We start from the raw sequence: 142,751 nt of genomic DNA, 5'->3' as shown, positions 1-142,751 counted from the left end.
TTGAAATAATCTGATTTATCCACCAGTTATGAAAGTACTGCATGGCTATCTGCAACAGTGAAATCTGTAATCTCACACTTGCAGACAATCAGTGTTAATATGCTAGCATTTTTTTAATTGAAAAAATGTGTCATACTCACAAAGGAGTGAGTATACAATATGATATGTAAGAAACAGTGAGCACAGCTTAAGAAAGAGGTGTCTTTACAGCCTTTTTCTTTGCAAATTCTGTATGTTGTGATCATGTCTATTTTGTGCCTTTTTTTCCCCTTTTACTTAACTGTTTTCCCCAAATATCACAAGCCCCTTGTAAGCATCATTTCAAAGGCTGCATAAAAATTCACTGAGTGGACATATTCATTCATTCAACATATAATATACCTAAGTGGCCAGCCCCTATGTTTAAACTTTGGGTTGCTTTCTTTTTCTTTTCTTTTCCTTTTTTTCTATCAACAGGGGAAGATGAGTATTTAAAACAAACAAAAATAACCTCAGTGGATTTCATATAGCAGGGGAGGGGCAAAATTCACATCAGAGATTTGCCTTTTTGATTTTGGAACACACTTTGCTGCCTCACACCCACCCCACAAGGTCTGAAAGGAGAAGGTGAAACAGAAGGAGGAAGGGTGGAGAAAGGGTGATGAGGAAGGGGCTTCTGAGACAGGGTCCTTCAGCTGAAAAGTCAGCCCACGGAAGTCAGAATACAGCCCAGCTGCTAAACTGAGGCTTAGGGTGAGAAAGTGGTGAATGGCCACTGGGCTTGTGGACAGAGGCAGCAAATATTCAACTTGAAGGTGCTGCCTTTGCTGCGTGCCCTGTAATTCTCCTCCACCACCCCAGACCCTCAGTCAAAATCTGCAGTTCACAGAAGTCTCAGGCAGCGCTCTTTGCAGGAGTGAAGATGGGTTCCCTGAGAAGAGATGGAGGTTTCAGAAGCAAGAAATGCGGGCAAGGGTGGTGGTCTGGGGGACTGTGAGCTCCCCCAGCAAGAGGTGCCTGTGGTGGGGGCTGGGTACTTTGTATTTGAGAATGTAAAAAAAGGGTGTTGCTACATAATTCAAGGAGTTGGGGCACCAGGGAGGCACACACTGGGTCACACATCATTGTGAATAACAACAAAAGGAACATCTTCAGGCAAAAAGTGTTTCCTTATATAAAGTAGATGAACAACAAGGACCTATGGTCTAGCACAGGGAACTATATTCAACATCTTGTAATAACCTATAATGGAAAAGAACCTGAGAAAGAATATATATGTATATACGTATAACTGAATCACTTTGCTGTATACCTGAAACTAACACAACATTGTACATCAACTATACTTCAGTAAAAGAAAGTTTATTGAAAAAGTGTTTCCTGGGCTTCCCTGGTGGTGCAGTGGTTGAGAGTCCGCCTGCCGATGCAGGGGACACAGGTTCGTGCCCCGGTCCAGGAGGATCCCACGTGCCGCGGGGCGGCTGGGCCTGTGAGCCGTGGCTGCTGAGCCTGCGCGTCCGGAGCCTGTGCTCTGCAACGGGAGAGGCCACAACAGTGAGAGGCCCGCGTACCACAAAAAAAAAAAAAAAAAAAGTGTTTCCTGCATTTTTGACTATGGGTTTCCGTAGAAACCCGAGAGCAGAATTACTGCGTCAAAGCATAAACATATTTTTAAGGCCTCTACAGTCTTTTGCCTAATTATAAGTAAAAGTAAGTTATTGCTTTTTAAAACTTTGATTATTTCCCACATTTTGTATAGTAAATATGCCTTTTATTATTGAAGCAGAGGGAGGGGGTTTGTTTTCGTTTGTTTGAGTGACAGCCTGGGGGAAGGACCACCTCGGGGTCCTGTGAGCGAAGGCAGCAAGGGGTCCGGGACCCGCCCCCTCAGGAAAGGAGAAAGGATTCTCTCATCACAGGAAGAGGCCTGTGATGCTGCACCCAGGGTAGGGAGGAGCCTTCTCACAGGTCACTTGGCAGCCCTAACCCCCAGTACATCAGTATGTGATTTTGCCCTGAGCATTTGGCTGGGCAGCTGGCTGTAGGTATGTGTAAGTGTGTGCATGTGCTGTGTGTGCATGTGTGTGTGCCTGTGCTGTGTGCACCTGTGCTGTGTGTGCCTGTGTTGTGTGTGCATGTGTTGTGTGTGCCTGTGCTGTGTACGCATGTGTTGTGTGTGCATGTGTTGTGCAGTGATGCAGTGGGGTGGTGGAGGAGGCGATGAGGAATGCAGGAGAAGCTTGGTGGTGTGTTGAAGGGGGAGGAAGAGCTCTCCTCCCTCCCTCCTCTCGCGGGAGCTCAGCCTCAGCCTCTGGGAGAAGGGGAAGTAGAATTGGCTGAAAAGGCTGATATGTGCCCCTGTGGAGTATGGGGTGAAGTTCAAGGTAGCCTTATGCAATAGGGAAGAAGGAACCTAACTCTACATTGGTTCTGTTTCTTTTACTTGAACCTTTGTATTATATTGCTTTTGCTACAAGTTAAGAATGTTGCCTATAGCCTGAAATACACAGGATAGCCCATTCTGAGGGCGCTGACCTTTAAAGGGCTAACGCTTTTCCATGCATATATAGAGAAAAAGTTGCAGAACAGAGAATAACATTTGTCTTGTTGGAGGGTTCCAGAACATCGTGACCTGACCTACCTGGACAGCTGCAAGAACAAAGGATTCTGACACCTCGAAGTCTACAACAACCAAACACCCACCCCCACTGCTTTAGAACAAAAGAAGCCTGAATTCTGTGTTGGGTAAGATGGTTCTTTGGGACACTAGTCCACCATCTTCTCGGTCAGCTGGGTTTCCGAATAAAGTCACTATTCCTCGCCCCAACAACTTGCCTCTTGATTTATTGGCCTGTTGTGCAGTGAGCAGTACAAGCTTGGACTCAGTAGCACTTAGGGAATGTTCTAGGCAGAATTGTGTCCCCCCCAGAATTCATATGTTGAAGCCCTAACCTCGACATATGAATGTGACTGTGTTTGGAGATGAAGTTAACACGAGGCCCTTAGGGTGGCCCTAATCCAATGTGACTGGTGTCCTTCTAGGAGGAGAGATACAGAGAGCCGCGGGGCACATGCCCAGAGGAAGGGTCATCTGCGAGCCATGGAGAGAGGCCTCAGAAGAAACCAGCCATGCTGACTGTTGCACCTCCAGCCTTCAGAACTGGGAGAATGAATGTGTGTTGCCACCCGGTCTGTGGCACTTGGTCCTGGCATCCCTAGCAAACTAACATGGGGTCCCCGACTCCAAAACCTGGAGGGACCCTGAGAGATCAGACTTATCCAACTCTGCCTTCCTCTCCTCTTCTCCCTTTCTCATTTTTATTTATTTATTTATTTTTTTTTTATTGCGGTACGCAGGCCTCTCACTTGTTGTGGCCTCTCCCTTGTTGTGGCCTCTCCCATTGCGGAGCACAGGCTCCAGACGCGTAGGCTCAGCGGCCATGGCCCACGGGCCCAGCCGCTCCGCAGCATGTGGGATCTTCCCGGACCGGGGCTTGAACCCGTGTCCCCTGCATCGGCAGGCGGATTCTCAACCACTGCACCACTAGGGAAGCCCCTTCTCCCTTTTTATTGTGAAAGCATTTCAGACCTTCCAAAAAGCTGAATGGAACAGCATGGTGAGCGCCAGCACACCCGTCCCTGAGGTCACACACTGTTGACACTTTGCTGCTTTTGTTTCTCTCCCTCCTTTTCTCTTTTATAGGCAGACCTTGGAGATATTTGCAGGTTCAGATCCAGATCACCGCCATAAAACCAAGATTGCAATAAAGAGAGTCATACAAATTTTTTGATTTTCCCAGTGGATATCAAAGTTGTACTATACTGTAACCTAAGTGTGCAATAGCATTATGTCTTAAAAAAATGTGTATACCTTAATTTAAAAATACTTTTCTTATCATACTAAGTGAAGTAAGTCAGAGAGAGAAAGACAAATACCATATGATATCACTTATATGTGGAATCTAAAATATGACACAAATGAACTTATCTGTGAAACAGAAACAGACTCACAGATCTAGAGAACAGACAGGTGGTTGCCAAGGGGGAGGGGGTTAGAGGAGGAATGGAGTGGGAAGTTGGGGTTAGCAGATGTCAGCTTTTAGATAGAGGATGGATAAACAAAGTCCTACTGTATTCAATGTCCTATGACAAACCATAATGGAAAAGAGTATTTAAAAAAAGAATATATATCTATATATCTATATGAATCCCTTTGCTGTAAGCAGAAATTAACACAACATTGTAAATTAACTATACTTCAATTTAAAAAGTTAAAAAATTAAAAAAAAAAGATTTTCTTGCTACAAAATGCTATCATCTGACAACACAGGGTTGCCACAAACCTTCAATTTGTTAAAAAAATGCAGTATCTGCAATCACAGTAAAAAGAGGTATGCCTGCATTCTTTTTTTTCAGCACTGTTTGAAAGTACATTGCAGACATCATAACCCTTCACCTGTGAGAGAAAGGGCTCCTGCTATCATCATCACACTAAAAAGGTGACCGCTGACTCCATGATGTCTTTCACCATCTGTCCACATTCCATTTCCCCAGGGATCCCCAAAACAGCTCTTTAAAAGACACCTTCCTCCCCCATAACCCAGTCAAGTTTCACACCTTCCTTTTGCTTTTCATGTCTTTTTAGTATCTTTTAACAGTATCTTTTGACATTAACTTGTGAAGAGTTGTTTTGAAACGTTAGGTTACCTTGAAAATGTCCAATGTTCGGGACTTCTCTCCTGGTCCAGTGGCTAAGACTCCATGCTCCCATTGCAGGGGGCCCAGGTTCGAACCCTGCTCAGGGAACTAGATCCCACAGGCTGCAACGAAGATCCTGTGAGCCACAACTAAGACCTGGCATAGCCAAATAAATAAATAAATATTAAAAAAGGAAAACAATACTCCCATTTACCATTGCAACAGAAAGAATAAAATACCTAGGGATAAACCTGCCTAAGGAGGTGAAAGACTTGTACTCAGAAAACTTTAAAACACTGATGAAAGAAATCAAAGATGACATAAACAGATGGAGAAATATACCATGTTCTTGGATTGGAAGAATCAATATTGTGAAAATGACTATACTACCAAAAGCAAGCTACATTCAATGCAATTCCTATCAAACTACCAATGGCATTCTTCACAGAATTAGAACAAAGAGTCTTACAATTCGTACGGAAACACAAAAGACCCCGAATAGCCGAAGCATCTTGAGAAAGAAAAACTTGAGAAAGAAAAACGGAGTTGGAGGAATCAGGCTCCCTGACTTCAAACGAGACCACAAAACTACACTAACCAAGACAGTATGGTACTGGCACAAAAACAGAAATATAGATCAATGGTACAGGATAGAATGCCCAGAGATAAACCCATGCACATATGGGTACCTAATTTACAACAAAGGAGGCAAGAACATACAATGGAGAAAAGACAGCCTCTTCAATAAGTGGTGCTGGGAAAACTGGACAGCAACATGTAAAAGAATGAAATTAGAGGACTACCTAACACCATACACAAAAATAAACTCCAAATGAATTAAAGACTTAAATGTAAGACCAGACACTATAAAACTTTTAGAGGAAAACATAGGAAAAACACTCGACGTAAACCACAGAAAGATCTTTTTTGACCCACCTCCTAGGGTAACAGAAATAAAAACAAAAATAAACAAATAGGACTTAACTAAACTTAAAAGCTTTTGCACAGCAAAGGAAACCATAGACAAGATGAAAAGACAGCCCTCAGAATGGGAGAAAATATTTGCAAATGAAGCAACTGACAAAGGATTAACCTCCAAAATATACAAGCAGCTCATGCAGCTCAATATCAAAAAAACAAACAACCCAATCCCAAAATGGGCAGAAGACCTAAATAGACATTTCTCCAAAGAAGATATACAGATTGCCACCAAACACATGAAAAGATGCTCAACATCACTAATCACTAGAGAAATGCAAATCAAAACTACAATGAGGTATCACCTCACACCAGTCAGAATGGCCATCATCAAAAAAATCTACAAACAATAAATGCTGGAGAGTGTGTGGAGAAAAGGGAACCCTCTTGCACTGCTGGTGGGAATGTAAATTGATATAGCCACTATGGAGAACAGTATGGAGGTTCCTTAAAAAACTAAAAATAGAACTACCATATGACCCAGCAATCCCACTACTGGGCATATACCCCTGAGAAAACCATAATTCAAAAAGAGCCATGTACCACAGTGTTCACTGCAGCACTATTTACAATAGCCAGGACATGGAAGCAACCTAAGTGTCCATCAACAGATGAATGGATAAAGAAGATGTGGCCCGTATATACAATGGAATATTACTCAGCCATAAAAAGAAACGAAATTGAGTTATTTGTAGTGAGGTGGATGGACCTAGAGTCTGTCATACAGAGTGAAGTAAGTCAGAAGGAGAAAAACAAATACCGTATGCTAACACATATATATGGAATCTAAAAAAAAAAAAAAAAAAAGGTACTGATGAACCTAGTTGCAGGGCAGGAATAAAGAGGTACACATAGAGAATGGACTTGAAGACATGGGGTGGGGGTGTGAAGCTGGGGCGAGGTGAGAGTAGCATCGACATATATCCACTACCAAATGTAAAATAGTTGGCTGGTGGGAAGCAGCAGCATGGCACAGGGAGATCGGCTCGGTGCTTTGTGACCACCTAGGGGGTGGGACAGGGAGGATGGGAGGGAGGCTCAAGAGGGAGGGGATATGGGGACATGTGTATGCATATGGCTGATTTGCTTTGTTGTGCAGTAGAAATTAATGCAGTACTGTGAAGCAATTATACTCCAATAAAGATCTATTTTTTAAAAAAAAGAAAAGAAAAAAAAAAGGAAAAAACGAAAATGTTCCATGTTCTATATTTGTCTTTTTTCTCCTGATTAGATTCTGGGGCTTCCCTGGTGGCGCAGTGGTTGAGAGTCCGCCTGCCAATGCAGGGGACACGGGTTTGTGCCCCGGTCTGGGAGGATCCCACATGCCGCGGAGCGGCTGGGCCCGTGAGCCATGGCCGCTGAGCCTGCGCGTCTGGAGCCTGTGCTCCGCAACGGGAGAGGCCACAGCAGTGAGAGGCCCGCGTACCGCAGAAAAAAAAAAAAAAAAAAAAAAAAAAAAAAGCTGACTTTTCTGATTAGATTCTGGAGAAACATTTTTGGCAAGAATACTATGTGGTTGTGTTAAACCTCCTCGTAAGGTAAATAAGGAAAATGAGACCCAGTCAGCTGGTGGCAGAGTTTAGATGCATTTTATTACCAGATTTTTAATTTGCCTTTATTAGGCCTATGACTGATTATGTAGGACTGTTAGGAAAAGTGCCTTTGTGTCAAGTGGGAGACGCTCACTAAAGAAAGGGAAACAGACTTATTAATATAAACGATGCTATTCCTTCTTTATAAAGCCTGGTGGTTAAACACATCTACACCTGGCTTTGAATTCCATTAGTAATAAGACATGTGACCTGGCTAAGTCTTTTACTGTCACTGTGCCTGGGTTTTCTTATCTGTAAAATGGGGATAATTATAGTATCTACCTCCTAGCGTGTGTGAAATGAAATTATCCATGTCAAATATTTAGCATTGTGCCTGGCTTGTTATAACCGTGCAATAAAAAGTAATTATTTCCGTGGATATGTTTTTTAAAAATTTGTAACTGATATTTTCTTTTTAAGAAAAAGTGACCTATAAAAAAGAGAGTTTTTAAAGGAAGCTTTTCCACGTGATTTGTCAACTATATTTTTTCTCAATCACTTCATTCCTCTAAGCTATTCTTCTTTTTTGTTTTAATATTTAAAAAAATGAAGTGCAGTTGATTTACGATGTGTTAATTTCTGCTGTACAGTGAAGTGATTCAGTTATAATCCATATATACATTCTTTTTTTAAATATTCGTTTCCATTAAGGTTTATTATATGATTTTAAAAAAATATTATTTATTTATTTTTGGCTGTGTCAGGTCTTAGTTGTGGCATGCGGGCTCTTTGTCGCATTGTGCGGGCTTCTCTCTAGTTGTGGCTCATGGGCTCCAGAGCACGTGGGCTCTGTAGTTGTGGTGTGTGGGCTCAGCAGGTGCAGCACACAGACTCATTTGCCCTGTGGCATGTGGGATCTTAGTTCCTCGACGAGAGATTGAACCCATGTCCCCCACATTGGAAAGCAGATTCTTAACCACTGGACCACCAGGGAAGTCCCTCTCATAGGATGTTGAATGTAGGACCTTGTTGTGTATCCATCCTGTATCTAAAAGCTGACATCTGCTACCCCCAACCTCCCACTCCAGCCCTCCCCCAACCCCCTCCCCTTTGGCAACCACCAGTCTGTTCTCTATGTTACTGATTCTGTTTCTGTTTCATAGGTAGGTTCATTTGTGTCATATTTTAGATTCCACATATAAGTGGTATCATATGGTATTTGTCTTTCTCCTTCTGACTTACTTCGCTTAGTATGACAATCTCTAGTTGCGTGTGGATATGTTTTTATAATTATGATGATTGAGAAATAAGAGTGCCCTGGTCCTGCCCCCTGCCGCCTTCTCCTCTCCCTGAAGTGAGTGAGCAGGGGAGAGGTAGAGCTGGGGGAGAGCTGGAACTTGAGCGAGCCCCGCACAGGAGGAAAGGCATGGCCTAAATCTGGAATGTCACAGGATTCTCTGCAGGGCACAGGACTCGGGACTTGGGGACACTGGGGTGCAGTCCATGCTGTGGACCATGAGAAAGACATCTGAGGAGGTTGCTGTTCTATGCCAGGAGCGATGATCTTCCCCCAGAGCCCCCCGGGGGGCGGGTATTCATTGTACACCTGAAACTAATACAAACTTCTATGTCAATTATATCTCAATAAAATTGGGGAAAAAATGAGTAAAAGAGTGGAGTGGCTGAGAGAAGGGATTATTTCTTACCTCAGCATCACCGGGTGCATCCTGACTGGCACCCCGGTAACTATCGTTGCTCTTTCCCAGGTCCCTCTCCTCGTGGCGGCTGCCTCGTCTCTCCTTCCTCTCTGTCCTCGTCAGCCCACTTCCTTCCCACGCTCCTCCTCAAGTGCCTTTCAACTTGCACACCTGCTGTTTCCTACACACGCGGGGGAGGGGACCTCAATTCTGCCTGCCGCGATGAGGACCCCCACTTTACAGATGAAGAACCGGGGCTCCCAGAGCTGGTGAGGAGACAGGGAGCCAAGGTTAGCCCAGGGGAGAGAGGAATTGTGGCGAGGAGTGCGGACCGCACCTCATTTGTCTGTGTCCCCTTGGAGTGGGGCACGTCTGCAGCTGGACGGGGTGCCTGACTGGCCTTCTCCTCAGGTCTCCCAATGAACCCCCTGCTCGCCTCACCACACAGGCAAGTCCACTTTGCTGCCCATCAGCAGAGCCACCCCGGAGGCTCCTTGGAGGATTGCGGTGGACGCTGGGTGGGCCCCCTGAGATTCTAGATCTTTCTGGCCCCAGATGAGTTACTTACTGGGAAAGTCACTCCCCCTCTGGGCTCCATCAGACTCCTCTGTGACATAGAGATGTTGGATTAGATCAGAAATCCTGACCTCAGGGGCCTCCAGGGGGCCCGGCAAGCAATGTGAGTAAGGGAAGTTAAGGGGTAGGGACTCTTGGGGCCCATGGGTCCCATCCAAAGTGAGCAGTTGGAACTCAGCTCCAGCCAGCTCTTGCCATGAAAGACACCCTCTTTTATTTATTTATTTTCAACAGAGAAATGAGAAATTTCACGGGTTTTGTTTTGGACATTGACAGTAAGCTCAATCGAAAAAAAAAAAAAAATCCCCTTACAAGACTTGACATGGCCTGCGAGCTGCCAGTGTGAGTCCTCTGGGTTATCTGGGTCTTCCACCCCCTCCTGTTCTCCATCCGGTTCTCTGATTGTCTGGTGGGTCTGTGATTCCTGGACGGGGTGGGGGGTGTCGGGTGGGGTTGATCTGGGATGAGATTTCAGAGATGGCAGTTCCTGCCTCCTGTCCCAGGAGGTCACACATTGCACCAAACAAACATTCCATGTGCTGAGTGCTCAGGGACCAGTGTCACCCTGTGTCACTGTCATCATGCTACCCAGGTGAGGTCTTCAAGGATGAATCATTGGGGGCCAGCCCTGCAGGTTTCACGGAGACTGGAGCCCTGTAGGTTTTTACTAACAAAAGGAAAAGAAAATTCTGATTGTTCCCTGCGTGTCTGGGAGGACAAGGGCTCTGCCTTATTCCTTGATGCAGCCTCCGAGCCTCAGAGCCTAGTACATAGTGGGCTCATAGCAGGGGAGGGTCACGGTGACTATAATTCCTGCGGGGCCAGAGGCAGGACTTGAAGGTGCAAATACTGAGCCCAGGTTTCTGAGGCCTGAATGAAAGCAAATCACTATCAAACAGCATGGGGTGCACTAAGAGTTTGCCTTAACTAGTTTTTTGTTTGTTTTTTTAAAAAAATATTTATTTATTTATTTGGCTGCATTGGGTCTTAGTCGCTGCACGTGGGCTTAATTGACCCGCGGCATGTGGGATTGTAGTTCCCTGACCAGGGATCGAACCTGAGTCCCCTGTGCTGGAAGGTGGATTCTTAACCACTGGACCACCAGGGAAGTCCCTTAACTCTTAATTAGATTTTTTTAAGAGTAACCTTTAAATGGTTACTTTTAAAGTACTCAAAAAATGGTATAGATGAGCTTATTTGCAAAGCAGAAATAGAGACACAGATGTAGAGAACAAACGTATGGACACCAAGGGGTGGGTGGGTGGGATGAATTGGGAGATTGGGACATCTCTACACTATCGATACTAAGTATAAAACATGTAACTAGGGCTTCCCTGGTGGCGCAGTGGTTGAGAGTCCGCCTGCCGATGCGGGGGACGCGGGTTCGTGCCGCGGTCCGGGAGGATCCCACATACCGTGAAGCGGCTGGGCCCGTGAGCCATGGCGGCTGAGCCTGCGCATCCGGAGCCTGTGCTCCGCAACGGGAGAGGCCACAACAGTGAGAGGCCTGCGTACTGCAAAAAAAAAAAAACCCCAAACCAAAAAACAAACAAATAACTAATGAGAATCTACTGTTTAGCACACGGAACTTTACTCAGTGCTCTGTGGTGACCTAAATGGGAAGGAAATCCCAAAAAGAGGGGATATATGTATACGTATAGCTGATTCACCTTGCTGTACAGTAGAAACTAACACAACATTGTAAAGCACTTATACTCCAATAAAATTAATTTAAAAAAATAAAAAATAAATAAAAGTACTCAAAGCCACACAAGCTTGTAAGTTTTGAAGCCCAGAGCACTTTAAAAAAAAAAAAATTATGGTAAAAACACATAACATAAAATTTACCATTTTAACCATTTTTTTTCAAGAGGGTATTAAATTGTTTATTTATTACACATGATAATGGATGATACACAAGCTTCATTCCCATCTATATCTGGTACCATAATCCAATTTAGATATATTGCATAGGATGCGCCAATTATTAATAATCATATTAATAATCAGAAGACTCCATGACTTTGCTTGGTCACGTGACCCTTTCCACGGTGAACTCCAGGTCACAACCCAGTAACTGTCAGTTCAACTACACCAAGGTTTCGGAAGACAACAGCTTCTCCACCAGAGCAGGTTGTAAATAAATTTTAAATGGAAAGTGGCATCACCCTGAAGGAATACTAACTTCGCACTGTTGGGATAGTTTACCAAAATGGCTTCAGAGTAGACTAAACTTACACAGCACATTAAAAAAGAAAAGACACATTTATTCAGCGTCATGATCAGACTATTACATTTAGCAATCAACAGCATGGGTGCAAAAAAAAAAATCTACATTAAAACCGTTTGTTGGAAAGCTTTACACTTTCCACAGAACAGAAACTAAAATAACCTGTTATACAATTCGTCACAAATACAGTCGAGTTTTTTTTTGCCCATACACATGACTATTGTCTGAAACATGTCTTCTTTGTAGCAGCTAGGCCCTGCCACCAGTGTGCGTGGCTGAGTTCACAAATCTGTTGTAGCCTGGAGCTTCCCTGTCCCTTCTCTGGCTCTCCTCTCCTGCTAAGCTTTGTTTCCTGGCAGTAATCAAAATCTTCTGCCACCGCCATAGCTACTGCTGCTTCTGGAACTACCATAGCCGCCTTGGTTTCGGGGGTTGGCAAAGTATTGGCCTCCACCACCATAGGGGCCAGCACTTCTGCCTCCAAAGTTTCCTCCTTTCATGGGTCCAAAATTTGAAGATTGATTGTTGCAACTGCCAAAATCACCGTAGCTTCCACCACCACCAAAATGGCTTCCAACGTTACCAAACCCACTATAGCCATTTCCACTGCCGCCATATCCCCCGCCACCACGGCTGCCACCCAAGGCACCTCGACCACTGAAGTCTCCTCCACGACCACCACCAAAGTTTCCAGAACTACTTCGACCTCTTTGGCTGGATGAGGCACTAGTCATCTCTTGCTGAGATCGGGCTTTCCTTACTTTACAGTTGTGGCCATTCACAGTCTGGTATTTCTGAATGACAGTCTTGTCTACAGAGTCATGGTCATCGAAGGTTACGAAAGCAAAGCCTCTCTTTTTGCCACTGCCTCCATCAGTCATGATTTCAATCACTTCAATCTTCCCATGCTGTTCAAAATCATCTCTTAGATGATGTTCTTCAGTGTGTTCTTTAATGCCACCAACAAAAATCTTCTTTCACAATGAAGTGGGCACCAGGTCTTTGAGAATCTTCTCTTGCGGCGGCGCTCTTTGGTTCCACAGCTCTTCCATCCACCTCGTGTGGCCTTGCCTTCATGGCCGCACCCACCTGCTCCACGGTGGCATACGCGACAAACCCGAAGCCTCTGGAGCGCCTGGTGTTTGGATCCCTTATTTCCACACAGTCTGTGAGCGTCCCCCACTGCTCAGAATGGCTCCTCAGACTCTCATCGGTTGTTTCAAAGCTCAAACCTCCGATGAAGAGCTTCCGCAGCGGTTCGGGCTCTTTGGGTGACTCTGACTTAGACAAGACGGCCGTGGAGGTGGTGGTGGGGGGAGACGTCGGTGACGCTTACTCGGTGGCGTCCACGGGCAGAAAGGCTATTTTAACCATTTTTAAGTGTACCTTTCAGTGGCACTAAGTGCATTCACATTCTTGGGCAACTGTCACCACCATCCATCTCTAGAACTTTTTCATCCTCCCAAACTGAAACTCTGTTCCCATTAAACAATATGCCAGTTAGATTGTATGGCTTAATGATGGGTCGGTGGTGGGGGTCTGGTCAGGTGAAATGGGCTCCTATGGGAGTTGGTGGGAATCCCATCGCTGGAGGTGAGCAAGCAAAGACGGGTGTCAGATACAGGGATTAGCTGAATGGCACTAGTCTATGACTCTGTACTGGTCTTTACCAGGATTCTGTCGGAGGATGAGACAAAAAGCCTCACTTGTTGCTGAGGCGGGAGGTTTTGCTGTGTGGGTTTTTTGTGTGTCCCAGGGGACGTGATTTGACCTGCAGTTTACCTGTATTAAAAAAAAAAAAGCTGTCCAAGAATGAGGCTCTATCATACCTCACACAGCCCACAATCTCATCAGGCCAGGCTGAGTCCAGACCTGAGACCTGGCGAGTTCATTCATGCTTCCGCCCATTCCATCACCTTCCAGAATACATGATAGCCCCCCTCCACCCCTGCAAGAGGGTACAGACACTGTTGGTTGTCTACTTAACAGCCATCCCCCCGCCCCCTCGATGACAGACCTTCACTTTGTTCGGGATTCAGATGTACTCAGGGAAGGCGTGCCCAGTGCCAGGGCACCAATCGTGATTGTTCTAAGGTGCGGACTCTGAGCCATGTTGTGGTTACCCCATCCCTCTTTGCCACTGTAATCGTGGCGGTAAATTCCAAGATGGATGGATGACTTGCTCAGGAGCTCAGGAGTGGCTTGTCTGAGCTGAGCCCTGAAGGGTGAGTGTGTTAACTGGGGGTTGGGGTTGGGGCGGGGCCGTTCTAGAGAGAACAGCATGTACAAAGGCCCTGTGGTCGGTAGGGTATGAAACTTCTGAGGTGAGAAAGCCAGCCTGTATGTCTAGAGTGCAGAGAATCTGGAGAGCGTGGCAGGGCCCAGACCCCAGAGGCCTTGCGGGCCGGGCCAGGAAGTGGGCCTTTAACTCAAGAACAAGTGAAGGGTTTTAGGGGTGTGTGTTGGGGCTTGGGGGTGCAGGTGTTATAAAACACGGTCATATTTGTCTTTTGAAATTTATTCTGGTTTTGTGTGAGGAAATCACTGGGGGGAAGGCAGAGTTGATGCTTTAATCTTCTAACTTTATGTCCAGTAAAAGTCCAAAATCCTCCACAGTTTCAGAGATCCCCGGATACTTATGTTTTCACCACTTCCCCTGCCATTCTCGCTTCTTCCTGAGTGATTTCTGCTCGGTGCTGTGCTGACTCAGACGTGAAACTTCACCCCTTCTCTATTTCCATAAAACCCTCCTCTTGACAAATACTTGTGAGTGGAACATAGATCTTGGGGTCATAGAGAGGGGTCATATCAGGTCCCACACAGAGGACACTTTACAGGGCATCTTAGATAAGTCTATTCTTCCAGACCTTTTGGGGATACTCTGTTCCCTCCCCTCCCCCAGTCCAGTAGTTCATCTCCAGATCTTCCCCCAACCCTTTGCCTGGTCACCCTGGCTCGTCTCTCCTCCTCCCCTTCATCTCTCCTCCTCCCCTTCGCTTGTCTCTGGGCTCCCCTCCCCTCTCCCAAGGGGCATTGGAACTGTAGGATTCATCTCCCGCTGACACACAGAGCAATTCCGCTCTCCCCAGCTCCTTCTCCAAGCTTGCAGATCCCAAGTCACAGTTCACAAACCTGACCATGACTTCTGTTCATTTTCTCCTATGCCTGCCTTTGATGGAGCCCAGCCTCCCATTTGCAGCCTTTTTGCAGCCTTTTTGACACCTCCTGCGGTTTTGTTAACTTTCTTGTTACTTTCAAGCATGAGAAAGTCCAAAGTTAAATCTCACATCTGATAGAACACCCACCTCCTCAGCTCCCAGGGCTTTACTGGAGGGACTTGTAGGGGGTGGGGTGGCCTGCTCCTTCACCCCCTTCCCCCTGTCCTTTGGGTCCCTTTCTTCTCTGGTGGGCTATGGTGGGGACAAGAAACACAGAAAGGGCCTCATCTCTTATCAGGTGGTGCTGCTGTGGTCCTTTCTGTGTGATGTCCCTGCTTCTGTGGCCCTCACTGGTGGCTCTTGATGTCCCCTGTGCGGCAGGTGTCTATGCAGTCTGGATAGACGGGTGATGGAAGGTAGGAGGCTGTACTGGCATTTGTGTTGGATGAATGAATGGCGGGATGGTGGATGGATCGGTGGTGCACAGATAGAGGGAAAGGGACACTGAGAGATGGAGGAGGGAATGGAAGGCAGTGGGCGTTCTCACCTGGAGGTTTCTGACTGCCCCTGTCTGGTCCTCAAGCTCCATGGCAACATCTGAGAAGGCTCGGCAGTATCTGCTCTTGATCCTCAGTGGGTGGGCAATGGGTAGAGAATGTGCTGGGAGAGTAACTGGGGAGGGGTGAGGGAGACAGGGGATGGGTCTTCTCACCACAAGTTGGGGTCTAAAAGCTAAGATTCCAAGTGCCAGGGAGGGTGGGGCAAATGGGACTCAAACAATTTGAGAGTCTGGGTTTGCAGGTGTCAGAGGGAAGAACAAATCTGACTCCATATTGGATCTGTTTCCTTTCACCTGTGTATTCTATTGCTTTTGCTACAAGTTAATCACTAAAAGATTGTTGACTATAACCTGAAATATACAGATAACCTATTCTCAAGGCTCTGACCTTTACAGGTGTAACACTTTTCCATTTATATAGAGATACAAAGCTGCAGAACAGAGAATAACATTTGTCTTGTTGGAGGTTTATAGGAACATGGACCAGATCTACAAGCTGCAAGAATAAAGGATTCCGGCACCAAGAAGTTTACAACAACCAGCCACGCCCCCTCCCCTTTTAGTATAAAAGCAGCCTGAATTCGAACCCTGGTAAGATGGTTCTTTGGGACTCTAGTCAGCATCTTCTCGGTCTGCTGGCTTTCAGAATAAAGTCACTATTCTTTGCCCCAACAACTCATCTCTCGATTTACTAGCCTATTGTGTGGTAAGCAGTAAGAGCTTGGACTCAATAACACAGAGTTGAGGTGGGAAGTGGGGAGCAGACTGTGTCCACAAGGGAGAGACCAGTGCAGAAGCCAGAGGTCAAGAATGGCCACGTGTGCAGTGGTTGAGAATCCGCCTGCCAATGCAGGGGACACGGGTTCGAGCCCTGGTCCAGGAAGATCCCACATGCCGCGGAACAACTAAGCCCGTGCGCCACAACTACTGAGCCTGCGCTCTAGAGCCGGCAAGCCACAACTACTGAGCCCACGTGCCACAACTACTGAAGCCCGCGTGCCTAGAGCCCGTGCTCCACAACAAGAGAAGTCACTGCAAGGAGAAGCCCACGCACTGCAACAGCCACAGCTAGAGAAAGCCCACACGCGGCAACGAAGACCCAACCCAGGCAAAAATAAATAAATAAGTTAAAAAACAAAAAAACTCCCCCAAAACGAATGGCCATGTGTGGTGAAGGTGAAGGCCGAGGCCTGTGGGAGCCTGGCGGGTGCCCTGGCCGATGGTGAGCTCAGCTGTCCTCATCCCCTGCCACTTTGGGTGGTGGGACTGCCCCAAACAGTGGGCAGGCCCAGTGGGGCTGGATAAACAGGCTGTACAGTTAATTACCAAGAACAAGCTGCTGGGGCGTGTCTGGCTGGAATGCGAAACTGCCTCGGTAGGTGATGCAGTCTGATTATGATGCACAAAGGGTAAAGTATTAACTCCTCATTGCATTGCAAAGTGTTCTGTAGACAAAAAACCAAGACCAACCAAAAACGTGCAAATTCAGGTCCTAAGGAAACCATGATAAAGGAGGTTCTTGGTGAGAGAAGGTTTATAACCTGCAGACCAGTTGGGGAGCATTAACATTCTGGGGGAGCCAGGGGTGCATACAGGGGGCCAGGAAGTGTTTCCACAGAGGGACTCTCAGCTACCGTCCTTTCCCCCCTCCCTGCTGGGCAGGTTCCATGGGGGACCTGGATTCTAGTCCTGATTCTGCAACAGATTTGCTGTGTGGCTTTGACCAAGTCTCTGCATCACTCTAGGCCTGAGAAGGGACCCTGCCCTGCTTCACCCTGGCAGCCCCCGTCTTGCAGGTGACCGGAAGCTCCTGCAGACGAAAGGGCACACCCAGCCCACCAGGCTTAGGGCCACACACACATCTAGCTGTGCAGACGTGCACACGCAACGCACAGACACGCACACACGGTGGATTTTCCAGCCCCAAGCAGCCCTGGGCACTGCCCCAGTATCAGAATAAAATGCACCTCATCTGACCCCCACTAGGACTCTTTATTCCCAGAAAAAGAGGACTCCTGGGAGGCCGGGCCACTTCCCAGCTGTGTGACCTTGGATTGAGCAGCTGACCTTTCTAAGCCTCACTTCCCTCCTCCATAAAATGGAGATTCCGGGTTGCCACCCCAGTACAGCCCAAGGGCAGGAACACAGGCATCCCCCTTGCCCTCCTCCTGGACCATCTGCTTCTCCTCCCAGGGCTGGGCTGGAGGGGGGGCGCGGGGAGAGCAAGGACGTTCCCAGCTTGGGTTTCACTTCCTTTCTCCCTTGAGGTTGCCCGCTCCCCAGGGGGCAACCCGTGTGCGAGCAAGGAGGTGGCCCAGGGCCTTGCAGGTCTGCTGACCTGGCCAGCAGGCATTTTCCCACTCCTGTGGCTCCTGCAGTGGGAGGAGAACCTGGGACGCCACGTTGCCACTTCTGTCACTAGGATTTGTAGCCTCACATTTTTTTTTTTTCCCAGAGGGAGGACTGTGGAATTTGGGGGTTGAGGGGGCAGGAGAGCGGGGGGGGGGGGGAGGAAGCCTCAGGGCCACTTAACCAATCTCCTTGGTTAATAGCTGGGGAAACTGAGGCCCAGGCAGGAAAGGGCTTGTCTCAAGTCAAACTGTAAATCAGTGGTGGTGTGGGCCAGAAGCTGTGTCTGCTGACTCCCCGCCGGGGCTTGGGGCCACACAGCCTCTGCCGGACAAGTAAGGCCTCCGCCCTGGCCTCGCTGAGCTCTCAGGGTGGGCTGAGGGCTGCCTCTTCCTGGGCAGGGAGGCCCCTCGCCTCTCTGGGCCACTGTTTCCCTGTCTGTGATACCACAGTGGCCCAGCCTGGACTGTGGGGCGAAGAGGGGTGCAGGCTGCCCTAGGGCAGGGCCAGGGAGAGGCCACAAGAGTCCTGAGCCAGAGGCAAAGGGAGAAGATGGGGCCATGAGAGGCTGCTCCCCTAGCCCGGCCCTGCTGCCCAGGGCGGGCACAAGAGAAGCCTGCCAGCTCGCTCGCTGCCTTGGACCTGCTCTAAAACATAGTAGGTGGCGGTGGGGACCAGGACAGCCCCTAGCCCAGGCTCTGGGTGCCTGTGGCCTCCTCGCCTCCACCTCCTTCCTGCTCTGCTCTGCTCCTGGCCCCAGTGGCTGGCCCTTCCTGGGCTCCCAAGGCCAGGTTGGCCCAAGGATGGATCAAGCCCCCCCCAAATCCCTAACAGGGGTGTGGAGGTGGGTGTTCCATGTGGCCACTGCTCTGCAGAGCCAGTGTAGGTCAGAGGTGATGCTGTTCTAGGATGGGGTCCAGAGCAGAGTGGTCGTGCCCTGGGAGGATGGCCAGAGGGGCCAGAGCTTTGTATCTCTGACCAACTGTGGACTGAACTGTGTCTCCCTCAACTTCAGCTGTTGAAGTCCTAACCCCTGAGACCTCAGCATGTGACTGTAGTTGGAGATAGGCTCTTTAAAGAGGTAATTAAGGTAAAGTGAGGTCACTAGGATGGGGCCTAATCCAGTATGACTGTGTAAGAAGAGGAGATTAGGACACAGATACACACAGAGGGAAGGCCACGTGAAGACACAGGGAGAAGACGGCCATCTGCAAACCAAGGAGAGAGGCCTCAGGACAAGCAGCCTGCTGGCACCATGACCTCCATGCCCCAGAATTACGAGATAACACACCGCTGTCGTTTCAGCCCTCAGTCTGTGGAACTCTGCTATGGCAGCCCTAGCACGCTAATACACTGGCCAAGGACTTTTTGTGGTGTTTTCTGATGCAAGAGGTAGGCAGGGATAGTTTGGAGGTGTCAATACTAGGTTTGCACAAACATCTGGACGGTTTGAGGAGACAGCGGGACTCAGACATCACTTGGGAGTCTGATCGTTCTTCTCAAAGTGAAATCTCCTCTTCCTCTTCCACTCCTGTCCTGAATAATTGGTTTAAAGCCATTAGATGGGAGCAGGCAAGGCGGGCAGCTGCCTTGAGGCGGGGCTGGGCTGCAGTGGCCCGGAGTCAGGTGTTGGAGCCTGCAGTGGGTGAGGAAAAGCCTGAGCAGGGGCTCTGGTGGTCCATCCAGGGATGCCGGGACCCCAACACGGTGAGGACACCTACAGGGCCGGGGCAGCGGGGCAGGGGGGATTGGCTACTGATGGGACTCAGCAAGTAAGTCTGTACACAGAGGGCAGCAGGAACCGGGCTTCTCACTGTTATCGAAGGGGGTCACAGGGAACGGGGAAAACTAGAAGGAATCTGTGATTTGGGGTTGTGATTGGAGTTGTTGGTGTAAACTTGTGCTTTTCTGCCTATACAGGTAGAACTCGACATACACAGGGGTCTGAACTCGGCGTCCGCTGAGCAGGCCCACAGGAACGAGGGCACCCCGGGCTTGCCAGGAGGCACTCAGAGCTCCCTTTTGCCGGCCCTCCCGGCTTGTCAACTCGGTGGTGCTGGCTCCGCTGGCCCTGCTACATGCGGCGCTGCTGCCATCTCGTGGTCGCTCTGGGACACTGTCCTGAGCCAGGATCACCCCTGGAGAAAGCGTTGCGGGGCTTCCCAAAGCTCCCCGCTGTGCATCAGCAGAGCCCGATCCAGGACCAGCGGGCAGATCCCGCCTCTCTCTCATTGCCGGGATCAAGACACAACGGCCCCACGCAGGGGCAGCAGCTCAGACCCAAGAGAGGGGCCCAAGGGCCCTGTTGTTGGAACTGCTGTCGGGGAGGCAGCGAGCACCCTTGAGAGCTGGGAGAGCAATACCGGAGGCTGAGCTGGGGCCTCTGAAATTACCCAGGAGTTGGCGGGGCAGTGCCCCTGGCTGGGTGTCAGATACAGAGGCCGTTCTGGATGGAGGGAGTACCATCCATGACAACATGTTTGGAACATTTCCTTGACAGATGTTGCGGTACTGGTCCTCTCAGTTAACCCTCATAACAACCTTATGAAGGAGCAACTGCTATTAGCTTATTTACAAGTGGAAAAGTTGAGGCACAGAGAGGTTAAGTAATTTGCCTAAGGTCACACAGCTCAGAAGGGTAGCATGGCTGGATGTTGACACTGGGATTGGGGGGTGGGGTCAGCATCCAGGCCCAGGGTTGGGTCTGGGGGTGGGTCAGGGAAGCCGGGAGGGTGCAAAGGGGGTGGAGGCCCTGCTAAGGGACTGCTAGGCAGCTCTGGTCACAGCTTCCTCCAGGCTCCAGGGACTGCCTCCCAGGTGGCCCCTCCCTACCCACCTGCCTGCCTCCACTCAACCTCCCTACACCCCTGGCCAGGTGCCATTTCCAGGGCACAGGGCCCTACGGGAGCCACTGGAGCCTGGTTAATCCTGACGCGGGGGCCGCAGCCCAAGGCTCCCGCCTGCAGCTGGTCCTCTTTTACGTGGGGCCGCATGACTTCCCGCTGCTGTGATTGGCCCAGGACCTGTGGCCTCAGACACTGCCTGGTGCCAGGAAACCCAGCCTGGGCAGCACCGGTGGCTCCTGCAGGGGATCCCTCGCCCAGCCCAGCCCAGCCCAGCCCCAGACGCCTTCTCTCTGGACGGGCCCTCAAGGTGGGGCCGCCCAGAGCCGCGCCCTCCGGCGAAGCCTGGACACCTTCACTCACGGCAGGGCTCTTTGGGCAGGCCTCACCTCACTAGCCTTGGGTCCTGGTCAGAGGCCCTCCCTGGCCTCCTAGCCCCTGTCACCAGGCATTAGCCTCCCTTTCCTTCATTTCAGAGCAGGTGGCACGTTTGCAACTTACACCTGTCTATGCTGCCCCCTTCCTCCACGTGACCCATTCACCGGGTCCATTCACCTCTGTATTCTCAGCACCTAGGGCCATGCCTGGTGTGCAGCCAGCGCTCCTACCCACACGCAGCAAAGAACAGGTCACTTGGCAACTTTAGCCATTCACAGGCCACGAGCCCCTGGAGCCACCCACTGAGGGTTCCCTGGCTCACCGTCGCTCACCTGGAGGAGGGGCAGGCAGAGGGGAGGGGCAACGGTGCCGAGGAACAGGTCCCGCTCTTCCCTTACCTAGTGTGTGACTGGTCGTGGCACCCCCTGGCCTCAGTTCCCCACTTGTAAGCAGTGGTCAAAACCATCAACCCCGCAGGACCGTGTGAGGCGTGGAAAGGCCCAGGCCAGGTGGGGCCACACACAGCAGGCACGTGGTGGGGATGGAGGGGAGGACCTGGGAGAGCTGGGGGGCTGCAGGGAGAGGAGAGAGGCCCCCAGTCTCCTCGGGGTTCAGCTCAGGTCCCAGGGCAGGTGGCTGGGATGGCCGTGCGAGCAGGTGGGCCACCCGTCTGAGCTCAGCGGCACAGCGCGCCCCACCGCGCGCGTAAGCACGAGTGGCAGCCGTCCAGCCTAGCCGGCAGCGGCGGTGGGTAACCCACCGAGTATCCCCACGGCCCTCTCGTCTGGCCGCCAGGTGCTGCCAGCCTCACGATACAGGTGCACATGGCGAAAAAGATGGTCACCAAACCCAGGTGCTTTAGGGACCTTTACAGGCTATGTGGAGTCGGGCACAGACTTCGGCTTCCGGCTCCAGACACTGGTGGTCTGGGGTGTGGTGGCTGGCCGTCGGCCAGAAGCGGCCAGAAGCGGTTGGGGAAGGGGCCTCTGGAAGCGACCTGCTGTCACGAGCGCTGACGGGAGGAGGCAGCCGGGCCAGCAAGATAAAGCAGTCTGGGGAGTCGGGCCGCGGCCCCCAGCAGCCGGCCACCTCTGCGTGACCTGAAGCGGAAGACGGCGGGGGTGCTGGGGGCCGCGCGAGAGCACGGTACACCAAGTTGGGCTCCTTCCCGATTTTGAGTCCCAGCAGCCTGGGCAGGGCTGGCAAGGCTCCACCACCTCGGCACAGGCATCACTGCTGAGTAACTAGGCAAAGCTGGACCATGTCCAGGAGATGCTTAATACCTCGTTAAAACCACAGCCTTCCTGTTACCTGGGCGAACACAGCTAATTGACGCAGGACGTAGGCGGTAACCTTGAGTCTGGACCAGCTGAGCTTGGTATGACTGACGGGTGAGGGCCCAGGGCGCCTCCATCTCCTGAAAAGCCGTCCGACCAGGCCGATGGCTGGCTACGCAGGGGACAGTGATGTGGCAGCTCCCCTCGGGCAGAGGTGGCGGGGAGAGGAAAAAAAAGGTGGTTTAGGTTGGGGAAATGGGTCAGATGTCACGTTCAGCCGCCTTTCCTCCAGGCTGGCTCCTCTGCAAAGCTCTGAATCTCGGCCTAGACGATAAGGCCCCTCCTCCCTGCTCAGGGGATGGACAAGCCTGCCGTCCCGGTCCCTGTCCCGTTGTACCTGCCTCCCAGCTGCTTCCCTTGCCCCAGCTCCACCTGGAGGGCTGGCTGAGCCTGGTCTCCTGGTGCCCGGCTCCAGGCCACGCCTCAGAACGCACATACAGCCCGCCCGCTGCTGATGGGAGCTGGGGGCTGCTCAGAGACCCGGGTGAGCCCCACTCCAGCTGCCCAGGCCCCCTGGACCCGGGCATTCAGACTTCTGCTGTCCTTCGTGGGCTGACCTTTCAGGCAGATCAACTGTTCCAGCCCCCTTCCCTCCCACCACCGAGTGCTGGGCCAGGGGGCACCAATGCGCCTCAAGCAGTGTCTCCCGGGGAGCCTGGTGTGAGGATCCCAGACCAGAAAAGGTGGTACCCTGAGACCTGGGGTGGCTGATCTGCCACGGAGATAAGAACTGACACCCGCGCCTGAGCTGTGTGCCCAGGCAGCCACACTGAGCCTCAGTGTTGTCATCTGAAAAATGGGTACGACGTACTGATGCGTGAGGAAGTGCCCAGCACCTGATAAACAGCTGCACCTGGGGCGGCTCACATGACCCACTGAATCACGGACTCAGTCTCTGTAAAACAAGATTCAACTCTGCTCCGCCCAGGGCTGTCCAGACGATCCCAGGAGCCCATGTATAGCCTGGTACAGCGCCTGGCACGTAGGCCTCAGATGGGATGGCCGTATCCTCCCTGCAGGCTCACTGCCCCACCGTGCCCAAACCTGCTCCGTCTCTGTGATCACAGTGCTACCGCTGCTGGGCAGGGGCCGGCCTGAGCGGGGACGGCAGTGTGAGGTGCTGAGGATGCAGACACGTCACTCGAGGAGAGCAATGGGGTCGCTTGGCAGGCAACTCGTGGCTGGAGCCTGTGCTGCTGTGAGCTGCGGCTGGGTGCCCAGCCCTGCTGCTGCACCTGCCTCACCTGCAGACGCCCACCTCGTGGGCGGCCCCAGCCCAGCCCAGCCCAAAGAAGTCCCTGCCTCTGGTAAGGCCAAGAAGTCCCCTCCTCCTGGAGACTGAACACCGCTATCAGGATGCTCTTCTACCTTTAATTGGGGTACAAAAGGCACCTCTCCCAGTACACGAGGATCAACCAACAGGTGTGGGGGCCCAGTGCCCGGTGGAGCCCTGCGTGGGAGGAACAGAGGAAGGACGGAGGGCAAGGAAGTGGAGGTCGTGGGGGCCACAGGTGCCCCTGGCATCCCTGGACGCCTTCCCTGGTGGCCTGGGCCTGGTGAGGTCTCCCCCAGCAATGTGCAGCTTCATATCTGGACAGTGTGCGCTCAGCAGAGGGCCACACGCCCTGCCCTCAACAGCTGGCCAAAGCCTTCGGGCTCCAAGGCAGGGCCTGGGGAATGGATCTGGGGCTGCGACAGAAACTTCTGCTGTCCCCAGCCCACGGCCAGGCCTCGACTGTCCGTGTGGGCTCGGAAGAGGGCTCCTCTGGCCGTGGGTCCAGGGAGGACAAGGGGGCCCACGCTGGGGCAACCGAGCAGCCGGCCTTGTCCGTTCCGCGGCCTCCGGGTTCTCAGCAAAGTGGCAGTGGTCAGTTGGGGTGGGAGGGGAGGCAGGGGTGTCCAGGGTTCCGAAGTGCAACTGACCTGTTCCCCCAATTCCTCTGGCTGCCCCCCACACCCTCAGGCAGTACGGCCCCAACCTCAAGGGGGAGAGAAGGGCATAGGTAACAAGCCACCCCCAAAGCAGCCGTAACACTGAAGGAGAGACAGGTCCCCGCCGCGGGGTGTGGAAGCAGCGGGGGCTCGGGCTGCAGGGTGCCAGACCCCACACTCATAAGGTAAACAGCATGTCGTCATCTTTCTCCTGGGTCTTCTTTTGAGGGGCACTGCCAGGTGGGGGACCCGGGGGCCCCTCGGCTGAGGGGCTGGAGAGGTTGGGCAAACGGTCGGCCACTTTGGCTCGTTCTTCCAGGAACTTGTCAAATTCTGGAGGAACGAGAGGGAGGCTGCGGGTGGGCTCGGAGGCTGGAGCCGGGGAGGGGTGGGCAGGGCCAAGGTCTACTACCTTCACTGGTGACGCCCTTGGGCTCCTCCGCATTGTTCCCCTGAGAAAGCAGAAGGTGAGGTTAGCTGCTGGCACTGCGGAGCCGGCTGGGGCTCAGGCTGCTGACGCCGAGGGGTTCAGACCTCGGCTCCACCCCTTCCTGAGCCACAGGCCTTGGCCCGAGCCACTGCACTTCTCTGAGCCTCGGTTTTCTGCTTGGTGACACTCGCAGGGTTGTGAGTGCAGGACGCTATAACAGAGGGCTACTCGCAGAGGGCCAGGCGCAGGGCAGGGTGCCCGGCGGGCCCCTGACAATCGCCAGTCCCTTCCTCCCGGTGTCTAGAGGGATGCGCAGACTCGCGCGTGGTGGAAAGGCTGACAGCCAAGCCTGAGGCCACGCGTGCTCATGCTGGGGGCTGGGGGGCCGATAAGCCTTCACCCACCAGATGAAACGGATGGACCTCCTCCTGACCTTGGGCAGGAACATGGTCTTGGCCACTTGCAGAAGGCGGCCTCCGGGCCTGGAAGTGCCCAGGCACTTGGTCCTTGGCGCCAAGAATGGGGGGATGGGGTGGCAGATGCCGGGGAAGGGGCCCGGACGGGGGGCAGGGCTGACTGCCCCTGCCGCCCACAGCGGGCAGCGGGGCTCTGCAGGCTGCCGCCCCCCACCACGGCGTGGCACCCCTCGCAGCTGTCTACCAGCCTCCCGACCCGCACGAGGGCGCTGCTGAGCTCAGGGCTCCCACGGTCCCGGCTGCCCTCGGCCCACCCCTGTCCTGCCCACAGCGGGGCCTCGGTCGGCAGCGGGCTCGGGGAAGGGAAGGCCCCAGAGGCTGCAGGGGTGCGGGGCGGGGCCCTCCTCTAAAGGGAAGACCCGGGGGGAGTGGCGGGCGAGGGGACACCAACCCCGCTAACGCCGTCTCCTCACCAGCTGCTCATCCTGACCCCACCCCCGGCACCTCCTCACGAGACAACGGGAGCCCCGGGTGAGGTGGGCGAGGAGGGGGCCGGACTTACCACGTCCGTGGACAGCCACTGCTCGATGTCCTCCATGAGGCAGGCCTGGGTGACGGGGATCTGGAGGGAAGGGCAGGGGGTGAGGCAGGAGGGCAGCGCGCCTCGCCGGTCTGGGGCCCACCGGCCGTGGCCTGGGGCGGTTGCCCACCCGAGACTCGTCCCTCATGCGACGGGGCCGGTCGGAGCTGCCCTGCACCCCCGTCCCCGGCTGTCCCTCCAGGATGCGTCCTGCCCAGCTGCCTGGGACCGCGAGTTCTGCCCGCTGTGCCAGGCCGTAGGCAAGGGGGAGGTGGCACCAGCAGGCTGAGCAGGGGATGGGGAAGGGCTCCTGACAGCTGGAGCAGGGCCACCAGGAGAGATGGGACCCCCGGCTCCGACAGGCCAAGGGTGCGGGCTTGGTGCGCAGGCCCAGGGCCGGGACCAAGCACAGACGCTCAGGGGCACCTGACACAAGAATATTCACAGCCCAGGGAGCGGCCAGCCAGCAGGGCTGGGGCACGGGGCACAACTGCAGACTGTCCTCCTACACCTCCGCAGACTCGGCGTTCGTGGCGGAAGGGGGCAGAGGTGGGCCGGGACAGAGGGAGGGGCCGAGGCCACCAGATGAGGCCAGGCCGCTGGATCCCGAGGGTCTGCGCCTATGCACGGGGGACATGGCACTGTGGCTCCACCACACAGGCTCCTGCACAGGGGCGGGGGGCTGAGGGCTGGACTGGGGCAGGGCTGGGGCCTGGGGGCTTCCCACGCGAAATGCGTCTACAGCGGGAGAATCCAGCTGGAGGTTAGGGGCACAGACCCTGGGATCAGAGAGACCAGAGGCTGGCTGGACCCCTGCGACTCGGCGCAGGTTACTCAGCTCCTCTGACCCTCACTTCGCTCATCGTTAGAGAGGATGACAGTACCTACCGTCCGGGTCCAGATCCGCTGTGAGAATTAAACGAGATGAGGGAGCTAAAGAGCTTAGCACAGCGCCCGGCACAGTGTAGGTGCTCGGGAAATGCGCTTACCACTTAGCTACTTTGGGAAGCAGAGGGAGAGCGAGTCTTTCTCCAAGCAAAGCCAGGTCCCCAAGCCCCGTCCCCAGCACCGAGGGCCCCAGGGCACAGCAGGAGCACCCAGAGAAGAGGCCGGAGCTGACTTCCCAGCAGCAGCAGTGACTTCTGCGGGCTGCCCACCTCAGCTCCCTCAGGCGCAGGCACAGGCGCTCGGCCCAAGCCCAGGGGGGCCCCGGCCGCCTCCCGGCTGCCACAGGGGCTGCCTGGGCTGCGCTCCCAGGGCAGCACCGAGGGGCCGTGGAAGCACGAGCAGAAGGAGAGGGAACGTGCTGGGCGGGCCCCGGCAGACCCCCGGTTGCCCACCCTGCTCTCCTCTGGTTCTGACGGACAGTACCGCCTGGGAGAGCCCCTGCGAGTGTGCCCGGCCCCTCCTCTCCGTGCCTGCTCTCCCCATCCAGCCACTGAGGCTCTTCTCGCCACTGCCTCCCATCTGGCTGAGAGAGGGTCACACTGAGGGTGGCGGGAAGGCCAGGCCAGGGCCCCGGGTGCGCCGGGGGCCTCCTCCAGCGGGGGCCTGCTGCCGCCTCAGGGGCCTCTGCGCGCGCGAGTGTGTGCGTGCGCGCGCGCCCGTGCTTGTGCTGGGCTGGTGGGCGGTAAGAGGGGACAGGAAGCAGCAGAGGGCGTCTCCCTGTGGGGACTCTGGAGTCCCGGACGGGCAGGGCAAAGCCTCTCTCCCTTACTTTTCACGCCAAGGGTCCCTGGGGCAGGGGAGCGGAGCAATCCTGGGGTGGTGGAGTAGGCAGCCATTAGCCCCCAACTGGTTCTCAGGGGATTCTGACGGGCACCCAGGATTAGGGGCATGGCTCTACCCGGTCCCTTCATGTTTACTGGCGGGCAAAGAGGAGATCCCTAGGGCCCCAGAGCAGACCGAAGGTGGAGGAAGCCTCGGGTCCTGGCTCCCAGCCCATCACCCTGGCACTGCCTTCCCCCCTGGACAGAGCCAGCCCGGGGCCCGTCACATGCCGTCCAGCATCCCCACCTCCCAGGACTCATTAACCCCGAGGGGCAGCCACCGGCTGCCCACAGAGTCGGCACTTGATTCCATTCTGTACATTGCTGCCTGGGATCACGTTCTGACAACCGACAGGGAGAAAACCTTACCCCCCAGCCAGACGTAAGCACCTCGAAGCAGATGTTTATGACCCGGTTTTAAGGAAGTCATACCCTGATTTGGTGGAAGTCACTTAAATCTCTCAAGTCGTCAGAGATGAACGAGCAGAACTTAACCAGAGCCTGCTTCTCGGCAGGCAGTGGTGTGTGTGGGTTTCTGCCCCGTGGCCACCTGCCGGGCGGGGCAGCCGCCAGGAGACCTGCATCTAGTACTCCTCGGGCCCTTGAGTTGCTGTGTGCCCCTGGGCAAGTCACACCCGCCCTGGGCTGCACGGTCAGCCTCCGCCCATGGGAGGTCAGGCGGCGTGGGAGGGAAGGGCTTCCCGAGGGTCCTGCTTCACATGGAGCCCTGGAGCCAGAATGACGGCCGGGGAGAGGCAGGCTGAGCAGCGAGGGGAGCCCCTCTGCTCTTCAGAGCCCTGCAGGCCGGCTGGGGTTCTCGTCACCAGCACTGGCTTCCAGGCTGGACAGACCAGCAGCTGGGAGATCATGGGCAAACGACGTCACTTCTAAGTCGTGGTGTTCTCCTCTGTGAGCGGGAAAAACCACTCCGCAGTGATGTAAAGGTTAAAAGCTTCACTGCGTGCCAGGCACTGTGCTAAGGATGTGGCATCTGTGGTCTGACTTAACCCCCCTCTGTAATTAACCCCTCATCTGTAAACGGGGATACCTTAAGGGTTTGTGTGAGGACTCCCTCAGTAAGCTGGGGACGCAGAGTGCTTAGCACAGGGCACGGGCCCGACGAATGACTGCTTACAAAGCAAAATGGTGGGAGGCTCTGAGACCGGGGCGTGAACGCGCCCTGCGTGGCAGCAGGTCCACAACGCACACAGGAGGCATCTGAGTCCCCGCTGGTCCCACCTCCACAGCGTTCCAGGTCTTGCCCTGTCTGACTTGGGAATGGCTCCTGGGATGCTGGGGACGCCTCTGGGGAGTCGCTGGGGAATCCCTCCTGCACCCCCTGCCCCCGCACTCCGCTCCAGAAGACTGGGCAGCTTCCACGGCCTCCTGACCGCTCTCCCAGCTTCCAGGCTGGGTCCTTCTAAAACGGAAGCCAGATAAACGTTCCCTTCTGCTCAAGACTGCTCAGGGCTCCCGCCTCACGTGACACACACCCAGTCCCCTCCCAGTTGCCCCTCGGGCTCCGAGCACCCAGCCCCACCTCGGCCTCTGAAGCCCTGCGCTGTCACCAACCCTCGGCCACGCTGCTCACTGCCCCTGCATCTCCAGCTCCCAGGTCCTGCACTTTCTAACCACCTCCCAGGGAGCTACTCGGCCCACTTCCCGGGACAGAAATTCTCTCTTCCCTAAAGGCATCCAGAAACAAATGCGAAGGTGCGAGAACTGTACTTGGAGCTCTTGCCAGGGGAGGGTCGCCCACAGAGCCTGCTCAGTGTGGGCGTGTGGCTGTCACTCCACACAGGCCAGAAGTTAAATGGAACAAAAATGGCACCCCTGGATGCCTCCCTGTGGCCTTAGGGTCTGTTCTCCCGTCCACCTCTGCCCACACTCCTGCAGGTAACAGGTCTCTGTTACTGACTCAGCACCCATCTGCCCTCTCACGCTGCCCATTATAAACCAGCATGGGCACCGCTGGGCAAGCAGCCCCGGCCCTCCTCTGGACAGGCCCCAGGGCGGCGGTAGGGCCGCTCCGCTTACCGCTCCGGTGCTCTGCTGCCGGGCATCCAGGGCTCCAGCCAGGCCATCGGTTGCTTGAGGGGCTTCGTATTTGACCCTGAAACACAGAGGCCATCGTGGCCCTTACGTGCCGCCCTTGCCTTACCAGGCACGCCAGCTGACGTGAGGACAGAGGCGGCTGAGTGGGGGTGAGCCGGACGCGCCTGGGCGGGGGCGGCGCAGACCCCAGGCAGGGCGCCACCCCCGCAGGCCTGCCTGAGGACGGTCGGAAGGGTCTCATTTCCTGCCTCTGGGAACGGGATCGGACGTGTGACCCGCACGACAGGCAGAGCAAGGCTGGGGAGGGGAGGGGAGGTGCTGGGGGCCAAAGACCAAGACCACCGCCCTCCTGTGACCAGATGTGGCCAAACTCCAGGGAAGAGAAATAGCCTCACTGACCCCACAGCCATAGGGAATTTGTACCTAGACCCCTTTCCCAGTTGCTCCCATTCCATAATTTCAGAAATCATCGTTCTGTCCAAGGCTGCATTTGAACGGGGGAATCCCATTCTGCAGCCGAAAACAAACGTGCAGACTGCGGGTGAGGAGGATGCTGAATGTCCTCTGGGGGGGGCCGGCCGGCGGGTACTGGGAGGAAATCAGAGCTGACACCACAGCTTCCGGGCAGAGGAGGATGGGGAAGGGGGTGTCTGCGGTGTCTGAGGTGAGGTTCCAGGGGGAGCGAGAGAATAAACCACGAGTGGGAGGAAAAGCTGTGCTAACGAGGGGGCTGGGTGTCTCTCTGACTGCCACGGAGGGGACGTCCAGGGGAGGCTTTGCGGACTCAGCCCTGGCACTGGGAAAGAGCAGGTATCCTCGCCCTGAGCTGCTGGCGGAGAGGAGGTGAGACTGGGTCAGTCACTGAGGCACAGACGAGGGCACGGAATTCCAGCCTCAACGGGAAAGCCGCTACGGATAGAGATGAGGGCTCTTCTTCCAGGTGGGGCGGGTTGCGGAGCATCTCACCCTCTGCTGGAGCCAGGGCTGGTCCAGCTCGAGGCTTCAGGAGCCGAGACCATAGCACATGTGACTCTCGTAACGCCAACCTGCCCTCCTGGGGACTGGGTAGACTGACACTTAAACAGGCCTCTTGAGTAAAAGCCCCAAATTCTCAGGCAACCTCTCTGAAGGGCGGCCGTCCGCTCCTCCCACAGGAGCTGGAGGCAGCCAGGAGAGTGCGCTCATCAGCGAGCTCACCGCCCCCCACGGCTGGCGCCCATGCGAGCGGGCTGCGGCCAAGCCGCAGGCTGGGCGGCGGGCGGGGAGCCCAGCCCTTCCGGAGGGCAGTTTAGCACCCCTGGCTAATCGGGGCAACAAGAGCTGGCGAGGAGGAGGAGATGCCAAAGCCTGAGCAGCGCATCCTGACCTGGGGAGGCCCGCTGACTCTGGGGTGGAAGTGGCCGTGCACCTATGATGCAGTGGGTGCGCTGTGGGGAAAGGCAGGGATGAGGCATGTCCAGCCCCAGAAACGTACAGAAAACGACGATGCCCTTCATTCAGAAGAACCATGTGTTCCTTCCCAATTACTCCCCACCACCTCGGCTTTTCCGTCTCTCTCCTGCTCTCATACAGCCCCCAAGGCCAAAGCCTGGCCATCCCTGGGGGCCGTGCCTGCAGCGGTGGGGCCCACACGATGCACACGGGACTGCCGGCCCTGTGCCCGGTGCAGGAGGGAGGAGGGCCATCCCTCAGGTGGTCTCGGTGAGGCTGGGGGGCAGGGGCTGGACCCGGGGCCACTTGGGGTGACACTTGTCAGTGCCTGAAGAAGACACAGAGGCACTGGGGAGCAAGTGAGCGTGGAAGATGTTGAGGAAGAGAGCACCCTCGGGCTTGCCTGGTGGCGCAGCGGTTAAGAATCTGCCTGCCAATACAGGGGACACGGGTTCGAGCCCTGGTCCGGGAAGATCCCACATGCCACGGAGAGACTAAGCCCACGAGCCACAACTACTGAGCCTGAGTGCTACAACTACTGAAGCCCGTGCGCCTAGAGCACGTGCTCCGCAACAAGAGAAGCCACCCAACGAGAAGCCTGGGCACTGCAACGAAGAGTAGCCCTCGCTCGCCACTTAGCCTGCACGCAGCAACAAAGACCCAATGCAGCCAAAAATAAAAATAAATAAATTTATTTTAAAAAAAAGAGAGCACCCTTGCTTCCGGCCAAACCTGGCTAAGGCGACCCTAACTCTGCTCACCCAGATGTCCCCATGGCTCTACTTGGCATCCTGAGCGGAAGAGCCTGGTCAGCTGGCGAGGCCGTGATTGGGCCAGCTGTGGTCGGCACAGGCCAGAGGGAGGCATGGGCCAGACACTCGGTGGGCAGAAGAGGTCTTGGCGGGTTCAAGAGCCCCAGGGTACAGGGCAAGGTGGGGAGTCCAAAGGCCAGCCAGGTGACCAGGGCTAGAGCACCCAGCTGATGCATCAGAGAGGGACAGCCAGGCAGGCTGGCAAAGCAAAGAGGAGGCTCGGGCACACTCCCATCCCGCAGGGCGCTTTCTGCTGGGGTGGAAACCCCTCCCCAGGGAGGGCCTGCAGGAGGCCCTCCTGAGTCTCACCCATGACCTGAGACGGTACGTGCTGCCCTTGCAGTAAGTCTTCCCTGGCCCTGGCATCTCATGTTCTCCCCTGTCTCTGACCCTCTGCACGTACTGTTCCATGGCCTGAAGTGGCTGCCTTGACCTCCCCACTGCGTGGTCCAGTCCTGAGCGCCCTCTGCAGAGCTGCACGCACCTCCTCCGCGTCCACAGTGCTGGGTACACCCCTCCAGGACGGTGCCTGGCACTGCACAGCAGTGGTCCGCATGCATGTCACTCCCCCCCCCCGTGAGACTGCGGGCCCCAGAGGGCAAGCTCGGGGTGCGCTTTTCTCTGTTCTTCAGGACCCTGCTCCCCAGAGGAGTGACGGTGCAGCAGCAAACCTCAGCCAGGTTGGGGCTCTCAGGTAGGCTGCCCTCCAGGCTGCAAGTCCCACCAGACTCATTAGCCTGCAGCAACACAGCATCCTCAGTGTGCCCCCAACTCCCAGGTGACCGTGAGCCACTGGTCCTGGAGCACCTGGGCTTGGGAGTATAGGCTCTGCCCCAGACTGGAGGTGCGGCTCACAGCGCAGGGCTGGTTAGGCTAGTGGGCAGGGCTGCGAGCAGCCTGTCAGGTTCCACCTGGATTGGCCACGGTGGAGAGGGGATCCCTGGGCCCTCTGGAGGCCCATCAACAGTTCCGCAAGACACCAGAATGACCACTAGGGGGCCGGGGAGTCCGCTGGGAAGGTCCCTTAATCCAGAGCTTTCCTTGGCCGTACATCCTGGTTGCCCTGGGGTTATAAGCAAAGGGTTGACAACAACCTCAAGCAAACTACTTCCAGCCTGTATGGAGCCGGTCCTGGGAAGCTGGCCCTGGTGGACACTCGGCCGCGTGCCTTGGCTGCTGAAAGCATCTCCCTGATGGAGATGGCCAGTCCCAGGGAAGGACAGAAGCCCAGCTCCAGTGCAGAGCAGGCAGACTTGCGTGGGGTAGCAGGACTTCTCTGGCTGGTTACGGAACAGCAGAAATGACTGGACCAGCCCCCGAGGGCTTGGTACCCAGCCTACAGTGCAGTGGAGAGCTGGGTTGGGCTGAAAGCGCTGTGTTTTGGAAACAGACGGCCCTGGGTTCCCAAACCTAGTGCCTCCAAACGTTAGCTGCCTGACCTGGGGCAAATGACCCAGCCCCTCAGTGTCTCGGTTTCCTCATCTGAGCGGATCATGTAAGATCCTGGCACCTAGCTGGTCATCAACCCACGGGCATCCCTCCCCCCATCCATCCCTGCCTGTAGGGCACAGGGTTCCCCGGGCCTCGCAGGATTGGCTCGGGGGAAAGAACTCTGCTATCCGGAGGGGGTGCAGGCAGGGGCTGGTGTGCCCACCAACAAACTGGGCTCAGGGACCTGGCGAGAGGCCCTCCCCTGATAGGGGGCGACCCAAACTGCAGGGGCCCAGGGTGGGGCCCGGCCACTCACTCTTTGCGTTGGTCAGCCAGCGAGCTGCCCCGTGTCAGCGCAAACATGTCAAACTCATCTTCCAGGTGGCCAGAGGCCTCCAGAGACTGCAGGCCAGCCCTCACGCTGCTGGAGCCCAGGTCTGTGGGGACAGAAAGGCCACGTGAAGGGTCTGCCTGGCTGCCCTTGGACACTGAGCCGTGGCTGAGCTGCTCCCTGCCAGGCCCAGGTCAGTTCTGGAGAAGCAGCGTGGCCTGGAGTGGTGGTGGGGTCGGGGGGCGTATGGACGGGGCAGGCCACCTGCTGGCTGAGGGACCAGGGGCAAGTCACTTCCTCTCTCTCAATTACCTCCAAGGGCTTGGCATGAAGCAGGCAGCCAATAATGCTAATCATCGTGACGACGGTGGCGACGGCTAACGCTTACCAGGAGTGCACTCTGGGCCTGGCCCTGGTCTAAGCCCGCTCTGTGCAGAAGCTTATCCAGGCCTCACGATGACCTGTGAGCAGGGCCCATTCCTGCCCCTGTTACAGAGGAGGAAAGGGGCCCAGGATGTCCAAGTGACGTGCCCAGGTTCACCAGATGATTCAGGCCAGGGAGAATTCACGGTGCTGATGGGAAGTCACACAATAGTGGGATTTCTGAGATCTGAGGGGGCTCAGGAGCTGTGGGACTGCAAGGGAGGGTTCCCTGTGTTTTGTCCCGGCCCCTCAGCCTTGCAGGAAGATTCAGCACTGGACCCTGGCGAGGAGGGGTCTGGGCCAAGATCCTGCTGTTGGCACTCTAGCTGCAACTGTGTAACGGGACGGCACCCCCAGAGCTGCAAGGGTGCCCGCAGTATGTAAGGTACCCTCAGCCCAGAACCCCGCACGCTGCACTTACTCATTCCCGCCAGCTGGGACGAGAGGCTGCTGGTGGCTGCAGGGTCAGGGCCCATGTCGATCAGGTCAGCGGACTCCTCAGCCTCGCTTGGGGCCTGGGGGCAGGGGAGAGGCCACCGTCATCCTCCCAACCTGACCTGCAGCCTCATTCCCTTCTGTCTTGAAGCACTGGCGCCTTCATTCTTTGCCTGAGGATCTGTCACCAGCAATACCCGCCCCGCCCCACACCCCGTCCCTGCAGCAGTGATTGGGAGTCAGGGAGTCTTTCTTCCTCCCCTTGGCCTATCTAGCTCAGCTGGAGGCCTGGGAGGTTCAGAAGACCCCGGGCCATCAGCTGGTGGCAGAACGTTATTTACCCTAATGGCACAATGACATAAAAACTTAGACGGGGCCCTCTTGGAGATTCTGGCTAAGAAGGCACATCCCAACCAGGATACCTGGGAGGGAAGTGAGCCCAACCCTCCTTCCCAATAACACGGAGAAGCAGCCTATTACCTTGGCGGTCTGGCCCGTTCGGAAGCGTTCAAACCTATGAGACAGAAAAGACCTGAGTCAAGGAGAAGGACTGGGTGGCCCCTTAGCACAGCCAGGCCAGAGCTTTTCCCACTGCAGGTCTCAAAACCAACAGAGTGGGTCACAAACAGGGTGATGACATGGCCTGGTTTATCCCGGATGGATCCAGTTTATGCCTGCTGCTCCAGGGAAGTATTAGCAGGGCCCCTTTTTCACTTGCAAGTGTCCCAATTAGATGATCAATTATCTGGTCACCTTAGTCACCATTAGCATTAAATAAACAACAGGCATAGACTAAAGCAGAAAAGGAAACGGGGGTGCGTGCATACAGCAAAGGTAAGTACTGTTTTTTAGAACTTGCTCGGTAACATACATTTGTGTGCTGCTTTATGGAGCCACTTAGACAGGTCAACGTGTGTGTGTGTGTGTGTGTGTGTGTGTGTGTGTCTAAAGCAGGTCAACATTTGTGTGTGTGTGTGTGTGTCTAAAGCCGTGTAAGGAAGACACACCTCTCACACTGCTTTATGGAGCCACTTAGACAGGTCAAGGGGGGCTGGTGGGTAGACTGAGGACTTCGGTCTGAGATCTGCTGACCTTGGGTAAATCACCTCACTCCTGAACTTCAGTCTCCTGCCTATTAATAAGCGGGTGACAATGGAACCTGCCTCCCAGGTGAGAATCAAGTGAACCACCAAACAAACGTGAGGTCTGGTGAACAGGTGTCAGAGGGGTCCCAGTCACCCCTAGATCGGGCCCTTGGGCCACCTCACGGCCCACACAGCAAATGGCAGGGGCTCTTAGTCCCACCAGGTCAGCGAGCAGGAGAGGCCGGGCAGCCGGGGCCTGCCACGGCCCCGCCCCCTCACCTGATTCAGAATCACTCAGCAAGTGTTTGCTGATGGATAAAAACACGAAATGAACCGGGGGCTGGAGGCGGCTGGCGTGACTGGTACCCTGTGCCAGACAGCCCGACCACCGAGTGCTTTATAGGCATAACCGCGCGGGCCCTCAGTTATCTACAAGGAATCATGAGCTCCGGTTTACAGATTCAGAGGAAGCGTGGGGGACATCATCTCTGCAGGCCCAGCACCTCTCCCGCCTTTGTAACAGCGCCTAGGTGCTCCTCTGGGGAGCTGCTCCCCCCCTGTCCTGTGATCCCGGTGGGACTGTGGTCAAGGGGGCCTGTCCCCTCCCACACCTGCGTCCCACAAGGACGCTGAGCCAATCAGAGTTTCTCTTGGGGAGCTGACTCTTGGACAGAACGGTACAAGGTGGGCAAGCGCTTGGAGCCCACGTATTCATGATGACACCCTGGGGTCAGGGTTCAGGAGTTTCTGCCCTGGAGGCCCCTGAACTGCCCTGGCACCTGTCCTTCCTGCCCCACTGGGAGGCCTGACTTTGATTCTTCTTTGGATTCTGAAAGCTATCCGTTCAATAAAGGCTGTTCTCCTAACGACTTCTTTTTCTGCTTAAGTTAGAAAGCTTAAGCTGTGATCCTGGATGCGGGGACACAGGCGGCAGGAAAGGAGGTGTGGGGTGGAGGGCGGGCGCTCCAGCCTACGCTGGATGAAGGCGGCTGAGGGCACGTGTGCTGGGCGGCTGACCTGGTGTTTGAGAGGGCGATGGGCAGTCAGAGGGTGTGGAGAGGGGAGAAGGGAAGGGAGAAGGTGGGGCGGCCGGCCCGCGGCGGGGCAGACAGTGGGGCTACCGTTCGTGGCGCAGGAAGACGTTGTTGAGGTTGTCGTTGACGATGAGCAGCTCCTCGGTCAGCTGCTCATTGGCGACGCGGGGGATGAGCTCCAGGACCCGCTGCTGCATGGCCCGGCATGTCCGGTTGAGCTCCTGCCGGGGGAGGAAGTGAGACAACCACGGCTGCTGGACCCGGAGCGAGGCCGTCTCCACCGGACGCCCGGTCCTGGGAGCACCTTGGAGGTGGAGAGGTTTCCAGACTGGACTTCAGGTTGCACGGAACAGCTTCTGGGGTGCTACGGACGAGCACTGGCGTCTCATTTCTAAGCGTTTAGCACACAGGAGACGACCAACATGGGAGCCGTGCCGTGGGTTGAACCTGGCTGTGTGGACCTCAGGATGAAGCTCCTGCCCTCACCTCCGCTTCGAGGAAAAATCAAGACTGTGAGGCGGCTGGTGGAACACCTGCCACTTCTCTGGGCGCACGGAGGTTTTGTGTGACCAAAGCATAAAAAATAAACTGGATGATCCAACTACTATCCCGACTCTGAATGTCTGCCTCATTACTCTAATTTCTTTTAAAATTCTTTTTATTTTGGAATAATTTTAAATTTGCAGAAAAGTTGCCAAGATAAGACAGCACAGGGGTTCTTGTAAACTCTTTACCCAGCCTCTCCGTAGTTTGGCATTTGTCAAAACTATGACATTAATGTGGGTACAATGCTGTTAACTAACTACAGACTTTATTCAGGTTTTACCAGTTTTTCCACTAACGTCCTTTTATTCTCTGTTTCCACATTGCATTTAGTCACCACGTGGCCAACTGACTTTTAATCGGTTAGCGTTATGTATTTAAACTTGTTTGGGAAAAAGAAAAAAAATTAGAAGCCGAAGCATTTACAGGCTTTCAATTTGTAGGACTGAATGCTTCCATCCTCAGGTGCCTGCCATCAGGTGGACAGGGGCCTGGGTCACGGTCCTGAGGTCCCAACAGAAACAGATGGTCGGGCACTGCTGACTGTGGCCACGTGCTAGCACTTTTCTGCTGGCATCAGGAAGACCACTGATTTTGGTTTTTTTCAGACCCTGCTGCCCCCGCCTCCCCCCAGGTCAGACCCTCTCCCAGGATTTCCTCTCTTGCCTGAGCGTGGGGCAGGGCAGGCCCAGGGGACTTCCGACATCCTGCGGGCCTCCCCCCCACCCCCATGACCAAGCACACCGCAGCTTCGTCCCTACTTCCTTTCCTGCCCCTCTCAAGAGCAGAAGAGCAGCTGGTGGAGCCAGGGTCCTGGGTTCACACCCCAGCTCTGCTGCTGACCAGCCCGGTGACCCTGGGGGCATCCCGTGACCTCTCTTTGCCTCAGCTTGCGGACCTGGGATGTGAGGCTAACAAGAGTGCCTACCTCATGGCGGGGAGGGTGAGCATTTAGTGAGTGAACGTATATCACATGTCCACATCAGAGCCTGGCGCACAGGACACGCTCAGTGTGCATCGGCTGTCCCTGTGTCGCCCCTGCCTGCCAGCCGGCCTTCTGATTCTCCCAAACCGCTCATTCCCGCAAGGCCTTGGCTCGGGACACCCCAAATTAACTGCGCTACAGCAATCCGGCCGCTTCCCAACTCACTCAAGCTTCTGTCATTCTTTCTTTAAAAAAAAAAAAATATATATATTTTTTGAATTTATTTTTGGCTGTGTTGGGTCTTCGTCGCTGCATGAGGGCTTTCTCTAGTTGCGGCGAGCGGGGCCTTCTCTTGTTGCGGAGCGCGGGCTCTATGCACGTTGGCTTCAGTAGTTGTGGCACTTGGGCCCTAGAGCACAGGCTCAGTAGTTTTGGCGCACGGGCCTAGCTACTCCGCGGCATGTGGGATCTTCCCGGACCAGGGCTCGAACCCGTGTCCGCTTCATTGGCAGGCGGACTCCTATCCACTGCGCCACCAGGGAAGCCCTGTCATTTATTCTTTATATGCGTGTGTTCACTCAACTGTGAGACTCCGACTTCCCTCCCCTCCACCCTGCCCCCTGCCCCCACCATAAGGTAAGGACCCCGTAGCAAGAACGCTATGTCAGCTTGGTCGGGCCCAGGAACAGAGAGATGAGCACAAGCCAGCCTCACCCTCCAGGAATGAGAGGCCCAGCAGGAATGACACAAAATGAGACGATCATACCAAGCTCTCTGTCCTCTGACAGGTTCAGGTGACTCCTGGGCCTCGGGGGTCGCTAGCTTTCTTGGCATGTCTAGGACTGACCTCTCTGGGGAGGGTGGCTTTCCCCACACACAACCCCTCACTCGAGTGGGGCCCCAGCTGGGGGTGGCACCCTGGGGATATCACGTGACATACGGGAGGCCCCAGCCTGCAGATTCCAGCTCAGCCCTGCCTGCTAAGTTTCATATTCTGAAAGGTGGACACCTTACCTTCCAGCTTTTCCTCAAGACCACCGATGGGGAGCTATTTGGAACCAGGCACAGGGAGGGCGTTTTATGTGCAAAGCCTTATTTAATACTCATGTCAAACTTGTACCACAAAAGCAAACTTACCGACGAGGAAACTGAGACGAGGGGCTATTTTGTTCAAACCACCAAGAGGTAGAGCCCCGAGTTCCAATCTGATGGAGCCCGAAGTCCCTGGCTTTATCATCTCCCATTGTGCCCAAGGGGTCAGAGTCCTCCATGGAAACCACCGTGGCGGTGGCGGGGCAGGGCGGCTGAACCGGGGCGGCTGCTGCTCACCTGTAGCAGCTCCAGGTCTGCCGGCTCCGCCTGGGTGGGCACGAGCTCCGTCAGCATCTCCGACATCACCCTCACGTTCCCACTCACCATCTCCAGCTCACTGCGCAGCTTCCCGATCTGGAACACACGGTCGGGCCCGCTGAGAGAGGCCGGGCTCTGGAGCCTCTGCCCCTCCTGGGACGCAGCCTGGCACTACCAGCCCGACCTGCCGGCACCCCCTCTAGGCTCCTGGGCCACAGCCCTGCCCCAAGGGGCCCATGGTAGGCTTGCCCTCACCCCCGCTGACCCCCTTACAGAGATGTTAGCAGCTGTTACTGGGCGCCCAGTGCAGGGAGAGGCCGGGAGGAAAGAAGCTGAGGGCGGAGGCGGCCCTGAGTGTGGCTGGAGGGCTCCGGCATCTCCTGGGTGCTTGGCATTTAACAAGTCCCTGGAGGGGAGTTCCCCTGAGGGGAGAGGAGGGAGGCCTCCCTCCTAGGAGGACCCGGTTCTGTCTTGCTCCTGGTCCGCTCTGGTGCCCCAGACTCTTCCAAGGATGAGACCCAGGTCCGCCCCCCACCCTGAGTATGAAGCTCAGACTGAGCGCTCGTGAAAGGGACGTGAGCAGGTTTTCAACGATCAGAGGGGGTCCCAGTCTTGGCTTGGGGAATAGCTGTAAATCGAGTCGCACAGTCTCTGCACTCAGGGGAGGCGGTGAAAGGCCCCTGCTGCGGCATCTCATGCGGCGGGCTCCGCGGGGCGTTTCCTGTCCTCACGGACAACGTGGACACTGTGAATGTCCAGGAAGGGACCAGTGTGGACGTTCCCAAACGTGATCTGGTTGATGAACCCTTTGGTCCTGGGCTACCTCACGGGTCTCGGATTTAGCAGCCTACATTTTGGGAAATGCTGGTGCATTCCCCGTTGGCTGGACCAGCTGATTTCAGAATCAGTGTCACCATATAAATTCACGGCGCCTGCCTGTGAGGGCAGCTACCATTTTGATCACCTCTAAGGCCCAAGCACTTAATGTATGTTGCTACTTAACCTTGACCACAGTCTCATGAGGAAGGTATCACTGCCCAACCCTTACAGATGAAGAAGTGGGAGTGCAGACACAGGCCCACTACGGTTTGCCAGCAGCTTCCAGACCCGTAAAACGTTTGGTACATTCGGCCTGTTTAACAAACGCTCCTGCCAGGAGCAAGGGAAAAACAACTGATCACAAACCCAGCGTGTCCAGGTCAGATGGGACCTAATTACAAGGAGTCTGGGAGTTACATCAGTGCTGCCTGAAAGCCTTAACGTGTCCCAGGAGACAGAAGGGGACTCTGAAATTAAACAGACTACTCGGTCTTGTTTAGCAAGAACCTTCTTCCATTGGACATAATCAGAGTCTTAATCCACACAGGTGCCAGACTTCAGGCAAATTGGTTAAAATTATAACCAGGTTAGATCAGTTTTGGATCACAGGGTGATTTTACCACTTTTATGCACTTTCAATTATTGGGCCTGTTAGGAAAACTTTTCCAGTAATGTTATTTGTAACTCTGGGGGTTGATTTCATAACTTGCTATAAGTACAGAGGTTTCTCTTTAAATAGGTTTGGGTATGGAAGGCTGTTGGTAAGTTTATTTGTTTGTTGAGACCAAACGATACCGTAGAAGTTTGTAAAACACCTCAAAAGTGGGCACCCCCAGCGTGCAGGCCTAGAGCAACTCCGCCATCCACAACTAAAATGACCGCGCACCCAGGAATGCCGGTCATGGCTGTGGATGTCCCTCGTAGGGCAGCAGCTAAGGCCGCCACAAACTGCTCGAGGCCAATGCGCAGGGCGCTGGCCTCACTGGCAGGAGGGAGGGGCTGAGGGATAGGCGGCCTGGTCTGAGGAAGGCAGTCCTGCAAAGATACTCACGGGGCCCCAGAAAACGAGGCCCAGGCCCGGCCTCCAGGATCTTACACTATGCCTCAAACCTGCTTCTTGGGGCTTGATGGGAAGCCTCATGGTGCAAGGGAAGGGTTTAAATCTTTTTCGATACGGATGCTTTAGAACCGTTTTTAGCAAGAACCTCTGTCCAAATGAAATCTTACGTGAGACCCTGAGCAAACCCCAGCAAGGAAGTGGAGCTGCTGCGGCCAAAGGGCTGCTTGCTGGGTGCTTCCTCTCCCTGGAGCTACCCGCAGGGCTCCACGGAGGGCAGAGTTTGGAGAAGGGCCCAGGTGCAGGACAGAGCCTGCCTGGAGTCAGACTTGCACTTGAATCCCAGCTCTGTCTCTGCTGAACTGTGTGGCTCTGGGCAAGTGAACTGATCTCTCTGAGCCTCACCTCCCAACAGGAAGGATGACACATGCCCTGTGTGGCTGCCCTGAGGACTGGGCAGAGTAATTTCCACACTGACAGGGGCCCGCCCTGACTGTGGCGAGGGGGAAGCCCACGTCCTGACCTGTGTGGCTACGGGCCAGGCTTGTGTACCTGCTCAGCGGTTGGCGCTATGGGTGTGTCGCTGGGGAGCAGGGCCAGGGTGGGCAGCGGGGCGGTGTGCTGGCCGGAGTCCCCTTGCTGACTGGCATCAGTGCCCACAGAAGAATTCTGTCCCGACGGTGTCTCTGAGCTGAACACGGTCTAGAAGGCAACCAGCTGAACGAGTGAGGCTGGCAGGTCAGGGGCCACCAGGAAGCAGCGCCCCCTCTGGGGGTGACCCCCGCCGCCCCTCCCCACCGCTCCTCACCCTCTGGGGCGTGTGGATGGGGGACAGCATGTCCAGGTCGGTCATGGGAAACTCCAGGCCCTTCCTCCGCAGGTCCTCGTAGACAGCGACCACCCCTGTCAAGTCGGGCGAGCTGCGGAACGCGTCGGCCCAGGACTGAGAGGGGACAAGGGGACACGGCCGGTCACCACCGCTCACCGGCTCCCCTGCCTGCCGGCCCCCAGGGAGCGGACATCCCCTCCTGGACTCGCTGGTCCTTTGGCGGCATCACCTGGACAGCCCACTCCACAGCAAGGCCCTCAGCCAACAAGGCTCCCCCCAACCCCCCGGCTCAGAGGCCCCGTCAGCAGAGGGGCGAGACGGACCCAAGAGAACAGACGAGGGAGTGTCACTGGCGGGGGCCCTTCCTCCCGCCGCCCCCGGTCGCCCGCGCTCACCTGGATGAGGGTGAGCACCTTGTCGTGCACGGCGGTGGGCGGGTTGTTCTTGGGCAGGATGGTCCTCACCAGCACACCCTCCACGAAGTCCTGGCTGGCCACCAGCACGTGGAAGCGGTGCCCGCAGTTCTTGACGCAGGTTTCCAAGACCTGGAGGCCGTGCGGTGCCCGTGAGCAGCCGGCAGAGGAGCGGGAGCACCCGGGGCCCCACCCCCACACCCCACCCATGTCCCAGTGGGGAGGCCTCGCAGAGGATGCAGCTTCCTGAAGTGAGGCCCAGAACACGGAGGGGTGGGGATGACACCAGATCTGGCAGCCGGTCGGCCGGGGTGGGGAGCGGGCCTTGGGCGGGCAGAGGGCCGAGCGCTGGCTGGAGGCCCCTGGCTGAGTGGCTCTGTTGCCCACAGAACCCTGTCCCGAGGCCGCCTCTGAGCTGAACGCGCTCTAGCAGGGAGGGGGCTCTCCAGGTGTAAACCAGAGAACTTTCGATTGAATGGTGACTTAGTGGCCCGGGACAAAGGCGCCCAACTTCCCTCCCCACTGCTGTCCCCGCCGCTGTCTCTCTGCTCCCGGGCAGGAGCTGCCTCTGAGCTTCAGCTGAGCGTGCGGATCCAGATGTGAGTGCTGCCACGGGGGACGTGGAGGCACAGCACTCCTGTCCCCACTCCCCAGCCAAGCCCACGCTGCCTGCCGGGCTGCCCGCTCCTGCCTGGCCCTCCCTGCTGTGAGCAAGGACTGTCCTCGGCCTCTGGCATTTGCTTTATGTTCATTTTTCAGGGCCAGTAAGGCCAGGTGCCAACTGGAACCCAACTTGGGTGCCGCCCCACAGAGGCCTGGGTGCACTGAGCTTCTGCGTCACCGGCAGGTCCCCTGCCCACGCGTCCCATGACGGGCCCTTGAGGGATGTGGGCCTCAGTGTGTCTGCTCCCTGCACCGGTAGGTTAGAGAGAACTTTTCCAAATAGCCTCTCTTGCCACTCCTGGTCGGCCAGCCGTGCGCACGGGACAGCGCTTTGCCCACAGCCCTTGAAAGAGGAGCCCCAGGGGACTGTGGTCCCGCCGTGCACGGAGGGACGCGGCACTCACCGTGAGAGCCAACATCACCTCGTGGAAGTTCTTGTTCCCCACGATTCTCTTCTTCACGGCTCGGAAGGCGTCTTTGGGACTGGGCAGAAAGACACGAGGAAGGACAGGCTGAGGCACGGAACCTCCTCATCCAACAGAGGAGGCTGCGCGCCTGAGATCAGGAGGCGCTGGAAGACGGCACGGCTCTTATTTACTCGGCCCCCTTGGTCCCGCCCTGTTGTGTGTGCCCAGGTCCTAAGCACATCAGAGTCATCCTGTCCCACCAAAATCCTCAGCAGATGACGGCTGCCTGGCAGGGATTCTCAGTGTGCAGTCTCTGGACACCTGCACTAGAATCCCTTAGTGGGGAGGTGTGAGTGCTTGTTAAGCGTGCGGAGTCCCAGACCCGACCCTAGACCCCTGAAGCAAGCTCTCAGGGGATCTGCATGCCCACTGTGCCCCTGGGGCTTCAGATGCATTAGTGAAGTTTAAGCACCAGGAAGCTGCAGGCACAGAGTTCTTGTGCCCCATCCTGGCCAGCTCCTCTACTCACCCCTGTTTCCACCCAGGCCTTATCAGGCACGTGCCCACACCAGGCTGGGTGCTGGGACGCACTGGTGAATAAGACCCCTCGGCCCTGCTTCAAGGATCACATGTTCCAAGGAGACCCACCCAAGGGAGGGAAGCAAGCAGGCCCCGAGGTAAGAGCGAGTGTGAGTGTGTGCGTGCGGGCTGGTGGGTGGGTGCCGGAGGTCAGGGAAGTCTTCTCCCAGGAGGTGGCGCCACAGCTAGGCGTGAAGGATGGGATGCAGCCAGCGGCGGGGAGCAGGGGACACGGTTCGGGGGAGGCAGGAGCCTGGACCAGGGCCCGGGACTTGTCTCCACTCCTTACAGAGTGACCCAGAAGTTCTGGCCTGTGTGCTACTGTGGGCCTACCATGTGTCTAGTACTCTGCTAGGAGCACAGCACAAAGTGGGTGGCACGGAGGCCACACACAACCCAAGGTAGGAGTGGACAAGAGACTAAAGCTTAGATGACAAGCTCCGTGAGGTCAAGGGTCACATCTGCCTTGCTCACTGCTGGGTCCCCTGGGCCTCGTGCAGAGCCTGGAACCCAGGAGGTGCTCAAAGCAATAGCACCTGAAGAAGTCTGACCCCAGTTCTGCCGATGTTTACAAAGGAGATGGGGACTTGCTTCTCCAAGGACACAGCAGTGACTTTCAGCCCCAACATTCAAGAAGAGGCTCCGTGGGCTTCCCTGGTGGTGCAGTGGTTGGGAGTCCGCCTTCCGATGCAGGGGGCGCGGGTTCGTGCCCCGGTCCGGGAGGATCCCACATGCCGCGGAGCGGCTGGGCCCGTGAGCCATGGTCGCTGGGCCTGCGCGTCCGGAGCCTGCGCTCCGCAAGGGGAGAGGCCACAACAGTGAGAGGCCCGCGTACCACAAAAAAAAAAAAAAAAAAAAAAAAAAGCAAAGAAGAGGCTCCGTGAGGTCTCCTGCCTCAGTCTTCTCTCTTGGTGGCCCTGCTGCCTGCCCACCACTCTCACCCCCGACACTTATGAGTCCAGATGCAGGAGGGTGTGTCCCCTCCCAGCGCCTCGGCAAGCCCACGGCACACGGCTGGGGAGCTGGAAGGTTCTGGCAGCCCCCGTGCAGTCCTAATTGGCCTTGACCATGTGCTGCAGACTCCCACAGCCTCCTCAGGCTCTGAGCTGGGTGCTGCCTGTCTGCTCCCTCCACACACAAAGCACCACGTGGTGAGAGGAACCCTCGTAGGGCAAATGGACCATCCCAGTGAAAAACGGGGAGAGAACTGAGATCCTGCTCCAACTGCTGAGCCAGTTTTTCTGGAACAGAGGCCTCATCTGGCGCTTCCTGCTGGCTGTGGTCATCACACCCCTCCCAACCCTTCCCTGGTTTCTCCTGAGAAGGACAGCGACCCTGCATCCATCCCCTCTCTGCTCCCCTCTGGGCCTTGGGCAGATTGCTGGAAGGATCGAAGAGCTCTGTCTCTGAGACAAAGACCCAGAGAGGTAAAGTGATTTGCCCAAGGTCACACCGCTGGCCAGAGATGCCGGTCAGAGCCCAGGAGCCAGGACCACGGTGCTTGCCCCACACCACGTCTCTGGCGGGGCTGCCTGACCCCAAGCAGGATGCTGGGACCCGAGCACCAGAAATGCTCGGCCAAGGCTAACTTTGACCAGCCTCTCGGTTCCACTGCACGTTTACTCCCCTCCCTGGGACCACAACCTTCCCTGCTGGTCTCAGATCTTAAGGAAACGAGAGTGTGTTCTTGCTCACTGGAAAAGCTAGGAGTTGCTGCTGCACAGTCTAGCCCACGGCATGCAGATGGGGCTTGCGGCTTCCTTCTAATTCTAAGAGCTGCCAGCTGGCCCTGTCCTAGGAAGATGCCGTCCAGGTGACGACCTAGGAAGGGCCAGTCGACTGCACTGCTGCTGCTGCTAGGTGGGCCGCACACCCGATATCTCTGGGCTTCTCATCCATTTGATGAGACAGTCAGACTAGACAGTGGTTCCGAACCGATTTCGATGCGCTGCTGTGGCCGCCCCGCCGGCGTCCTGACTCGCCCCGGGGGTCCTCACCCTTCCTCGGTCTCATTGATGATGTCGCAGATCTCCATGTTGAGTGCCCAGTTCTCGCTCTGCAGGGAGCCATCTGTAGCTTTCTCTGAGGACAAGAAACCACAGGTCACACAGGTGTGTGGGGTTGCCAGACGGACAAACTCAGAGGGAGTGGGGAGGACAATGGATGCTTTCTGGGCACCCGAGATGGGCCAGGCACCATATAAACGGTGTCACCTTCATTGCCCCATTTCGACACTTAATTCTTACAGTAGCCATGCGAGGCTGGGGAGGAAGCCATGACTGAGTCTACCAGATGGCTGAGCGGGACACGGATTCAGGGGGCCTGGCCTCAGAGTGCTTGTTTTTGACATGACAATATAGAGACAGGGTTTTGTTTTAGATTTGTAAATAAATGTTCCCTCTTGACCCTTTTATTATCTTTTGACTTGGAAACCATTCACACGGTTCAAAATGTAAAAAGTTCCAAAGAGGCATCTAGTGGAGAGGAAATCTACTGGCCCCCCCTGCCCCCAGCTTCCTCTTCCTGGAGCCCCCAGTTTCCTCTCAAATCTCCCAGAGATATTCTTTACCTCCAAAGGCAAGGACACAGGGTTTTAAATCCCGACTCTGTTACCAACAGGAGGCCTGGCCGTGGTCTTCCTCTACAAGCTAGCTTGTCTATAGATGGGTAGAAGCGCCCCGGGGTGTCTGACGATGCAAACCAGGCATATGCATGGTACTTGGTGCAAAACAGGTACTCAGTGGGTGGTGGGTCTTTTTTTTTTTTTTTCCAATTGAGGTGAAAGTCACACAACATAAAATTAACCATTTTAAAGTGAACAGTTCAGTGGCATTTAGTACATTCACAATGCTGTGCAACCGTCCTGTCTATCTGGTTCTTGGGGTGAGGTCTCCAGGCCAGGAGTCACTACGAGATTCTCCAGGCCTGTCGAGGCCACAGTCAGTGGCCCTTTGCTGTAAGATCTCCTCAGTGCTGGGACCCGGCCGCCTTTCGTGTGCTCTAGTGTGAGAGGAGGTGGGTGAACGGTGAACACGGGAAAAGAACATACTATAGGACATTCAAAAAAGTTCTTTAAAATCGAAGTGCTGGGGCTTCCCTGGTGGCGCAGTGGTTGAGAATCTGCCTGCCGATGCAGGGGACATGGGTTTGAGCCCTGGTCTGGGAAGATCCCACATGCCACGGAGCAACTGGGCCCGTGAGCCACAATTACTGAGCCTGCGCGTCTGGAGCCTGTGCTCCACAACAAGAGAGGCCGCGATACTGAGAGATCCGCGCACCGCAATGAAGAGTGGCCCCCGCTTGCCACAACTAGAGAAAGCCCTCACACAGAAACGACCCAACACAGCCATAAATAAATAAAATAAATTAAAAAAAAAATCTAAGTACTGGGACTTCCCTGGTGGCGCAGTGATTAAGAATCCATCTGCTAATGCAGGGGACATGGGTTCAAGCCCTGGTCTGGGAAGATCCCACATGCTGCGGAGCAACTAAGCCTGTGCACCACAACTATTGAGCCTGTGCTCCACAGCCCGCAAGCCACAACTCCTGAAGCCCGGGCTCCTTGTTGCTCTGCAACAAGAGAAACCACCACAGTGAGAAGCCCATGCACTGCAATGAAGAGTAGCCCCCGCTCACCGCAACTAGAGAAAGCCCACGCACAGCAACAAAGACCTGACGCAGCCAAAAAAAAAAAAAAAAACAAAAAACAAAAACCGAAGTGCTGTCCTTGCGTTCACATCACCCACTTTCCCTGCCCTCTCCATCTTCTAGATTCCATCCTCATGCAGACTTGACTTTAAAACGAATTCCAATTGGACACAAGATGGCATACAAGGAGGATGTAGAATCCGTGTCTCCTTACAACTAGGGCACTTACCAGGCACTGGTGGGGGAACCACAGACACCTAAGGGGATGGGAGAAACCTCCAGTGACCGGCTTGCGGGATCTTGGTTCCCAGGCTGGAGGTTGGGCCCAAGCTTCTATGATGGGAGCTCCTAGTCCAAACCACTGGACTAACAGAGAACCTCAGACCCCAGGGAATATCAATCGGAGTGAGAGCCTCCCAGAGGTCCTCATCTCAGCACTAAGACCCGGCTCTATCTAACTGCCAGCAAACTCCAGTGCTGGAGGTCTCAGGCCAAACAACCAGGAAGACAGGAATACAGCACCACCCATCAAAAACAAAAAAAAATGAAACGACAAAAACATTTTTACAGATGAAGAAGCATGGTAAAAACCTACAAGACCAAATAAATGAAGATGAAATATGCAACCTACCTAAGAAAGAATTCACAATAATGATAGTAATAAGATGATCCAAAATCTCTGAAACAGAACGCAGAAGATACAAGAAATGTTTAACAAGGATCTAGAACTAAAGAGCACACAAACCGTGATGAACAACACAATTACTGAAATTAAAAATATTCTAGAAGGAATCAATAACAAAATAACTGAGACAGAAGAACGGATAAGTGAGCTGGAAGGTAAAATGGTGGAAATAACTGCCAGGGAGCAGAATAAAGAAAAAAGAATGAAAAGAAATGAGGACAGTCTCAGAGACCTCTGGGACAAACATTAAATGCACCAACATTCGAATTATAGGGGTCTCAGAAGAAGAAGAGAAAAAGAAAGGGCCTGAGAAAATATTTGAAGAGATTATAGTCGAAAACTTCCCTAACATGGGAAAGGAAATGGTCAATCAAGTCCAGGAAGCACAGAGAGTACCACACAGGATAAACCCACAGAGAAACATGCTGAGACACATCAAACTATCAAAAATTAAATACAAAGAAAAAATATTAAAAGCAGCAAGGGAAAAACAACAAATAACATACAAGGGAATCCCCATAAGGTTAACAGCTGATCTTTCAGCAGAAACTCTGCAAGCCAGAAGGGAGTGGCAGGACATACTTAAAGTGATGAAAGGGAAAAAACCTACAACCAAGATTACTCTACCCAGCAAGGATCTCATTCAGATTCGATGGAGAAATTAAAACCTTTACAGACAAGCAAAAGCTAAGAGAATTCAGCACCACCAAACCAGCTCTACAACAAATGCCAAAGGAACTTCTCTAGGCAGGAAACACAAGAGAAGGAAAAGACCTACAAAAACAAACCCAAAACAATTAAGAAAATGGTAATAGGAACATACATATAGATAATTACCTTAAATGTAAATGGATTAAATCCTCCAACCAAAACACACAGACTGGCTGAATGGATACAAAAACAAGACCCGTACATATGCTGTCTACAAGAGACCCACTTCAGACCTAGGGACACATACAGACTGAAAGTGAGGGGATGGAAAAAGATATTCCATGCAAATGTAAATCAAAAGAAAGCTGGAGTAGCAATTCTCATATCAGACAAAATAGACTTTAAAATAAAGGCTATTATAAGAGACAAAGAAGGACACTACATAATGATCAAGGGATCAATCCAAGAAGAAGATACAACAATTGTAAATATTTATGCACCCAACATAGGAGCACCTCAATACATAAGGAAAATGCTAACAGCCATAAAAGGGGAAACTGACAGTAACACAATCATAGTAGGGGACTTTAACACACCACTTTCACCAATGGACAGATCATCCAAAATGAAAATAAATAATGAAACACAAGCTTTAAATGATACATTAAACAAGACGGACTTAACTGATATTTATAGGACTTTCCATGCAAAAACAACAGAACACACTTTCTTCTCAAGTGCTCATGGAACATTCTCCAGGATAGATCATATCTTGGGTCACATATCAAGCCTTGGTAAGTTTAAAAAATTGAAATCGTATCAAGTACCCTTTCTGATCACAACGCTATGAGACTAGATATCAATTACAGGAAAAAAAACTGTAAAAAATACAAACACATGGAGGCTAAACAATATGCTACTAAATAACCAATAGATCGCTGAAGAAATCAAAGAGGAAATCAAAAAATACCTAGAAACAAATGGCAATGAAAACATGACAACCCAAAGCCTACGGGATGCAGCAAAATCAGTTCTAAGAGGGACATTTACAGCACTACAATTCTACCTCAAGAAACAAGAAACAACTCAAATAAACAACCTAACTGTACACCTAAAGCAATTAGAGAAAGAAGAACAAAAAACCCCCAAAGTTAGCAGAAGGAAAGAAATCATAAAGATCAGATCAGAAATAAATGAAAAAGAAATGAAGGAAACAATAGCAAAGATCAATAAAACTAAAAGCCGGTTCTTTGAGAAGATAAACAAAATTGATAAACCATTGGCCATACTCATCAAGAAAAAAAGGGAGAAGACTCACATCAACAGAATTAGAAATGAAAAAGGAGAAGTAACAACTGACATTGCAGAAATACAAAGGATCATGAGAGATTACTACAAGCAACTATATGCCAATAAAATGGACAACCTGGAAGAAACGGACAAATTCTTAGAAAAGTACAACCTTCCAAGACCAAACCAGGAAGACATAGAAAATATAAAGAGACCAATCACAAGCACTGAAATTGAAACTGTGATTAAAAATCTTCCAACAAACAAAAGCCTAGCACCAGATGGCGTCACAGGAGAATTCTATCAAACACTTACAGAAGAGCTAACATTTGAGAAGAGTTTCCTTCACAAACTCTTCCAAAATATAGCAGAGAAGGAACACTCCCAAACTCATTCTATGAGGACACCATCACCCTGATACCAAAACCAGACAAAGATGTCACAAAAAAAGAAACCTACAGGCCAATATCTCTGATGAACACAGATGCAAAAATCCTCAACAAAATACTAGCAAACAGAACCCAACAGCACATTAAAAGGATCCTACACCATGATCAAGTGGGGTTTACCGCAGGAATGCAAGGATTCTTTAATATATGCAATTAAATAAATGTGATACACCATATTAACAAATTGAAGCATAAAAACCATATGATCATCTCAACAGATGCAGAAAAAGCTTCTGACAAAATTCAACACCCATTTATGATAAAAATTCTGCAGAATGTAGGCATAGAGGGAACTTATCTCAACATAATAAAGGCCATATATGACAAACCCACAGTCAATATTGTTCTCAATGGTGAAAAACTGAAACTATTTCCTCTAAGATCAGGAACAAGACAAGGTTGCCCACTCTCACCACTATTATTCAACATAGTTTTGGAAGTTTTAGTCACAGCAGTCAGAGAAGAAAAAGAAATAAAAGGTATCCAAATCGGAAAAGAAGAAGTATAACTGTTACTGTTTGCAGGTGACATGATACTATACATAGAGAATCCTAAAGATGCTACCAGAAAACTACTAGAGCTAATCAATGAATTTGGTAAAGTAGCAGGATACAAAATTAATGCACAGAAATTTCTTGCTTTCTTATACACTAATGATGAAAAATCTGAAAGAGAAATTAAGGAAACACTTCCATTTACCACTGCAACAAAAAGAATAAAATACCTAGCAATAAACCTACCTAAGGAGACAAAGGACCTGTATGCAGAAAACTATAAGACACTGGTGAAAGAAACTTAAGATGATACAAACAGATGGAGAGATATACTATGTTCTTGGATTGGAAGAATCAACATTGTGAAAATGACTATACTACCCAAAGCAATCTACAGATTCAATGCAATCCCTATCAAACTACCAATGGCATTTTTCACAGAACTAGAACAAAAAATCGCACAATTTGTATGGAAACACAAGAGACCCCCGAATAGCCAAAACAATCTTGAGAAAGAAAAATGGAGCTGGAGGGCTTCCCTGGTGGCGCAGTGGTTGAGGGTCCGCCTGCCAATGCAGGGGACACGGGTTTGTGCCCCAGTTCGGGAGGATCCCACATGCCGCGGAGTGGCTAGGCCCATGAGCCATGGCCGCTAAGCCTGCACATCCAGAGCCTGTGCTCTGCAACGGGAGAGGCCACAACAGTGAGAGGCCCACTGCAAAAAACAAAAAAAGGAGCTGGAGGAAACAGGCTCCCGGACTTCAGACTATACTACAAAGCTACAGTAATCAGTAATCAAGAAAGTATGGTACTGGCACAAAACCAGAAATATAGATCAATGGAACAGGATAGAAAGCCCAGAGATAAACCCATGCACATATGGTCACCTTATCTTTGATAAAGGAGGCAAGAATATACAATGGAGAAGTGTCAGCCTCTTCAACAAGCGGTGCTGGGAAAACTGGACAGCTACATGTAAAAGAATGAAATTAGAACACTTCCTAACATCATACACAAAAATAAACTCAAAATGGATTAAAGACCTAAATGGAAGGCCAGACACTATAAAACTCTTAGAGGAAAACATAGGCAGAACACTCTATAACATAAATCACAGTAAGGTCCTTTTGACCCACCTCCTAGGGAAATGGAAATAAAAACAAAAATAAATAAATGGGATCTAATGAAACTTAAAAGCTTTTGCACAGCAAAGGAAACCATAGACAAGATGAAAAGACAGCCCTGAGAATGGGAGAAAATATTTGCAAATGAAGCAACTGACAAAGGATTAACCTCCAAAATATACAAGCAGCTCATGCAGCTCAATATCAAAAAAACAAACAACCCAATCCCAAAATGGGCAGAAGACCTAAATAGACATTTCTCCAAAGAAGATATACAGATGGCCACCAAACACATGAAAAGATGCTCAACATCACTAATCGCTAGAGAAATGCAAATCAAAACTACAATGAGGTATCACCTCACACCAGTCAGAATGGCCATCATCAAAAAATCTACAAACAATAAATGCTGGAGAGGGTGTTGAGAAAAGGGAACCCTCTTGCACTGCTGGTGGGAATGTAAATTGATATAGCCACTATGGAGAACAGTATGGAGGTTCCTTAAAAAACTAAAAATAGAACTACCATATGACCCAGCAATCCCACTACTGGGCATATACCCCTGAGAAAACCATAATTCAAAAAGAGCCATGTACCACAGTGTTCACTGCAGCACTATTTACAACAGCCAGGACATGCAAGCAACCTAAGTGTCCATCGACAGATGAATGGATAAAGAAGATGTGGCACATATATACAAGGGAATGTTACTCAGCCATAAAAAGAAAGGTAATAGAATTACTTGTAGTGAGGTGGATGGACCTAGAGTCTGTCATACAGAGTAAAGTAAGTCAGAAAGAGAAAAACAAATACCATATGCTAACACATATATATGGAATCTAAAAAAAAAAATTGGTTCTGATGAACCTAGGGGCAGGACAGGAATAAAGAGACAGACGTAGAGAACGGACCTGAGGACACGGGGAGGGGGAAGGGTAAGCTGGGATGAAGTGAGAGAGTGGAATGGACATATATCCACTACCAAATGTAAAATAAATGGCTAGTGGGAAGCAGCCCCATAGCACAGGGAGATCAGCTGGGTGCTTTGTGACCACCTGGAGGGGTGGGATAGGGAGGGCGGGAGGGAGACGCAAGAGGGAGGGGATATGGGGATATACGTATGTATATAGCTGATTCACTTTGTTATACAGCAGTAACTAACACAACACTGTAAAGCAAGTATACTCCAATAAAGATGTTAACGAAAAAAAAAAAAAAAAAAAGTAAAAGACCAAGTTCCAGCAGAGCGTGCAGAGAAAACTCCGTACTCTGCTTGTCTCAGGCAAGATTCTGCCCCGCACGTTACTCCTGCAGGTCTGTCAGGCCCACGCACAAGTTTTTAACCATCGCTTGGATCAGCGTTTAGGGCAGTAGCCAAGTTCCCCCATCACGGCTGTGTCTTTGGCTTCAGAGCCTGGCTCCAGGCTCAGAGCCTTCACACCCGCGGCCTCAGTGCACCCGTGGGCATAGCTCTGTGGGCTGTCTCCCAGGAGCCCCGATGGACTGGGCACACGGCGCTCTTATTCCACGCGATGGTGCAAGGGAGTCTCGCTCACCTCCCTGCTCTCGGGTGAGACCCCTCACGCATCGCGCAGCTGCTGACGTGGCAAGCCTGCTCTGGGCACTGGGGATGCAGTGTGGACAGATGGACACGGTCCCTGCCCTGAGGTGCCCAGAGAAGCCGCACTCCGAGCCAGGCCTGTCAGGATAGACGGGGCAGACTCCGTGTGACTGGGCAGGCAGCCGCATCCTGTGGGCAGAGCCTGGGCTGGGCTGGCACAGTCAGCTCCCTAGAACGGTGGCTTCCATGATCTTGGTTTTGAAATTGGCCTGACTTCAGCTCCAACCTGGGTCCCCCTTGGGTCCTGCGGGCTGGATGGATGCCAGGGTGGCCCAAGACACATGCCAGGCAGCTGAGGCATCCAGGTATGGACCCAGAAGCAGGGTGGGTTGCTTTGCTCCTGGGTTAGGGCTGCGAGAGGGGATGAGAAAGGGTGCCCTTTAAATGGGTGAAAGATGGACTCGCTCATCCCACAACTATGTCCTGGGTGTGGCTTCTTTGGGCCACACTCCCACCCCTGGGACTCACCACATACTGAACCACGTAAGAAGAACCAAAGAGAGCTGGACAAGTGCCTCCTGAGCGGGGGGCTGGGCCCTACTTTGGAGGGTCTGGGGGATGGTGGCTGATCAACCACGCAGAACTGCTCCTCCTTCGGAAGCCACGTCTCAGTGACCACCTGGCCCGTGGGATTCGCCAACCTGACTCTCGACTGCCTCTAACGGGCCCCTGAGTCCTGCCAGTTCCAGCCCCTGAGGCTCTCTCCATCCCGCCTTCCCTTCCCGCCCTGCCCTCAGCCACTGGCCCAGCTGGGCCACCTCCCCGCCCTCGTCAGCCAGCCTTGGCTCCTCCGCCTGCCTCCCTGCCCCCATGCGTTCTCCATGCTGACCCAGAGTGAACCTTCTGGAGCTTGAAAGTGACCGTGTCCCTCCCTTGCCCCCGGCTGGGCCCTTCCACAACGGGAATATTTTAACTTCCCAAGTTAGATGCTAGGTTAACACCAAGCACTGTTAGCTGTTTATGTAAAGCAGGTGATTCAACCCTCACACCTGTAAGGTGTACACTATTGCCCTTGTGTAACTAATGAGCAACCTGAGGCCTGGAGAGGTCACACACGGTGGAAAGGGAGGACGGCCGTTGATGCCACTGCCCCCGCCTCCCATCAAGAGTCAGGGAGCTCTGCTTTTCCAGAAGGCTCCGCCTGGACCACTCAGGCCGTCGGTCCCCTCCTCCACTAGCAGCCCTCTCAGTGGTTCCTCCGTTGGATCCCCTATGACCTCTCCCAGTGACCGCTGAGAACGATGGGCACCTCCCTTCTGCGGGAGAGAAGGGCAAGGTTTCAGAAGGGATTATGGTCATTTTGGAACGGCACGCGGGCTGCCAATGGGGCAGCTGGGACATTTACGAGTAAGAGGCAAGCCAGCCCAAGGAACCAAGGTGGACGCATCAGGACCCCTGGAGCGCGAGTCTGATGCTAACCTGAGCACAGGTGCCAAGTTCTTTAGTCCTGAGTGCCAGTCGTGGGCAGAGCCATTAAGAGGATGGAGTTTTTTGGAGGGAGTTGGGGGAAAGGGGGAGCTTCAGTCAGTCTAAATTGGTGGGGGGGGTGGAGAGGAAGAGGAGGAAGAGGCAGAAGAGAGACAGGAGCCATCTGAGCAATTCCAAAAGAGAGGTGTACCCAGACCCCTCCCCTCAGATCTGGGGAGAGGTCTAAGACTTCCTTAATAAACATGTCCAAGGGGCAGGCATGCTCCGTTAAGGGCAGAAAGTTAAACCCACAGGAATCTGGGGATATGTGTTTTATTTTTGGTTTTAACCGCAAAAGTAACTCAGCTGGCTATTTTAAGAAGGGGGGATAAAAACACTGACAATGGTTACCAGTTCTAAAAGACAGCCCGCTGACTTGCCCAGCTCTGGGCTGTCGGCAGTAACCTTCGGAGGCCCTGCCCTTGTCCCCAGCTCCTGAGGAAGCCGGGCCCTGCAAACCACCTGCTGTTGTCGGGGGCTGGCGGGCGGTGGATGGCGTCCGCTGGGCGTCTTTCTGTCTGCTCTGTCCTCTCCACGTGGGGCTGGTGCCCGCACAGCCGGGTGGGGCGGTGGCACAGCTTTGGAGTGGGATGAGCCCGGCCCCACCTCTGAACTCGGAGACCACGGGCAAGGATCCGAGCCTCGGAGTCTCGGTTTCCTCATCTGTGAAACCGGGAGAAGACTGACTGCCTCCCTCACAGGTGTTGGGACTCTTCAGCCAGACAATGTACGTATGGTGTCAGCTAAAGGGCTGTGACTTGGACCGAGAGCAGCAAAGAGTGGCCACCAGACACTCTCCAGCTCCGGGGCCCTGGTGTCGGCCTGCGCGTCCTCGGGGGCACCCTGGGTATCTGGCGGGCCTGCCCTCTCGGCCATGGGGGAAGCCCTGCTTTGCAGGAAGCCATTTCTGTGGCGATCAGGGGACCCGTGGTCAGCACTGTGGATGCGAGTCACACTGACCACCTCCTGCCAGGTCAGCCCGAGGGCAACAGCCTAGAGCCTTCTCCCCACCACCCTGCATGGTCACTCACCGGGGTTCCAGCTGCTCAACGCCTCCATCATCACAGCCACGGCCCTGGCTCAGGCACTGTCTCCCACCCAGACCTGGACCGTCACCTCCACACTCTCCTCTTCCAACTTAAATCCAACCAGTGGCTTTTCTCTGTCTAAATGTCATCCACGACCCCCGGCTGCCTGAGGGTCAAAAGCCAGACCTTTTCAGGGACTGCGAGGGACAGCTGGGGCTGAGCTCAGCCCCGACCCTCTGTGTTACTCTCCCTCCCTTTGAGGGCCTTGTTCTTTCAGGCGTTGGGGCTTCTGCCTGGGCTGCCTGGCTCCCCTTCAGGCCGGCACTGGTTCACAGGTGATGACGAGACCACCCCCCACCGGCCCACCACACTGACTCGCTGGGCCGTCACCACACACCAAACACGGGGCTCTGCACTTCACAGCAGCTCCGCCAGCCCTCACCACAGCCCCTAAGGCAGAGGATGGGTGCGCCGAGGGGCACAGAGAGGCCAGTGGCTTGCCCATGGTCACAGAGCTTGTACGTTGCAGAGCAGAGGCTTGAACCCGAAGAGGACTGGTTCCCAAATCTGTACCCTTAACCACTAGGTTATGTGCCTCTCGGACATACTCAGCATGTGTCACGCAGGCCCCGGGAGACATCGGAGAGCAAAACCAACCAGGTTCTGCCCTTGGGAAGTCGACAGTCTGGTGGGCCGCCACAAGTGACATTACAGACGGCAAAAATGCCCTGACGGAAAAGAGCAGGCGCTGAGACAGTGGAGGGGCTGAGATTCAGATGTGCCGACGGGGACGGCTTTTAAGGCCTTACCCCAGTGTCGGCCCCACAGTGTCGCCTACAACTGGGCAAGCCGTGCCAGGCCTCGTCCCGCACTGTGGCAGTAACACTGTGGACAACAGCGACCAAATGACCGGCCTTCGCTGCATGTCAGCCTGTGCAGGACGTGGCGCGGACCTCTTGTCACTGCCCTACAGCCCCCACCACGGGTGGGCACAGCTGATGCCCACACCTGGCAGTGGAGGACGGGGATGCAGAGCCGGGCCCGGGGGCCTCTGGACCCGTGTGCTCTCCCTCTGCTCTGCCCCCGCCTGCCTCGGCTGGACCCTGAGCTCCGGGGACATCTCTGTCTCACCGGGGCCTACCCTCTGGTGGGAAGGAGGGTAGAGGTTCGGCCAACGTCTGCGGAAGGAGCGGCCGAGCCTCCAGACCCCCTCGCCGCCCTAGTTCAGTGCTGAGTACCCGTCCCCACCCCTTCCCGGGGAACATTCCCCATGTTGCACTGACCCTAAGCTCTCTTGTCCACTCTTCTTTTTTTTTTTGGCCACGCCACACGGCTTGCATGATCTTAGTTCCCTGACCAGGGATCAAACCCGGGCCCCGGCAGTGAAAGTGCGGAGTCCTAACCACTGGACCGCCAGGGAATTCCCCCCTCGTCCACTCTTGAGCCCCTCTGATATTGAGATGTTTCTTACAAACGATGACCTGTCAGAGCTCAGTTGGTAGATTTTTCTTTCTAGATTCAATGAAATATGGTTTGTAAATAGTAAGGAACTGTCTTAAAGGCCAAGGCCGATAGCAGCCCATGTCCCACCTTGACTATGCCCAGGTCTAGGGCAGGGCTCACCCACCCGGGGGATAGGGATAGAATGGGAGTTAGCTGGCGGTGATCAAGCAGGCAGTGACACGGTGCGTCAGCTCTACCCAGAGCTCCCCTGGGGGCCCTCTTTCAAGATCCTTCCCCCATGACTGGCACCCCTGCAAAGGTGCCCACAGCCCTTTTGTTTTCAGTCCACATTCATGGAATGTCATCTTTCCAGTGTAATGGCCACTAACTAACGTCACTCAAAGGAACCATGGTGAACCTCTGAGGAGATTTCCTTCTGGTCTTTACTGTTTTCAGGCTTTGAAAAACACATCTGCATAATTTTTTTTAAAGTGTGTAATGGTATTGTGATTATGGCTTGTTTGTTGGTTTCTAAACGGGAATCCTATTCCATACCCTTAAGAGACACGCTGAAATATTTATGAACGAAATGATATGCTGTTTGGAATCTGCTGTAAGTAGTACCCGCCCCTTTGTTCGCCTCCACTCCCCCCAACCCACCAGCTGCCTCCATCCCTTGCCAGTGCCCCTTTATCCCATCTGCCCCCCAGCTGCCTTCTAGATGCCCTCTTCCCGCCCTTCTATTCTCCGTCCTACGACACGCTCTGAGCAGCCACTGTTTGTCCAGCCCTGTGCCAGGTGCTAGAGAGGCAAAGAGGGAGAAGAGAATCCCTGCCCTTAGGGAGGCCCTACAGCGGTCAGTGAGAACAGCTGGACAGGCGTGTTCAGTGCAAAATGACAGGTGATGTGACCGAGGTCAGTCTGGGGCGCTGGGGGAGTCTGGAGCAGGGGGTCAGAACCTCAGGGGAACCGGGAGGCTCCAGTGAGGAGGTGCCGACTGAGCTGAGCACAGAGCACAAGCTGCCAGGCTGGGGAAGGTGAGGAGGGACGTTCCTGGTAGAGGAAGAGCACGTGCTGAATGAAGGAATCTGTGATGAAACCTCAGGGATGACGGGAAGAAGAGCAGAGACGAGGGGCTTGAGGGTCAGTCTGAAGGACCTGAGGGAGGGAGAAAAGGTCGTGCCGAGACTGGGAAAGATCCAGGAGCCCAACGGAGGCTGAGGGTCCAGGAGGGAGCAAGGCAGCCGGAGGAGAAAGGCAATGATGCCAATGGCTTGGCAGACCAGTCCTCAAAGCCGGACAGAGGGAATCAGGCACAGACACCCCCTAGCCTGGCCCCCAGCCGTTCCTTCCTCTTCGCCGCCCAAAGCAGCAACCCCTCTCCCCTTTGCCAGAGCCCGGCTCAGGAGTGGGTGAGCCACCCAGTCCCGAACCCTGGGGAGTACAGGGTGTCGGCGGCGCCTCGTCGGGGAGGGGAGAGCCTTGTCCACCACCGCCCCCGCCCCCGCCCCCCTTCTGTCCTCTCTTCTGGGAGCCAGCATGGGAGCACGGCGCCTGGAGCTTGGGCCGAGGAGGTGACACGCTCAGGACACAAAGCCAACGACGTATTCAGGACAGAGAAAGAAAGAGCCTGGGTGTTGCAATACATCGCAGGTCTGTCAGACCAATCATGGAACCGCCGACCTTCCGACTTCCTGCCAGGTAAGCCCAGTGCGTGGGGCCAGCTCGGCTGTGTCTCTCTGTCACTTGCAGCCAAGGTACCCCGAAGCCTGGTGGCAGGCTGCGGCGTGCAGACCGGCCTTCTCCCCGCTTCCTCCTCCCGTGGCCTGGGCCTTCTGCCCGAGCCTGCTCCCTGCGGGGCCTGCCCTGACCCCCAGAGGGCCTTCCCCTCCAGGCTGGGCCAGCGGCATTCTGCGTACACCACAACTACAAACTCTGCTTAGTGTTACAATAACCCTATAGCATTCACTTCTGTGTTTCTACGTCTCTCATTAGGCTGTGAGCTCAAGGGTGGAGGTTACAGCTTGTGAGTCATTGAATTCTCTACACCACACAGGATGACGGGGCCTGTGAAAAACCTGCAGGATGTGTTTGATGAATGACTGAATGAAGGATGAGGCCATATTCACCACGACCATAAGCCCTTAGAGCACTTTAATTCACATGAAGTACTCACACCCTTTGGCCCTCATTGATCCCTTAGTAGCGGTTGTGCAGAAATCCTAATCTTTCTTCAGCTCAGCAGTCCTGTGAATATTTTTAAAAAGCACCATGTCCTTCCTTCATCTGACCTCCACGTTACCACCTTCAGTTCCTGTGACCGCTCCATTCTGGAAGTGACTTCTAGACGCTTCACCATTCCCACTGATCTCCCTGGGACACAGCCCAGCTGTGCTGTCCTCCTGGAAACAGTGTGGGAACCCACTCACCTGCCCACATGGGATATGGTATTTGTGTTAATTCACGCTGTGATTACATTGGATGTTTATCAGCTCTACTGCATGGAACTGACTCCTGCAGAGCTTGTTGCTGTGAAAGACACTCTCCACTGGCCCACATTCTTTAGCTTTTCTAGTCTCCCTTGCAGCCAGAAGAGGCCCTGTGTTCTGGCCACTGAGATGTAAGTGGGATTTTCTTCCCAGTGGCTCCTGGGGAAGGTTTTCCTCTCCTGATAACAGAGGCAGCACCAGGGGGTGCCTTCACCTGTGCTCTCTGTTACGTGGGGACCAGCAGGAGGAGGAAACCAGTGTGCTAAAGGTTGGGGTGCTGGATGGAGAAATACAGAAAGAACCATTAGGAACAAACTCATGCTAGATGGACCCTGAACCCAGACATTTTCACTCTAAAGGAAACCCACCAGGTCCCTTTCAATTCTAAGGGGAAGCAATGAGGTGGGAAAGTTAGGAGAGTGGGATCTGGACACAGACAAATCCCAGTGCAAGTCCTGACTGGAGCACTCACTAGTTGTGTGTCCCTGAGTGAATTCCTTAACCTCTCTGTGCCCTCATTCCTCCCCTGCAAAATAGGGATAACTAAAGCACTCACCCCTTCCAGGGTTATGTGAGGAGGAAATGAGAGAATGCACTTCATGTGCTTTGCATCCCACCTAGCACAACAGCCAACACCAAAACAAACGTTACCAACTACAAAAATATCAACCTAAAAATCATTGTTTGAAAATTTTAAGCATTCCCATAAAATAGATTTTTAAATCACATACATGCAGAAGCCATTCATTTTTCCCCAGCCAGCAAACTGTCCTGAAGCCTATTTTCCAAACGAATAGCTCTTTCCAGACCTAGCATGGAAAGTTCCATCAGTGTCCTAAGTTGCTGAGCCATCCTTCCTCAAAGCCCTGGCTGCCTCTCCCCTGCCATTTTGTAACCACAGCCACAAGAGGAACTCGAAAATACTTTACAAAGGCATAACTTTGGCAACCCACAAGTTTAAAGTTGATATAACTAACTATAGTACCTAAGTGAAGAAAATTTCAGTTAGATGAAGGACGGCTTTTAAAAAACTATCTAGCTAAGAAGGAGCAAGGCCATGAAAGTAGAGAGGCTTGAAGTGGCTGGCCAAGGTGTATATGACATTCTTTTTTTGTTCCCCCAACTAACGAATGTAAAAGATGTTACTGACAAATGTATGTATGTAGGTATGTATGTACCTATCAAGAGATTTAAGGAATTGCTCGTGCTATTGTGGAGGCTTGGCAAGTTCAAAATCTGCCGGGTAGACCAGCGGGCTGAAGACCCAGAGGACAGATGCAGCTTAAGTCCAAAGGTCGTCTGGTGGCAGAATTCCCTCTACTTGGGAAGCCAGTCTTTCTTCTATACAACGGATTGGATGATGCACACACACACTACGGAGAGTAATCTGCTTTTCTCAAAGTCTGACTTAAATGTTAATTTCATCTAAAAAATACCTTCATATAAACATCTAGATTAACGTTTGGCTAAATATCTGGGTACCATGGCCTGGCCAAGTTGATACATGAAGTTAACCAGCCCAAGGGTTTATCCTGCATCAATACAAACAAGTTCCACTGGAACAGGGGACACCTCTGTCTGTCCTTCAATTCTCCTGGTCTCAGCCTATGTGGCCTCACTGGCTCCTCCCTCTCCTCCTCCCCGGCTCCCTCCTTCCTTTCTCTACCTCCCCTGCAGGAGCAAAGCCCAGTTCCTCCCCTTGGGTCTTGCACAGCTGCTTGGCTCTCTGTGGCACTTTTTGGTGCTTTTTAAAAAAACATGTTTATTTTTATTTATTTATTTATTGACTTATTTATTTATGGCTGTGTTGGGTCTTCGTTTCTGTGCGACGGCTTTCTCTAGTTGTAGCAAGCGGGGGCCACTCTTCATTGCAGTGCGCGGGCCTCTCACTGTCGCGGCCTCTCTTGTTGCGGAGCACAGGCTCCAGACGCGCAGGCTCAGTAGTTGTGGCTCACGGGCCCAGCTGCTCCGCGGCACGTGGGATCTTCCCAGACCAGGGCTCGAACCTGTGTCCCCTGCATTGGCAGGCAGATTCTCAACCACTGCGCCACCAGGGAAGCCCCTTTTTGGGGCTTTATCAATTGTCAAGTTTCCCACCTCCGTGGGGGAACAAGCCCCTCGGCGGTTTTGTCACTTGCCTGCGGGATATGGCTGGGAAGGGGAGGAGCTGGCACTTGAACCCAGACCTTCTGATGCAGGGTCTAAGCTCTGACCTTATTCAGACTGCTTACATCCGAGTGGTCAAAACATGCCACCTGGGAACATGCTAGGTGGGCTCCTGGGCAAACGTAAAGACATTTTTAGAGTTATGTATTTACTTTAATGTCGAGTAGAAGGGAAAAAACACAAACTAGCTTATCAAAGTCATGATTTCAGGATATAATTACACAGGATAAGGTCCAATTTTAAAAGGTGAGTGAACAAAAGGAAAACACTCTGAAAATAAAACTAAGGTGGTACATGAAGGGCAGACACATACCGTAAAGGTGGTACACGAAGGGCAGAAGTCTGGAGCGTGCTAGCCTAGACCGAGGCCTTCTTGGTAAGAGGTAAAGAGTTAACCTGTCCTGAATCCTCCTGCTTCTCATGGAGTGATGGTCCCAAGCTAATTAGAAGCCACTGAGGTTTTTTTGTTTTTTTCTAAAACCAGAAGGATGGAACTCCAGGACTTTACTCTTATTTCTTTGAGCTCAGGGAGGGAACAAAACCTATTCACCAGTTCCAACTGTAGGGTCAGGCAAAGGCTTTAATTCCCAAGTGAGAACCGGCTCCACCCCACAGCCTGAAACCTGACCTGTCTGTGGCTGTGGCTGCCACCCAGCCTGCGACTCATTCCCAGTGACACCAAGACCAGACAGAGGCTGTGGTGCAGCCAGGGCCCTGGGTGGGCAGCTGGGCTCTGCCTCGAACTTAGACTACATCCCAGCAATGATGATAATACTGGTTAAAAAATCACAACAGCTAACAATTATGGACAATTACTGTCTGGCGGGCACCAGGCCAAATGCTTCACAACGTGACAATACTACAATCTCCCAACACAGCAATGCAGCAATCCCAACTGATACGTGCTATTATTATCCTTACTTTTTAGACAGGAAATTGGAGAACAGAGAGGTTAGGTAACTTGCTCCAGGTAACAAAGCAGGTGAAGGATAAACCAGGACTCAGGCCACCTGGCCTGACTCAGAAGCACATCCTGGATACCTTACTATGTACCATGAGGCTAGCTGACACAAAGCCCTTTCTAGACATTAGTCCCTGTTATCCTTAAGACAGAAATTTTGGGTTCTAACCTGGCGCCAGCACTTATGAATCAAGGAGTTTGAGCTTCAAGATGCAAGGGCTCCCCACGGCACAGAGTGGGAAGCGGTAGCGATTCTGACTCAGGGGGTCCAGGGCTGGAGCATCCTCAAACATCTCTGACCGGGGTGCTCTGGGACCCCAGTCTGAAGAACAAAGAACTTAACCATTCTGCCTCTGGCTAAGAGGTCAGCAAACTATAAACCCACGTGCCAAATGCAGTCTGCTTTTGCATGGCCTACAAGTTATGGATGGTCTTTACATTTTTAAATGGTTGAAAAAAATCCAAAGAAGAATAAAATTTCATGACACATGAAACTCACATTTCAGTGTCCATAAATAAAGTTTGATTGGAACACAGTCATGCCCTTTCATTGACTTATTGTCTGTCTGCTGTCGTGCTCTGACGGCAGAGTTGAGCAGTGTGCAGCGGAGGCCATATGGACCATAAAATCCAAAATATTTACTATCTGGCCCTTTACTGAAAAAGTCTGCAAATCCTGGTCTAGTTTACCCTGCCAGCCATGCAGCATCCTCCTTACAGCCTCCCTCCCCTCCAACCTCTGCCTTCATACCTCCAGGGTTGGGGAGCTCACTACCAAACAAGGCAGCCAGGCCCACTGTGAAAGGTGCTGGCACTGAGCTCCTCTGGTAACCGGACACTCTGCCCTCTAAGCCTGTGCAGTCGGTTCTATCGCCCGTTCTGCAATGGCCATCCATGTGCTTCTTTCCTCTGGCATCAATCCTTCTCTGTCCTCATCGTCCCCTCAGTTGTTCAGTCCTCTGGGAAACAGAGGGAGAGTGGTGGCACCTCTGTGTTACAGTTAAGGGGAGGTGGTGGAGAAGGAGTGTGACACAGTCAGCAGTGGAAATGCAGCTGGACCCAGGTCTCCTGCTGCCCAGCCTGGTGTCCCCTTCACAACCTTGCTTGAGTGTCCAGTTTGGTTTCCACTCATCACTCCCAAGATGGCAGCCCCGAGGGCTCGAGGTGTTCTCTTCCTGCCAATGCCTATGGTCTCTTACCTATGATGCCTTCTGGTGCCCCCCCTGGCTTGGCCTTTGTGGAACTAAGGGTGGCTCTCCCTGACCTTTCACCTCTCCCATCTACCCCAGGACTCAGTCTTAGGCTCTGGGCTCTCCGCCTGGTCCATTTTGCTCTCCCCACCCGCTACCAGGGGCTGGTCCCCAGGCACTGCCCATGTTTATAGTCTCGGCTGTTTGCAGCTTGCTCTCCTGAGTCACCTGCATCTCTAGTTCAAAGTGCCAGGGGTGAGCTGACAGGCTGAAGTGGAATACGGGGTTCTTGGGTTGCCTTCTGACGTCTCTCTATAAGACACAGCCAGAGAGGGCTGTCCTCAGAGAATACCTGGGAAGGGTTTTTAAATCCTTGGAAGAAGAGGGCTGTGTCAACACCAGCTAGTACTCAGTTATCTGGGATCCTTTCATCCCTAGGCTGCTGCCCATGGGAAACGGGAATCTCTCCCGATAGATAAGGGTGTGTGGACAAAAAAATATCACCCACCACTTCAGTAAACAAAGGCAGCTGTGGCCATCAAGCCGCTGGCCACTGTAGCACCCTCCCCTCACCAAACGTGCACCTGAGTGGAATTCAGGATGGAGAAAAACAGGATATTGGCACTAGATACTGAAGATGCATGTCAAAGGACTGATTTCAATAAGCCCAGACTCTTGCATCTTCCCACAGAGAGGAAAGCCCTAAAATCATTTTTGTGATTAGCAGTAATCTTTTGATGTTTGACTACTTTTTTTTTTTTTTTTCCCAGCAAAAACTCCTGTATATCCTGGCTCCTCCCTCACCTCTTTGGAACAGTCCCTCAGAGCTACCTGAGAGGCTGCCTCCCGGGCTGTAATCCTCAGTAAGGTCTCCAGATAAAACATAATTCTCAACTTTTAGGTTGTGCACATTTTTCTTTAGTGGACAGGTGAGTGACCTGGAAATGTGCACAGGTCCAGGTGTGCGTCGCAATCGGAAAAGCTAGTCTGTGGGTCAAACAATGTATGTTGGAAGGCTGGGATGCTGCATATTCCAAACAGGTGTTGATCAGCCAGAGGCAGTGTGGTGAGGGTACAAGAGAGGACCTGGGCTTTGCAGCCAGAGACTCTACTGAGCTGTGAAACCTTGGGAAGTGACACCTGCCTTCAGACTTACCTTTAGTGACATGGGAAAAAATAGCAAAATCCTGCAGGGTTGAAACTGAGTCCCCCTAAAACCGACTTCCTCTGCTGAGTTTCTTTTCTTTTTTTTTTTGTGGTACACGGGCCTCTCACTGTTGTGGCCTCTCCCGTTGCAGAGCACAGGCTCCAGACGCGCAGGCTCAGTGGCCATGCCTCAGGGGCCCAGCCGCTCCGCAGCATGTGGGATCCTCCCGGACCTGGGCACGAACCTGCATCCCCTGCATCGGCAGGCAGACTCTCAACCACTGCACCACCAGGGAAGCCCCCTCTGCCGAGTTTCTGATTAACCTCTCCATCCAGAACTATTCCCTTTCTCGTCCCACACCTGTTCCCCTCAAGATTGACAAATATCAAAGAAAAAGGGGCTTTGAAACTGAGCGAGACCCTGTGGGGTCCTTCTGGGCACAAAAGCTTTTCTGTGTCCCCCATTTCTTGTTTGTGGGAAAAAGGCTTCTGCCTCCTAAATCTCCTGAGTGCCAAAGGGCAGATTCAAACAGTTACTAATTAGGGAAGGGAACGAAGGCAGAAACAAAGGAAAGGCAGTCAAGAAACAATGGTGCAGGGATAAAGCAGAGGCCCAGCTCCTCCCCAAGGGATTTACTTAACAATCTGATACAAATCTCTGAGTTCTTCTGCTGGACCTGGGGGTCCCACCCAGAGGAAGATGGTGACTTCGGGTCTGCACAAGCACGTAGACCCCAGACTGGAGGGAACCAGAAGGCTGATGCCTGAGATTCCTGGAGCACTAGCGTGTCACCTCCCCACCAACCAATCAGAGGAAAGTTAAAAACCCTGCACTCCCCCCACCGTGCAACCAATCTTGCCTTTAAAAACTCATCCCTGAAAACCACCACGGAGTTTGGGTCTTTTGAGCACAAGCAGCCCATTCTCCTTGCTTGGACCTTGCAATAAACCTTTCACTGCTCTAAACTGTTTGGTTTGTTTAGCCTCACTGTGCATTGGGCACACGAACTTGGGTTCGACAACAGGGTCGTGATACCAGTGTGGCACCTGGCATTTGCTCACAAACTGTTACTTTCCTTTTCTTCTTTCTTTCCTCTACTATGTGCCAGGCACCATGCTAAGAGCCAAGGGTCTGGATCAGTAAGGTACAGCACATGCCCTCAGGAAGCCCAGGCCAGCCGGGGAGACACATGCACAATTACTAACAGAATGGGATAGCGCTTTATTAGTGTGACGACGGTGAAAATAATAAAAATGATGATGATGTTTCCCTAGCACTGGCAAGAGTGCCGGGCCGTCTCCACGGAGCATCTCACTTCACTCTCACAACCATCCTGAGAGGTGGATGCTGGTACAACCACCATTCCACCCAGGAAGGAGCAGAGGCTCAGAACCCAAAGGCAGACAGTGAGGGAGCCTGCAGAGCTAGGGTGATGGGAGGGCACAAAAGCAATGGCTGGATCTGAAGGGGTCAGAGAAAGCCTCAGGGAGGAGGTGACGATGCCCGGGCCTTTGAAGGATGCACCGGGAGCAGACGGGGAGGGGGGGGCGGGCAGCAAGCACAAAGGGGTGTGGGTGGGTGGCTGGGGACTTCGTGAGTTGGGAGACACTCACCCCTGATTAACACCGTCAGGACTCACTGTGCTCAGGGCTGCCAACTGGACAGGGCTCTACTCTCAACAGAGAGATGGAGTTGGCAGGCTTGTGAAGAGATTATTTCACCCCTGCAGTTTACAGAAATGCAAGCAGCTAATACTAGGTCATTAGTACTAGTAATCACAGCTGATCAGGGTTGTTGCCATCTCTTTATCAAAAAAGAAAAGAAAAAAGGAATACTGAGGGTATTAACTCAAATGGCAGATAGTCTTCACTTAATCCTTTTAGAGCTTCTTCAGCTTTGGTTCAGGTATCAGGGGCTCACGGCAGTTCATCTCAGCTTTCCTATCACTTCACTGGGGTCCTTGGGTGAGTCCTACTCTCCACCTCTCCTCTCTGGGCCTCAGCCTCCTGTATAAAATGAAGGGGATGGGCCAGAACAGAGGGTTTTAATGTGTGGTTTCCAATCCAGTGGCCACCTCAGACCTATAGGGTCATAAACTCTGGGGATGGGGCCCAGCCTTCCATGCTTTACCAAGTCTTCCAGGGGATTCTGATGAGAGCCCTGGGTCACAAGAGCCCCAGGGTAAGGACCGTTCCTGCAGTAAAGCTTGCTCTGTGCTCTGAGGTGTTAAGGGTTAGTAACTCTTTGGACTGAGTTATCTCTTGCCCAAGACAGGCAACCTTTCAAGGTAAGAAAAGAAACTGTTTTCTTTGACCATCTAAAGCCCAGAGTCCAGATGAGCTTTTCTAGCGAGGCTCAGGCTCATGTGGCTCACTGTGAAGGCCAGAATTTCTTGGGCAGGGGGAGGGGCAGGAAGTCTCAAACTTGGCATGTGATGAAAGCAGTGGTATCTGCAGCTAGAGAAATAAAGATGAGAGACAAGCTGCCTTCTCTTTTCAGCTCCAAAACAATGACTCACGTGTGTGTGTGTGTGTGTGTGTGTGTGTGTGTGTGTGTGTGTAGTAGGTGGGGCAGGGCGGTGGTCCTGAGAGATGCAGCTTCCCTTCTCTCGTCCAGGAGCTTCCTGGTGTGTAAATTCTCTACTGATAGCCTCCTCTTGAAAACATTTCATTACAAAACCTCAGAAGAGCCACAAACGTCCACGGGGGCGATTTCAACAGAGCTGGGTCAACAGACTTAAGCGAGGTTTGGCTTCCAAGACAGTAAGAATGGAAAGAATATCTTGTCTAAAAGATCCAATTTTCCCAGTTTGAACTTCAGGCTAAAAACCATCAAAAAGTTGAAGAGAGTTTCACAGTACTGCCCTGGGCTTCTTCATGCGAGGAGGCACACCCAGACTGCCCTGGAGATGTGTTAGCTGTTTGGGCCATGGCCTGTGGGTCCTCTCTGCGTTGGTGGGCAGAAATGAGCGCCTAAGAGACCAACTGTCCAACCATTTTCAGGAATTCCGGACCCTCACTTGGCGGTGTCTCAGTAACAATAATAAATATTACCACTTTCTTTTATATAGCATCGGCCACGTGCCAGGCGCTAAGTCATTTACACTTATTAACGAGTTTAACCTACACAATAACCCCACGGAGGTAGGGATCATTATTATCCCCTAATCACAAGTGAGGAATCCTCCCTACAGAGGCAACTTCACAGAACTAATAAGTCTCCCGTCAATAGGGGGCGAGAGATTCAGGAGACCTGGGCTCTGAGTGAGCCTGTGTCTCGGCCACAGGGCTTGGCCGTCCCCTCTACTGAGAAATGAGGGAGACCGAATCAGGTGGTTTCTAAGATCACTTCCAGCTCAGAGTCTGCGACTCCATGCGGTCCATCTGATGCCGGTTGGTGAGGGCGGCCAAGGCCGGCACGTCCTGAGGCTTTGGCCTGGCTTCCTCATGGAGCAGGTTCCTCAGCGTCTAGCCCCGGCCCGGGGGAGGCAGGGCTCCCTGTCCCCCTCCCCGCAAGACGCCCACCCAGCCGCCAAGCCCTTGTCTCCTGGTCCTGGAGAATGGACTTCCAGCCCTTCTCAGGTATCCGTGTCCGCAGCGCCGAGTGAGCCAGGAATGAGACGGCAAGGGCCCAGGCGGCGCGACCCGCGCTGGGGAGGCGACGAGAGAAACATTAGAGGGGCCCATGGACTGCAAAACCACGCAGTCCCTTTAACCCCCAAACTTTCTCCCTGGATTAGCGACCCTAGCAGCCGCACATTGGCTGAGTCGCGACGGCCCGGACCCGCCTTCTCCCTTTACCTATTGGTTGCTGTAGGCATCCATCACAAGCCGAGTCTTCTTAGTGGACCGCGGCTTTTGTCAATCAAAGCAGGCGGGAGGCTGGGCGGGGCCAGGTCAGGGAGAGACACTCCAGCCTCGTTCCTCTCCCCACCTCCCTCAGGTGTGTAACTGGGGACCTGGAGGCGCGCCTGGGGGACGGTGCCGGGCGCGGAACCCTGCGCTGGGGCTGAGCCGGGCCCCGGGGACTTACCGATGCGCTGTCCCACCGGAGAGCTGAACGGGTTCCCCAGGAGAAAGTCCATCGCCACGGCTGCCGCTGCCGCTGCCACTGCCACCAAGCCGGGGAATCAGCTGACAGCAACCGCCAGCGCCGGACCCGTCACGTGACGCGCCGGACGGTCCTCGAGGAGGCGCGGCTGGGGCGGGGCGGAGGGAGTTTGGAGCCGGCCGCAGGCCCCGCCCCTGACGTGAGGGTCGGCGCCTCGAGGCGGAGGGCGATGACCTCACTGCGGTTTACTTGGCGTCGGTGGACGTCACGCACGACGTCGGGCGGCCGCGGGCCTGGGGCGCAGAAGCCACGCCCTCCACGTCTTTTTAAGGATTTAGGGGCGTAGTCTTTGATCTCTACACGCCCAGAAAACCCAGTCTCAGACCAGGGAAATGACTTGGGCAAGGTTACCCAGCACCTGAGACTCCAGCTCTCGCTCTTAGTTTTAGCCTCTAGGACCTCGCTGTGACTACACACCCACTGCTGGGTTTGACAGCCTCTCTGGCCTGTTGTCTCCCTACCCAGAGAAGACTCTTCCTATTTGAGATCGAGGTGTCCCGGCTGCAAAATGTATCCTGTTTGCAGCCCAGATTCCCTTACCTCAAAATAGGAGGGAAGGGCCAAGGCTTTTGCGACACCTTGACACTGAGAGCCAACTCAGTGAATTGCAGCTAGGGATGGGCTAGAGCCCAGGGTGGCAGAAAGCACACAGATGTCACGAGTGAGTCCTGGGACCCATCTCAGCCATTCATTTACTGTGTGATTCAAACAGCGGGCTTCCATTTTCTCTGGATTCTGGAATTAGGTCAAGGACCTTTCGTTTTTTAGGTCACTGGCTCCTTTGAGAAAGTGTAGAAATCAGCGGAGCCTTTCAGAAGAAAAAAGGCAGAGATACAATTTGACCTCAGGGAGTTTCTGGGGTGCCTGAGGTGCAGCAGTGGACCCCAAGCTAAGAATTAAGAATCTCAAAGGCTCTTCCCAGCTTTGTAATTCTAATATCTTCTTCAACCTTCTCGTATGCTGTGTTTCAGCTATGTCATCTACTCATTAGATACCAATATTAGATCTATTGGTTATGTTTTTTTTTTGCTTCTAATGACATGCACTCCAACAGATACAATAACCACTGCTTTGGTAGTTTGGGTTACTGCAGGATGCTTCAGTATTTTGGGGGCATATCTGTGAATTTTAAACTTGAAAGGCTAGTAAGCTGCAGAAATTTAGGACGATAGAAAACCTGAATTAGAACTTAATCACGGGGCTTCCCTGGTGGCGCAGTGGTTGAGAATCCGCCTGCCGATGCAGGGGACACGGGTTCGTGCCCCGGTCTGGGAAGATCCCACATGCCGCGGAGCGGCTGGGCCCGTGAGCCATGGCCGCTGAGCCTGCGCGTCCGGAGCCTGTGCTCCGCAAGGGAGAGGCCACAACAGTGAGGCCCGCATACCACAAAAAAAAAAAAAAAAAAAAGAACTTAATCACTTCCATTAATCTGGGCAGTTATAGGGGCTGATATCTTTACCGTACAACATAAAAGCTTTATGGAAGTCATGTACTTCTGTGCTTTGAAGTGTTTTAATAATGCTCATGAGACCTGTTAATACATGCCCATAACCCCTCAGTAGTCTAGGTGCTCTTTGAGGGCTGGGATGCTATGTCCATTTCTCTCACTGTTGTCCAGCACAATGACTAATGCATGAAAATTAAATCAATCTACCTTTCTGTAACGGTATTTGGACTATAAGGGGGGGATGTACACTTAAGATGACTTCCTGTCAGGTACCTTCCATGTTTTTCTTCATTTAAACATATTGCTTGGTTGTATGGAATATGTTTAGCATGATTTTCCATTGGATTCTTCCATTAACAACATTTAACATCCCCATGTTGGGTGGTGATTTAACCAGAAGTTCTTGCCTTCTTGCACCACTCTGGTTTAAAGTGATTATCGGCAGATCTTGGCTTTCTGCCAAGAATAAAACAGCCATAAGTTTTATCCTTCGTGGTAAGAAACCATATACCCCCAAACAGGGAGTGAAATCATAGCTCTATGCAAACAGAAAGCTATTTAGCTATTATATTAGAAATGGAAGTGTGTGGGTTTTGTCAATACGATAGGAATGTAAATTGCAAACATTAAGTGTAGTACAGAACTAATTAAAACTATGTGTTCAAAGTGTTTCCTAACAGGAACAAACTCATTTAGTAAAAAGTCTGTTTTAATTTTTCCTTTTAAGTGTTTCAGCAATATCAATATCAAAATGCCAGACGCAAGAGGGAGGAGATATGGGGATATATGTATATGTATAGCTGATTCCCTTTGTTATAAAGCAGAAACTAACACACCATTGTAAAGCAATTATACTCCAATAAAGATGTTAAAAATTAAAAAAAGAAAAAAATCAAATGCCTTCCTAAGGATAAAAATGTTTAAGTCCTTTAAAATTGACATATTGCATAAATGTAACATAATTATATCCTTTAAGTACTTTTAGACAAAAAAATCAAGATACTTTGCCTCCAGAGCTTAAAGACAACAGGAGGACAAGAAAAGTGAGGTCTATATAGTAAAATCCAGCTAGGACAAAAGGACATTTGAACAATGAAAAGGTCTGACAGTTTTCCTACAATCACATTTGCTCAGGACTGCAGATAAAGGAGAAGGATTCTGATAAATTACATACACAATTTAACTCTGAAAGTGGCTTGGGGATGAAGAGAGCCTCAGCTTTGGGGTCAGCTGTACCAATGTGTTTATTCTGGCTTTGCCATTCACGTAGCTGTATAAACTCAGGAAAAGTACTTTTCTGCATGTATCTCCTCATTTATAAAGAGGGATAATATTCATAAGGCCTTGGGGGAGGATTAAGTGCGATAAAATATGCCAATCACTCTAGTCATTCAGTAATATAGTGGTCTCTTTTTTGCTGCCTCTCCATAAGAAGTGAGCCTTTCAACCAATCATAGTATTTTGCTATTTATGACTTAACAACCTTGTGTTTGAATTGAAATTTTTACTTTGAAAGGTCTAATCTCATATATTGAATGTTCACAATACTACTAAACTTCATGTCAGGCTGGCTGGCTTCAAGGCTTGGAGACAGGGAAGTGACATCAACACTATTTTACAGATTAGACTACAGATGCCTGTAAAGATTCAGTGACCTATCCAACCCAACATCACTCAGTAAGGACAGTACTGAAACACATGGTTTAGCATAAGATTTGGATGTGATTCTTATACAAGACTGATAGGCATTTCTTGAGTTAGGCCAACAATGTAATGTACAGACAATTTCATTTGCCAACGCTTATCAGAGCCACTGGCTTTGCAGTTTGCAAGAGAGAAGATGAGAGTCCGCAACGTAAAAGTTACTAGAAACAGAGCAAGATGTTTGTTAGGAAGATGGCTACGATCAGAAACTTGACCTCTATTCCAAATGGATTTTTTTTTAAAAGAAAATTATGGTAGGATATAGTGTGAAAGGTTTAAAATTTCATAGCAACTTTTGTTAGCAACAGGGTAAAGATAGCTGACACTGGACTACAAATATTAAAAATGTGATTTTTAATAATATAAGTACAAAATTTTATTTCTTTATACAACTGTAATGGGATTTGGATCAAACAGCTAGAATTTATTTAAAAAACAAAATAAAACAATGATATAAAAACTGCAAGAAGTTCTGAATCCAAAGTTTTTCCTCTAATAGTACCAAATACCACAAGGAACAGATTATTATACAAATGTGTACAAATTTTAAATACAAATACAATAGGTTTGGATCTTAAAGAAAAACAAACAAACAAAAAGCAGGTCCTCGTCAGGACTTCATTAATGTGTACAAATGACAATGGTAGGACTGACTTCTTTCTGTACTAATCCACGTCTCCGAGGCCCTTCCTTGATACCCTGTGTCAAACAGAAAACTGACATGGGTACAGAGGAGGCGTGGGATAGGTGCTAACACATAAAATTAAACCAGGATTTCTGCTCTTCGTGATTTTGGTTCCCAAGCATTCCTGTTTCCTTCTGTTTCCCAGTTAAATTTCAAAACTGCTCTGAGGTGAGAAAGGCATTCAGCAGCCAGAATACCTTTAAGAAACACAGCCCTGTGACCACACTGGTGGGAAAAAAGGAAAGAATTAAATAGGATGCAGCAGAATTAAATAGGCTGGCGGCACTGTCCTCAAAGATCTACTTTGATGCTGCAGTGCTCTGTCCAGGCCAAGGGAAGAAAGCAGTCACCTCAGAGCTTAGTTTTGACATGGACTCTCAAACCAAATTTAAAAACAACGCTGAAGTGCTCAACTGTTTTCTTTGGAACTGGGAAGCAAAAGCCTGGTTCTTTGGAAATAAGGGCAGCTGGGAATGGTAACATTCCTTTTAATTTACTTTCTTGACATTATTCATTTGTAAAGAGCTGGAATCCCAACATAATTGATTCCTTTCTGAGGCACGATACCTTAAAGTGTAGATGATTTGGAGTTTGCAGAGGAGACCAGAGGAAGGAAAGGAGGCAGAAATGACAAATCTGTATCTTCCACATGCTGTTGCTGGTGGAGGCTCTTGTTTTTAAATTATATATACAGAAATTTACAGGATAAATTAAAATCTAAGAGAGTTTAAAGAGTTAAATACACATAATTAAAACACACATTCACATACGCACATAAATAACCCTACATGAGAACAGAGTACTTTTTTTTGCAATTCGCATATGTGTGGAATGCAAAATGCTGTGTATCTGCCCAGCAGGGGAGCCAATGAGATGAGCCCAGGAATAAGCCTGGGCAAAGCTCACCTTCCACACCCACCAAGCAGCTAAGCGGCAGAACTGTAAGCTAAGCTGACGCTGCCAATGGAAGATACCAGCTCTTAGCTCTGCAGACCAAACGCTCTGGGTCAGCTCACAATATAGGCCATTCAGCTGGTGGCACTGACAGCTTTACCCACTCCAGGGCTCACAAATCTCCTTGGCTCCAGCTGAGGCTGCCAATGGTACCAATGATTACAATAAGCTTTGCGACATGGACACTGGTAGAGCAGGAATTGGAATGAACCCCCTACTAAGTTCACTTAAGCCACTGCAATAACTTTCAGATGGGAACGACGTTATCACTTCCCACCTAGGTCACTTCAAGTTGAAAAGCTTTGTACTTTCAGTTAACTGACATCTTCCCATATCTTTCCCAATATATTTCAGACTGTAAGACAGGTAAGGCAAATGGTCAGTGATGGGTCTGGAGGTACAACTGAGTTTGGAAAAAAATCACATTTTAGCTGACCTTAAAGCGATGCACTTGGCATCCAGAACTAGCCCCCAGCCCCCAAGTTACACTGATTTTTAAGGCAGATTTATCCACCACAGTAGAAGAAAGAATTCCAAGCCTATGTTCATGCCAAGGTTTCCTCTTGGCTAAACCTTTGCCATTTCATAAAATTATTAAAAGCAAAGTAGTTACAGTCCTATGTATATATTATACATTTTATATATATATATATATATATATATATGCATATATATAAAAATTTAAAACCTACACCCAGATGTCAGTGAAGGGATCTGGAACAGTCACATATACACAAGCCAGCAACAGGCAGGATAAGGTTTCTGTCCCAGGAGTCTTTGCTGTCACAGTCCAGGCATGATGTAAGCAATGTTGTCTAGTGTGTTTGACTGCAAAACAAAGGAAACAGGTTCAGCTGAAGAGTATTTTACCTTAGTTCCCTGAGACGTATTTCTTCGTTCAAGGGAGAGAGGTGAGAAAGAAAATCTAGACTTAGAGAACACAGGGAGAGAGAAGATGTCACGCCGTTGTCTGCTACGCTGGGAGCTTTTCTGCTGACTTCTCCCGTTAATCCTACTAAAATAGAGGCAGCAGACTCCTGTACTTTCTTTGTCTCTGGAAGAGCAAATAGGCAACACAGGAGGTGCAGTACCTCAAGGGCTACAACGCTTCTCTCCAAAGGAGAGAAATCTTAGGAAATGGCGTGTTTGCTATTTCACTGAAAGCCTGGCATGCATTCAACACTCAGTGTCATGTTCCATGGGCCGACAGCCTATGGCAACGCTATATCCAGGAAGCTTTATGGGCTTGTGCTTGACAGGGCTCACTAAGGCAGGGCCTCACTGGCTCCCCAGGGGTCTGGCCCCCAAAATCCCAGGAAACAAGGAAACTCACCAAGACCTGTTTGGGACAGCCATTCAACTCAGGTAGTTGTGTGGTCAGACACGCCAAGGGGCCAAGCGCACAGATGATGGAATCCAGAAGCACTGACAAACTGCCGGACACAGCGACCATGCCCTGAAAAGGAGAGCGTGACAGGGGAGGACTGCAGCTTGAACCACACTCCTGAGGCTCCCGCCAGGTTCTGGGTGAGCTCCTTGCATGGTTCTTTAAGTCCTGGGCGGGTCTATGAAACTTGTGGCAGAAATGGAAAGTCTCTGCTTTGATAAGAATACATTCCCAGGTTTCCTTTCTATAGTCCTAATCCACTGTACCCTCTGTGAGACTTAGGTTAGTCACTTAGGAACAGTAGGAAAAAAACCCAAAAAACCTATACTGAAAAATCGTAAAAAATACCTCATGTATTCTGGAGACCTGCTGGGAGGATCTGTGGAGATATGTACACAAAAGTATTTTTCTTATGAACTCCACAAATATAGCTCAAATGTGATAACCATGAGAATTCTACACATTAACATTTAACACAAACACACACATACTTCTCCACATATGTGGCTTTTTTGATAGTGGATGATACCACTTTTCTGTTCTTTTTAAAATTTAACTTATAAAATGCATACTGTTTATATCTCTGTGATTCAAAGACATAACAAATAAGATTGCTTGCTACAAATAATGCTGCCCAGCTCCTGTATAATCTGCTTCAACCAGAAGTACTGTGAGGATATGTCACCTAGGAAGGCAGCACAGAAGCATCCTTTAGAGAATGAGCTCTGGGCTCGAGATGCGGGATTGAGAACCTGGCTACATCCCACTCACCGAGAGGGGCAAGCAGCTTTCTATGCTGTGCCTGAAAAACACAGTACTGACAGCATCTGTAGCACAGAGCGGATTAAGTGAGACAACAGACATCAAGTACCTGGGGTGGTGCCTGGCACCTGGAAAGTGCTCAGAAAGTATCAGTAATGATCACTACTATTACCAACATCTTCATCTCCAAAACTGCCTTTCTGGCTGCCTGCTAGGGCTTTCACTTTGCATATTTCTCAATCTCAACATACGGTAAAGAGAAATAACCTACCCTTCCTCCTAGCATACCTTCCTCTGCTAAAATCACCCCCATTCACACACCCGCCCAGTCTCAAGGCCTTGCCACCGTTGACTTTTCTTCCCCTTCATTCTCCTTGTCCAATGTCTCCCCCCACTTCCAAGGCAGGCAGCAAAGGGTTAAAAGCATGGACCCTGAGGTCATGCCACCAAACTCAAGGCTCTGTTTCAGCACTTACGGGCTAAACTCTAGAGAAAGTTCCTTAACCTAAGTCTGTTTTTCCTTCTCTAAAATAAGGGAACACAAATTTTGTTTCACAAAGTTGCAGCGTGAATTAAAGGAAAGGATCCATGTACAGCACTCTGAACCAAAGCTGCCTGAGTGAGCATTCGACGGAAGACAGCAATTAGTAATATTACTCCATACTTTTGCCCTACAGTTAATGATAGCTAATATTTTATGTCTGACTCTCCCCAAAAGCAACCTGAGAGCAGGAACCAAGTCATACTCATTTTTATATCCTTCCAATAACTACTGGGGTTCTGCACAGAGTAAGCTCTCAATAAATATTTGTTAAATTAAATTCAAATCTTTGTCATGTCTAGAGTATTGTTATAAATTTTCCCTAATTCTGGTCTCTTTTCACTCCCAATCTAAGATAGAAGATATTCTCAGTGAAAACCAAATGAGAGCTCTGCTCATTCCTCCCTATTCAAACAATTCCGCTAGCTCCTGAGCAGTCATTTCCCTACGTAGTTTGGACCATGCCCTTAATATTCAGCCTTCCTCTACCTTATGCATTGGATGTTCTAGTTTTCATCATTTTAGTAATAAACCCCTTGGGAAATAAAACGTTTAGTGGAACCCCAATATATAAAACAGCTAAAAGATCTGGTTAAAGTGGGAATGGGGCACCTAGAGCCCCACTGGGTCTCTTTTGACCCATCTCTGCAAAAAATTCCAGGGCCGAGAAGCAGATGTTCTCTTGGTTTACGATGTCTCTCTCCAACATCTCCGTGATACCAAGTCCTGCTTATCCTTCCAGGTCCCACTGGAACACCACATCCCCTTCACAGAGCCTCTCCTGACCCCCTAACTCTCTGCTCTCGAGCGCTCCTGTAACTGCTTCAGGTGGCACAAAGCCGCAGAATGAGAGCAGGCTGAGAAGTGGGGCAAGTGCGCTTGGTCACAGCAAGTTGCGTAAACTTGTAATAACGGTCACTTAATTTCATTAGGTTTCAGGTATTCAATCTTTAAATGAGCAAACTGTATAAATCAGTGTTCCTTACAGTGTAGTACGTTTACTAATTTCAGGTGGCATAGAGGTGAACATTAATTATTTGATATACATCCATTTTGAGGTACATTAGAAAAAAGATTAGAGTATCTCACTTGTGATATTGAGGACATCATTGTGAAAGCATGGATAAATTTATTTAAATAAAAATATAAATAAATCAGGAGCTTGGGATGAACATACATACACTACTATATATGACAGATAACCAAAAGGACCTACTGTACAGCACAGGGAACTCTACTCAATATTCTGGGATAACCTATATGAGAAAAGAATCTAAAAAAGAATGAATATACGTTTATGTGTAACTGAATCACTTTGCTGTGCACCTGAAACTAACACAACATTGTAAATCAACTATACCCCAATAAAATTTAAAAAATACAAAGTAAATAACAGTATAAAGTGGTATGTGGAAATGGCAAAATTGTGAAGATATACACCAATGATTAAAGTCTGGGAAAAAGTGGAGTATGGGGGAACGGGGAATTACTGCTGATGTATATCGGGTCTCTTTTGGGGGTAATGAAAATGATCTGGAACAGACAGTAGTAATGGAGCCACAAATCTGTGAAAATACTAAAAGCCACTAAATTCTACATTTTAAAAGGGTAAACTTTATGGTATGTGAATTATATCATAATAAGACTGTTCCTTATGTTGAAAAAAAAAGGGGACTAGAGATTCTGCAACATTCTTTCCCTTTTCTGGTCAATATGTACATGTAACTCTCCCACAGAAACTGCTCACAGAAGCTGGCTTGTTTTATTTGCTAATTATTTATCTATTCTATCTTTCCAGTTAGACTGTAAGCTTCCTGAGGATACGAGATCATCATAATTTCTACTCCCCCCAGTTTTTGGAATAATGCCTAAGTACTCAACAAATATTTGTTAAACTCAATGGAAATGCCAGGGAAAATCTGGAATATGGAAGGTGAAAAAAACGAATAGTTTAAAATTTTAACTTTTTAGGAAACATAAGAATGTCTAAATATGAAAAATAAATAAAGATCCCAGAATATTTTATTCTGGAAATATCTATATCCATTCATATATCTGGGCCTCCAAGTAGCTGTTTTGACACCTACTAAATTTTGAGAAACTTAAACAAAGTTTAAGAACTTAGTTTGAGAACTTAAGTTCAAACAAAGTTTGAGAACTTAGACAAAGCTTCATCTCTTGCGGCCTTTGGCATTTTATTTGCTGAATAATAATTCAACTTCCACACAAAAGCAAGTGAGTAGTTTTATATCCCTACACTGATTTCTCAGCTTAAAGGTGGCTTTAGTAATTCAGACTGATTTCTTTGCTGAAATGTCCTATTAGGACCCAGTGGAAAACTGAAATACTACACTACTTACTGAGTTAGCCAGGGAGAAATATGATTAGAAATTGAATATGGTAATAGAAATGGAACATGACAGCTTTGCAGGTTAAGTGATTTTGAAATGGAAGCTTAAAAGGACACAGATCTCCTTAGGGTACATAGCACTGTATGATTCAAGTGCAGAGCAATGAAGAGCTGGAGAACCTCAATCTCCCAGTTGCTACCTACTTTCAGAGCAGCAGAGGAACACTTAATCCCCTGTACGATCTAATCGGTCTATTGAAAACCTTGCTGCAAACGCACAGAAAAAGCCAAACTCTCTTAGAAATAAAAATGATCAAAGCTTCCATGGGATTTGTACTCATTTTTCCCATTGCATTTTTAAAAACTAAAAAAGAGCTACAGGATTATATGTCAATTGTATCTCTGTAAAACTGCGGAAAAAAAAGTGTTACAGGGTAGTCTAATTTCCTTTTGTGCCATTGTTTCAATAGGACGGTATTAGTGCAAACTTTGAGAGCCAGCAGGTAGATTCCAAATCTCTGGATGTTTCTATTACCATCTCTCTTATCACTGTATCTGAGCACCTGGCTCAGGATAACCCAGCATACAGTAGTTGCTCAATGAATGTATGTGGAATGAGTAAGTGGATTCAAATTACACAAGCAACTGGAGCCATGCTGCTGGCAGTGCCCTCACCTCGGTTTCCTGCAGGCGGTGTCCAATGAGGCTCAGGGACTCTCCCAACAGCTGGAGATGAGCAGCCACATCGATGGGCTCTGTCTCAGGGGCTTTGGCTGGCGAGGCGGGTAACAGCATGGTGGTGGGTGGGGATTTCTTTTGGGGTGAGAGTACTCCTGCAGAAGAAGCTGAGAGCAGAGACAAAACAGAGAGAGATAGCTTGCCAATGTTCTTCCAGATTTTCCCTTTTTATGAGCTCTACCAGGCTTTAACAAAATTATGGACTGTGGGCCAAATCTGGCTCCTGACTTGTTTTTGTATTGGCCTGTGAGCTAAGAATGATTTTAGATTTTTAAACGGTTGTTGTAGAAAAAACAAAGAGGAATACATGACAAGAGGATGCATATGGCCCTCAGACTTAAAATATTTACTCTCAGGGACTTCCCTGGTGGCACAGCGGTTAAGACTCCAAGCTCATGCAGGGGGCCCGGGTTCGATCCCTGGTCAGGGAACTAGATCCCACATGCATGCCACAACTAAGAGTTCGCATGCTGCAACTAAGGAGCCCAAGAGCTGCAACTAAGACCCAGCGCAACCAAATAAATAAAATATTAAATAAAAAACAAAAAATAAAATATTTACTCTCTGGCCCTTTACAGGAAACCTTGCTGACTTCAGACTTAACATTTTCTAAATTTTTTTGGCAACCCTTAATATTCAGTAATAATATCTGGATATCAAGATCTGCTTCTAATATAGGCTATTCTCCCCATTTCTTAGTGACGAAGCAAAATTCACAGTGCTCTAGGGAAAAGAATGAAAAGAGGAGAGGGATGTGGTCACTACCTTTCATTTTCATGGACCCTTCTGAGCTGGATGCTTTTCTTTTCACAGTTGTAGCTTCTGCTTTGTTCTGTTTGTGTTGCAGATACTGAGCTTTTTGCTTCCAAATCTGCAATCAGATCAGGGCAAACAAATTTAAAAGGACAAAAAAGTAAAAGGAAAAGCAGTCATGGGAGAGGAGAATGAAGAAAAGAAAGGGAACAGTGGAGGCGAGCAGACAGGGTTAATGTTAACTTTTAAGCTGGCGGGTCAGTGAACAGGCTTCAGATGGTGGTGACAGTACTATCTTAGGAGAGGACCACGAACACCCCCCAGTGCTAGCGGTCACATCGCAGCATTGATTCTGCGATCACTCTAAGGTTGAAATGTAAAATCACAGAGGAAAACATCTGGCTCATCCTAATGTCCATGTGGTTTAAACACTTCTTCTAACCTGCCGGTTGGAAACACCAATATTAGGATAACAATGACACGGAAAACAGAAACTAAAGATAATTGACCTGGGTGAAAGATATATGTTGTTTTCACCCAGATGAGCTGTACCTTAAAAAAGCAAGATGGTAATTCTAATGCCTAGACTACCTTCATATCATCTAATTGGAAAGTGACTGTGATTCAAATATGACTATTTATCATGGTCTTATTAGCTTTTTGACAGGAAGGTTTATTATTTGGTAATGGTTGACAAGGATGATGACCTGGAACCTACTTGCCTAGTAAACATTGCCCCATGTTTTTATTATTTGCTGTGACTATCAGGTGGGCCACTTTCCCCAGTTCTCAGACCACAGCTGACCCGTAGGTGTTTGTGGTCAAGGTCTCTGACTTTAGATTCTCTTTTAACACGACTCATTGCCCAAGTTAGGTCATCTTTTGGCTCAAATGTCAGGTTGTTGGGAAAAAATTAGATGAGGTTGGAAACAGCCTCCCTGCAGTTAAATCCTCATGTAGAGTGAACTGGCACCAACTACTTTATTGCCCTCTGCTAAACCATTTTCCACTGATTTGTAATTTTGTTTTTCTATGTTCAGTGTTGTTTGGGACGGTGTATAGGAGGATTACACATTTTGGAAGGCATAGAGCAATGAAAAATGTGTCAGTAATAAACTGTACTTACCAGTTTGTCCTTCTCTGGCAATTGCTTCCATACCTCGGCCAGTTTTTTGCTCAGTTCCCCAAAATCTAGCATAAAAGAGTAAAAAAAAAAAAAAAAAGAGAGAAACAACCCCAAACAGTAAAGGTTTAACCATAAACAAAACAGGACTGATAGGAGCAAAAACTAGGAAAAGGGTCTTGAAGACCAGATTTAAATAGCAGAAGAGTCTTCCAGAAAACCAAACCAAACCCCATCACTTTCCTTGATTCTTTTCTGGAAGGGAGGGGCTGTTTTGGTGGTCGTGAGACAGGCTCGAATTCTCACATGTCTACTCTCTAAGGATTTATTCCTTAAACATCTTTCTGGTGTCTTTTAATTTGATCTCATGGAACAGGGCTTATCTACTTAAGTTAGAGGAAATATGTTATGGAGAATTTGACTGATTAAGAGGTGTTGGAGTTTTACCGAATTTCTGAGAGCTCAGAGACAAAGAAGAATTTCCCTAGCGCAGCTCGGAAGCGATCTTCCAGACGTGTAATGCTGTGCTTCCACATGTAGGGCGAGGTCGTACTTTATAAAGCACATGTGTGTCTTTCACAGCGCCTCACGACACCCCTGATGAGCCCGCTGGGAAGCTAGTTCACAAATGAGCAATGAGATGTGCAGACGGTACGCAACTTGTCTAAGGCCTGAGGTGTAGTGTGCTTCTCACCTCACTAACTTCCATATAGAGACAAATATGAACAATATAATATGTCATCTCACTCCGACTCTATATACTGAGGGCAGTTTAAGGAAAAGGTCAACTGTAGAATCTTGGAAAGGAACAACTGCGTATTTACGTACTGCGCTTTCTGGACGGGGTGAACTAAGACAAAATCTACAGTGACTTGCACAACTGAGGAAAGAAATGAGATCTGTGTTCTTTTCATACTATGGGAATAAGTTTGCCTGCTGACTGGATTAACTGCACTGCTTCAGGGACACAAACGGAAAGTAAAAGCACTAAAGATAAGAAATGTTCTTACCTATGCCTGGATGGTCAGCCACAATGGTTACACGATACTCCTTACAGAACACCTGGTAGGCCGACATGTTCTTCTTTTTTGGCTAGTACCACATAAAAATAGAACAGGGTAAGACTTAATTAGAACACAGGTTGGGCAACCTTGCATCTATGGGAACAAAACAAAAGATACCTGCACTTTTTCATCAAGAGTTCTAAATTACTAACCAGCTTTCCTAAGCATGATAATTAATTTTTAATCCATGTTACTTATGACTCAGAGATGAGTATCAGTTTTATTTTAGAAGGTAAAAACCACATGCTAAATTCATTTTAGATTTTTTTCAGGTTGTTGCAGCTACTTGATAATTATTTGTAAAGCTCTTCATCCTTCCTACAAATGTTACATATTTCGGTTAGAATTAAGTGCTAAGAAAATCTTTACCTCTCCTGGGATGTCTAGTTTTCATCTTCTTTGAAAATAAGAACCTCATAATTTCCCTTTGCTTTGGGGCCAGAAAATCAAGAGCTAAATTTATGTTCATATTGTTCCTCTGGTTTTGATGTCTAATCTTAAAATTTTCCTGATCCTGCTTTGACTGTCACTTGTAGTTTATCGTTATTTTATTATTCACATTCTTGTGGTCCAAGGTGAAAAGTAAATAAATAACTGAAGACAATTCTTTGGTACTTAATGTAAAATGAACCTTTCACTTCAACAAACTGCTTTGTACTACCTGAAGTATGTTTATTCTTCACTTATGACAATTCCAAAAGCAATGCATGATTTTTGAGAAACAAAAACAAACTGAGCTTTTAAAACCAGTTCAGTGAGGGATATATAAAACATACTATATTTTACTAAGCATCCCATTTTACAATTATCCATAGACTCAAGAGAAAAGAGTTTTCCTACCTGAAAAGGTGCATTAGATAGCACCTCATTTTGAGGATGAGAAAGGAAACTTAGAAAAATATTGACTTCCCTGGGTCCTGCAGCTATGCCAGTTATAACACAAGAATGGCTACAACCTAGCCTGACCTCCAGGGCTATGCATTATGGGCCAAATAAAAAAAATATGTTGTAACAGAAAAAATTACTTTTCGAAAGAAAAGGTTATCCCTTTATAACTGTTATCTAATAAACTGAGATGTCTTCAGCCTGGCTTTCCTTACAACCTCATCTTGTAAGTATCAAAACATGATGATCGGTCCTCCATCGCCTCCCAAGATAGTCCTTTCTGGTCCTGCAGTTATAATGACATGAACGGTTGGTTGGTGCTTTAAAAGCTACTGGAAACTTCTGTTTGCCTCAAGAATCTGATTTTACAACCAAAATGAACCAACAAACAACACAGTCTTGTCTCGTGACCTCAGAGTTGCACCTTGTTTTTAAACGAAGCCTGATCACACACTTTATTCACCTTAGTTCTTTTTTAAAAAAAACTTATTTATTTATTGATTTTTGGCTGCACTGGGTCTTCGTTGCTGCGCACAGGCTTTCTCTAGTTGTGGTGAGCGGGCGCTACTCTTCATTGCAGTGTGCGGGCTTCTCATTGCGGTGGCTTCTGTTGCTGCGGAGCACGGGCTCAAGGTGCGCAGGCTTCAGTAGTTGTGGCACGTGGGCTCAGTAGTTGTGGCTCGCGGGCTCTAGAGCACAGGCTCAGTAGTTGTGGCGCACGGGCTTAGCTGCTCCACAGCATGTGGGATCTTCTTGGAACCGGGCTTGAACCCGTGTCCCCTGAACTGACAGGTGGATTCTTAACCACTGCACCACCAGCGAAGCCCTCACCTTAGTTCCTAATGTTGTTTTCATAAAACAGCTATCCTCAAAGGCCAAAGACTAGTCAAAACTTATGACAGTAAAAAAGCTGTGTGATGGCTCAGACTTTAATTCCAAAAGGAATTCTGAAACCATTTCTGAAGAATGGAAACAACCCTGAAACGTCTTCCAAAGTAACTGCTTTGAATGAGACAGCACTTCTTTGGCTATGAAAATTATGCCATGTTTGTTATAAATTTAGTTTCAAAAATTTTAGACTAATCTTTTAAAAACAGCTTATTCATAGGCCTGACATTTGGCCATAAAATAAAACTTGCAAGGAGTTTTACCAATGTTTTCTCAAACATGATATAAGACTATGAAAAGTCAATGCTCTCTATTCCACAAGGCTATCCACAGTTATAACATAAAATTGAAACTACCTTGACAAAATTAATCACAACTCTTACCCAATAAGTTAGATCCAAATCCACATAGTGAAGAAAGGGGTTCCTCTCATAACTCTTATAAAGGACTTTATTCAATTATGTAGAAAATATACTGGCATTTATTGAGTATCTGTACTGGGTACAGTGAGTAGTTAAGAGGATGAGCTTTTGGAGCCCAGATCTTATTCTAAGGCAGTCAAGCAGCATAAAATAGTGGAAAACCTATGAAATGTTAAGTTTAAAGGCCCACCATTTTTTCTCACCATTTTAGCTTCACCTTATACTAATTATTTGATCCTGAATAAAACGCATGAGAAATGGATTGCTCTCTGACATGTGATATTTAAAAAAATATTTTATTTGTTATTTATTTACTTATTTGGCCGCGTCAGGTCTTAGTTGCAGCACGCGGGATCTCCACTGCCATGTGCGGGGTCTTCGTTGCGGCATGTGGGATCTTTCAGTGGTAGCATGCAGGATCTTTAGCTGCGGCATGTGGGGTTCTAGTTCCCTGGCCAGGGATCAAACCTGGACCCCCTGCATTGGGAATGTAGAGTCTTAGCCACTGGACCACCAGGGAAGTCCCCTGACATGCGATATTGAAAGTATTTCAATGGCAAAGAAGGAAAAACAGAGACTAAAAAGGAGACTCTGCAAAGGAAAGAGGAAAAAGTAACCCACCAAAGCACTCTGCCATTCATTTCTTAATAAATATTTACTGAGCATCCACTTTGTGCCAGACATTGGCAATACAGCCAAGAACCAGACACATAACCTAACAGAAAAGACAGATAAATATGTCATAATAAAATGTGACAATATTATAGGGAAACTACTGGGTGTTATAGGAACATGTAATAGGAGCACCTCACAAATTAGGCAATCGAAGAAAGCCTCTGGAGGAAGTGACGTTAAATGTACATTGGGAAGCTGGGTGGAATTAGCCAGGTGAAGAGTGGTTACGGGTGTTCTAGGCTCTCAGAGTGGTAACACCCGTCAGAGAGAGAAGTAGGAGATGATCTCAGAGAAGCAGGGAGTGCTTAGAGATGGATGCCTTGTAACCTGTACTAAAGAGTACGGACTGCACTGGAAAGAAGCGATGCAAGTATTTTAAGCAGGAAGTCATGTGGTCAGGCTGCGCGTTAGGACCACGGAGAATGGACTGGAGCAGAGCAACAGCGGAGGCAGGAAGCCCGATGGGGGTTGGGGGACTGCTGCAGGAGTGCCCGAGAGGGACGGTGAAGGCCTACAGCCAAGGCTGTGGGGCTGGAGAAAGGCAGATCAATTGAAAGCGAGGGGGAAGCAACAGGATTTATCAGAGATAATGTGAGAACATGGAAAGAGCCTGGGCTTTGGAGGCCGACAGAGCTAGGTTAGAAACCTGACCATACTATTTACCAGTTACACAAACTGCTTCATTTCCCTGAGCTTTAGTTTCCTTGTCAGTAAAACTTGGATAATACCATTCCCAGAGGTGGGAATTAATCAGCGTTTGGCACTTCAGTAGGTACTCAGTCATGTTATTTCTGTGGTAGGCAGAATTCCAAGATGGTGCCCAGGATTTCGGCCTCCTGGTGGACACACCCTGTAAAATGCCCTCCCCCTGACTGGGGGCAGGACTGGTGAATATGATGGGGCATCACTCCCATGATTATGTCATGTTATATGGCAAAAGGGAATTTGCAGATGTAATTAAGGTCCCTAAGTGAGCTGAATCTGAGCGAATCTAAAGGGAGATTATCCTGAGTGGGCCTGACCTTACCCAGTGAGCCCTTAAAAGAGGTGAGACCCAACAGGAGACACTCTCCTGTTGTTGGCCTTGAACTTGAAGACAAGTTGCCATGAGTTTTACAACTGCAAGGACCTGAATGCTGCCAACAACCTGGAAGAGGACCTCTAGCCTCAGCTAAGAACCCAGTTCTAGCCAACACCTGGATTCAGTCTTGTGAGAGATGGAGCAGCGAACCCAGTGGAGCCCTATCTGGACTTCTGATCTACAGAACTGTGAGCTAATAGATAGATATTGTCTTGAACTGCTAAATTTGTGGTAATTTGTTATGCCACAATAGGAAAGTTCCTTTCTATTCCCTCTGTACTTTTCAAAATAGAAGTTGTAGCATCCAAAAAGCTAATACAAGATTTTTTAAAAATAGAAATTCTGGTGAGGGAGGATAGAGTGAAATCTTCTGACCTAAATCAGACAAAGAAAACAGCAGCAAGGCCTTTACTTTAAAAACTTTCATTTCAGTAGTAAAGGTCCTATTTTTAGTATTCTTCTGGTGAAGTTAGTCATGTTCAGAGATGCTACACAAGTGAGTTCTGGGTGCTGCATCTCCTTTATTAATTTAGTAGCAGCCTCATATCCCCAAATGCTCTAAGTGACCTAATCCTTTCAAATCCCCCTTTACTGGGCCCAAGATAAAATGAGGTTGCATTACAAAGAAAGGCATGAGTTCATGTAAGTTCTGTTTGGCTATGAGAGAGAGACGGAGAGAGGGAGATATGAATTGATTAGTCTGTGTGATTCTGCTCTAAGAACCCATCCCTTGGAGTGTGTGACAGCATGAGATCTGCTTTCCCCAGACAGTTCCTGTATGTCTTCCTCAGTGTGTGTCACTTGCTACCCAAGTGTTAATTCTGATGTTTGGAGCTGACATAGTTTAAAAAATAAAATTATGGCTCTTTAACATATACCAATGACTTCAACCTGGTGAAGAGAGTAAAACCCAGGTGCACTGGGCTGACATTCTGTTGGACTGAGCAACTGCTGGCCTTCATCGTGGAACCTTCCTAAGGGATTTTCAAGGGAAACTCTGACAATTTTCACCTTATGTGCTGACCTTAGAACCTAACCATTGTGCTCTAAGATGTAACTCAGGCCTGTGGATCCAAAGTTTGGAATTCGAACTTAAGGGTTAAATTCTTTCCAGGGAACAGACATTTTTCTACATTAATAGTTAGAAATAACACACATAATGGATGATCTCGAGACATCAAAATATTTCCAAGTGACTCTAAATGCAAGGCTAGTAACTGCACCCTAGACTTTCTAGTGCAAGAAAACAGTATGGCAAGTGAATCACAGTAGTTACATCTGGAATAACATGGGCTCTCCTTTAACAAAATGTTAATATTTTAAAAACTTGGATACTTTATTACTAGCAGCAAATGACTAGCAACAAATCCCCTTAAGTGTGACTCACAAAGTTGTAATTTCTACAGCCCGAACCTCTTTTTAAATGTTTGAGGAGAGTGTCACAATATCAAGACCTTCTAAGAGCAACTTCTTGATGCCCTGTTTAAAGCAGTCACGCTGAATTCTTTGAGATCATAGAACTCTTTGAGAAACTCTGATGGAAATCCCTCTTCAAGCCCATCTATGAACCTATAGCTTAGGTTTAAGAACCTATTTTAGTTTAAGAACCTATTTTAAAGGATAAAACATCTGGGAGTTAAGGCAAAACATCATTTATGAATCTTCAAAATAAAACTTGGCTTTCTTCTGCTGATGACAGGAACCCAACCTCTTCATTGATGTTAATACTGTGTAGGAGACACCGTTACCAAGGCTTTACCTATAGGAACTCATTTAACCCGCCCAGCAACGCTATGAGGTAAGTTCCACCATCCCTGCCCTTTTCAAGATGAGAAGCAGACCCGGAGCCGTTTACCCGGGGAGTGGCAGGGCCATCATCTGATGCTCTTCTGAACTAACTTGACTCAGATCCCTAAATGCGATATGGCAAAAGGAAAGGGTGACAGAGAAGTAAAGTTTTCACACCAAAGCTTTAATTTTAACCATTCTGAATGGGGATCTATTTCTGCTCTCTCTCATAATACACCATTGAATATAATTTAAACATTCTTTCTGGGTCCTGTAATCAGAAAAATCTGGGTTCAAATTCCTGTGCTGCCACTAAACAGGGGTGCATCCTGGGGCAGGTTATTTCACTTTGAGCTCATTTCTGTGAAATGGACAGGATAATACCTACATCTCATTGGGTTCCTGTGAAAATTCACCAATATACCATAGATAAAAAACTTAGTGCAGTGCTTAGAACATATGAACAACTCAGTAAGTATAGCTCTTATTATTACTGTAATTTACTAAAGCCCCCTTCCTGCCTTCCACATGGTTACTTTTAACCTTCTGCTGGTTGGCCCTCCTGTGGTTCTCTGAACATCCTATGCCCTCTTGGGCCTTCATATGCTTTTCCACTCCCTGACTGGAATACCTATTTGCCCTTAAGTTTCGGTTCAGGGCTGCCTCCCCCTGAAAGCTTCTTGGACACCCACAGGCTCTCCCTGGCACTCTGCACCCACCTCTGCTGAGGTTCAACACTCTGAACGCTTTCCAACCCCTTACTACACCCGGAGCTCTTTGAGAGCTAACACCGTGCCTGATTCAGTGCCTGGCACAATGTAAGTGCAGAATAAATATGTACTGAATGCATAACAAAGTCTCAGAATTGTGTGTTTTTGAAAAGGCCAGTACGCACATTCATTTATGTTACCTTGTCTGCTTTTCACAACACCCTCGTAGGTGAAGTTCTACGAAGAAAACAACAGGGTCAGAGTGGTCCCCTGACTCCTCTCCAGCTGATGTTCCTTTCCCCAGTGCCCACGACGTGCTCCAAGGAGCTGTAGAAAACTTGCTCTATAACATCTGCTTTTGGTCCTTAGAGACCGTTTTCTTTCTGGTTCTTAACTGCTTTCCAAATAGGTGATAGCTAGAGTTTGCTTCCTAAAAGGTGGATGTTAGTATTAAAAAGCAAAAGAAAACAAAAAACCATAAAAGCAGAGCCCCTTTGCTTAGTCAAATATGTGAAATGAGCGGTTGAAAAAAAAACTTTTAAAAAGATGTTTTCAAGTATATTTTATGCTTCCGAAGAACGTGGGATGAAAGCAACGGTCGTTGTAACAGCAGCTACTGACTGAGCCCTGCCCTGTGCCAAGCGTGCTACATGTACACCTAATTTAATCTAAGTAACCCCATCTCACAAGTGAGCAGAGAAGTGAGGAAGCAATCTCAAGAGAACAAGGCTAGTAAGTAGCAACAAGAACAAGAACCGAGTCTGCTGAACTCAAGTCCAAGCTTTCAGCCCCTTCATTTCAACATCTGTATGCCTCCATAGGACAAATCTCAGACACCGGTGCACCATGTCCGTCTCCCCTACCCTAGAACCTACTTTTAGCTTTGTCAAAGATTGGTTGTGGCACTGGGTAACCATCTCTTAAGTTTTAGAAAGGAATGTGCTACAGTGGAAAGAGTACAGCCTTGGGGTTAAAGAACCTCTATGAAAATTCTGGCTCCATGTCTTTTCTTCTCAGCTTCCTCCTCTGTGAAAGGGGGCTAACAATACCTATCAGTCGAGACCCCTATGTGTGCAAAAATGCCTCAGAGAGCCTGGCACATAGCAGGCTCTCAGAGATGGTACCTCCTGATTTGTACCACTTATCGCTACTGTTACTCAGCTTCAGTCTTACCAGAGGGAGAATTTATGTAACACCATGACGAGTCTAGTTATCTCTCAGAATTTCGTTTATTAGTAGATCAACAGCAATGTCTGAGTGTGCCAGGCACTAGGCCACCGGGCTAGGCTTCGTTTGCTTAGAGGAAATGAGAACATTCTGGAAACATACAGGTAAGTGAAGGCACTCCTCTGAAGTGGCAACATCACAGATTTTAGTTTAAGTGGTAGTGAATGGGCTTTTACTGATTTAGTAAAACCAAAAGTAAGGTATTTCTGAAATGTTACCATGTCCTGCTCCTCCAATATAAACCAAAAGATCCCCACTCCAACGGGATGGTCTTAAAGGGGAAACGATACATCAAGGTATCACCATATGATTTATCTCTCCTCCTGGAAAGCAGGATTCAACAACACAGAAACAGAGAGGCAAACAGGAAAGCTAAAACACTCCCTAAGTGAAACTCCACACTGAAAGTGTCACCATTCACAAGGGAGACAGTCCGATCTCCCTTCTCTGTATCAGTCAAAATTCTCCGGAAGAGCCCCCCACCGCCGCCGCTGCCGCTTCCTTTGCTTCTCACTCTCGTGTGAACTCTGCCAACCTGGCTTCCATTCTCCCACTACACCTGAACTCCTGTCTTCTCAAGCATGAGACCAATCTGCTCTTGAAACTGTCTTCCTCCCGCTGTGATGCTCAGCCAGCCCTCTCAGTGTCTCCTCCAGCACCACGGCCCCTCTTCCCCGTCCAGTGCCCTCGTGTGTGTGCTACACGATTCCACTCTGGGCTGCATGACCTCCCATCCACTCACACGTTTCATTTACTGCCTGCGAGCACCCAACTTCTAACCCCGGTTTCAGGTGGTCCACTGAACTCTAGGTCTCGCATTTCCACTGCTCCCTGGAAAGCGTACTGAGATGATGACTGTAACAACTTGTATGGAATGTTATTTAGCTAATGTGCTGAACACTGTGCAAAGCCAAGGTTCCCAAACTTTGTTGGTTCATGGTTCCTGTGTGGGTCTTCACGTGGTACGTGCTTTTTATCACAGCAATCACTGAAAGGAATGGAACATAAAAAGATGTTGAAACTGTGAATTACTTTGTGCTAGTAGTTCATAAGGTACCTGACAGATGGCAAGTATGACTGTTTCTCCTGAAATTTTAATGTTGAAAAAATCTAGTGGTGCCACTGTGAGTCTGCTGTGGTGCCCCAGGGGGCCTTGGCACACTGAGGCCCTGAACACCTTTCCATGTATTACCTCACTGAACCCTTAACAACCCTACCAGGTAGGTTTATCATCATTCCCACTCGCAGATGGAGAAGTCATGCAACTTGTCCAACATTGCATAGCTTCGAAGTGGTAGAGCCAGGAATGGAGCCCAAGGGGTCTGGCTCCATAGCCACACTCTTAACCACTTAGCTATGCTGAATCTCTAGATGCTTGTATCTTGGAATCTAAACCTAACTTTTCTTCTTCTCCCAAACTAGCCATTCTCTTGCTTCTCTATTTTCATTGCAGTCTTGGTCACAGATTCTAGGGTAGAAAGGGCACACAGAGGCCTCCTGCGTTTCCACCAGTGGGCTCTCTGTGTGTGCTCACTGCGGGCTGAGGGAACGCTACTCCTGAAAACTTCCTTTCTATCTCTAGGTGGACTTTCAGATACTATTTTTTTTTTGTGTGGCCACGCTGCTTGGATTGCAGGATCTTAGTTCCCCAGCCAGGGACTGAACCCGTGCCCGTTGCAGCGGAAGCGCAGAGTCCTAACCACTGGACTGCCAGGGAATTCCCTCAGATAGTTCTTTTTTTATACTGAAACAAAACCCAGGATTTAAAAAATTTATTTATTTCTTGATGCTTTTGGAAAGGATTTTTTTTAAAGCTCCATGGAAATTTTCATGCACAGGTCAGGTTTAAAAAACATGGCGTATGTCCCATAAATAACCTGTTGGCTAAATAAATGATTACATTCAAAGTATCAGGTTTCAGGTTTGGACCGTCACCAGTCAAATACTGATTCATAGTTAAGATTTTTTGCTATAAACTGAAATTCATTTTTCACTAGCAACTGTTAGCTGCATGGGGGAATTACAAATAAGTCCCTACCCTTGAGGAGATTATAATTTTATCTTGCAAGGCACCCAGGTTCAAACCCTTAAGGGACATCTATATACTCATTTATGTTTCTGGCTCCCCAGAGCCAAGCCCAGCTGCCAGATCTTGTCAGTTTTTCCTTCAGAGTCTTTCTTGTATCTGTCTCTTCCATTTTATTTCTATCAGGCTTTCATTACTGACTTCCGACTATAATAACCTCCTCGGTGATCTGCCACAAGTCTCTCCTCGGTCTAAGTCACCATGTATAGCTTCATCATTTTATTCTTAAATTATCATTTACAGCATATTTAAACTCTGCTCATAATCCCAAAGTGCCCATGGCCAAATCCCTTACTTTGGCATTCAAGATTCTTTACCATTTGCTTACAACCTACCTTTTCCATGCTATGTTTTCATCCACATATTCATTCATTTGACATGTGTCACAAAATGCTTACCAAGGAGACTGAGGAGTTGAAGGTAATAACGTTGAAGTGGCTAGGAGTCACTAAGGAGCTAAAACGCCCTCCAGGAGTCTTCAGTAGGGGAAACCGAATATATACAAAGATGAATCCAATATAAGGAAGAAAACAAGTGCAGTAACTTCCCATACCAAGGGTGTTATGGGAATTCAGAAGTTGATTATAACAGGAGAGTGAGGATGTCTTAGAGGAGGTGGCATTTGATTGCATTTTGAAGGGAAGGCAGGGCTTCAATGTGTGGAGGAGAAAAAACAAGGGGAAAGAAGGTCACCGCAAAATACCATCCAAGGAGTGGAGCTAAGACGGTAAGGAACAAGTCTGGTTCCCACACGGCGCATGCAAAGCAGGCTAATGGGGGTAAGGCTGAAAAGGGAAGTTTCAGGCTGAATCACAATTATGAATGCTTGGCCAAGGGTTTGGACTTTGATATTTATTCATTCAAGAAGTATTTACTGACTTTCTACGATGGGGCAGACTGTGGGTTATGTACCAGGGACAGAGTAGACAGCAAGATAGACATGATCCCGGTCCTCCTGGAGCTTACGGGTCTAACATAAAGGCAGTAAGGATCCACTGAGGATGTTGAACAGACAACTGTCATCATCAAAGTGGTCCTTAGGTTCATTCCGGCATCAGAGTAAGATGAATTGCACGGGGGAAGAAATGGAAAGGGGGCCGTTTATTACTCCATTGAGTACTGGGAGGGATGAGGCAGTGGTGATAGAGGCATAAAGGTGTGGAAGTTATTAAAGAGCAAGAGTATCAGGCTCAACAGTTGAGTGGAAATAGTGGAGGGTGTGGGCAGGGAAATGTAAAAGTGAACCATAAGGTTAGAAAAAAATCAGAACAGTGGTTGGTTTTAGGGGTGGGGATTGACTGAGAAAGGGTATGAGAAACAACAGTGGGTATCTGTGATGAGGGTAATATCTGTATCTTGATAGAGGTTTGGTCACACGGGTGTGTGAACCTATCAAAACTCATCAGGTGGTATACTTAACATCTGTGCATTTTACCATACGTGAATTTTACCTAAAAAAAGCCCAGAAAACAAATATTGAACTTAAGTTAATGATACGCAAGCTGAAGTGTTTACGGGTGTGTATATGATACCTACAACTTACTTTAAGATACATTAACAAAGATAAGATGGATTGATGGATGGATGGATGGATGATAAAGCAAACAGCAAAATGTTAAATGAAGAATCTCCATGGGTGGCATATGGTATTCACTGTACAATTCTTTTTTTGTGTGGTACGCGGGCCTCTCACTGCTGTGGCCTCTCCCGCTGCGGAGCACAGGCTCCGGACGCGCAAGCTCAGCGACCATGGCTCACGGGCCCAGCCGCTCCGCGGCACGTGGGATCCTCCCGGACCGGGGCACGAACCCGCGTCCCCTGCATCGGCAGGCGGACTCGCAACCACTGCGCCACCAGGGAAGCCCATGTACAATTCTTTCAATGCTTTTTGTTTGAAAAATTTCATAATGAATTATTAAGAAAAATAATCAGCGTATAGTTTTTAGTTTGGATTGACGGTTAGGACATGCGGACTACAGAAGGAGATGGAGGAGGAGATGCATGTTAAAGGGTCTGGATGATGAGCTCCATTAGTGACACATGGCTCTGAGGTAGCCAAGGCTTCCAGGAAGAAATATTTATCAGACAGCTGGAAACACAGGACTAGAGTTCAGTTGTTTCGCTATGCTGCTTCCTAAACACCTCTCTGCCTCCATGTGTGCCCCTCTGCTGATAACCTTTTTCTTCTTTAGAGCTTTCTCTGACCACCCTGCCCTCCTCACATTTAGCACTGTAAGATTAGTTTACGGCATTATCGTGTATCACTAGAATGGAAATTCTTGGAATAAACAGACTCTTACACAGAGTATGTACTATTTCATGAAACGATTTTGGAATAAACAATGAATAACCCCACCCTAGTGCTGGACTGTCCAGTTCTTGATGCTCACACTGATTGTTAGCTCAGAAGGTACAGTTAAAAAAAAAAAAAAGATACAGCTTTTTCTTTCTGATCCATATACTTGCTTAAAAGGCACTCCTACTAGTGGAGAAAATCACTTGTGCCTCAATTATAGACTGAAATGAAACCGCCAAGCCCATATTCTTAATATATTTGCTTTTCTCTTTCTTAGCTGCCTTTCTTTCAGATTTTACCTGACATTTAACTTTGCAGAGCAAAGGAAGAAAATGGTTGCCCTTAGGTGGCAAAACTATGATTTTTTTTCTTTCTACTATTCTGAATTTCCAAATTTCTAGAAAAATAATATATTACTTTGGTAATCTGGGGAAAAAGTTTATCTTTTAAAGGAAACCTGTAATGACACAGTCATCAGCCCCTGTACTGTAGTACAACTGCTAGAAAATTTCTTGAGTTGTGAGAAAGAAATCAAACCAAGGCGGCTGCTTTCTCATTCCTGTCTCCTCAACAAACAGTGAGCTCACTGAGGTCCAGAGCTGTGTCCTCCTGCTCCTCTTTCCACCCCTTAACTCCTATGGTAGCACTGGGCTTGGCACACAGTAAGCACTCAGATGGTGAGAGCACACACCTTTGACACTAAAAAGAATACCAGAAAGTAGCCAACACCAGTTAGTGGGAAGCCATTAGCTTATTTTGTTAATTGGTCATCATTCTAACTTTTTTTTTCATCATTCTAATTTTGAAAATCTATTTTTCACAATGAACTCACAGAATGAATACGTTTTTGTATCTCTCAACTGCCTCAGCCAGACAGCGCTGCTGAGTGAAAGAAATTGCGTTTGGCTTCTTCTGTGAATTTTAAGGGCCGGTTAGAATAAGCCTCTGTATTTCTAAACCTATGCTTGGCACGGTGGGAGAACAACTCGATCAAGAAAACCCACGAATAATTAAGGTCGCTCCTATTTTCGTACCATGGGTAATATTTTCTACTTTATATCATTCCAGCAGGTTTACCTTGCTACATTCCCAGTGGTTCATCTGCTTAATTCCAAGCCCACTTACTACGGAAAAACCCGCTTCACCTCTTACCCCGTGTCATACTTTAAAAAATGCCTTACCTTTTCTCCTCTGTCCCTCTCTTTGTCCTTCTCCTCTCTCTTCTTTTTTTTCTCACTGTGCCCATCTGTGTGGAGGCCAGGAAGCGGTGGAGGAAGGGCGGCTGCTCCAGTGTACGGGACGCTGGGAGGAGGGCCAGGCGGCGCTGGGACCTCTCCCACTGCTGCAGCGGGAAGTCCCGAACTTCTCTTGGACTTGGAGTGTCGCTTCTCTTTATGCTTCTCCTTGTCCTTCTTCTTCTTGCTCTTCTTTGACTTCTTTTTCTTCTTGATTTCCCGGTAAGAGTCATCGATCACTAACTCCCCAGCCTCCAGCTCCCCGCCAGAGGAGGAGTCTGATTCTACTAGAATAGGTTCAAGCCCTGAAAGATCAAGGTTAGCACTGTGGGATTCTGGGAACTGGGAGGCATCAGACCCACAGCCTTCAGGGCCAGGAGACGAACGTGAGTCTGAGGATGACTTGTGCTTCTTCCGGGCTGTTTTCAGAAAGCTCTGTAATTCGTGTCCTAGGAGTAAAGCACCTTGCTCATCCCGAGCTGACTTCTTGGAGGATTTTTTCACAGTCGCTTGCTGAGAGGGGTACTGAAAAGACTCCTCATCAACGGAGCTGCTTCCCTTCTCCTTTGGTGAGAGAATAAGTTTCATCTTTAACCCATCAGGCTCACGAAGGGTCAGTGTCTCTGTGTTCACATAGAGCGGTTTCATTTTTTTGGATTTGTGGGAACCACCATCCTCCAGGGACAGCTCCCCACTGCTTCCGCTGACTTTCTTCCTGTGGTGTTCCTTTTTACCCTCTGAATGGCTTGAAGAACTGGAGGACTTTTCTCCTGTCTTTTTGGAAGGCTTGGTGCCTGTTGCCAGAGGGGAAGTGATCGCTTTCAACAGGTCCATAGCTGTATCAGCAGACTGTGGGCTAGACTTTTTCTTTTTCTTCTGTGACGACTCCAAAGACGAAATATCTAGAAATAATCAAGAGAAGTAATTGTCCATTTGACAAAGCAACTTCCAGCAAGTTTCCTCTCTCACCAAAAACACCCAACTAAGATGAGGAAGAGGCTAACAGGAATGATTGGAGGGGAGGCCCTTCAACTGATTCCAAACATTCAGAGATGATGCCCATGTGCTTCTTGGCTTGGTAGATTCTGCCTCTGACCCTGGAGACAGTTCTTGCCACTCAAGCTGTTTTTCTTCACTGAGTCTTCACAAGCAACCAAAGAGAGCATACCCAGAAGAATGGACCATAGCTGCAGGATTACGAGTAGTTACAATTTAGATTACACTGAAGACAAAGCATCATTTGTTCCTGTGTTCAGGACAAATCCATTCTAGGAAAGAGTTAGTCTTGTCAGCTATGTGCATAATATAGCTAAGAAAAACTGGTCTTGTGAGTGGATACGCGCTAGATTGAGAAGTAACCCACAGGTGCAGGCCAGAGGGCCCAGGACTACATATGGCAAAAGGGATGCTAGACAGCAATGGGCACAAGATAAGTGGATGATTGAGGGGAGAAGGAACCTGGTACCTGGTGTATCACAAATGAAGACTGTTCTTCTATGCTGAATCCTCCAAAATACCAGCCCTCCACCTCTCTCCTCCTTCACACTGGTTTATCGGCACTCAGAACAAGAACCACTGTCCTGTTAAATAGGCCACTGAGTCAGCAACATCTGGATCCCTTTCCCCTACCCCGACTCCAAGAACCAGTGATGTGTTTCTCCCGCCTGTTGCCCCTTCCCATCCTTACCTCCATAGTAGTAATCATCAGAGGAGTGCTTCCTCTTTTTCTTGTGCGTGTCCGTCCCCAAGAAGTAAAGTTCACTATCCTAGAATTAAAGAGGAAGAAGAACTGAGCAATGGATAAGATGATGAGGCAAAGGCAGTTTGGAACCAATGTTGTTTTCTGATGATTTCTGACTTTGGAAAATAAAGTAAAACACAGGAAATAGTGAAAATAGATGTGAATGATGTTTAGTTTTCTTTTTAAATGTTTTTCAAAGAAACTCCTTTCTTCAAATACTAGGAAACATGATACGAAATAGTTTAAAACTTTCCTAATTCAAATGTTTAGAATTTACCTTTAACTTCTTCTTGGAAGAATTCCTGACCTGAGCAGCGATTTCTTCCTCTTCCCTTAAAAAATCTTTGTAAGAACGTTTCTTTTCTCGTTGGCTCCGGCCAGCAGCTAGCCCTATGTCCTCAAAGCTGTGATCACCATCAAAGCAATCTGAGAAGCACAGGTTCAGTTGGGAAAGGAAATGAGAAAGTCAAGTAAGTCACAACCAAATCGCCACATATGAAATGCAACAGCCCCTTCACTTCCAAATTAGAATCATGTTATTTGGTAAGTCCACTGGAACACAGGGCTAGATCCAAGGGGACAGGAATATGTCCTGATGACTTGGCTGCAAATACAGGAATCAAACATGAAGAAACAATGCTTGCACGCTATGCAAAGGCCCAAGGTGCATCCTTAGACATGGTTTCTTAGTTGTGATTTGGCAGGTGGACACAGACTTGCAGAGGTAAGGCTGAAAAGAGTAAGGACTCATGTGCTGTGCTGCTCTGTGGGTGTCCACTGTGTGGCTCCTATCCTCAGACTCCTGCACACTGGAGCTGGCAAGGACCACGAGTGCTGCAGGGGGTCACCCCAATAGACTACAGAGACGTATGGTTCGGACTCCTGTGGTGGAACCCTGTCCTGGTTTTCGCTTCCATGGGCCCAGTCGGGGGTGACGTGGAGTTTTACTAGGGCTCTGGGTCATCACTTGGGAGTCCAGGCTGTGGTGGCCAGTCCTGGTCTCTATGTCCATGGGCTGCAAGGATTGAAGAGGACACCCCCTTTGGAATGCTTCTCAGGCTAAGGGGTCATACCTTCTTTCTTCACGGAGTCATCATAAGCCATGGCGGTCCTGCCGGGCCTTTGAGAATGGGTCCCTGTGTCCAGGCTCCTTCCCGTCTACAGGACCAGGTCTGAGAAACAAAGAAGGAAAACCCTCCTGTAATGCGAACTCACTGTGGAGAAGCAACCTTCCAGATGGAAATGCGTAGTGATCCAAGGGCAGACTGGAAGGGCAGCAAGGAATAAAGGAGTGTCTTGTCACCTCCTCTTTCTGTTTGTAAATATACTAGGGATGAAGCTGTAGGAAGTGCGTTAGGCTTAATTTGATTTGACTCATGAATTAAAGCTGTAGTTTGGGGAAGTATATAAAACACCTCCCATATAAAAAAATACTTCAAGATTAATGAGAACTTCTGACATGCCAACAGGTCTGACAACACTGAGACAGGGTGAAAACCGACATGAAGTCAGAGGGATAGGTTCAATCACGGTTACAAAATGCACAGATAAAGCAGGATGCAGAGGAAGACAGGTTACACCATGCATTCGAGACCACAAAATCCTACCATTTGAATTGGTGAAAGGCTAAAATCTATTGTATTGCAATTTAAACAGAACTGATGAGACTTGATAGTGATAGTAAAGATCTTGAGAGCATAATTGTTTCGTATGCATTTTGTTGGGCTCTCTGAATTTGCTCAAAATCAGAGAGGTGTAAAAGTAGGCACACTTCTTATATTAGTTGCCCACAGAACAGCTTTCAATGCTATCAAGCCTTTCTTAGAGGCTATAGGTGAAAATACGGAGGAATTGTCATTTATCCACTAGTGATGAAATTTTTATCATTACTAAGATTTTCACTAATTTGAAGAACTACTAAAATTTAAATGGTCTAAATACTGTCTTAAATTTGTTAAAATTACTTTTCTGGCATTCAAGTTTATACATCCATTTTGACTTTGAAGATGACAAGCCATAAACTGCACTTGAAGGTAAAGTTCTTCAAATATTTTTAGGACAGGCAATGTCACAATTCCCGCAGGAAGTTTTTGCAGGAAATTTAAAAATTATATACTAAATATATTGAAAATGTCCTCATTCAGTTAGTGAAATGCTTAAAAGTTGATCTGACTGGTTGTTTACTTAAATTTTATTTTACCTTCATCACTATAGTGGGGTTTAGAAATGCTGAAGGGCACGTCAATGAGACATTGCCAGTCCGTTCAGGAAGGTATGGGTAATAGTGAAGTATGTAACTTTTGGGAAAGAAAAGATGAATTAACAAGGGAAACTTTCCTAAGAGTTACATTTAAAATAAACCAAAAGAAAAAAAGACCTACTTGCACAAGTCAGATAAGATACAATGCACAGATAATGCCTAAGTTGAAAACAGAAAGAGAAGTATTACCAAGAATGATTTACAAGTGAGCTTCAGAAACATAAAAAAGCATTTCTCCACTTCCCTAAGAAGTGGAATGAAGAATGAACTTGGTCAAGGTAAGAGTGAAGAAATGAACTGGGTTATTTTACAGGTAATTGCAGAACTATTTACTCAAAGGGCTTTTCACAGGAAATGAAGGGGATATGAGGTCAGGTCTCATGTAGAAACTAGGAGGAGGCAAGATACTTAATATAGCCAGTTTTTAATGTTCCAGCATTAGGCATTAAACTTTCTCAAATAGAAATTAATGTCATCCTCTGTCCACCCAAGTGGTGTAACTCCACAAGGGGTTAGGGGAGGGGGATCATCATAGGGAATTACATCCATTCATTTCAAAATAGTATATCCACTCACTAGCATTAAAGTCGTGAGCTTATTAGAAGGGTATATGGATCCCATTAATCTTCATAGGCCGATAATGCCAAGAAATACCACATTGTGAGACCTCAGCTTAAATGTTTTCCATGACAAGTGGAGTTTGGCAAAGAACGTTTGAGAAATAATGGGCAAAAAATCTTAAACATTCAACATCATCGATGTGTCCATCAATCTGTTGTCAACAACAAAATGCTCTTCTCTATGAAGCAAAGGCAGGTCCTGAGACTTATAACCAGGCCTTCCCTTTGGTAACATCAAAACTAACATAAAACAGAGCCGAACAACGAACAGTCAGAATAGGAGTTAAGTACCTCTGAAGACAGTATGAGAAAGAAAACAATGATGTCACTGGACTGTGAAAAAGTGCTCATGGTCTCATAACTGACTGCTTTGAAAAACAACCAGTGGATGAAAAAATTGTAAAAGGGAACAGAAAATTAGGAGCTGATCCTCAGAGGCACAGAGCAGCACAGAAAACATGTGCTGGTTGTTAGCATTATATACTAGAATCAGGCCTGCTACTATTAAATTTTTACAAAGACATGGAAGAGCACTTTATAAATTACAAGATTAAATAACCGATAGTAAAAAAGTGAACAGGGCCTGAAGGCAAGTCTAATTCAATAAAGAACTGGGACAGCCAAGAGCTTAAAAAACTAAATTTAGACACAATGGACCATCATAGCCTGGGCAGAGTGATGGATCCTGAACTTCTGGGTTCTTTAAAATCAGGATATTATTGCAGCCCAGAGGTTAGTTTTGGTTGCTGACTCATAGAAGAAAGATGAAACCAGATAAAGAAGTCTCAAGCAACAGTGTGGAAGAAAGGCAGAGTTAGGGCAACATTTATATAAGATCAGATGACTCCTGTGATATTCTTTCCAGGTCTTGAATATTATCCACGATAAATTCAGAGTCCAGGGTTAGGCAGCAGATTGTCAGGATTAATGAAAATGAAAAATATTAGGTTTGATATTCACATTAGAAAACAGAAGCCATAATTACATTAAATGTTGGCAAATGTAGAACAGGTGTTAAAGCTCATTCTCCCGAATTCCACAAATTTTGGAGTTCACAGAATCCAATGTTGTCAACTTCAAGAGGCACGGATAATTTTACAATTAGGTTTCTCTCAGTGGGCCAACAAATGACAACAGAAGTAAAAGTTCATTACTTAAAGCTGTTTATGGAAGTAAGAAATATGCCATCATAAAAAAATGTGTACTTTTGAAAGGTGCAAATTATCAAATGGCTCTTGTGGGACTTTTCTTCAGGAGATGAAAAAGGAGAGGCAGAGCTGCTCTTCCACTTGTAGATAAGTACATGCGTGATGTTCAAGCTTTGCTTTTAGAATTATCAAAGGAATCAGGGAAAAACTGAAAATCACCAGACACAGTACTTTGTTATTTTGAAGGTCCAAATTACAAATACTGAAAAATAAAAAGTTTCAGAAGGTGATTTTTTGAGGTCACCTGAGCCCCAGCAATCACGAACAAGCCTTTTCATCCCAAAATGTAAGTGTGTATTGAAAAAGACAAAGTAAGCCTCGGAAACGGGGCAGTAAGCAAAATCCTGAGACCCAGGTCCAGTCCAGGACAGCCTTGCTCAAGATTCCGTGTTCTCTTCTTCCAGCACTTCTTTCAGGAACTCAAATTGCCAGGGCAGGGAAAGAAAGATGCACATCCAGCTGTTGCCAGTTTCTGAATTGTTGTCGTTGTTGTTACTTCTAGGATAGGAGCAGGGGATGTCTTCTCGTTTTCGTCGAGATTCGTCGAGATCTCCTCCAATCTCAGAACCCAGCGACTCCGAATTCTCGCCACTCCCTTCTCCACGAACCTACCTATGCAGCACTCACAGCCCCTGCCAGCTCTGGGAACTGCAGAGATCCCGACAGCCTGGGATGGGGACTGAATCCTCTCACTGTAGTGCAATTGAGCGGAACCACGACGACCTCACAGAGCGGCTGACAACACACATTCCCAAAAGACCAGCAGTACAAATTTTGACAAGCCTTGTCCAATCAACGGCCTCTACTTTGGATTCAGTTTTTTATTTATTCTGCTATGGGGGAATATAGTCAGCCACCAACTTAGCCATCAGGAAGCAGGGAGATAAACTGTTCTCCTCTTCTGCCCGATAGAAAATAAAGTGAAATCTCCAAGTACCAGCTTTGGGGGGAAATGGGCCTGGATGGAGAGGAGCCCACTCGGAAGGTACGTTCAAACTGGGTCACACGCAAAGAGTACACACCACACCGGGTTATTGCTACAAAGAGCCCCAAGGACCACCGTCTTTGTGGTCCCCACGGCAAACCAACAGGATTCTCCCGGCAGTTCTGCAGCAACAGCTAGTTCAATAAAGCTGTGCGAAAAGGAAAAGAAGAAAGCTCCTTGCATCCTCTCCTGCCAGCCGCGGCCCCGGCCCTCCCGTCATCCGGCCCCCTCGCCCCTTGACAGCCCAAGGACCCTGTGTCCCGGGTCCTGAGCCAGGCGGCCCCGACTCGGGTTCCCGCGTCCCGGCGGCTCCCGGCGCCCCCGAGGGCGGAGACTGCCGGGCAGGGGGAGGGGCGGCCTCGGCCCGCGGGCCCCCGGGGCGGCCGCACGCCCCCTCCCGGCCCGCACTTTCCCGCCTTCCCCATTTGAACAGCTCCCGCCCGCCTTCCTCCTTCGACCCGCTCCAGCCCCTTCCCGGGGGCGGACTGCGGCCGCTACTCCAGTCCCCGGCTCGGCCCCTGGGCTAGGCCGCGACGGGCCCCGGGCGCCCTCAGAGCGGTGTCGCGGCCCGAGGCGGCGGGTGGTGGCGGGGCGGGGCCACTGCCGCCTGGGGGTGGGGGCCCAGCTCGGCCTCGTGGGGGCTCCGCTCGCCGCTACCTTCACTAGGCTCGCTCGGATCCCGCCTCAGCGCCGCCGACCGCCGCCATCTTGGAGAAGGAGAGAAAAGCGCGAGCGGCCAGGGAGCCTCAGTCGAGCCCAGAGCGCAGACTCCGCTTGGGAAGGGGAATCCCGTTGGTGCAAGAGCGCCGAGCGCATCGAATGAGACGCTGGGCTTGCTGAGTTCGGGAGCTATCCTGTAGTGACAATTTTGCTCTGTGCCGGGCTTGGGCTAGAAGCTTTACGAACACGATGGCATTTGATTCTCACTGCATCCCTGTGAGGTAGGTTTTGTCACATTTATTTTACAGGTGAGAAACAGGCTCAGAGGGAGGGGTTAAATGATTTGCCCAAGGATACACAGGTAGTTGGAATGGGAGATAGGTACTACTCCCAAGTCTTCTGATTCTTAATGAAGTGCTCTTTCCAAAAGACTTTGCTATTTCCTTCAGGATATTTTTATACAGTAATTCCTGTCTTTGCAAAACCTAGACCATGTAGATTAATAGCAGTGGTGCCTGTCTGGAATTTAGCGTCTACATTTGGGTGTTTGGCATATTTAGGGTGAGGTGGCAGAACATATCTTTATAACAATCCACTGTAAAATAATTTGCATGGCACATCATCTGCATTTCTCCCCATAAATTATTTGCATTTAAAAGTTAGAAACAGTCTTCAGAGAAATGAAGAGATGCTACACACGGGAGAGAAATTTTTTTTTTCTGTTTTGCTCTGGAAAACTTAGACCAATGGGTGGAAGTTACAGTGTGCAGATCTTGTTTCAATATGAAGACGAATTAATTTTTCCAGAGCAGTTCAATTACGTTGGGCTACTTTTTAAGGTAGTGAGCTCCCTGTCACCAGAGGAGTCCAAGCAGAAGCCAGTGTCCTAGTTTCTGTAGAGCAGAGAGGTTACAGATATAGCATGGCTTCTAGAGTTGTGAAACCCATGAGACTCTAAGCAAAATTATGTGTTTGTGCACATGTGTATTTTTCTGGGGTTTTGATCCCATCAAAGATTAAGAACGTCTTAACTAGTGGGCTTTGCATTCCAGAATTGGGCAGGTGCTTGAAGATGATAAAATTATTCTGCTCACTTACATACTTACAAATTGAGACCGAGAGGAGCAAGGTGATTCGTCTCAGCCCACACTGTCAGTGATCAGATTAGGATTAGAAACCAGGTTATTGGACTCTTGGTTCAGTGATGTTTTCACCCTATTATGCTCTCTTGAGACGGAGTTGTTGAATAAATTCCCAAAAGGTAAACGCAAATAATAAAAAAACTAGCATCATGACCTTCTCCTCAGCCCCTATCCTGCTCACCAAAAAGGCTGGCAATGAGTTTCACCAAAAGGTGTGGGATGGCCCTTCTGGGACACCTTGCCTGACATTAGGCTTCTCAGCCAGGTACTTAAGAGCCTCAAGAATGTATTTCCCTCTTGTTCTTTAGTACTGGTCAGGATGTTCTTAGTCGTACGTGACAGAAACCCAGTTCAAAGTAGTTTACCAGAAAAGGAGAATTAATTGGCTGGCATTATCGAAATGCCCGGTGCCTTCAGGTGTGGTTGGATCCAGGGAGGGACTCAAGTGTGTCTCTTGACATCTCTCTTTGGTGCTTTCTTCTGAGTTGGCTTTATTCTTAGGCTCCAGGTGGTGACTGTGGCAGCTCCAGGCTTTATCGTCTTTATTGCTAGCAATGTCCCTGGAGAGGAAGTTTCTTTTTCCCATTTGTTTTGGTAGATATCATGGGATTGACTCTTCTTTCCTGAATTGGATCATGTGTCTAAACAGAAAGCAATTGGTATGAGCAAAGGTGTGGGGTATGCGGATTGGCTAAATTAGGTCACATCCTCACCCCAAAAGTAGGTCAGGCAGAACCTCAAGGAAAGTCAGAGGTTATTGTCAGAAGGGTAAATGGGTGCTAGGTAGGCAAAAACCATAGCTGTTCGCCTAATTGTATTACTAGCTTGGACCTGAATGCCTCATGAGTCCAATTTGTCCCATTCCTTCTTTTATCCCACCTGAGGACGGGCATATCAAGTTACTGCTCCTCTTCACCCTCCTGTAGACTTTCCGGAAGCTGGATCGCTCCTCTGTCTGCTCTCTCTGTTAACTTGGTCTTAGTCTTACATCACTTCATGTGCATTCATTCATTCATTCAACAAATATTTATTGAAAACACAGCATGCGTCAGGCACTGTCCTAGATGTTGGGCATAGAACAGAGAACAAAACTGAGAGTCTTTGACCCCTTAGAGCTTACATTCTAGTTGGCTTGGAGGGCAGAACATAAAATAATAGGTACCATGTTAGATGATGATGAAAGGTAGAGAAAAGTACCTGGAAGAGATACCACGATGGGGTGGAGGTGGTAAGGATTGTTGTTTAAAACAGTCATCAGGAGAAGCTTCTCTGATGAGTTGTACCCTGGAGGCCATCTCAGCCAGAAGTAGGTCAGTGTGGGAGCCCGGAGGTCATAGATCCTGGAATGGATGCTGATGGAAAATGATTCTCTATTGAATATCCTATCATGGTTCTTTCGTTTCTGAAACTTGGAGAGAGAGAAAGGAGGACCTGCTTGGTAGCCAGAGTTGGAGAGGAACTTGGTCATGGTGGGCTTTGTGAGGGATAATGCCTTGTCCCATGATGATGGAGGATGGCATTTAAGATATGTGAAGATTGGGCACTTCCTGGGACTGGTGCTGTTCTTTGGTCCACCTGACCCAAGTACAACTGCCCAGTGCATGTAGCAGGTGGTGGCCCAACAAGTTGTGCTTTATTTGGACATTTTCTTCTTCAGACCATTTTTCTGTGCTTTGCCCTTTTCAGCTGGGTTTTAATTGGCTTCTTTGTGCTAGGCCTGGTGGGCCATGCAGTGATGGGTTGTACATTAGTCAGCGCCCTTTTGGGAGTGACTTCTGGGAGTGATGGGACCTAATTAAAACTACCTTTCGAGGTAACAGTTTTTTGGATATGACACCAAAAGCACAAACAACAAAAGGAAAAATTGGTAAGTGGGGCTACATCAAGTGAAAAAGTCTCTGCACAGAAAAAGAGATAATCAACAAAGTGAAAAGGCAATCAATGGAATGGGTGAAAATATTTGGAAATCATATATCTGATAAGGGGTTAATATCCAAAATATATAAAGAGCCCATGCAACTCAATAGCAAAAACCCAAACAATCCAATTAAAAACTCGGCAGAGGAACTGCATAGACATTTTCCTAAAGAAGACATACCGATGGCCAAAGGGTACACGAAAAGGTGCTCAACATCAGTACTTATTATGGAAATGGAAATCAAAACCACAATGAGAAACCGTATTCTGTTAGAATGGCATCATCAAAATGACAAGAAATAACAAGTGTTGGTGAGGATGTAGAGAAAAGGGAACACTTGTGCACTGTTGGTGGGAATGTAAATTAGTACAGTCATGGTGGAAAACAGTGTGAAGTTTCTTAAAAAAAATTAAAAATAGAACTACCATAGGGTTTCCCTGGTGGCACAGTGGTTGAGAGTCCGCCTGCCGATGCAGGGGACACGGGTTCGTGCCCCGGTCTGGGAAGATCCCACATGCCGCGGAGCGGCTAGGCCCGTGAGCCGTGGCCGCTGAGCCTGCGCCTCTGGAGCCTGCGTTCTGCAACGGGAGAGGCCACAACAGTGAGAGGCCCGCGTACCGCAAAAAAAAAAAAAAAAAAATAGAACTACCATATATGATCCAGGAATCTCTCTTCTGGGTATTTATGCAAAGAAAATGAAAAAGGATATCGAAGAGATAGTTGTACTGCCATGCTCATTGCAACATTATTCATAATAGCCAAGACATAGAGACAACCTAAGTGTCCATTAATGGATGAGTGGATAAAGAAGTTGTGGTACATGTATACAATGGAATATTATTCAGCCATGAGAAAGAAGGAAATTCTGTCATTTGTGACAGCATGGATGGACCTTAAGGATATTATATTAAATGAAATGTCAGACAGAGAAAGACAAATACTGTATGATATCACTTATATGTGGAATCTGAAAAAGCTAAACTTACAGAAAAAGAGAGTAGAGTGGTGTTTACCAGAGGCTGTGGGGTATGGGAAAAGGGAAGGTATTGATCAAAGGGTATAAACTTTCAGTTGTAAGATGAATAAATTCTGGAGACCTAGTGTACAGAATGGTGACTATAGTTAATAATAATGTACTGTGTACTTGAAATTTGCTAACAGAGTAGATTTTAAGTATACTCACTGCACATACATACAAATGATAACTATGGGAGGTGATGGATATATTAATTAGTTTGATCATTTCACAATGTATACATATACCAAGACATGTTGTACACCTTAAATTATAAAATTTTTTATTTGTCAAATACAAAAGAGTCACAAACCTACAACTGTATATAGAGTTGTTCGTAGTATTTCCTTATTATTGTTTTGGTGTCTGCAGGGTCGGTAGTGATATCTCCTGTTTCAGTCCCGATAATGGTAATCTCTGTTCTCTTTCTCTCCCTCTCTACCCCTTTGTGCTCTCTCTCTGTAAATTTATTGATTTTTGTCTCATTGATTTTCTCTGTTGTTTTCCTGTTTTCAATTTTGTTGGTTTCTGCCCTTAACTTTATTATTTCCTTCTTTCTGTTGCTTTGGGCTTAATTTTTTCTTCCTTTCTAGGATCATTAGGTGGAAGCTTCAATTATCAGTTTGAGATATTCCTCTTTTTTTTTTTTTAGTTTTAAAAAAATTTATTTAAAAATGAAGTAACATTGATTTATAACATTATATAAGTTTGATGTATACAACACTTATATTTCTACTTCTGTATTACCCTACAACATGCTCACCACCAAAAATTTATTTTCCATTCATCACAATACAGTTGATCCACTTTATGCATTTCACCCTCCCCCTACCCCTTCCTCTTTGGTAACCACTACTCTCTTCCCTGTATCTATGTGTTTGTTTTTGTTTGGCTTGGTTTGCTCATTTATTTTGTTTTTGTTTGTTTATTAGTTTTTTATATTCCAGTATGAGTGAAATCATGGTATTTGTCTTTGTCTGGCTTATTTCACTTAGTGTAATACCCTTAAGGTTCATGTGTGTGTTGTCCCAAATGACAAGATTTCATATTTTTAATGGCTGTGTATTATTCCATTGTGTATATATATGCCACATCTTCTTTATCCATTCATCTGTTGATGGGCACTTTGGTTGTTTCCATATCTTGGCTATTGTAAATAATGCCATGATGAACATGGGGATGTAGATATCTTTTTGGATTAGTGTTTTTGTATTCTTTGCATAAATACCCAGAAGTGGGATTGCTGGATCATATGGTAGTTCTATTCCTAATTTTTTAAGGAACCTCCATACTGTTCTCCATAGTGGCTGTACCAATTTATATCCCACCAACAGTGTAAGAGGGTTCCCTTTTCTCCACATCCTTGCCAACACTTGTTATTTCTGGCCTTTTTGATAACAGCCATAGTAACAGGTGTGAGGTGATATCTCACTGTGGTTTTGACTTTCATTTCTCTGATGATTAGTGATGTTGAACATCTTTTAATGTACCTGTTGGCAGTCTGTATGTCTTCTTTGGAAAGATGCCTATTCAGCTCCTCTGCCCACTTTTAAACTGGGTTGTATTTTTTTTTTGCTGATGAGTTGTATGAGTTCTTTATATATTTGAGATATTAACCTCTTATTGGATATATCATTTGCAAATATCTTCTCCCATTTGGTTGGTTGTCTTTTCATTTTATTGATGGTTTCCTTTGCTGTACAGAAGCTTTTTAGTTTGATGTAATCTCAGTTGTTTATTTTTGCTTTTGTTTTCCTTGCCTGAGGAGACATATCTAGAAGATACTGCTGAGACCAATGTCAAAGAGCATATTGCCTATGTTTTCTTCTCAGAGATTTATGGTTTCAGGTCTTATATTCAAGTCTTTAACCCACTTTGAAATAATTTGTATATGGTGTGAGATAGTGATCTAGTTTTATTTTTTTGCACGTGGCCATCCAGTTTTCCCAGCACCATTTATTTATGTAAATTTATTTATTTATTTATTTTTGGCTGCATTGGGTCTTTGTTGCTGCTTGCAGGCATTCTCTAGTTGTGGTGAGCGGGGGCTACTCTTTGTTGTGGTGCGTGGGCTGCTCATTGTGGTAGCTTCTCTCGTTGCAGAGCACGGGCTCTAAGTGTGTGCGCTTCAGTAGTTGTGGCACACAGGCTCATTCGTTGTGGCGCATGGGCTTAGTTGCTCTGCGTCACGTGGGACCTTCCTGGACCAGGGATCGAACCCGTGTCCCCTGCATTGGCAGGTGGATTCTTAACCACTGCACCATGAGAGAAGTCCCCCAGCACCATTTATTGAAGAGACTATCCTTTCTCCATTGTATGTTCTTTGCCCCTTTGCTGTAAATTAATTGTCCATATATGTGTGGGTTTATTTCTGGGTTCTCAGTTCTTTTCCATTGATCTGTACATCTATTTGTCTGGCAATACCATGCAGTTTTAATTACTATGTCTTTGTAATATAGTCTGCAATTGGGGCATGTGATACCTCCAGTTTTGTTCTTTTTTTCCTCAAGATTAATTTGACTATTTGGGGTCTTTTGTGGTTCCATATAAACTATATATCTTTTGTTCTTTTTCTGTGAAAAATGTCCTTGGGATTTTGATAGGGATTGCATTGAATCTGTAGATTGCTTTAGATAATAGGGACATTTTGACAACATTAATTCTTCCATTCCATGAGCACAGAATATCTTTCCATTTATTTGTGTCTTCAGTTTCTTTCAACAATGTCTTGTACAGTAAGTCTCCTACATACAAACCTTCAAGTTTCGAACTTTCAAAGATATGAATGTGTGTCACATGTCCAATCATGTAAGTTAGTTCACACGTCTGTCATACATTGTCATGTGCATGCATCCTCTACAAGTGGTTGCGCTTTTGTGTACTTTACAGTACTGTGTAGAATACAGTAGTACAGTATCTTTATTTCAAGCCCAGCATGTCTGGAAGCAAGTGTAAAAGCAGCAGCGATGTAGCTGGTACTGCTGTACTTTTTAAGGTTTGTTTTTTATGTATTATTTGTGTGAAAAGTATTATAAACCTATTACAATGCAGTACTATATAGCCAATTGTGTTAGTTGGGTACCTAGGCTAACTTTGAACAAATTGACCTTACAAATGTACTCTCAGAATGGAACTCATTTGTATGTAGGGGACTTACTGTAGTTTCCAATGTACAAGTCTTTCATCTCCTTGGTTAAATTTATTCCTAGGTATTTTATTCTTCTTTATTGCAATTGTAAATGAGATTATTTTCTTAATTTCTATTTCTGCTAGCTCATTGTTAGCATATAGAAGTGCAACATATTTTTGTATATTGATTTTGTATCCTGCAACTTCACTGTATTCACTTATTATTTCTAATAGTATTTTGGTAGAATCTGTAGGGTTTTCTATATATAAAAATCATGTCATCTGCAAATAATGACAGTTTTACTTCTTCCTTTCCAATTTGGATGCATTTTATTTCTTTTTCTTGCCTAACTGCTCTTGTTAGGACTTCTAATACTATGTTAAAGAAGAGTGGTGAGAGTGGGCATCCTTGTCTTGTTACTGATTTTAGAGGGATAGCTTTGAATTTTCACTATTGACTATGATGTTAGCTGTGGGTTTGTCTTATATGGCTTTTATTATGTTGAGGTATGTCCCTTCTGTTCCTTTAGGTGTAAGGTTAGATTATTTATTTGAGATTTTTGTTTCTTGAGGTAGGCCTGTATTACTGTAAACTTCCCTCTTAGTATCACTTTTGCTGTATCCCATAGATTTATGTTGTATTTTCATTTTCATTTGTCTTCAGGTACTTTTTGATTTCTTCGTTGACCCAATAGTTGTTCAGTAGCATGTGTTCAGTATCCACATATTTGTGATTTTTGCAGTTTTCTTCTAGTTTCATTCGATTGTGATCGGAGAATATGCTTGATACAATTTCAGACTTCTTAAATTTCAGTCTTTAATTTCAATCTTCTTAGCTTTACTGAGACTTGTTTTGTGTCCCAACATATGGTCTATGCTTGAGAAAGTTCCATTTGCACTTGAGAAGAATATGTATGCTGCATTTGGATGGAATATTCTGTACAAATCTATCAAATCCACCTGGTCTAATGTTTCATTTAAGGCCACTGTTGCCTTGTTGATTTTCTGTCTGGATGATCTATCCACTGATGTAAGCAGGGTGTTAAAGTCTCCTACTATTATTGTGTTGCTGTCAATTTCCCCTTCAGGCCTTTTAATAATTGTTTTATATGTTTTGGTGCTCCTATGTTTGGTGTATAGGTATTAATCACTATTATGTCTTCTTGATGAATCGTCCCCTTTGTTATTATATACTGTCCATTTTTATCTCTTGTTACCTTTTTGGCTTGAAGTCCATTGTGTCTGATATGAGGATGGCCACACCTGCTTTCTTTTGGCTTGAAGTATGGCTTGAAGTATTATCTTCCATCCCATCACTTTTAGCCTATGTGCATCCTTAGAGCTGAGGTATGTTTCCTGGAGGCAGCTTATAGTTGGGTCTTGTTTTTTAATCCCTCCAGTCACTCTGTGTCTTTTTAAAATTTTATTTATTTATTTATTTATTTATTTATTTATTTATTTCGGCTGTGTTGGGGTCTTCACTGCTGCGCGTGGGCTTTCTCTAGTTTTGGCAAGCAGGGGCTACTCTTCATTTTGGTGCGCAGGCTTCTCATTGTGATGGCTTCTCTTGTTGTGGAGCACAGGCTCTAGGCCCATGGGCTTCAGTACTTGCGGCACACGGGCTCAGTAGTTGCACCATGCAGGACCTAGAGCACATGGGCTTCAGTAGTTGTGGCGCACAAGCTCAGTAGTTGTTGCGCGAGGGCTTACTAGTTGTGGCTCGTGGGCTCTAGTGCGCAGGCTCAGTAGTTGTAGTGCATGGGCTTAGTTGCTCCATGGCATGTGGGATCTTCCTGGACCAAGGATCGAACCCATGTCCCCAGCATTGGCAAATGGATTCTTAACCACTGGGCCACCAGGGAAGTCCCACTCTGTCTTTTGATTGATGAATTCAATCCATTTACATTTAAGGCAATTATGGATATATTAGGATTTGGTACTGCATTTAAAAAATTAATTAATTTTTTTTTTTTTTTTTTGGCTGCATTGGGTCTTTGTTGTGGTGTGCAGGTTTCTCACTGCGGTGGCTTCTTTTGTTGTGGAGCACGGGCTCTAGGAGCACAGGCTTCAGTAGTTGTGGCTCGGGGGCTCTAGAGCACAGGCTCAGTAGTTGTGGTGCACGGGCTTAGTTGCTCCGTGGCATGTGGGATCATCCCGGATCAGGGATTGAACCCATGTCCCCTGCATTGGCAGGCGGATTCTTAACTACTGCACCACCAGGGAAGTCCCGATACTGCCATTTTATTTTTTGTTTTCTGATTGCTCTGTATCTCTATTGTTTCGTTTCCTTGTATTTCTGGCTGCCATTTTGGTTTGGTGGTTTTCTATATTTTTCTGAATTTCCTTTTTAAAAAAATATTGTGTTTCTATGCTCCATGTTTATGTTTTGTGGTTACCCGGAGGCCTGTATAAAATGCCTCAAAGATAAAGTAGTCCTTTTTCTGTTGCTTGCATCTTATCTTCATTTAGTTTTATGTATTCTACCCTTTACCTCTTACCCTTTTATGTTTCTTTTGTCTTAAATTATCCCTTTTTATGTTGTGAGTTTGTTACCAAACTGAGATAGCTGTAGTTATTTTTCTGCCTTCTTTTTTTCTCCCTTTAACCTTTATACTATAATAGAGCATGTAAAAACCTATAAAATCTGATAGAGTTGCAGTTTTCTGGTTCTGTCTGCTTATCACGTCGTTCAAAGTTTTGTGTATTTTGACTGCTTTTTTTCTGGTAGAAAGCTCCTTTCAACATCTCTTATAAGGCAGGTCTAGTGTTGATGAACTCCTTCAGCTTTTGTTTGTCTGGGAAGGTCTTTATTTCTTGTTCATATATGAATGATTACTTTGCTGTATAGAATTTAAAAATAAATTTGGCCACACTGCACTGCTTGTGGGATCTCAGTTCTCTGACCAGGGATTGAACCCAGGCCACGGCAGAGAAAGTGCTAAATCCTAACCACTAGACCACCAGGCAACTCCCCTAGAATATTCTTGGGTGACAGTTTTTAATCTTTCAGTATTTTGAGAATGTCATTTTACTCCCTCTTCACCTGTAGGGTTTCTGTTAAGAAATCTGCTGATAACTTAATTGGAGTTCCTTTGTAGATTACCATCCTTTTCCCCCTAGCTGCCTTTAAAATTCTTTCTTTGTCATTGACTTTTCGCAATTTTAGTATTATGTGTCTTGGAGAAGGTCTTTTTGCATTAAGGTAATTAGGTGTTCTCTTAGCTTCATGGACTTATATATCCAGTTCCTTCCCCAGGTTTGGGAAGTTCTCAGCTATTATTTTTTAAAATAATCTGTCTGCTCCCTTTTCCTTCTCTTCTCCTTCTGGAATACTCATTATTCTAATGCTGCCCTTCCTAAAAGAGTTGAATAGCTCTTGTAGGATTTCCTCATTTAAAAATGTCTTGTTTATCTTTTCTCTTGTATCATTTTTAGATTTCTGTCTTTGAGCTCACTAATTCTTTTTTCCATATAGTCTGCTGTATTTCCAGTGCTTTTTAATGCATTCTTTATCTTGTTTATTGTGTCCATCAGCTCCAGAATTTTTGTTTGGTTCTTTTTTAGAATTTCAATCTCTTTGGTAAAATATCCTTTCTGTTCCTTAATTTTATTCGTGAGCTCATTAAACTGCCTTCCTGTGTTTTCTTGCATCTTGTTGAGTTTCTCCATGACAGCTGCTTTGAATTCTCTATCCATTAGATTGCAATATTTTGTGACTTTTAAGTTTGGCTTCTGGAGAATTGTCATTTTCTTTTTGTGTAGTGTTACTGTGGCTCTTCATGTTGTTTGATGAATTATTCCTCTGCTGATATTAAAAGACAGGTTAGGTGTTTGATTCCTTTCTTTTGTTTTCTGGTAGGTGGCACTGTCATACACATTTTTGGTTTCTCTTGCCTGAGCTGCCCCTGGTAAAATTTGAGCATGGCACTTTCCAGCCTCCACTGGCTCTGTAAGAGGTGTGGCTCTGTGCCTTTGTTGTTGCTTCTTGTGCCACCTGGGTGTTTGCTGCCTTGCTTCTGCCAGAGCCTCTGTCATCACCGGGACGTGGGCTCTTCCCTTGCATCTGGTACCCCCTGAGTCACAGGCTCTGCTGCTGTGGAGGGAGGGGGACGATGCAGGGCGAGAAGCCAGGGTTGTGCAGGTGCCTCTACCTTGTCCATTGTTGTTGGGTTCATGAATTCTGCCACTGTGAATGGAGGGAGGCGGGGGCTGGGATTATGGGTGCCTCAGCAGCTGGAGGGATGGGGTCCCAGACCTCACTGCTGCTGCTGCCCAGTTAGCAGTGGCTGTGGGCACTGGTGTGGTTGGGTGACTGGAGTCATGTGTGCTGCCTTCCTTGCTGTCATTGGGTTCTCTGAAGCTGTGGGCTCTGCTGCCTGGTCAGAGGGCTAGGATTGCAGGAACCATGGCTGCTGTTCCCTCCTCTGTGTGTTACAGCCTACCCACCTTTAGATGTGCAAATGTGTGAAATTCTTCGGTGACCTGTTATGTTGGGCAGAGGCACCTTTGTTGAGTTGTGGCTTTTTTTTTTTTACTGGCTGTAGATTGATGGGGAGAGACAAGGGTAGATTTTTCACTCTGCCATGTTTCTGATGTCACCCACATTCCTCTTTTCTAATGTGTGCATTTAATGCTATACATTTCCCTCTTGTCCTTGCTTTAGCTGTGTCCCATGATTTTCCTATGTTTTACATTCATTCAGTGTCATTTGTCTATTTCTTTGAAATTTTGTCTTTAACTTAAGGATTATTAAAAGTGTGTTGCTTAGTTTTCAAGCACGTGGAAATTTTTCTGTATCTTTGTTTCTAGTTTGATTCCACTGTGGTCCGTGGATGCACTCTCTATTATTTTGTTACCTTGATTGTGGCAACTGTCTCATTGGTGTTTATATATGTCAAAACTTCATCTAATATCATACTTTAAATATGTGCAGTTTAATACATGTCAATTATATTTCAATAAATATGTCAAAAATATCAGAAAATAAGAGACTTAGATAAAATTTCTAGAGATGAAAGCTACAATGTCTGAGATGGAAAATATACTAAATGGGATTTATGGTCAATTAGACACTGAAGAAGAAAAGTTTGATGAACTTTAAGATATAGCTAGAGACACTATGCAAAATGAAATAGAGAGAAGAGACCCCCCCCCCAACCCACCAAAATGAAGAGTATCAGTGAGCTGTAGGAAAAGATTAAGTTTAATGTAAGTGTAATTTGAGTCTCTGAAAGAGGAGAGAGAGTGGATACAAAAAATCTATTTGAAGAAATATTGGTATAAAATTTTCCAAAATCACAAACATAAAGAAAATGACACCAAGGCACATCATTATCTAATTGCTTAAAACCAGTGATAGAGAGAAAATCTTAAAGGCATAAATAGAAAAAGAAGACATTCTATGCAGAAAAGACTTAACGTTGCAGGCCTAAGACTACTATCCTTAGAATATTTGGCCCTTGGCTGGTGTCTATGAAGTTGGATTTTGGGGTGGGGGGTTTCCACCCTTTCCTAACTGGTAGGAGTGGTGCACTGTGCCTGCCATTTGTGCAAACAATGTGATTTATGATGAACACCTGCTTTCTCTTTGGAAGTCTGGAATTTTAGTACATGCTAGGCAGAGTTGGCATGACCAACCCCCCAATATAAGCTTTGAGTATCCAATGGGCTTCTCTGGGTAGGAATATCACACATGTTCCTTCATTTTCACTGCAGGGGAAGAGTGCGCTGTGTGACTGCTTATGGGAGAGAGAGCATAAGGAAGTCTGTACGTGGGTTCCTTCAGGCTGTTCCTGTGTCTTTTCCCCTATGTATACTCACTATGTACCCCTACTGTGTATCCTTACTGTATTGTATCCTTATATGTTGCTATAATTAATCTTAGCCATGAGTACAGCTATATGGTGAATCCTATGAGTCCTTCTAACAGATTTCTGAATATGTGCATGATCTTTGGGACCCCACACATATTACACAAAAAAGAGCAGAGATAAGGATGACATCAGACTTCTTGTTCGAAACAGTGTAAACCAGAAGACAGTGGAGCACCCTCTGTAATGTCCTGAAAAAGAAGCCAACCTAGGATTCTATACCCAGCAAAAGTATCTTTCAAATGAGGCTATAACTGATATAAAAATGTAAAAAAGAACTAATTTCAGAAGCTAAAAATTTCATTACCAGCAGACCTTCACAAGAATGTTAAAGGAATTCCTTTAGATAGAAGGAATATTATCCCAGATGGAAATCTGGATCTTCATAAAGGAATAAACAGCACTGGGAGTGGTAACTATGCGTGTAAATGTGAAAGCTTTTTTTCTTTGAAATCTCTTTAAGTGAAAATTGGCTTTTCAAAGCAAAAATAGTCACAACGAATTGTGGGTTTTTAAAAACATGTAAAATAAAATGAATGACAACAACATCACAAAGGTCAAGAGTGGTAAAAAAGGAAGTAAAGTGTTGAAAGATCCTTGTAATATATATGAAGTGGTAAATATCACTTGAAGACAGACTGAGATAAGTTAAAGATGTATAGTGTAAATCTTGAAGCAATCACAGAAACACTCAAAAGAGTTATAGCTCATAAGCCAAAGAAAGAGATAGAAGGAAATCATAAAAATACTTAATTAGTCCAAAAGAAAGCAGAAAAAGAGAGAAAAGGGAACAAAGTAAAGATGGGAGAAACAGAAAACAAGTAGCAAGATGGTAGGTTGAAACCAACCATATCAATAATTGCATTAAATGGAAATGGCCTAAGCAATACAAAAATCAAAGAAATTGACAGGTTGGGTAAAGACCTCCCAACTATATGCTGCTTATAAGAAACCCACCTTAAATACAAAGTACAAATAAATTAAAGTAAAATATGGGAAAAAATATGGTGCTATAGACTGAAAGTCCCCCCCCCCCCAATTCATATGTTGAAACCTAATCCCCAATGTGATGGTGTTTGGAGGTAGGACCTTTGTGAGTTAATAGGTTCATGAGGATGTAGCCTTCACAAATGGGATTAGTGCCCTTGTAAAAAGAGATGTAGGAGAGCTTTCTTCCTCTCTCTTGTTATGCTCTCTGCCACATGAGGATATAATGAGGAAAAGACCATCTGCAAACGAGAAAGTGGGTTCTCACCAGACACAGGATCAGCCAGCAGCTTGATCTTGGACTTCCAGCCTCCACAACTATGAGAAATAAATGTTTGTTGCTTCAGCCACCCAGTCTGTAGTATTTTGTTACAGCAGCCTAAGACATTCTAAAGAAAGCTGGAGTAACTTTTTATATTAGACAAAGTCGATTTCAGAGTAAAGAATATTACCAGAGAGAAGCGGGGGGTGTTTATTCACAATGATAAGTAGGTCAGTTTATTAAGAGGACATAACAATCTTAAATGTTTATGGTCCAATAACAGAGCTTCAAAATACATGAAGCAAAAGCTGATAGAACTGTAAGGAGAAATAGACAAGTACACAATTATGTCAGAGATTTCGACAACCGTCTCTCAATAAGCGATAGAATCAGTAAACAGAAAATCAGGAATGCTACTAAAGACTTGAGCAGCATGTTAATTGGCCTAATTGACATTAACAGAACATTCCACCCAACAACAATACATGCTTTGTAAGGGCACATGGAACATTTACCAAGATAGATAGAGTGTACAGTGAGCCCTAAAGAAAGTCTTAATAAACTTAAAAAGGATTCAAGTCATCTAAAATATGTTCTCTAATAAGAATGGAATTAAATTAGAAATTAATAACATAAAGATACTTGGAAAATTCTCAAATATCTGGAGATGGAATAATATACTTCTAAATCATGCATAGGTCCAAAAATAAAAGGGAAATTAGAAAGTATTTTGAACTGAATTAGAATGAAAATAAAACATATCCAAATTTGTGAGATGCAGCTAAAGTAGTGCTTAGGGGAAAATTTATAGCACTAAATACATCTATCAGCAAAAGACAGGTCTCAAAGTTTTAAATCAAGGATATCAACTTTCACCTTAAGAAATGAGGGGAAAAAAAAGGCAAATGAAACTCAAAATAAGCAGAAGGGAGGAGTAATAAAAGGAAGGGCAGAAATCAGTAAAGTGGAAAGCAGAAGAACAGTAGAGAAAAGAAATGAGACTGAAAAATGGATTCTAGGCTGGGGAAGAGAAAATACAAATGAGCCTGGAGCAGTCCATAGTATCAGAAAGTAAGGAGAGTTCTTAACAAAGAAGGGGGAGTGGGTATGTCAAAGGGACAGATGAATCAACCTGAAAGCACTCCCAATGGTCAAAGCTGGAGCAATTCAAGCAACAAACTAAATGATATATTGGATCATAACACAGATTATAAAATAAATATACATGAGTCTGTAATGATATAAATAAATGAACAAATAAATAAATAAATAAGGGAGAAGAGACAAATATGCATTGTAGAAGAATCCCAGATAGTATATGCAGACACCCCTGGCCCCCACCAGGAGGTTGAGCTTAATTCCCACCTCTCCATTTGAGAGTTGGCTAAACTTAGTGACTCAATTCCAAAGAGTAAATTATGGAAAGAGAAGATAGTAAGTGTTGATGTAGAATCCTGACAAATGCTACCTTAACCAAATGATACTAGTCACCTCTGATATGCCAGATGAGAAGGACACTTCACCTTGAGGTATTCTTCCCCTAAATCCATTACTCCAGCCAAATCATGAGAAAATACATCAGACACACCCAAATTGAGGGACCTTCTCCAAAATACCTGACCAGTACTCCTCAAGACTGTCAAGGTCATGAAAAACCAGGGAAGGCTGAAAAATAGTCACAGACCAGAAGACACAACAAAACACAAAGTGGTATTCCAGAATGGATCCTGGAACAGAAAAAGGACATTAATAGAAAACCTGGAAAATCCAAAGTCTAGAGTTTTGTTAATAGTAATGTATCAGTGTTGGTTTCTTAGATTTGACAAATATACAACAGTAATGTGAGATAGTAATATAAAGGGAACCTGAAACTGGGTGGGTGGGGGGTGTATGAGAACTTTCTGGACTATCTTTGCAAGTTTTCTGTAAGTCTAAAATTACTCCAATTATTTTATTTTCAAAAGGTCATCCTTTGAGAAGATCAATAAAGTGGATAAATCTCTAGCTGGACTGATCAGGGAGAAAAAAAAGAGAAGGCATCAGAAACCAAGCTGCAAAATGCACACACACAAAATTCTGTCTTTGCTATCCATCTGTGTTGACACATATACATCCAGGTAATTTATTTTCATAGCTGTATAGTATTCTATGGTGGCAGTGTACCAAATTTTATTTATTCATTTTCATCACTAAGGGCATTTATTTATTAATTTACTTTTGGCTGCATTGTGTGGCTTGTGGGATCTTTGTTCCCCGACCAGGGATTGAACCTGGGCCACCTGGCAGTGGAAGTGCAGGGAAGGCAGTGGACCACCAGGAAAGTCCCACTAGGGCCATTTATATATTTATTTATTTAATTTATTATTTATCTATTTATTTTTGGCTGCATTGGGTCTTCATTGCTGCGCATGGGCTCCCTCTAGTTGTGGCGAGTGGGGGCTACTCTTTGTTGTGGTGTGCGGGCTTCTCATTGCGATGGCTTCTCTTGTTGCGGAGCACGGGCTTTAGGTGTGCAGGCTTCAGTAGTTGTGGCACGCGGGCTCAATAGTTGTCCTTAACGGATACAATTTAAATGGCCCTAGGGACTTCCCTGGTGGCGCAGTGGTTAAGAATCCCCCTGCCGATGCAGGGGACACGGGTTCGAGCCCTGGTCTAGGAAGATCCCACATGCCGCAGAGCAGCTAAGCCTGTGCGCCACAACTGCTGAGCCTGCGCTCTAGAGCCCGCGAGCCACAACTACTGAAGCCCACATGCCTAAAGCCCGTGCTCCTCAACAAGAGAAGCCACTGCAATGAGAAGCCCGTGCACCACAACAAAGAGTAGCCCCTGCTTTCCACAACTAGAGAAAATGCCATGCGCAGCAAGGAAGACCCAGTGCAGCCCAAATAAATAAATAAATAAATAAATAAGATAAATTGTATCCATTAAAAAAATTATTATAAAAAGTAGCACAGCAATCGTGTTCAAGTGCCCTGTGCAATTGTGTGAGAGTTTCCTAGAGATATCTCCTAGGAGTGGAAATGCTGTATCCTACTGCATATAATCACCTTTATCGGATATTGCCAGGTTGCTTTCCAAAGTGGTTGAATGGACTTCTGTATTTTTCCTACCCTTGGCTTCCTGGGTTCTGTTCTGTCTCTGATTTGGGGGCTTCCATCTCTCTCCCTCCTCTCTATGCCTTCTGCCTATGAGATGATTAATTAAGGTTGATCCTTCATGATGGAAACAATGCTACCTCTTTCACCCAGACCTCCTGAAATGCATTAATAACCTTTTGAATTTTACTCTTTCAAAATATTCTCAAAGCTGCAATCTCCTGGTCAAGTCCAGTGTAAGAGAAATCAACCTGGTGTACATATCTGGCAATTTTCTGTGCTGCCCAACAAACTGAAGGACACATTCACAGATACCAAGTCATTTGCTGGGTCATTCAAGATACACGTTTTCTTCTCATAAGTACTCCTTTTGGTACCTGGCTGGTCTTATCCTGTTGATTTTTCAGATGTGAAGAGTGACATATCCCAGATCACACAGTAATTTGATGGCATTACTGAGATGAAAACTCACTTTTTCTTGACCCCCAGACAAGTCACTCCCCACCCTGTCCTTGTGTCTGAAGGCTGGTAATTCTGGTTCAATGTCCAGGGATTCAGGAAGTGTATCCCTAAAGTTCTCCACTTCATGGACCCAGCAGAGTTGCTCAAATGGCAACTGCTCTGAGCCCTCAATTTCTTTAGAGGGGGCCCAGTTTTCCCTTGGGCCTCCTAAATGCCCAGAGGTCTTTTCACATACCCATGGTTTGGCTTTCATCTGCCTCTCCTGGTCCCCAACAGCCCTCCCTGACCTCCAGCAGGACTGCCCACTCCCTGTGACCCCACCTTTGCTTTCCTCCTTCTGTCTGTGTTATGCTCAGTCAGGGGAGTCACATGGGTCCCCACAGGTCACAGCAGCTCTTCAGTGATGAGCTCCCAGAGGATGATGGCAGCCATGTCTTGTCCCCATGGCACATCCACCGCGCCAGATGGCTGGACCATCACCTCTCCCTGAGGACAGAATCTCAGCGCTGAGTCCAGGTCACTGGTGCATAACGGTGGCCCTCAATTCCCAGTTCCCCATCCCAGGGCACACTTCCTTCCTGCGTCTTCCTCTCCAGCAGGCAAGGTCCAGTTGGGGCTGCTGTGGCCCGTAAGAAATATTTTAATGACTTTCAACTATAGAGGGAAGGGATCAGAGTCCTCTTCCCTCTTCTTCCTGCAGGCTCTTCTTGTATGTAAAACTGTGGCTATGCAAATGAGGGGGATGACATCCCATTACTTTCCAGTCCTTGCTAAATCCTAGGCCCTTGCTGAGGACTGTCTTCTTGTGACATTAAAAATATACTTTATTCCCACTCGCCCCCAAACCTACTCTTCTCCCAATCTTTCTTACTGGCCAAATCTGGGGCCATTCGAGCATGAAAATAAACAATGGTAGTAACAAATTACAACCCCTGAATAAAGGAAGAATCACTGAGTCCACTGATAAATGTAAGTAAGTAAATAAAAAGTGGGCTAGAAGAGAAAGTGCTTCCTTATGAAGAAAAGCCAATAAACAGAAAAAAAATGATGGCATTAGACAATCACCATTTGGCAACTATCACAGTTATAATTGACTCAGATGGCAGTGGGCAAAGGATGCTGATATAGTGGGTAAAGTTGGGGAGTAATGGAATATTACATAGACTTAAATTAGCTCTCCACAAGGTACTTATTAATTGCAAAGGAAAAACCAGCAACATTCCTGGAGCAAACTGGCAGATGCCACTTTAGCCAGGCATCAAAGTTAACATCACCAGCAGGGGGACAAATTAACATCATGTGCTTCCTGATACGAGGCACTGGGAAGAAAACATCACTCTCATGTTATTTTTACAAAACATGCATAACCGAAATCCAATTATGAGGAAACGTCAGACAAACCCCAAATGAAAGATGTTCTACAATATTACTAGCCTGTCCTCTTAAAAATGTCAATATCAGGGAAATCTCTGTACCTCCCTCTCAATTTTGTTCTAAGCCTAAAACAGCTCTAAAAAAAAAGTCTTTAAAAAAAATTATTTAATTTATTTATTTTTGGCTGTGTTGGGTCTTCGTTGCTGTGCACCGGCTTCCTCTAGTTGCAGTGAGCAGGGGCTACTCTTTGTTGCGGTACGCAGTTTTCTTATTGCCGTGGCTTCTCTTGTTGCGGAGCATGGGCTGTAGGTGCACGGGCTTCAGTAGTTGCAGCACGCAGGCTCAGTAGTTGTGGCTTGTGGGCTCTAGAGCACAGGCTCGGTAGTTGTGGCACACAGGCTTAGTTGCTCTGCGGCATGTGGCATCTTCCCGGACCAGGGCTCAAACCCGTGTCCCCTGCATTGGCAGGTGGATTCTTAACCACTGCGCCACCAGGGAAGTCCCCACACCGACTTTTTAAAAGGCTTTTTTGGGAGGGACTTCCCTGGTGGCTCAGTGGTTAAGAATCCGCCTGCCAATGCAGGGGACACAGGTTTGATCCCTGGTCCGGGAAGATCCCACATGCCGCAGAGCAACTAAACCTTTGTGCCCTGGAGCTCAGGTGCTGCAACTACTGATCCTGCTTGCTGCAACTACCGAAGCCTGTGCACCACAACTACTGAAGCCTGCGTGCCTAGAGGCCGTGCTCCGCAACAAGAGAAGCCACCGCAATGAGAAGCCCGCGCACCACAACGAAGAGTAGCCCCCAGTCGCTGCAACTAGAGAAAGCCCGTGCGCAGCAATGAAGACCCAACGCAGTCAAAAGAAAATACTCCCCCCCCCACCAAAAAAAAAGTCAGTGTGGTGAAGCATGCACACACATGCATGCACAAGGGCCCAAGATTGAGGAACTGGCCCATATTCATGAGGACTAAAAAGATAAAACAATTGAATGTCATACATGATCCTGGATTTTCTTTTGTATAGATGACATGATCGGGATAGTTGGTGAAATCGAAATAGGGTTCGTGGAGTAGATAATAGTATTGCGTTTATGTTAATTGCCTGATTTTGATAATTGAACTGTGATTCTATAAGAGCCTGTCCTTGTTTGTTTTGGAAATACGCACTGAAGATTTAGGAGCAGAGGAGCCTCACGTCTGCCATTTACTCCAGATGCTTCAGAAGACAATGCATCTATACTCACATCTATCAAGAGAGTATGCAGCACACGTGGTACAGGTGCATGCATGGGGAATTTGGGTGGAGGGAACATGAGAATTCTTTGCGCTATTCTTGCAACTTTTTTTCTAAATCTGAAATTATGTCAAAATATACTTAGAATGAAAAGACAGTGCTCACTTAGGTTCAGCCATCTCACACCCTGTCCAATCACTCATTCACACAGTGGCTTTTTCTAAAGCCTGTGAGACATGGAAATGCTGGGGGTGCTCCGGAGATGAGTAAACTCCCACCTGACTCTCCTGGGGGCTGCAGAGTGGTGCATGAGGTAGACACACACCCCCTTTCCATCCTGCACTGTGTAACTGGGGCCCTGCATGGTCCTTCTTGGGGGCATAGTAAAGGTGATTTCTTCAGAAGAGTTGATTCAGAAGCGGAAACATAGGTCAACGTCAATACATTTTCCTTAAAAAATAACGTACACATCAAACGGCCCTTTGTATAAAGCGCTTACATGTGAGTCATCTTATTTAATCCTTAGAACCACCCTCCAAAGTAGACAGTTAATCGTATACAGATACATCTTATTTATGGGAAAGGGAACTGAAGTGCAGAAGGGTAAAGTTACTTGCCTCAAATCCAACTACAGGTAACTGTACATGCTGATCTCTGAACCTCTAATAATAATGATACAACTCTGGGGTTGGGAGGTGGGGCTGATGAGAAACTTCAGGGAAGCCGATGGCCAAATTGGCCTGCCTGGCTTTGTGCTGTGCGGGGCAGCTGTGTCCGAGCTTTGGGGGCTTTCTGAGGCTTTCCTCTGCGTTTCCACTAGAGGGCACTGCTGGCCCACTTTAGAAGTACACCTTCCATACAACTTAAGTGTGGTCAGAGCAGGAATTGCTATAAAAGCCAAAAAAGCTTAAGCTTCAGGGTCTCTCACTTGCGCAGACCCCTTCTACTTTTGTACCCAATTTTGCATTTATCATTTTGAATTATTTTTCCACAAGAGACGTCTCCGAATAAGCTTCGGACCCCCCCAAATCTGGATGGACCCCGGCTCACACAAATACTTTGAGAACTAAGGGCTGGGAGCTTTGAGACGCTGACACGCGTGAGCAGCAGCGAGTAACTTTCCACGGGACGTGTCTGTCCCCTCTTTTGGACTGTGGACCCCCAGAGAGCCGGACTCTGCCCTTTTTGACCTTGATTCCTGGTCTGTAGCACACAGTAAGCTGTCTACACATGTCTGTTGAGTGAAGAAATGAGGCGCAAACATCGGCCGGTGTCACTGCTTTTATCGTTTCCTCTTTCTTCTCTTTTGTCTCAGTTGCTCAATTTCCAAGGTGGGGGGAGGTTGTGTAGAATTCATCTGCGGCCCCTCCAGGCCAGAGATTTTCTCTAGATTCTCTCCCTATCCTCTCTCCCTTTTTCTCCTCTGCTGCCTCTCATCTGACTTTTAATTTCTCTGTTTCTGCCCACTCCCACCCCTGCCCCCAGCCTGTGCTTTAACATGGCCAGAGCCCCCTTGGTTCTGCTAACACCCTTGGGGGAGGTCTGGAGTCCTCAGCAGGGTGTGGTTTTCTGGGTTTCTGTGTCTGAGGAACCAAGGATGATGCTGGGTGGGTAGTGTGGGCAGGGGATGGGGAGAGGGTCAGCCACCCTTTTCTCAGCACCCACACAAGCACCAGGAAAGGCTTTGCTCCCTTCCTGCCTGGCCCCGCTCTGCTGCCCCCATTAGCTTCACTTTTCCTCCCACTCTGCCGTCCCGGTTTCCAGAGCCACGTCAGCCAAGGAAGAGCCAAGGGCTTATGTAACAGCCCTCTGGTCACTTCTTGGACACCATTTCTGATTTTCCTTCCATTGCTCTGATGGTTCTTTTGCAGTCTCCTTCCTGAGCTTGCCCCCTCAATTTTGGGGTTTTGCAGGGTTGCATGCTCCTTTTTCTGCCTTCCTTGCTCTGCATATTCTCCCTCGGTAGGCTCATCCACTCCCCAGGTGTCTATTGTGTGATACCCCGATGACTCACAAACTCTGCAGCCAAGCACGTCCTCTAAACTCCAGACCCATCTCTGCCATGATATTGCCATTGGCACTTCCAACTCAGGTGTCCAAGGTTTTTATCAGCTTTATTGAGATATAATTTGTGTATAATGTGATTGACCATTTCAAGCGGCCATCTGTCAGTTTTGACAAAGGCACACAAGAGCATAAGCTCTACCATCCTCACGATATAGAACATTTCCGTCACCCCCCCAATTTCCTCATGGCCCCCTTGCCTCCCCCATCTCTGGCCCCTGGCGACTACTGATCTGCTTCCTGTCCCTGTATTTTGCCTTTTCTGGAATTTCACAGAGATGGCTCCTCGCAGAATGTGGTCTTTAGTGCCTGGCTCCTTTCACGTATGGTATAATGTCTTTGAGATTCACCCATGTTCTGTCTTGCAGCAGCAGTTTGTTCCTTTTTATGACTGAGTAGTATTCTATTGTATGGATATCCCGTCGTGATCTGTTTATCCACCTACCAGTCAATGAACGAGGCATCTAAAATCAACCTAAAAGTCAGGCAGAGCTGCCTGGGTTTGAATTTAGACTCCGCTACATATCAGCTGTACGATTCTCAGCAAACTGTGTGGCTTTTATGAGCTTCACGTTTCTCAGCTGTACAATCAGGACAGTAATGCCTTCCTCGTAAGGTTGCTGAGCGGATTAACCGAGCTCACCGATGCCAAACACGGGGCTGTGTCTGGTACTCAGTAGCATCGCCATATGGATGTATTGGACCTTCTTGACCACGCGGGGGCGCAATACACACAACCGTCTGCCTCTCATACTGCTGCAGGCGCATCCCACAGCTCTCTGGTTATTTGCAGCTGAGAACTTCAATTCCACATTCTAGTTCGTGCCCTCTTCCCTCCCTCCAGCACACACTTGACCCGGAGCACCAGGGACCCGCACGGGGTGGGGGATGGGAAGGTTGCGAGCCAAGGGACCCCCGTGTGGGTTTCTCCGAGGGCCCTGTGGAGACCTCTCCATGGTCCTGCCCTCTGGCCATCCTCCCCACCCGCCCCCAAGCCGTTGCTGACGGTGGAGCTCACAGCTTCTTCCTCCATCCTCTGTCTCCAATTCTTTCCTTCCCCGTTGAGTTAGAGGGAAAGTTGGAAAGCCTGCGACATTAACACAGTCTCAGCCTCCTTCCTTTCAGGCCACCTGGAGCAGGTGCTGGGGTGCCCCCCCCCCACAAAGTGCTCACTCTCCGACTTCTGGGGCAGCCCCTGCATCTCTTTGCCCCAGAGCTTTCTACGGGGGCCTTGGCAGGAGTGGCAGACAGACGTGCAGGGAATCAACAGCCCAGTAGCAGCCCCCAGCTGATGGCTCATGAGTGTTGGTGAATTAACCACCATTGTTCCCTTGTCCCTTGATGGGGGATAGCTCTGGGGCTCCTGCTCTTCCCTGACCCCAGCGCTCCCCAGCGGGATTCATCTCCGTTGTTCAAGGAGTCCCTTGCTCAATAACCAAACCCTTTTCACTGCCCTCATTTCCCCTGCTCTTCCTCACCGACCTCCTGGTGTTTCCTGGGATCATCTCGCAAGTGAACCACTTGTCCTTCAGCCCTTGTGTCAAGGTCTCCTTCTGGGGGAACCCAAACAGAGACTGAGCCCTAATCTTTGTAAGTGGTTTTCTTGAGGTTGGCTGGGGGAGGGGAGGGGTATGCGGCAGGAAAGGAAAAGTTGCAGCTCTCTCCCCCTAGTTCAAGGCTCTCTTCTCGAATGCATCCCCTTACATGTAGATATTAGCTCTTCTGCTAATAGAGGCTGGAGGCACTCTGGGAGGGGGGTTGACTGGGGGGCAGAGGTGCTTCTGTCTTCTCTCAGCTCCTCCTCCGTGGCTGGGTCACAGCTCTGTTCAGACATGAGAGTATTTGGTGCCCATTGTCCTAAGTTTGGGGGTTTTTGTACACTTTGGGACAATAGGAGAAAAAACTCATTCATCAGCACAACACACAGTACTTAGGTACAGTACTTAGGTATTAGTTTGCCCGGGCTGCCACCCAAAATACCATAGACTGGCTGGCTTAAGGAACAGATACTTATTTCGCGGTTTTCTGGAGGCTGGAAGTCTAAGGTCAAGGTGCTGGCCAATCGGGTTCCCTGTGAGAACCCTCTCTCTGGCTGGCAGCCTTCTCGTTGTGTCCTCACGTGGTAGAGGGACAGCTCTGGTGTCCCTTCCTCTTCTTATAAGCTCACTAGTCCCATCATGAGGGCGCTACCCTCATGACCTCAGGTAAACTTAATTACCTCCCAAAGGCCCCAGCTCCAAATGCCATCACATTAGGGTTCAACATATGAATTTTAGAGGGACACAATTCAGTTCTTAGCAACTTGTTCAAATGATGAGGATTTACTTCTGTCCACTAAAATCTGTTTCTACTCCTCTATGCCTTGTCTAGGGCAAGACACTCACTCTTTTCGTCCTTGATTCCGTCCTCTCATGTCCAATCAGGTGTCAGGTCTTATCAGTTATGTCTCCGAAGCATCACTCACATTCCCCCTTCTGTCCCTCTACAGCTTCTCTAGGTCAAGCCCTCATCATTCAGATCAGCTAGGACTGAGTACCAAGAAACTCTGCTGGAGTGGCTTAAAAAGGTAATGGGTGTATCGATCATATGCAAAAAGAAGTTTGGGGCAGGCAGTTCAGGATCGGAACGGAAGCCCAAGGATGTCGTCAGAGACCCTGGCTCCTCCTCCTTTTTCTCTTCCATCATCCTCAGCGCTGGCATGGGTTCTCATGGTCACGAGATAGCCTCTGCTTCCCTGAGCATCACTTCCACATTCTAGGCCATCACTCCTTTTAACTGAGAGCCTTCCTCTTTTTATCTGGGAAGGGGACCCTTCTCTAGAGCCTTCCATCTACGTCTCAAGAACCATGTCACATGACTCCCACGGGTCTCAGGGGGATCTGGGGAGGTGAGTGTTTCACTTTCCAGGCTCTATAGGAGAGGGAGGCAGGGGAAAGGGGCATGCAAATGGCTTTAGGTAGCCAATCCTGGCATCGGCTACACCATCCCTCATCCCAGCAGCCTCCTAACTGATCTTTCTGTCTCTGTTCTCACCAGAGTGTTCCCATTGACAACGTGTCTGTCTTAGGGTCATAAGAAACCATTAGATGCAACAAATCAATTACAGTACCGATGGTGATAATAACACCCATGGCAAACGTCTATTATATGCGTACTGGTGTGTCGAACTTTCAGGACTTGTGAGGTGTAATTCTAAAAGTCACTTTATTATTGTCTCTCCCTGTCCCTCTAACCCTGGCTTTAGAAGAGTTGTCCCTTCCCTGGTGCTGGAGGAAAATTCTGGTGTCCTCATGGCTCCGCGGGTCAGCTGAGGCAAGAGAAACCCCTGTGGTCACTTTAAGATACAAGACAGAACCTTTGTTCGGAAATTGGAACGTACAGTCCAGTCTATCCGTCAGCACTTCAGTGTGTTTCCAAGGTAAGAAGCCTCCCTCCCCCATCCAGCTGAGCTGACTGCAGATAGGGCTCTGGCTTTGGGAAGGGGATGGTCCTTCTCTTTTTCCCACTGAGAGCCGCTATTTCTGGCTCCTCTGGGGTTGTGGAGCATTGGGTAGGACGGTGTGGAGGGTAGGAGGAAAAGGGGTCAGGAAAGTTCTTATTTGCCTGGTAGTGTCATCACATGCCTCCCAGATCTTCGGAGTGGTCGGTGGAGCTCACCTGCTCTTTCGGGCGCCAGATGGATTTTCTGGGGACCCCACTGCTACCCTCAACTCCCATTCAGTTCCCCTGGACGCTTCTGCCTCATCAGCTCCTGGATTTCCCACAGTCCACTCCCACAGACCCTTGCACTTGTTAGAATCCTCCTGACTTGCAAACCCTGGGTCCTTTCCCAGAGGCAGATCCTGAGACCAACCTTTGTGTCCACGTGGTTGATTAAGGAGATGCTCCCCGGAGAAACCTGTGAGCAAGTTGGGAAAGGAGGACAGGGAAGGGGAAGAAGCCTAGCAGCCGCGTGACCTCAGGCAAAGCCCCAGCATCAGTCTGGTTCCATGGGAAGCTCTGGAGTGGATATTAAACCCCAGAACACTTCCCCACTCGGAGCTTTGGGCTCTGGCCTTTCGTACTGTCACACCAGACAGTCACTGGCTGAGAGCTGTCTTGGGGGTGGGGGGATGGGGTTGGAGATTGGGGGTGGGAGGTGGACTGCAGAGTTGCAAAGCCACTCCAGTAGCCCAAGGGCAGACTTCCAAAGAGAGTGTACGGGTGTAGCCTTGAGAATCAAAGCACCTAGAAGCTGGGTGACGGGCACACAGGACAGGTAAGAGCCATCTAAGGGAATATGAGCAGGGCACCAGCAATGTCCCCAATACCATCCCTACTGGGCTGGTTTCATTTTATTTCCCAAGCTGTTTTTCCAGCCATCAGCCCCCTTGTTTATCCTCGTAGCTGAAACCTTCTTGGCATGTCACCTCCCAAACTCCCTTCCTAGAGGCTGAACCCCGTTGCAGGAGGAAAAGCATGTTGGGAGCATCTCTCTGCCTGAGGCCACCCCCCACGCCTTCCCTTCTCCCGACATCCCTCACAACTCCTCACCATCCGTGTACACTTGGACATACGCTTTGTGTATTTCCGGAATGTTGTCAGCTGCCCCTAGAGCATCTAGAATATTTTCGCCCATTTTGGAGTGCAGGTGACTCAACTTATAGCATTTATTCCACAAAAGCAGACAATAACTCAACTGGCGAGAGGGGGAAAAAATAACCCTACCAGCCCACCACAGTCTCTGCGCTGGAAATCAAAATGGTAACGCGTAGAAGAGATTACTGCAAGTAATAGGCTTGGTTGGCAGACGTGCGAGCTGAGTTAAATGCCTTTTAAGTAAATCTCAGCGTGAGTTATCTGTTCACTCAGACGTGTGTGCATGGAGACAGAGGGAGGCCGTGTGGACAGACGGCACACGCTGTAACTTTCATTATCCCACACTGAGGTTCTTTGTTAATAACCACAGTCAAAGGCACTGCAGATTTTCTGATCTCTGTGACAGGTGGCTACCAGTGTGAGGTTGAGGCATTCATTCATTCATGTGTTCATTCGTTCCCCAAGCCATTGTGAGGCCCAGGATGCACCAGGCGTTGTGCTGGGCATTGGAGGCCTAGAGATGCAGAGATGGGTCCACAAGGTCCCAGCCCCTGCCGAGCTCACAGTCTGGTGGGAGGAGACAAAGTGATAAACAGGGCAGGTGATCAGGTGTTCACGTGCCATGAGATTGGGCAAGGTCTGGAGCTTGCTCTGGAGAGGCACAAGCTCTGGAGTCAGACTGCCAGGGTTCGAATCTGGGCCCTGCCACTTACTTGGGCCAGGTGCTTACCCTCAGTTTCCTCATCTGCAAAGTGGACAGAAATAGCGCCTATTTGATAAAGTGGATAGGAATGGTGGATGGGAGGTGTAAATGACATGTGCATGGCAGAGTGCCTGCTTACACTTAGTGCTTAATAAGTGTTTTTTGTTGCTGTCGTGATTACTGACATCTGTACAGGGCCAGCGTTAAGGAGAGTCGGGAACGTTTTGTTGGAGAGGGTGATGCTTGTTCAGAGATTTGAGTGGAGCTGGCGCGCCTAAGCCAGGAAAGGGGCCTAAGTGCAGGGAAGTAGGATGAGCAAAGTTCAGAGTGAGGGGCAGGTGACAGGGACACATGAAGAAGGTGCTGGTGTCTGTCTTAGTCTGCTCGGGCTGCCAGAGCAATGGACCACAGACCGGTGGCTTGAACAACGATTATTTTCACACGGGTCTGGAAGCTAGAAGTCAGTGATCAAGGTTCTGGCTGATTTGGTTTCTTAATGAGGGCTCTCTTGCTGGCTTGCAGACGGCTGCATTCTTCCTATATCCTCACGTGGGCTTTTCTCTGTGCAGGTGGGGGGAGGGGAGAGAGGGATGTAGAGAGAGAGAGGGAGAGGAAGGTAGGGAGGGAAAGAGAGAGAGAGAAAGAGAGAGAGAGAGAGATCCTTGGTGTCTCTTCCTCTTCTTATAAAGGACACTAGTCCTATAGGATTAAGGCCCCACCCTTATGACCTAATTTAACCTTAATTACCCCCCTAAAGGCCCCATCTCCAAATACAGTCACATTGGGGGTTAGGGCTTCAACACGTGAGTTTTGGAGAACACAAACATTCAGTCCATAACAGAGTCGTTGGAAAACTGGATCTGAGAATCATGTTTCTCTATTTACTAGCGGTGTGACCCTGGGATCTATAAAATTAGGCCAATTATAGCAACTCTTGGGACTTTTGCATGAATTAATTCAGGTAATATTTTGTATAGAAGTGGAAGAAAATGTTGAAGGCTGTGGTTCCTTAGGGGCATGATGGAGCAGGAGATGGCTCCCAGCAGCATCTGGCTCCCAGAACAATGCAAGGGCAAGAGTATTTTCCATGCCCACCAGTGGAGAGGTCATCCAATCCAGTGGCCCACTGACCCGCTGGGAAGTCAGAGTGAATCTAACTTCTGTTGCAAATCCACCCGAGAGTTCCTCTCCTGCTGCTTTGGACAACCCATGCTGCAGGAGCTACTGGGGCCTTTTGTATCACAAGGTGCCGGACCCGTCACTGCCTATTAAAACCACACACAACGAATCTTCTCATTGGTCCTTTCTCCACTCCTGCCTTCTTCCTTAGCTAGGGCATGACAAAAACACAAAAAGGAAATTTGGACAATCTAACAAGTTGACTGTAGATCAGTGAACCTCAGCAATGAATTTTAAGTTTGCTGTATGTCGAGCTAATTCTATGGCGTTCTTATTCTGCGTAAGACTGGCATCTCAAAGGTATCATTGCTGATTGACTAATGCTATGGTCTCTTGTCATGTTAAAAACATCATCACTCATATAAATTGTAGGCCACTTTTTATCTGTTTTCAACAGGAATCTCATGCAAAGAATGATCAGTCCAGAGTCCAAAAGTTGTCAAACAGGCAATTTAATTTTTTATTGCAAAATCCCCTTGAGAAAATGACAAAGAGAATTGGCATTAAAAGGCGTAACAAAACTTCTTTTTTAAAAAAATTTATTTATTTATTTTTGGCTGCGTTGGGTCTTCGTTGCTGTGCGAGGACTTTCTCCAGTTGCGGCGAGCGGGGGCCGCTCTTCATCGCGGTGCGGGGGCCTCTCACTGTCGCGGCCACTCCCGTTGCGGAGCACAGGCTCCAGACGTGCGGTCTCAGCGGCCGTGGCTCACGGGCTTAGTTGCTCCGCGGCATGTGGGATCTTCCCAGACCAGGGCTCGAACCCGTGTCCCCTGCATTGGCAGGCAGATTCTTAACCACTGTGCCACCAGGGAAGCCCACAAAACTTAATACTCATTTCTCCTTATTTCTTGTACTCTTCATATCTCTCACATACATAAAGCTCCCCTCTCCCCAGTCATCCCAACCATAATGCTTTTGTCCCCCCCCACCCCCTTCCATTACTATATATTTATTCAATTTTGTGTTCTCTCTTATGTGCCAACTTCTGAATATAATGGCAAACCAGGGGCATGTGGTTCTTGCTTTCTCAAGTTTACATTCCCCCCCCAGCTTTCCCCAGGTGTGTGTCCACCACTTTTATTGTCATCTCTCACCTGGATGACACCAGTGGCCTTAATTTCTGTCCCTCTTCCACCCTTGCCCTGTGGATCTGCTGCTCTGACTGCCTGTCTGGGTTCTTGTCCCAGAGGTTCTCGCTTCTTTCTCTCCCTCCCTTCGTTACCCCTCCCTCCCTCCCTCTATCTCCCTTTTTTGAGATACGATTCAGTTTACATTCTTTGCTAGAAGATATTTAGTATCTTCTCCAGTCTCCCTAGAAGACCCCTAGAAGCCACTATGTGAAATTTATAACTGGGAAAAGAGCATTAGGACAAGAAAAACAGCTCCGATATTTGGAAGGAACTGTAGAGATTATCTGGTCCAATGTCTGGGGGTCTAGGTTGAAAGGACCCCCTCTGCAATATTCTTCGAATCTCCCAGACTTTGCCTTGGCTTATCCAGCATGTCATTTCCAAGGGTAGTTACCTTTCTATCCTGTTCTTGGGAGTAACCCAACACCTGGAACCATAGGTGCTTGGTAAGTAACTGTTCACTTTTGGGTAAATGGGGAACTTCTTCAGAAAATAGGGAACTTGCCTCAAGAAAGTTCTTCTCGACATTGAGCCCAAATCTGGCTTCCTATCCCATGGCTCTGTTGTTCTGAGCACTGCTGCACAGAATGGTAGCTGCCAACGAAGCTATCCTTTCCAAGATCAATTCGAAGACAATTTCTGCAGGTCCTCTTTAAAAATTGTTTTTGGTGCCTGTTTCTGAGCCATATAAAGGGATTGTGCTTGGTGCTTTGTCTTATTATCAGTGTCCTGGAGTCTTTTCTGTATTGGGATTTGCAACGATCCCGTATTTAGACCAAGGGAGACTCAGATGGTGAGGGAGGCATGGCTGGGTTGCAGAAATCACTTAGTGAGCTGACATTCTTCTGCGACTCATCTCTACCCGATCAATAGATTGCAATTGGATGTATAGATTTTTTCATTCATTTATTTATTCATTCGATCTCTCATTTATTTGTTCAACAAACATTTGTTTAGCACTTACTGTGTGCCAAGCCCTGTGTTAATCACCGGATACAGAGATGAATGAGAAATCTTATTTTCTCAAGAAGCCGTTAGCCTGGTGGGGAAATCAGATATGAAGACAGATAATTCCAATACATTGTGATACATACTATAATAATCATTATAGTGCACAAGGCACAGTGGGAGCTCCAGAGAGGGAGGGTCCATTCTACATAGCAGATGGGGTCAGGGGAGTTCTCACTGAAGATCTGACACTTGAGCTGAATTTTGGAGGTAGACCAGATAGATAGACAGCATTGAGGAAGGTGTTGAAAGAAAACACCAGGAAAAGGTGCAGAAAATGCAGAAGCTTGTAGGGGGCATGAAGGATCGTGGTCTGTTTGGGGAACTAGGTTGTTTTCGGTTGGCAGGGTGAGAGCATGTGTGTAGGAAAGCAGCAGGATGGAGAGGGAGGCAGGGACAGACCTTGGAGGACATCAGCTCAGAGCCACTTGCATATTCTCAGCACAGGTTTGCTCAGACTTCTGTGTTTAATGTGGAGTTCTTAGCTTTATGGAGGTCATAAAAGGATAGCCAGATTTAAAATAATAATTATAGAAAACTTGAACATACTCCAAAATTGAGATATAGTACAATGACTTCTCATATAGTCATCAATAATTACCGCGTCTTTGTTACATCTGCTCTATCCATTTTCTTTTCCTTTTTCCGTGCTGAAATACTTGAAAGTAAACTTCAGACACTATGGCATTTCATCCCAACATACTTTATTATGTATTTCTAAAAAATGGTCATTTTCAGGAATTCCCTGGATGTCCAGAGGTTAGGACTCTCAGCTTTCACTGCCAGGGCAGGGTTCAATCCCTGGTTGGGGAAGTAAGATCCCGCAAGGCGTGCACCATGGTGATAAAAGGAAAAAAAAAAGGTCATTTTCTTATATAGAATCACAGTGCTATTAGCACACCTAATAAAATTAACACTATTTTCTTCATATCATCTAACATTTAGTTTATATTCAAAATTTCCCAAGTGCCTTAAAAGTATTTTATAGGAGTTGCGTTGTTTCACTCAGGATCCACGTGAGGTGGGAGGGGAAGATTTTAATCTGAATTCGATCAATAGATGTATCACTAAGGATGGTGGACAGGCTGAAGGATGGCTCCAGTAATGCCCACCCCCTGGCAGTCCTGCCACGTCTAAATCCTTCTATGTGAGTGGGCAGGACCTGTGACTTTCTTCTACCCAGTGGACGATGTATGGCAAAGGTGCAGACTTCTGTGACTGGATTATGGAAGATGCTGCCTTCCGTTATGGTTGTGGAATCTCCCTCCTCCTGGCTTTGATGAAGCCAGCGGCTACATTGTGAGTTGCCCTCTGGGGAAGCCCAGATGGCAGGGAACTGAGGGTGACTTCCAGCCAACAGCCAGCAGGGAACCAAATCCTTTCACAACCAGAGTCCTTTCGGATGAGACCCCAGGCCCAGTAGACACCCTGCCTGCAGCCTCTTGAGGGGCCGTGAAGCATAAGACCCAACTATGCTGTGCCCAGATTCCCGGCCTCCAGAAACTGAGATCATACACACGTGTTGTTTTCAATGGCTAAGTTTGTGGTAATTTTATACAGCAATAGATAACTAATATAGATGGGTTTGGTTGCTAGTAATAGAAAACCCAACTGCCAGTGGCTTAAAGCACAGGAGATTAATTGTTCGCCTAACAGGAAATGAGGTAGTTACAGGGCTGTTTCAGCAACTGGATGGTGTCATCAGGGACCCAGATCTTCCTATCTTTCTGCTCGGTCAAGTATTCTTGCGTGTTGGGTAATATCTTTTATCACGAGGGCAGTATGGTTGCCTCAGCTTTGAGGATCACGCCCTCACTGCAGTGACCAAACAGTAAGGGAGAGGATGTCTCTCTCTTAGTAGATAGAAATAGCTTTCCCAGAAGCACCTGGTTGTCTCCTCTGAGTATCTTTTTTTCCAGAACTGGATCGAATGCCCATTCTCAGACCTAATACCTGGCAAGGGAAATAAGGTTGTACAGCTAGTTTGGACCAATCAGTCATGGTTTATCTCCTGAGCTGGGCACTTTGTCACCTGAATGAAATGGATTTTTTTTTTTTTTTTTCGCGGTATGCGGGCCTCTCACTGCTGTGGCCTCTCCCGTTGCGGAGCACAGGCTCCGGACGCGCAGGCCCAGCGGCCATGGCTCACGGGCCCAGGCGCTCCGCGGCATGTGGGATCTTCCCGGACTGGGGCACAAACCCGTGTCCCCTGCATCGGCAGGCGGATTCTCAACCACTGCGCCACCAGGGAAGCCCGAAATGGATGTTTTATTAGCAAGGGAGATGGGAGGAATGACACCTAGGCAGGCGATGGTCAGTATCTACCGAAGCAATACTGCACGCCAACAGACGGATGCGTATGACCTTTTCCACACGTTGAACCTGCACATCAAGCCTCTTCCCTCGGCCTGGCAGGAGCTAGAAGGAACTTTCTCTCGCTCTGGCTGACAGCCGCAGCCAGCACTCTATTATCTCGTCATGGATCCGAGGATAACAGGAATCCAATGATCAGGGTTGGGACATTTTTGGAACATGTTTTTTCTAACTCAAATGAAAAAAAGAATACACATGAATTATAAGACTGTGCATCACAATGTAATGAGTCACTAGGTGTCAAAATCTGGTTCTGTCATTATCTGTGATGTAAAATTGGGAAATAACCTCGTGACCTTCAGTTGCTTTATCTGCAGTGCCCATTTGATTTTTTTTCTTTCAACATTTCTCCTTATAAAGCTGGGGTTTACTAAAGGGCTATATGCAAAATTTTTTTTTTTAACATCTTTATTGGAGTATAATTGCTTTACAATGGTGTGTTAGTTTCTGCTTTAGAACAAAGTGAATCAGTTATACATACACATATATCCCCATATCTCCTCCCTCTTGCGTCTCCCTCCCTCCCACCCTCCCTATCCCACCTCTCTAGGTGGTCACAAAGCACCCAGCTGATCTCCCTGTGCTATATGCAAATATTTTAACCAGGGGACTCCCAGGGACTTTAACTGGAGCCCATTGCCGAGGGCTTGTATACACTACATTTGGAAAGGGAGGCCTGAAAACTCCCCTCCTGTTACCAGTAATTCTCTCTCTCTTCCTTATTTCCAGGAAGGACAATTCTCATGTTTTGAGGAGCACATCTGGTGTGTGGCTTCACGCCATGGCTCAATCCAGACAACGGTGACTGTCTCAGTAGGATGGGGGCAGGATGGACTTTTTTTTTTTTTTTTTTTTTTTGTGGTACGTGGGCCTCTCACTGCTGTGGCCTCTCCCTTTGCGGAGCACAGGCTCCGGACGCGCAGGCTCCGCGGCCATGGCTCACGGGCCCAGCCGCTCTGCGGCACGCGGGATCCTCCCGGACCGGGGCACGAACCCGCGCTCCCCGCATCGGCAGGCGGACCCTCAACCACTGCGCCACCAGGGAAGCCCTTTTTTTTTTTTTTTTTGCAAATTGAATGAAGTTTAACTGGGAATGGGTGGGAATGTCCATTTATTTATTGCAAATGAGCGTGCAAAACCTGACATATTGGAAGGAGCAGAAACTCCTCCAAAATTCTCCCCTGGGGAGGGGCACGGCTCAGGACCCAGCTGGCTGTCGTGTTTAACTAAAGCAGCTGATAAAAGCAGAAGCCTAGTTCTTCTGGAAGCAGATTCCAGTTAAAGTGAAGGATGTAAGGACTGGTACAGCTGCAGGGCTGGGGGTGTGCCCGGGAGACCTGCGTTTCTCAAATGCACAGTAGAATCATTTGGGAAGTTTATAGAAATCTGGAGGCCCAGACTGAACCCCCATGCCAATTACATTAGAATCTCTGGGAATAGGATCAGTAACTTTTATAACTCCAAAGCTGATTCCAGTGTACAGCCAAGTTTGAGAACCAGTTATCGTTCTAGACCAGGGGTCCACAAACTTGTCTGGTAAAGGACCAGACAGTAAATATTTTTGGCTTTGCTGCCCATGTGTTCTCTATTGCAACCACTCAGCTCTGCCGCTGTTGCAAAAACATCCATAGCCAATGTGTAAATAAGTGAGTGAGGTGGTGTTCTAATAAAACTTTATTTACAAAAACAGGCAGTGGGCTGGGTTTGGCCCATGGGCCCTAGTTTGCTGATCCCTATGCTAGACCCTGCAATGCAGTTTGGGCTGCAAGCATCACCTGGGATCTTGTTGGAAATACAGACTCCCGGGCCCCATTCCAGACCTACTGCATCTGCATCTACATTTAAACAAGAGTCTCCAAGTGATTCCTATGCACGTTGAAGTTTAAAAAGCAGTAATCTAGGGCTTCCCTGGTGGCTCAGTGGTTGAGAATCTGCCTGCCGATGCAGGGGACACGGGTTCGTGCCCCGGTCCGGGAAGATCCCACATGCCGCGGAGCGGCTGGGCTCATGAGCCATGGCCGCTGAGCCTGCGCGTCCCGAGCCTGTGCTCCGCAACGGGAGAGGCCACAACAGTGAGAGGCCCGTGTACCACAGGAAAAAAAAAAAAAAAAAAAGCAGTAATCTAGACCATTGGTTCCCGAAGTGTGGTCCCTGGATCAGCGCCATTGGCATCCCCTGAGAACTTGTAGAAATGCAAACCCTCAGGCTCCACTCAAGACCTGCTCAGTCAGAAACTCTGATGCACCTTAATGGTTGAGAACTACTGGAGCCGACAAGTGGTTCTCAAACGTTAGCTTATTCTAGGAGATTTAAATAATCTCCAGGCTCAGGCCTCACCTTGGACCAATTAATATCAGAATCTCTGGGATGGAGACCCAGGCATCGGTTCTTAAAAAGTAATTCTCCAAGAGATTCCAAGGTGCCAGTGAGTTTGAGAACCATTGCCTAGGCAAAATGGGCACTTTGAGAGCACGGCCATCGGCTTGGGCGGCGCTTTACTGCAGCAGGCAGTGGAGGGAAGGCCCACCCTGAGAAGCAGGTGGGTAGCAGATCCTGTTGATTGATGAGCCAATAGCTTCCCCTACCTTACTTCCCTGCTCAGAGGAATTATGTGCTTCATTACATGCTGGGTCCTTACTCAGCCCCAGGGAGGAGGTCATGAGTGGTCAAACCGGTGAATAGTCCAGGCATAGGTGTATGGGCCAGTCTTGACCCAGGGAATTGAGAGGAGGTCTGTTGTCTGTTGTTCTGAAAAGATTTTAAAAAGTACATGATAGGAAACTTCTTTTTTTGCTGGATGTGATATGTGATGCCCGAAAACGCTGTAGCCTTCTTGGGCCCATAAGTCATGATGAAGATTGTAGAGCAGAGAGCAAGCAAGCGTTTGGGTCCTTCAAGGTGTTGAATCACTGAATTTACCAAGCCTGGACTTCTTTGGATTTCTTGTTATGTGACATAATAAATTCCTTATCATCTAAGTCACTTTCAGTTGGGTCTTCTCTTACCTGTAGCCCAGAGCATCCTAACAAATTTAAGGGAGTAATTACAGAGTCACAATGTCAGGACCACAGAGGTTCATCTGCAGGTTTAACAAAGCCATCTATGGCAGGGGCAGGGGAACAGAACTAACATTTCTTGAGAGCCTATCTTGGGCCAATGGCTTTTTCTTCCGTGATCCATGAAATACTCATGAAAATCCTGCAGTGGAGGTTTCTTTTTTTTCTTCCGTGATCCATGAAATACTCATGAAAATCCTGCAGTGGAGGTTTCTGACTTCATTGCATAGGTAGGACTTAGAGAGTTTGCAGTATACTTCAAGTTAAATAGAGCATCCAGGATTCAAATACAGGTTTTTCTAATTTCAAAGTCTATCCATTATCTATAGACATATGGGAACCTACTTTACCTTGTACTAAGACTGCGAGATTTTAAACTGGGGCCCTCAGCCTTAGAGAGCGGGGCTGGTAAGCAGGGGCCCCCCAAACACATTCATTTACTGGGAACAAGGAAGGGACGTAGTTATCATAAGTGGAACGTAGGCAGGGATCTCTCTTGGAAACAAGGCAAAGCTGTCCTTGCAGAAGTGAGGCACAAGGGAAGGGTCAGGCCAAGAGCATGGTGCCATACCCTAAAAGAATACTTGAGGCTGCTGTCACCCCTGTGAGTCTCCTGGGCAGCTTGTTAAAAGGCAGATTTGTATTCAGGCAATCTAAGGTGGGGCCTGGGATTCTGCATTTCTAACAAACTCCCAGGTGACGCTGATACTGCTGGGCTGGGGACCCCACTTAGAGTGTCAAGTGGTTAAATCCATCCTGCTGAGGCTCAGTCCTCTCTCTGTCTGACTTGAGTGGGTCTGAACCCACAGCCAGGGCAGGGTTGCTGAATGGCCTTGGTGGTGGGGAGAGGAGGGCTCTAGGGATGGGGGTCCAGGTGGGACCTGATGTAGGGCTACAGGGTGAATCTAGTGCCACTGTCAGAATGGTTTCTGGAATACCTGAGAAGACAATTCAGAGGAGAGATCTTTGGGGAAACTTCCAGAAGCAGCATCTGGCTTGGTGTCAGTGTTGAAGTTGTTCATTCATCCATGGATGGCGCCCATCCATCCACCCGTGCATTCAAGTTGGCGTTCATTTATGCAATAGCCATGAGCCAGAACTGTTCTAGGTCTCCTTCTGGCTCTGTCCTTTGGCAAACCACTCCATTTCTTTCTTTTTTTTTTTTTTTTTTTTTTGAGGTACACGGGCCTCTCACTGTCGTGGCCTCTCCCATTGCGGAGCACAGGCTCTGCACACGCAGGCTCAGCGGCCCTGGCTCACGGGCCCAGCCGCTCCGTGGCATGTGGGATCCTCCCGGACCAGGGCACGAACCCGTGTCCCCTGCATCGGCAGGCGGACTCTCAACCACTGCGCCACCAGGGAAGCCCACTCTATTTCTCTGATTCTTCATTTCCTCATTTGTAAAATGGGGATTAGCATAACAGTCACCTCACAGGCTTGTTGTAAAGACCGGGTGAGACAATTGAAAGGGAAACTGCTTTTTAGATCCTGAAAAGGCACCATGAATATGGAGGAAGGTTGTTTTCTCGTTCACCATGTCTTTCTTCATCAGGTGCTGCTAGAGGCAGTGCTGGTGTGAGAAGCCCTTTGAACTTCTGACTTGTGACTGGGATCGGGGAGGATGTTACCATGTGATAAGGCACATCCTCCTCCCTCCCCAGGCTGCTGAGGGGATCCTGTCTGTGTCAGGTTGGTTCCTGGGCCCTTGTGTAGGGCTGAGATAATGGATCAGGGCAGAAACAGTCACTCAGGCTGGCTGGATTGATTAATGTGGGTGGAGAAGGAAATGCAGAAAGATACAGCTCAAAGCCAGAAGAATACACATGAAAGGTGTGAGAAGATGGAAGAGAGATAAGATGGACTGATTGG

The 142,751-nt window shown here is 48.4% G+C and overlaps 2 protein-coding genes, 1 long non-coding RNA gene and 1 pseudogene across 7 annotated transcripts; 1 reads left to right on the top strand and 3 right to left on the bottom strand.

Moving 5' to 3' along the window:
• Positions 1-11,965: 11,965 nt before the first annotated feature.
• On the bottom strand, positions 11,966-13,131 carry LOC131767283 (heterogeneous nuclear ribonucleoprotein A1-like; annotated as a pseudogene).
• A 10,534-nt stretch (positions 13,132-23,665) lies between these two features.
• Positions 23,666-70,234, bottom strand: TOM1 (target of myb1 membrane trafficking protein). 2 transcript variants are annotated; one of them, XM_067010068.1, is made up of 16 exons: positions 69,949-70,158; positions 46,061-46,145; positions 43,482-43,560; positions 42,397-42,546; positions 41,981-42,115; positions 41,725-41,874; positions 39,276-39,392; positions 36,566-36,699; positions 34,840-34,873; positions 34,346-34,439; positions 33,487-33,607; positions 29,479-29,554; positions 28,577-28,861; positions 25,655-25,714; positions 24,659-24,698; positions 23,666-24,579 (listed from the first exon to the last, which is right to left on the bottom strand). In XM_067010068.1, exons 1-16 carry the CDS (start codon positions 69,998-70,000, stop codon positions 24,425-24,427), a joined length of 1,767 nt encoding a protein of 588 aa, XP_066866169.1. In that variant the 5' UTR covers positions 70,001-70,158; the 3' UTR covers positions 23,666-24,424. The 2 variants fall into 2 exon arrangements, with proteins under 2 accessions (XP_066866169.1, XP_058936759.1); XM_059080776.2 differs by lacking the exon at positions 28,577-28,861 and having other exon boundaries at positions 69,949-70,234.
• A 3,294-nt stretch (positions 70,235-73,528) lies between these two features.
• Positions 73,529-104,383, bottom strand: HMGXB4 (HMG-box containing 4). 4 transcript variants are annotated; one of them, XM_067010066.1, is made up of 12 exons: positions 104,299-104,375; positions 99,642-99,740; positions 98,846-98,994; positions 98,515-98,593; positions 98,293-98,407; positions 96,774-97,729; positions 83,481-83,562; positions 82,474-82,538; positions 81,360-81,465; positions 80,532-80,701; positions 76,150-76,272; positions 73,529-75,644 (listed from the first exon to the last, which is right to left on the bottom strand). In XM_067010066.1, the coding sequence occupies exons 6-12, from the start codon at positions 97,659-97,661 to the stop codon at positions 75,600-75,602; spliced, it is 1,479 nt and encodes a 492-aa protein (XP_066866167.1). In that variant the 5' UTR covers positions 97,662-97,729; positions 98,293-98,407; positions 98,515-98,593; positions 98,846-98,994; positions 99,642-99,740; positions 104,299-104,375; the 3' UTR covers positions 73,529-75,599. The 4 variants fall into 4 exon arrangements, with proteins under 4 accessions (XP_066866167.1, XP_066866165.1, XP_066866166.1 ...); XM_067010064.1 differs by lacking the exon at positions 98,293-98,407 and having other exon boundaries at positions 104,299-104,383; XM_067010065.1 differs by lacking the exons at positions 98,293-98,407; positions 104,299-104,375 and adding an exon at positions 102,434-103,719.
• On the top strand, positions 104,266-138,656 carry LOC136792293 (uncharacterized). Its single transcript, XR_010835918.1, has 5 exons — positions 104,266-104,582; positions 120,589-120,741; positions 124,730-124,836; positions 130,100-130,273; positions 138,556-138,656. It is a non-coding gene; the product is annotated as an uncharacterized lncRNA (long non-coding RNA).
• The last annotated feature ends 4,095 nt before the right edge of the window (positions 138,657-142,751 follow it).

This window comes from Kogia breviceps, chromosome 12 (assembly GCF_026419965.1).
Source record: "Kogia breviceps isolate mKogBre1 chromosome 12, mKogBre1 haplotype 1, whole genome shotgun sequence".
In the NCBI taxonomy this organism is placed as follows: Eukaryota; Metazoa; Chordata; class Mammalia; order Artiodactyla; family Physeteridae; genus Kogia; species Kogia breviceps.
This window is presented reverse-complemented; position numbering and strand designations above follow the sequence as displayed.

Excerpts from the sequence above, each read along its gene's own strand:
- TOM1 (XM_067010068.1), bottom strand. The coding sequence starts at position 70,000 with ATGGACTTTCTCCTGGGGAACCCGTTCAGCTCTCCGGTGGGACAGCGC. Across the intron at positions 34,440-34,839 it reads GAACGGGCCAGACCGCCAAG|GCCCCAAGCGAGGCTGAGGA; the intron begins GTAATAGGCTGC and ends CCCTGCCCCCAG. Across the intron at positions 29,555-33,486 it reads CTGGCTGACCAACGCAAAGA|GGTCAAATACGAAGCCCCTC; the intron begins GTGAGTGGCCGG and ends TCTGTGTTTCAG.
- HMGXB4 (XM_067010064.1), bottom strand. The coding sequence starts at position 99,672 with ATGGCTTATGATGACTCCGTGAAGAAAGAAG. Across the intron at positions 97,730-98,514 it reads TGATGATTACTACTATGGAG|ATATTTCGTCTTTGGAGTCG; the intron begins GTAAGGATGGGA and ends GATTATTTCTAG. Across the intron at positions 81,466-82,473 it reads TGCCAGAGAAGGACAAACTG|ATTTGGAAGCAAAAAGCTCA; the intron begins GTAAGTACAGTT and ends ATCTGATTGCAG.